General features: G+C 34.7%; 7 protein-coding genes across 59 annotated transcripts in view; 4 read left to right on the forward strand and 3 right to left on the reverse strand.

The window, feature by feature from the left end:
- LOC18427078 (protein ALTERED PHOSPHATE STARVATION RESPONSE 1) overlaps nucleotides 1-5,617 on the forward strand; it is an 8,847-nt gene extending 3,230 nt beyond the window's left edge. For 2 of the 3 annotated variants that reach the window (XM_006836136.4, XM_088855621.1), the window contains exons 2-5: nucleotides 776-853; nucleotides 1,317-1,531; nucleotides 4,104-4,327; nucleotides 4,491-5,617. In XM_006836136.4, the coding sequence (XP_006836199.1) occupies nucleotides 776-853; nucleotides 1,317-1,531; nucleotides 4,104-4,327; nucleotides 4,491-5,193 (1,220 nt within the window). In that variant the 3' untranslated portion in view covers nucleotides 5,194-5,617. The remainder of the gene's footprint in view (nucleotides 1-775; nucleotides 854-1,316; nucleotides 1,532-4,103; nucleotides 4,328-4,490) is intronic. The other variant, XM_088855573.1, reaches the window with a different exon arrangement.
- A 2,996-nt stretch (nucleotides 5,618-8,613) lies between these two features.
- Nucleotides 8,614-16,999, forward strand: LOC18427080 (biotin carboxylase 1, chloroplastic). Its single transcript, XM_011622400.3, has 17 exons — nucleotides 8,614-8,736; nucleotides 8,900-8,970; nucleotides 10,208-10,524; nucleotides 10,699-10,840; nucleotides 11,652-11,750; nucleotides 11,840-11,896; nucleotides 12,159-12,230; nucleotides 12,814-12,903; nucleotides 13,185-13,244; nucleotides 13,497-13,682; nucleotides 13,858-13,950; nucleotides 14,084-14,165; nucleotides 15,057-15,163; nucleotides 15,650-15,725; nucleotides 15,990-16,036; nucleotides 16,126-16,188; nucleotides 16,645-16,999. Exons 2-17 carry the CDS (start codon nucleotides 8,929-8,931, stop codon nucleotides 16,702-16,704), a joined length of 1,593 nt encoding a protein of 530 aa, XP_011620702.1. The 5' UTR covers nucleotides 8,614-8,736; nucleotides 8,900-8,928; the 3' UTR covers nucleotides 16,705-16,999.
- Nucleotides 17,000-37,834: 20,835 nt separating this feature from the next.
- Nucleotides 37,835-40,889, forward strand: LOC18427081 (F-box protein At4g18380). The gene is made up of 2 exons (XM_088855753.1): nucleotides 37,835-38,722; nucleotides 38,912-40,889. The coding sequence occupies exon 2, from the start codon at nucleotides 39,490-39,492 to the stop codon at nucleotides 40,534-40,536; it is 1,047 nt and encodes a 348-aa protein (XP_088711879.1). The 5' UTR covers nucleotides 37,835-38,722; nucleotides 38,912-39,489; the 3' UTR covers nucleotides 40,537-40,889.
- Nucleotides 40,890-44,990: 4,101 nt separating this feature from the next.
- Nucleotides 44,991-52,698, reverse strand: LOC18427082 (Chaperone DnaJ-domain superfamily protein). 6 transcript variants are annotated; one of them, XR_002279735.2, is made up of 4 exons: nucleotides 52,198-52,698; nucleotides 51,018-51,087; nucleotides 45,523-45,685; nucleotides 44,991-45,333 (listed from the first exon to the last, which is right to left on the reverse strand). XR_002279735.2 is itself a non-coding variant. In XM_020662801.2 (4 exons), the coding sequence occupies exons 1-4, from the start codon at nucleotides 52,584-52,586 to the stop codon at nucleotides 45,303-45,305; spliced, it is 564 nt and encodes a 187-aa protein (XP_020518460.1). In that variant the 5' UTR covers nucleotides 52,587-52,698; the 3' UTR covers nucleotides 44,991-45,302. The 6 variants fall into 6 exon arrangements, 4 of the variants coding, with proteins under 4 accessions (XP_020518460.1, XP_020518459.1, XP_006836202.2 ...); XR_016047617.1 differs by having other exon boundaries at nucleotides 44,991-45,411; XM_020662801.2 differs by lacking the exon at nucleotides 45,523-45,685 and adding an exon at nucleotides 49,932-50,005.
- Nucleotides 52,699-56,996: 4,298 nt separating this feature from the next.
- Nucleotides 56,997-81,160, reverse strand: LOC18427083 (membrane steroid-binding protein 1). Of its 2 annotated transcripts, XM_088857196.1 has the most exons (3): nucleotides 80,688-81,160; nucleotides 74,522-74,622; nucleotides 56,997-57,673 (listed from the first exon to the last, which is right to left on the reverse strand). In XM_088857196.1, exons 1-3 carry the CDS (start codon nucleotides 80,996-80,998, stop codon nucleotides 57,567-57,569), a joined length of 519 nt encoding a protein of 172 aa, XP_088713322.1. In that variant the 5' UTR covers nucleotides 80,999-81,160; the 3' UTR covers nucleotides 56,997-57,566. The 2 variants fall into 2 exon arrangements, with proteins under 2 accessions (XP_088713322.1, XP_006836203.1); XM_006836140.4 differs by lacking the exon at nucleotides 74,522-74,622.
- A 1,197-nt stretch (nucleotides 81,161-82,357) lies between these two features.
- On the reverse strand, nucleotides 82,358-92,463 carry LOC18427084 (Small nuclear RNA activating complex (SNAPc), subunit SNAP43 protein). 45 transcript variants are annotated; one of them, XR_016048023.1, is made up of 10 exons: nucleotides 92,340-92,463; nucleotides 89,982-90,058; nucleotides 89,738-89,867; nucleotides 89,527-89,640; nucleotides 88,341-88,539; nucleotides 88,215-88,260; nucleotides 85,406-85,481; nucleotides 85,019-85,246; nucleotides 84,664-84,735; nucleotides 82,358-82,496 (listed from the first exon to the last, which is right to left on the reverse strand). XR_016048023.1 is itself a non-coding variant. In XM_088856587.1 (9 exons), exons 2-8 carry the CDS (start codon nucleotides 90,036-90,038, stop codon nucleotides 85,020-85,022), a joined length of 846 nt encoding a protein of 281 aa, XP_088712713.1. In that variant the 5' UTR covers nucleotides 90,039-90,058; nucleotides 92,340-92,463; the 3' UTR covers nucleotides 84,508-84,735; nucleotide 85,019. The 45 variants fall into 45 exon arrangements, 11 of the variants coding, with proteins under 11 accessions (XP_088712713.1, XP_088712763.1, XP_006836204.1 ...); XR_016047957.1 differs by having other exon boundaries at nucleotides 84,889-85,246; XR_016048289.1 differs by lacking the exon at nucleotides 82,358-82,496 and adding an exon at nucleotides 84,508-84,543 and having other exon boundaries at nucleotides 88,341-88,536.
- Nucleotides 92,464-115,037: 22,574 nt separating this feature from the next.
- LOC18427085 (Late embryogenesis abundant (LEA) hydroxyproline-rich glycoprotein family) lies at nucleotides 115,038-116,170 on the forward strand. Its single transcript, XM_006836142.4, has one exon. It carries the CDS (start codon nucleotides 115,174-115,176, stop codon nucleotides 116,023-116,025), a length of 852 nt encoding a protein of 283 aa, XP_006836205.1. The 5' UTR covers nucleotides 115,038-115,173; the 3' UTR covers nucleotides 116,026-116,170.
- Nucleotides 116,171-131,304: the final 15,134 nt, after the last annotated feature.

Here is a 131,304-nt window from a genome sequence, read left to right on the forward strand (position 1 = left end):
TCTTTTCTATTGATTTTCGAAGTACACCTAACGTTTTTAATATAAAGTTGTAACCTCATATAAACTTTTTATAGCCCAAAGTTTGCAACACACAGTCTTTTCATCCCAACAACAATCCCAAAAAGCAAAACAAAAATGAACTTCCACAAAAAAAAGCTCAAATTGAGTCACGCAATCTAGAACATGTATTTGGACAGACACACATTCTTTTCGTCCCAACAACAATCCCAAAAAGAACAAAATGAACTTGCATGCAGAAAAGGTCAAAATGAGTCCGGTAATCTAGACCATCTGGTGGGCATTGAGGTCTAGGCTTGTAAGAACTCAAAATCATTTTAGTTTTTTGTTAAATTGTTTATATGATGATTATGAGGCCATATACGAATTTGGGGGTAAAAAAATCCCTCTAAGGCTTAGATACAACTCTCGTATCAAATGGGCAACCTACGGTTGCTGTGTTAAAGAATCCATTTGTTAGGGCTCGTTTTCTTTTTCTTTTTCTTTTTTTTCTTGGGTAGATGAAAGGAGTATATGTTTAAAATTTGGGGTCAAACAAATGCAACTAACATGGTTCTTGAAGGTGCAGCCTCATTATATTACTATAAAATTGTTGCATAAAATCACTCTCCATGCATACATAGATACATACATACATAAATTTTCATTCTTTGTTTCTCTTTATCAGTCATTTTATGCCCCACCTTGGATTTCTTTGGTCTTGAATTTTTTAAACTGAACTTAAATGGTAATTCCTAATGAAAATTTTTGGATTCAGCACGTAAATCACTGGCATCTAAACTTCTCTCATCATGTCTAGAATGTTGGAAGGGGGAGCCTCCACTAGTTCCACCAGGTATGCTCTTGTGTTAATTTGGGCCGCTTTATGATATATTGAGAATCAATTTGATGCCTACATCGATTTCACTGGTTATATCATATTTTATAATTGATGAAGAATTTAGACATGGTGAAAGGCATTTTATTTATTTCTGGAAAATGAGGCAAGTTTTGAATGTTACATGGAGACTACAGGGAGAGCATGGCACTTATCAAATTTTATAAGAGAATAAATGAATGCGTACTATCAGTACAACATGTGGCACGTCCGCTGCATTGAATAGTCATTACAGCTGGGAGAATATTTGTAGTTTAAGTGCCACAATATGAAAAGAAAAAGAAAAAAAAGACACACATTACATTCTTAGGCAGAAAATACTGGCTCCTCATAATAAAAACCGATATTCATAGTAACCACTATATTGTGCTTATATATTTTGCTTTATTCTGACACATTTGGTATGGAACCATCTTTGTAGAACCTGTTCCCAGTGGCGTGAAGTTCCTAACCTGGCATAGGTCGGGATCATCTCGCTCTTCATCATCCAGATATCCTATTGGCATGACCGCAAAAGATGAAATGGATGACAGCAGCAGTGATCCTATTGAAGATTTTTGCATGATTTCAGGGAGTCATGCATCTACTCTCGACCGACTTTTTGCATGGGAGAGAAAGCTTTATGATGAAGTCAAGGTTTCCTTCATTTCCTTTACTGGCTTACACTTGTTTTACTTTTATGCCATGAATGAGTAGCATACGCTGTATTTTAATGAGCTAATGTTTACATGTATGTATTCAAATAGACAAAAACATACATAAAACTACATTCCTTTCTTATAAGAAAAGATGATTCAGAAACCTTATTTTGGATGATAATTTGTGAATCTGTTTCAGTTTTCAAAATATTGGAAACATGTCTCAATAACAACAAAACAGAGAGTAATACTGGAAAAAGAATCATACTTTGAAGGAAATATTGTCCTGTTTGGCTTTCTATTTGGAAGCTGTTGTTGAATACTTAGGAATAAGGAGAACCACTTAAGGAAATTGAAAAGTAAATCTTAGCGTGTACCATGTACCTATAATTCTCCTTCAGTAATTATCCACTTTATGATGGCCCTTCATTTGACTTGCCTATTGTTTTCACACAAAAACACACAATCCACATTAGTAGTGGAGGCCTGTATAGAGATTTGAGAACACACTTTGTTTACTCTTTCTTTCATAAATAGTTGCATACCACATGTACACACGCACACAGTTGTTTCAAATTTCTATATATTCAGATATGGATGACATTGATGTACCAAAATTGTTCTCCAGTAGATGAAGTCATGTTTCCAAAGTGAATCAAATCATAACATTCTGATTCACAGAAAACAAGTATAGGATTGTAGGAAATGTTATTTTCGCTATAAATGTTGAACCTCGATGGAAATACAGTTCCAAGGGTTGTTAGAGACCAAACAATCTTCTGGAGAGGAAGTTGCAAAGCAATAAAAAGTAGGGATATAAGCTCGGGTACCTTTGATTTGTGAAACCAGTGTTACGTGACTTGCCCTAGTCAACTCGAACTTAGGCAAGTAACTCGGCCTCTCCCTATGGGTAAGGCCGAGTTACCCCGAGTTGTGTGTACTACTTGGAGCACATAAAAAAAAGTTAAAAAAAAAACCCAAAAATTGTTTTAAAAAATATGGGACTGTTCTATAAATGTTTTCTATATATAATTTGGATTTTTTGGCAAAGATTGTTGAGTTTTTTTTGTTTTTTGGCATATTTCTATATTTCTATATTTTATTTTTTTATTCTTTTAATTTCCCCAACTATAAATCATTTGTTTGAAATTCATTTTTTCTATACGTTTTTAAGCTTATTTGGAGTTTTAAGGTTGTTTTTGGCTATATTTAACTTTTAGTAGCTTCATTTTTTATTTTTCCAATTTTTTATTTTTTTTCAATTTATCTAGGCTTTTGGCCCTGCACAGGACTCAAACTCGATCGAGTAACTCGCCTCAGCCAGGAGTCCCTCGGCCGAGGCACGTTCCTAATCATTGTGTGAAACAGAGAAAAAAATGCCATGTTTTCAGTTAAAGCTTAGAAAAGTTGGTTAGCTTTCTCTCATTTTGTTCTAGGATTTTTTCTATTCGTGGGTCATTTATGGCATGCGGGAAGGGCCTGTGCAGCTGCAGCAGGATTTGAAAAAGGAATCGATCTTGATTTTGATCATGTTCTTTCCATGACTCCTCTTAACCGAGACAGTAGATCAAATAGATGAAGTAAGAATCAATTTTGATTCCACGGTACATATTTGGATCAGGTAAGACTTAAAAAAAAGTTTTCGCTTTTTTTTCAACTCATTTCTATTTGTGGCTCGGCTATTCCCCCTAGTCGAGCCTTCTCCTTTATGCATGTACTGGCCCAGCCCAAACCAAAAACCAATAAAGAAATATTCAACGAACAAAAGGAGAGAGAGGGATTCGAACCCTCGATAGTTCTTTGTTCGGAACTATACCGGTTTTCAAGATCGGAGGTATCAACCACTCAGCCATCTCTCCCAGAGACAATCTCATGCTTTTGAAGACAAATACCATATTTTCAGTTAAATTTAGCATAGGCAGTTAACCCATGGAGAGGGTGCCCGCAGATGGGTTTGTGGAAAAGCAATCATCTGAAGGCCACTCTATGTTTGAGAGACACTAGATGTTTTGGCTTATAGCCATGAGATAAATGTATGCTCTTGGAGTGGGTCACTTTAATATGGAGTTTTGTAGGCTTATTATGTGATTTCTTTATGGAAGTAAATTGTTTTCTACTTAGTTGGGTGGTTAGTTCGGTATTGGAGATTTAGGGGGTTTGTGAAAGATAAATTGCTATCATTTTACTCCTGAGCATAAGCTTGATAATTTGTTCAATTAGAGAATCATGTTTTAAAATTGTTTCTCAAGCATTTTCATGTGGAATTAATAAGATCTAGTTGTTCGTTTTGTCGTTAGAGTTACAATTAGAAGGTTGTAGGCCCTGGTACCTCTACTATTACTCCTAAATGGAATTTCTGATGTGGGTTTTGCACTTATAAATGATATGCCGTGCTTTTCTGTTTCTCTGTCTTTTCCTATCCTCAAATGTTTGCCAGATACTTTTTAGTTCATACAGTTGTGAATTTTTAAGTTGTTAGAAATACTTTTATAACGAACAATAGGCAAAAGAGCTTGTCTAGATTCTCTGATGTTTATCTGTACTTGTAAACTCTTCTTTGAACTTTTTAGGCTCTCGATTTCATTGGGAAGGAGTATAAGAGGAAATGCACACAACTTAGACACCAACAAGCGAGGGATGAAAATGAAACGAAAGTCAATGCAACACGAGCTGGTGTTAAGGAGCTCTATTCACGGATCATGGTTTCTATTCATGTGATCGAATCCATATCAAAGAGAATTGAAAAGTTAAGGGATGAAGAGCTGCACCCGCAACTTCAGGAGCTCTTTCAGGGGTATTTTTTTCATTCGGTTCTCCTGCTTCTTTTTCTTCTTCATCATCATCATCATCATCTCTCTCTCCTCCTCCCCTCACCCACCCCCCCCCAAAAGAAAAAAAGGAAAACAGATGATAGGTATTAACTATACTGATTCTCTGATCTCCTATTATTATCTCAGTTTGCTTGAAATGTGGAGTACAATGCATGAGCGCCACAACCTTCAACTTCAGATAATCTCAGTAGCTTATGTGACAGTAAGCTCCACACTTCCAGTGCAATCTGAACATCAGCAGCAAGCAGCTGCTCATCTCGAATTTGAGCTCTATTCTCTCTCCTCAAGCTTTGTGAAATGGATTGAATCCCACAAATCTTATATTCTCTCTCTCCATGGATGGCTCATGAAGTGTATCTTGCCCCCTCAAGAGAAGTCTAGTAAGGGGAGGAGATCAACGTCTTGGTCAGGCAGGGGTCATCATCCTGACCCCCCCATATTTGTAATGGTTCGTGAATGGTCGGAGTCTCTCAAAGCCTCTCGGGTAAAGGAAGTCGCAGATTCCATCAAAGAATTGGCAGCAAAAACCCATCAATTTCTACCAACCCAAGATGACAATTCTCGAAACAATTTGAAGAGAGTGATCAGTAAAAGCTCTTCATCATTGGGTTTGAATAGAACTTTGTCTTACCCTGCTGGAAATCCTGGCTTGAGTGGCTTTCGATCGAGCTTGGAGCCCATGTTTGAGAAGTTGAAAGCATTCTCAGATTCCTCAGTAAAAGAGTATGAAAGAATAACTAAAGAGGTCGGGCACGCTCGAAAAGTTTATGAAAGTGGGACAAAGCGGATGTATAGTAATGGAAGCACTGGGAATGTGTCTATACATTGATCAATAACAAGAAGGCCATGCTTTTATTCTCTCATGTTATGTTTGAGGAGTTATTAAAAACATGCTTTGGGTTCTTCAACATTGGACCCATGAATTTACTGAAACTTTTGTAAGTAGTAGAAGGAGAAGGGAGTCTGTGAAGTAAATTGATATGACATTCACTTATCTGTATTGTATTTGTTTAGAGTACCCACTTGAATGGCCCATTTCAACTATGATGCCCTATGAAAAGGAGATGAGACGATGATCTTACTATCATGCATATGTTATTGTTATCATACCAATCCCTGACTCAAGTGGGGTTGCTAAGAGTTTTGGTTGTTATTGTGATTTGTAGGTATGCAATGCTTGATTTTTAGTTTGTAAGAATGTGTTCATATGTACTATGTATTTATTCAAGTCAAAATAAAGAGTTTTCCCTCTCTCTCTCTCTCTCTCTCAAAGAACTGAAAAAAGTATCCTTAATTATTGAAGGCTTAGGAAAGGGATTGGGTCGTGGTGGTAGCACCCCATACCTAGTTACCACTTTGTGGTTTCCAATCCGGCATACATCACCCACTAACACCGTAAAAAAAAAATATTCTATATGAAAAAACTGATAGGGGCCTCTCTTCCCCATTAAATTACCCAAAAAAAGAAACAAACATAGAAGGCTTAAACTAGTTGAGGGGATATGAGAGTGGGCTTAGGGTAGGTGACCTAAAGAGAGCATAAGCGTAGGACAATTGGAAAGTTTGGGATATTGGATGATAGGAGTGTTGGGTCTCCTTTGAACCTAACCAAATCTTTTTCTTTTTGTATTGTCTCTCTCTATTTGAAAGATATGGTTTTTATAAGTCCATGTACAAATGAATCACCTCTTAAAAATCTTGAAAACAAAAATAAATTTTGAAAACAAAAATATTAATTCTATTAAGATAACATTTGAACCATTAGTTTCAATTGTTTTTAGATGGACCACCTATTTGTATCCATCTTTAAGATGGATACTTTATGCCTCGGGGACCGTAAATGTAGAATGCAGCCCCGCCGTATGAAACAATTTTCCCTATTTGAATAAACAAACCATTACCTCTTAATTCAAATCAAAGGATGGAGATGGTATGAGGGATTTTAAAAGGGGATACAAATCTTAAGGGATATTAATCTAGTAGAAAGCATACGACAAGGCGATTTATCTTTCGCACAAAAATGTCACAATTACTATTAGCTGTAAGATGTGAACTGGGCAAGTTGAGGATATACTATTCCCTATACTTGAAATACGGAAAATTTATTCTCAAAGTTTGTATAGAGAAATGGCATGTTTAAGCAATCCAATTCGACACCCGACAATGCTACCATTTTAAACAAAAGGTAGTAGTCTCATTGTATACAAGGGAAATGTTTCTATACTTCCCCTACAACATTGAAGATCTATGCTTTCTCTACCATCCGGCCATCCAATTTTGATTAAGTGAGTCACTCACCGTTTGATCCTAGATCCGATGCCTCATAGCATTTTAGTTTTAATGTTTTTAATACAAATTGTATGAATATCAAATTCGATACATGCCATCTTCTCATTGACGCGCACCTATAAAAATTTTAAAAATAAATTTTTGATAAAATATAATGACCAAAATACCCTGTGAAACTTTCATGGGTATTTTAGTTATTTTATTTTATTGGGAATATTTTTTTCTATTTTTTACAAACGCGATTTTAATAGAGGATTGGACACCCAAAATTTGGTGTCAAAATATTTTATATAAAAAATTAAAAATAAAATAGTGTAGAGACATGACATTGTGATTGGGACAATCTTAGCCCTCCATTCATAATGGACGGTTGGATAAAAGGAAGCATATAAATTTATGTTGTAGGGAAAGCATAGAAAGCTTGCATTGTATACAATCCGTTACCATGAATGCATCTTTGGATATATTTGAAAATCTTCCAAATCTTTTTTTAAAAATTAAAGATGAAAATCAACTTTAAGAGAGAGGTAAGAGATGCCGCCTTTCGCATTAGTCAATAACCATTGTGCTCCATCTATATGATGAATTTATTTTCTAAAACTATCAATATCTTTTGTTCTTTTTATGAGCATTAGGTTAGTTGTCTATCAGTAAAATTACGAATAAATCCAGTTTTATTTTTATAATTTAATATTTCAGGTCTTCAAAGCTTGTTATACTTCTCCGTATTTATTGTGATCATTTGAGATACTTTTCACTAAATATACAGTCTTTTTTTATATATGATTTCCCGAGATTGAGAATTTATTAAAAAAGATTCATCATCATTTTCAAAACATTTTTCCAACTAATTGGGGTTGGCTAGATGAATCATGATCCACCATTCTGCTCTATTAAGGGTCATACCCTCACTAAGGCTATAAATCTTCATATCTTTTTAGGATTCATGATAAGTTTTACAAAATTTTACAGCATGAACTTTACTAAACACACGTCTGTCCAGACTGGTTAAGGAAAAGTTGAAGGTTCTCACCCTTCTTGAAAACAAAAATTTAAAACCAATGGGGGATTATATGATGTTCGTGGTCATTTAATCACTTGTTCGTAATACTTTATTAAAAAGAAAATAGTTTGATAGGGCGGTAGCCTATCAAATAAGTGGAACCTCACTTTTTAACTCAGCCAAAATTGTAATTCAAATATTAGAAAACCTTTATATCGATCATCTTAGCTTGATCATCATAGTTGTGAAGAGAAAAAAGGTTTCAAATTCTAACAATATGGTTATCATAACAAATTATCTAGACTGTTCATTTTGCCTTAAAAATAGGTATTACTATTTTTTGAATTTCTAATTTCAGTGTTACTAATTAAAATTGATTTTAGAGCCTAGAGATTTCCATCATCGAAGGTACTTTTTGGACTATGATTTGAGACAAGGCTTTATTTTGTTTTCATAAAGCCTAGGCCTCATATAAACGAAACACTTTATATAAGTGCAAGGCTCTAAACAAACAAATTAAGGTGCACCTCAAAAATTTTATTAGAAGAAGTTATTTTGGTGCCAAAAAATCATCAAATTGAACATCCCGACATCAAAATGCATGGACATAAGAAAAAAAGAATGAAAAGATTTCAACTTTTTGGAAATAGTTAATTGAACATCCCGACATCAAAATGCATGGACATAAGAAAAAAAGAATGAAAAGATTTCAACTTTTTGGAAATAGTTCACCTTGTAATTCATTTTTGAGCATCAATTTTCAAGTTTTCATAGATTTGCTTGATCTACACAAGTTTTGAAGCCTTAAAATTTATAAATTATATATAAAAATACATTTTAAAGTTATCATAATGATTTCCAATATTGAAACCACATTTTTTTACCCTATGTGAAGGTGCGCTTTACTTTAATTGTTTAGAGCCTCGGCCTCATAAATGGTATAGGTAGTAAACACATGGTTAGCGGAGCATTCAATCTGCAACTCTCCTCGAACGCATCGATCCTTCTTTCATTTTTAATGTCTTCCCTCCAATTCTTCACCTGCAAAACCTGACTTGAAAACAACTCCATTTCTTGAAGGTTAAAATCTTCATCAACTCCATTTTTCGTGCAATTTCTCTCTTTTTTTTTTTTTTTTGGTTCTTTTTCCCTTATGTTATGTTAGTGTTTGCTATGTGAATTCACATGCTTTCACTTGATAGATGGAGATTCATAGTTTGAAATTTTCTTGGTTTTTTCTCAGGTTTGATTTACTGAGCTTTGCATTTAGCCATGGATGCTTTGATCCAGTGCAGATCATTCTGCTCTCCATCAGTAAGTCAGCTCCACTGTTGCTTGTTGCATTTATTTCTCCATTTTCGTAGAAATTTTTTTTTGTGGGATTCAGTGAACTGTGCAGCTTATTAGGACTTGAAATATGTTTAATGGTTTGAATTTGGTCGCATATATGGCAGTAGGTTTCTGGATTTGTCAATGTGGTTGGATTTTTTTTAGCTTATCATCAGTTGATCTCTCTCTATTTCTTGCCCTTTTCTAAATTCTATAATATAAACTCCAGGTTCGATTTAGGCAGTTCCAGGTTCGTTATATTGTGTTGTATATCTTGCATTGATCTTGAAGCCTCTAGTTCAAATCCTCAGTGCATGCAACAAACGAAAAGTTACAGAAAAGTGTTAAAAAAGGAAAAAATTAGGAAAACTGTGGAATAACGTCAAACATTTATATATGGGTGCAGTTAGCTTACGGATTGATCCGTAGCTGTAGAGGTAAGGTGCACCTTCAAATTTTATCATGGTATATAATTTTGATGTAAAATGTTCTTAGGATGATCTCAAAATCCATTTTTATATCTAATTATAAAATTTAAAATTTAAAAAATGGTTTAAATCAAGTAGATCTATACACATATGAAAATCTTGAAAATGGACGGTGTAGATAATATGTTGTAAAATGCATTATTTCTGAGACTTAAAAGTCATACATCTTGATGTCGAGATGATCAATCAAAGGGTTTTTCAACATTAAAACTACCTTTTCCAATGGATTTTTGAGGTGCATCCTTAGTTCTGCATATAAGGTTGCAACCTTATATAAACTGTTTCCTTTATATGTATGTTTGTTATTGTGAAGAACTACTGAAAAATAGTAAATATACACTTTTTCCTTTCATTCAAACAACATTACATTTCAAGTAAAAATGCATGAAAAAGAAATTTTTACTGGTAATAATCATCTGATGACGAATTCCAAATCTTATCCACTTCCCCCATTCAGCCTAATCACCTGTACATTTGTACAAATAATAATGAAGGAAAGAATTGCTTCACGAAAAAAAAAAAAAAAAAACGAAAGATAGAAAAGAGGTATAGAAAACTTGGGTCTATTAGAAATTCTATTTTGAATTGCCATGAAATTGAGGTTTTGTTTAAAATGCTTTGACTTGCAGTTATGTAATTGCTTTTTTTTGGTACTCTTTATCACTTTGACTAGCAGTATGTAATTCATCATCTCCTTATCTATGTTCTGTTTGCTTTTATTTTGTGGAAACAAGGATTTGTTCAAAAGTGGGGCAAGAGGAATCATAAGTTCAAGATGCAGCTTTCTGGGTGGGAACCTTGTAACATTTCTTAGACCGACAGCTACCGTAACTAGCAAATTCAAGAAATGTGGGGGAGCATTAAATGCTACATGTCGAGATGAGAAAATCCTCGTGGCCAATAGGGGTGAAATTGCAGTGCGTGTTATCCGCACTGCCCACGAGATGGGTATTCCATGCGTTGCTGTTTACTCGACAATAGACCAGGATGCACTTCATGTCAGGCTTGCAGATGAGGCAGTTTGCATTGGGGAAGCACCAAGTAACCAATCGTGAGTGAATTTAAAATTTTGTATATAGTTATAAGATAGTTGGATTTTCATTGTAAATATTTCATTTGTTTATGCTAAAGATTGGGCACATTTTTTCTCTTTAGTCTTGATGCTGATAACATATCTACACTTATCTGTCCTGTAACATGGTTTTTGATAATTTTTTGATGACAGGTATCTGTTCATTCCAAATGTTCTATCTGCTGCTGTTAGCCGTGATTGCACGATGTTGCATCCTGGATACGGTTTCCTCTCTGAAAATGCAACTTTTGTTGATATCTGTAGAGACCATGGTATCAATTTCATTGGACCCAATGTGAGTATTATATTCTTATGAAGTTGCTCATCTCTTGCAGACTGGAATGTATGAGTATGGTTTTCTTGCCCAGAAGTAGTTTTTAGGCTTACCAATGAGTAAAGGTGTTTGGAAATCTTGGAGTCTTTACTCAAATGCCAAAAATGATCCTATTTTTACTGGATAGCTAAAAAGCTCTCATGTTTGCTATAGTATTTGAGAAGCTCTGAATTTCAACCTTTTTTGTCATTCACCTGTACCATTTTGAATTTTCTCTGACGAGGGTATGAAAAATTTTGGTAAATTGGAACTCAAGTCTGTGAGTTTCTTCTATGCCTTCGAGAGCTACTGCCATTGGGGCAGTCATCCTTGAGCATGCAGGTTGTTTTTTTATCAAAGAAAATAAACATATGGGTTCCGTATTTGTTTTTATATTATGGTTCTTTCTTACATGCTTACAAGTTTTTATTGTTACATATGATTTAAATGATCCAAATACTTTTAGTAAATTTGTAACATTATAAAAAAAGAACGAAAAAAAAAGGAAAAGAGCCTTTGTATATTTTGTATACGTAGCATGATTGAACTATTCATTATGGCTTCCATGGTGTGTTATGTACATTTGATTCATTATGATGAGATGAGTAGCCTTCTTAGCAGTACATAGTTATTTCAAATTTCTTTTGTGACTATGTAACCATTGGTTTCTGGAACACGCTATTTACAAATAACTTTAATTTTATGTTATAGTATTCTGGAAAGATTGCTCCTCCAATCAATTGCTTCTCGTTTCCTGGACTGTAGCCATGGTTTTTACATTCTTCTTTTGCAGCCAGATAGCATCCGTGTTATGGGTGACAAAGCTACTGCTAGGGAAACAATGAAGAAAGCTGGTGTTCCAACCGTTCCAGGAAGTGATGGATTGCTACAGGTTTCACATCGAATGCATTCTGCAATGTGCTTTATGATATGCTTAGCATATAGAGCGTTGTATCAATTCATTGGCATGATTGTACGCAGACAACAGAGGAGGCTGTCAGGCTTGCTCATGAGATTGGTTTTCCTGTTATGATAAAGGTATAAGAACTCTTTACACATTGTTGGTTCTATTTGCCTTTGTTTTGGAATGTAGGCAACATGCACACACACACACACAGCATGTTTATTTGCGCATATGTATTGTTCGTCTTTGTTCATGTAGCACTAAGTTGGTTCCTCTTTTGAGAACTTTTGGCAATACATAGCAATTACTTTCAAAAGGGGAAAAAGGGTTGAGGTGCATTATGTATGTTGTGTTTTTAGTAACTGTCACTTAATCAAACATGTAACTATGTTCTAGGCAACTGCTGGTGGTGGAGGACGTGGAATGCGTCTGGCTAATGAACCAGATGAATTTGTGAAGTTGTTGCAGGTACGTCACTGCTTCATTGCTCATTTTCAGTCTTTGGTTGTATTCTCAGGCATGTAAAACTGAAAGGTTGGAAAATTCTAGGAGAATGTTTAGAAGAGAAAGCACACTATTATTCAACAGAGTATGGAAAACCATAACCCAATGGGTCATAACTGTTTACTGTGGGACCCACCATGGTCATGCCATATTATGGTGTGTCCTATCCCATCCAGCAATCTTCATCATTTCAATGGACAGTGATTACTCAATGCACTGTGGTTTTTTTATTGATCATTATGTTATCCTTTTGCAACCTGTGAGTTTCATTAGTGGTGGGTTCTGTTTTATGTTGAATATTATAAGATTGTCAACCTTGTTTTCTCCTACAACGTTTTGTGATATTTGATAATTACCTTTCTCTGAGAAGTGCGATCTAGCAAATTATTTTGCATTATATTGGCATCATGCTTATTTGCTTGACGACTTATTATGATGGTTTTTGGTTATCATGAGAAGTTGAGGAAGGGGGTTTCGTTTGAACCTTCAATTAATCTACATTCTTCTTGTGAAACAAAAACTAAAGCTAATTTCTTGATTTATGCAGCAAGCCAAGAGTGAGGCTGCTGCCGCATTTGGAAATGATGGTGTTTATTTAGAAAAATACATTAAAAATCCCCGTCACATTGAGTTTCAGGTATATTTCCAGTACAGTCTTCTTGCTATGCTAGATCATACATCTGGCACACATCCTATCTTGTCAAATCTGTTAATTATGCTTTAAGGTGACATGTTATGGAGTATTTCTTTTAGGACACATATACTGCAAATGAATGAACTTTGGAAAACCTTAGCCTATGGATTATATGATATACTTTCCTTTTCTTTTATTTGTTTTTTCTTGATAAATTGAAGCATTGTTTTGTATATATTGTTTTGTCGCTCTGGAAAAAGTCTGAGGTTGTGGGGATTTGATAGGTTCTGGCAGATAAGCATGGCAATGTTGTCCATTTTGGTGAACGAGATTGCAGCATTCAGGTACCATCGATAATTATTTAAAGACAACCATGTATTCTATACATTGATTTTGTTCATGCGATTGGATCTGTAGAAAAAGTAAGTGTGGTTTATTATTTTGCATATGTTATGGTGTTTTTGAGTTGGAGTTGGACACAGAAGGTTTATCACATTTGTGTGTGAGATTTATGTATATTATATATTGGCCCATTTAATTGCTGGTAGACCAGTTTCCTTTATTTATTGCCTCTTCGCTTTTGTTTTCTTTAACAGCGAAGGAATCAGAAACTTTTAGAGGAAGCTCCCTCCCCAGCATTGACCCCAGAACTTAGAAAAGCTATGGGTGATGCTGCTGTGGCAGCTGCTGCATCTATAGGTTATATAGGTGTTGGAACGGTTGAGTTCCTCTTGGATGAAAGGGGTTCGTTTTACTTTATGGAAATGAACACCAGGATACAGGTAAAATTTGAAATTTACTATATGTCAGCTCTAATTTGTTATAGGTTAAATTTAAAAGGGAGATAAAACATTTGGTATAATGAAGGCTGTTAATTCAGCTTCAACTTTGGAGATTTGGAACTTTTATGCTTTTTACTCGAAAGTTTTGTCTTATGAAGATAGAATTTTTACACAGGTGGAACATCCAGTCACAGAAATGATCTCTTCTACGGATTTGATCGAGGAACAAATTCGTGTAGCACTTGGAGAGAAGCTTCAATATAAACAGGTATTATAAGATCTCCTTGTGTTCCCAAGTTAACTTCATTATATTAAAAACTTCAATAAATGTCCCAAGAAAGTTTTTGTCCAAAAAACTTGAGGAATGAGCAAACCTTGTTTTTCCCGGTTCTTATGTGCAGGAAGATATTGTACTTAGAGGGCATTCTATCGAGTGCCGTATCAATGCAGAGGATGCGTTCAAAGGATTCCGACCTGGGCCTGGTATTTGTTTTTTTCTGTGATTTGCTTGCTAGTTGTGGAGTAAATATTTAAAATTATGTTCATATTGTGGTTAGGTACAAGGTGTAAGTTGTGGTTCATTTGAAGTGCCATACAATTTAAATATGGCGGATTTCTATTTGTACTGATGCTTTTCTCCCACGACAAACATGGATGGGATTGCTATTTGTACTTATGTTTTTCTCCCACTACAAACATGGATAGGAACGTTTAAAAAAACAAAACATGGCTGGAATTTCTGCCCATGTACATTGGTGCAGACTCCAAATAATTGGGATAAGGCTTGGATGATGATGATGATGATGATGATGATGATGATGTACATTTGTGCAGACTGCGGATAGCGAAACACATAGGTCCCAGGGAATACCCCTTCTGAGTTAAACAGTTTACTTGATAGAACTCCATTGAGTTAAAATATTTTTGAAGAGTGAAAAGATAAAATAATAGTGTTGACACTAGACTTCGAACCCAAGCCTTCACTAAGTTCTACAACCCCATTACCATCTTGATAATATCATGGATTTGTTAGAATGTTGCAAAACAAAATATACAAGTGTACGTACATATGTACATACATATATGCACACACATACACAAGCATAAAAATGGGCATGCCCAAGTTTTTTATTTTTAAAATAGTCCAGTCGACTCAGCAAAGTTTTCCTAGGTGAAAACAAAATTTTGTTTACTGGTTCTTGGCAGCTGTCTCTGACTCCTCTCTAGTCCCCTGATTTTTTTTTTACTTTGCAAGCCCTTTTCATATGGATATAAGGGTGTTTTCATATACATATGCATTGTGTATGTTTGTTTCTTATAAATACTTTAAGACCCAGCTTGTGACTTCATTTTGTTGATTATATGTACTAACAGGAAGGATAACAGCATACTTGCCATCAGGAGGGCCATTTGTTAGAATGGACAGTCATATTTATCCAGATTACGTGGTTCCTCCTAGCTATGATTCACTTCTTGGAAAGGTAAGCTGATGTTTTCCATTCATTTTACTAAGCATTACAATGCACAGAGTTCGTTTTTATCTTTTTTTTATCATATATCATGTTGTTGAACCACAGGGTTCCTGTTTACTTCCCGTGGGTACCACTCTCCATTGCCCATCACTTCAGTGTGCAGTGATAAACTTGTGATCCAATGAACAATTGTTTTCCAGTCTTATTGATTATGGCAATACTTTGCCTTGTTGAAATGTTTCATAATTTGTTCTTACTTGGATGACAACTTGGTGTGTAGAGTGAAATTGCCTTGACTTTGGCTCATGAAGACTTACCCATAAATAGGTTTGGTTGAGTCTAATGGGATATTTTAACATTTCCCATGTCAGTCGTCTCTATAAAGCTAAATATTTTAAGATGATTTGATTCAGTTGAGGGTCGAGTTATAGTGGGAGTTCTGTGGAAAATTGAGTTCTAACTCTTTCAAATTATATACTTCACGTTATTTTTCAGCTCATTGTTTGGGCCCCGACCCGAGAGAAAGCAATTGAACGTATGAAGAGGGCTCTTGCGGACACTGTTATAACAGGTAATAACACAATCTGTTAATTTATAGGACATTACTATGCTTTCTCATGCTATGCTGCTTAAAAAATCAGCGAATAATTAAAAAGAAGAAAAGGTGAACCAATAAAAAAAAATTCAGTAGTTAATTTAAATTTGGTGAACCTTATTGAATCTCGGAAGTTGGTGCATAACAGGAAGTAAATGTTGGAAAGCCTATACATATTTGAATATTTGTTTTCCATAGAGGATTAAACGGCATCTGTATCTTTTTCTTCGTCCTTCTCAGGAATTCCAACAACCATTGATTACCATAAACTCATCCTTGAGATTGAGGTATGAAATGTTGAATCCCGTCTACTCTCTCTCTCTCTCTCTCTCTCTCTCTCTCTCTCTCACAAATGCAAGCTACAAAAAAACTGCAGGATTTCAAGGATGGAAAAATCGACACGGCATTCATTCCAAAGCATGAAAAGGATTTGGCAGCGGTAAGAACCTTTAATTCCTCCATTATGTATGATTGATTCTCGAACTCAGTTTTTTTTGTTGCACTACATGCGTAATGCATGTTTACTTTAAGTGATAATACCTTCCAAATTTCGAAAGTTTAGATATACCCATCGCAATAATGCTTTCACATATTTACCCCAACCCTTCAATATAAATCCCAGTCACGTGGTGTTAGTTTTTTTCAGTTGTCAAGGGTCAAAACCCATTTGGGCATGAATTTCTTTTTCCTCCATTCATATTTTTTTTTTTGTTGGTAAGTGTTTGATCATGTATTTTTTGTCATAACATAACATGCCAAATTTCTGATTAAATTGCATGACGAGGTCTATTTATTTGCTATATTTATATTGTGTTTGTATTTTAGCCGACCCCAATTAGTTGGGAAAAAGGTTTTGACGATGATGATGATGTTGTTGTTGTGTTTGTATTTTCAGCCACAACAACTCGTCCCCTTCACCTTCCCAGCAAAAGAAATGGCTGGGGTCAATGCTTGACCTGGAAAATTTGCAGCAAATTTGAGAGTTTGAAGTAGTCGAGGATGCTTCAGGGCAGCAATTTTTGATGCAAAAATAATCTTTTTAAGCACATGATTTGTGATGGATTCGTTCTCTATCACTCGCTAGAGTAATTATTTTCAAGTTTTAGATTTCTTTTCCCCTGGTTCAGTACATGTTGTGATGTTCAAAGGGTGAAAAGCTTTGGGTAACATGTGTTGGATGCAGGCCTTATTTGTGAACTCTTGCTTCATTGTAAGTTAAATTATGAGGTGGGAATTTTCATGGATCCAAATATTGTGCTTGAGAGAGACAATGAAAGAGAATCAAATTCTACACCAGTTCAATTTCTGTTGAATCAAATGGATTACAGGCATTGAAGTAGCAGAAAATGCAGCAATTACTCCTTTATGTAAAGGAAAGAGTTTATATTAAGTGTGAGGCCCTAAACTAATTAAGGCACATTAAAAATTCACCAAAAGAGGTTGTTTCGTTGCCTAAAAATTCTCAAATCGATCATCTTGACCTCAAGATGTATGGACATGAGAAAAAATAGATTTCAAGTCTTGGACATAGTGCATTTGTAATGCATTTTTTGTACCGTCAATTTCAAGAATTTCCAGTGGTCATAGATATATTCAATCGAATCTGCATTATTTTTTGAGTTTTAAAGTTTATAGTTAGAGATCAAAATAAAATTCCAAGCTATCACAAAGTTTTCGAGTACTAAAACGCTATTTTTCGAAGTCATTTAAAGGTGCACCTTCTTCTGATTGTTTAGGGTCTAAGCCTTATATATACCACACCCTTTCTCATATTATAAATGGGAGTCCTACGTTCTCTATTTTTCGATAGTTCAGTGGCAAGAATCCAATTTGAAATGCGGTGTTGCGAACATCAACCGCTAATTACTCAAACCAACTTCAATTTTTAGAATCTCATGCTTTTAGCATAGACTACGGCTTGGATTATGCTAAAAGCACGAGATTCCAGGAATTGAGATTGGTTTGAGTAAAGTTGATGTTCGCAAAACCACATCTCAAATTGGATTCTTACCATTCAACTATCCAAAAAAAAATAATTAGTAGGGCCCATTCAAATATGAGATAAATTGGATCATGCCCTCATACTGCAGAAATTCGATGATGCCTTAGTCGTGGATTTCGTTTTTTGATGTAAACGTTTGGTGACCCACTTGCTTGTGAGTGGGTTTGGCAAGTGGGTCAGATGACTTCCTTTTTGGCTTATGTCAAGGCTTTGCCTTGCCTGCCTTACGCCATTGGAAGGAGAGAGAGAGATATTGTGGGTGTGGTTAGAGAAAGGAACAATTGCAGCGACTGAAGTGTCGTTAGAGAGATACCTCCAATTCTAGGGGTGGCAATGGACCCGGACCCAACCCGAGTCTGGGTATGGGTTCAAAAATTGGATCCAGCAGGTCGGGTCTGGCTTCAAATATTGGACCCGAATACTATTTGAATATGGGTCCATGTGGATCCAACCCAAATAGTATTATTAATTAAAATAATAATTAATATATAATATTTTTAATAATATTTAAATAAATATAATTATATATTTTAAATAATGAGTAATGATATGATAGGACTCTCCTCCACCTATAAATGTAGGACATTAAATGATCACATTAAAGTTGACATGGATCTCTACAAAAATTATCACGTGGGTGTGGAACTTCACTTTTCTATAATCTGTGTCAAATTTAATGGTGATCTTTTAGGGTTCTATATACATAGGTAAGGGAAGATCTTACATGATCATTTCTCTTAAATAATATATATATTTAATGTAATATTTAAATATATATTTTTATTTTATTTTGAGTCGGGTCCGGGTCCGGGTCCAGGTCCGATCACTTCATGACTAAGTCCGAGTCAGGGTCCAATAACTTCAAGTCTGAGTCAGAGGCCGACAACTTTAGGTCTGGGTCCGGCCACCCCTATACAATTTTGGGTTGGTGATAGAGCGACACCTGCAAGTGTGGGTTAGAGAGAGAGAGAGAGATGCCGTGTGGGTTACGTTCGCAGGAACCACAACTCAATCGCCTGCACCTGCAGGGTTCAACAAACAAGCGTTGCTTACTCCTTTTTATCTTTGGATGCGTTTCGGCCTACTCATATGTACACATGCGGGCCCCTTCTAAAATCCATTTTAAATATGTATTTTTTATCTAATTTTTATGGATGCATCATTTATGATGATCATGAATATAAAAAGAAAAAAAAAAATTTAAAAATTAAAAATATTTTTTTTGGTGCGCCGTCTATATAAAATATGTAGTTTGTGACGGACGTTTGTGCGTTAGCGAAAGAGCCGTGCAGTTTGTATAGAGCCGAGGCTCAGCTCGATAATAGAAAAGAAAAAGCTTTTCATGTTCTTTTTACAACATAGAAGTTCTATCTTTCTCTTATCCAACCGTCCATTTTTTAATGGAGGGTTAAGATTGCCCCCATCACAATGTCACGTCTCTACACTATTTTATTTTTAATTTTTTTATGTATAAACTGTTTTGACACCAGATTTTGGAGGACCATTCCTCTATTAAACTTGCACTAACGAAAAATATAAAAAAAAATTTTTGATAAAATAAAATAACCAAAATGCCCCTGAAAGTTTCAAGAGGTATTTTGGTTATTATTTTTTATCAAAAAATTATTGTTTATATTTTTTATAGGTGCGCCCCCATGAGAAGATGACACGTACCAAATTCCCTATTCAGAAAAATTGTATTAAAAAAAACTTAAAAAAAATACTTTGAGACGTCGGATCTAAGATCAAACGGTAAGTGGCTCTCTTGATGAAAATGGACAGCTGGATGGTAGGGAGAGGATAGAACTTCTATGTTATAGGAGAAACATAAAAAGCTTTACCAATAGGGAAAGAGAGACTAAATAAATAATTCAAAAATTAAATAAAGAGTAAATAAATAAGCCAAAAGAGTATATTGTCCATATACTCCCGCATATAAAATTAATGCATGTAAATTTTGGGGATATAATCTTCTGAACCCAGGGTCCAATATCTAAGAAAAACAAATTTAAAACTCTCTCTCTTTATGCCTCAAACAAGTGACATCCCAAGATTCATAGTAACCGTCCAATATTTGGAGCGAAAGATCTAGGTGTTCAAAAAATCAAAAAATACAAATATTTTCTTTGATAATAATCATCTACATGGCATATGATCCAAAATAAATAAATTTCCTCCACTTAAATCAATGTTTTAAAACAAGAAATTGGGTTTTTGAATGCCCACCCATTATACCAATCCCAATCGGCTGAATCAGTGACTGGAATAGTCGAAAAGCGGTTAAGAAAAGGGAAATATCATACAAACCTCTAATTTATATCTTATTTCACTGTAGACCCCCTTTCTATTTTTCTTTCAAGTGGCATAGAAAAACCCTTGAGTATTTCATCGTACCCCTCATCTCAACAATATGTTGGGGCTAGTTTTTGTGGCCAAAAGTGAATAAACGTAGGAGAAAAGAGATGAGGGGGTACGGTGAAATACTTGGGGGTCTACCGTGAAATACGGTGAAATACTTGGGGGTCTACCGTGAAATAGGTGATTAGAGGTATGTACAAAATTTTCCCTTAAGAAAATAATAAGAAGTATTGGGGAGATTGCGGGAGGGCCCGAGTTGGAACCAGATTACCGAGCAATTGAATTGTATTTGAATTGATGATTCATGATCTGGATTAGGTCAAGTTTTAAAATACGGATTCAATTAAAAATATTTAATAACTATTAAAATCGTTTTCAAAATTTAATAAGGAAAATAACACAAATGAATTTTTAAGTAAAAATTTTCCAAATTTGTTTTGGCTTTCGGAAGAGAATCACAAGAAATGCTTTCTTCATGTATTTAGGCGAAACTTCGGTCTACAATTTCAAAGCAGTGTTTGAAAAACCGGCAATGCTGATCGGAGTGGCCAGATTCATATTCGGGAATTGGTGTTAATTGAATTGGTTCTTGGTTGGAACGGAGAATCAATCTCGTTCCTATGAAACCAAGGAATTCAATTAGGCTAGATTGCCCAGTTCTAAAATTTATTTATTTTTATTTTTTTAATTTGACATATTTTCACGGTCGGCTCTCGTAAACTAACCGGTTTCGCATTGATCGGCCGGTCGGGATATTAAAACATGGGTTGTGTTGTGCCCAGAGCATGTGGACACTTAAAAGGTGCACATGTACCGTTTAATGTTTCATATTGAACAATGCTCATCCAAGGGTTAATAACAAATCTCTTTTTTTTAAAAAAAAAATGGTATTGATCTAAAATTTTGGTTATAGGTTCACTTTTATAAGTGAGATTGGAGAGAAATAATAAAAAAATATTTTAAGTAAAAATTGACCAAAATTATTTGGGGTAGTTTAGTCATTTTTATTTAATATATTTTAATCATTTTTATTTAATTATATTTATAAAATAAAACTACATTTCAAAATTCAATCATCATCAATAAAGTTTTTCTCAACTAATTGGGGTCCGCCCAAATTTCATAAGCATCATATTTAAATAAAAAATAAAAAATAAAATATAAGATAGAAGACTGATTTTTAGTGGTTGGATATGGCCATGAGCTCTCAGCCACATGATGTCGATGAGATATTTTTCCTTAAAACATTTTTCTCAAGTAACACGTTATTACATTAAAATAGACAAGTCAAATATGAATTTCCAATTTTCCTACATTGTCCTAATTAATATGTAAAGCTTGTACGACTCATAGAAGGGGAAAGAATCAATCAAAGTAATTTGAATCTTATCCTTTTCTTGTGAGATTTTCTTAATTCTGTCGTATACTTTGACATTTGTCACACTTTAAATATGATTTTGTCAATTTCTTTTGAGATAGAGAGAAATTGGTTTGTTTTGTCAATTCAATTTCGAAAATGATTTGATAGGGCTGGAGCCCGATCAAAATAAGTAAAGCCTGACTTTATTACTAGTTGAAACTCATAATTCAAGCGTTAAAAAACATTTACGTCGATCACCACAGCTTGAATATTATGCATGTAAAAAAAATTAAGGACTTAAAGCTCTAAAATTAGTGTATATTGCAATAAATTATCTAGGTAGTCAATTTCACTTTGGAAATAAATGTTCATAAATTTATAAGATTTGTACCATTTTTGTAGTTTTAAATTTTATTGTTGATTTTAGAAATTGATTTTAGAACCATCATGGGGATTTTTATTACCGAAAAGTGCTTTCAAGACAAAGATTTGAAAGAGGCTTTATTTTGTTTTCATTGAGCCTATGCCTCATAGAAACTTCATCCATTATGTTTTTGAGAAGAGAGAAATTAGGTTGTCCAAGAAGCTTACGAGAGAGAGATCATAAGGGAGGGCAAAAGGTAAGTGTGAACCCATAGTGCTCGATTTGGCCAAGGTACTCGAGCTCTTGGCCAAGCTGACTGCCTCGAGTGAGTTTGAGTAAACTCGTTCGAGTCCTATAACGACCAAAAGGTCTTAGAAAAAAAAAAAAAAAAAAAAATTATATATATATATATATATATATATATATATATATATATATATATATATATATATATATATATATATATATATATATATATATAATATGAAAAATATAATGCAGGGAATAAAACTAAAAGTAAACTTAGGAAGTCCAAATAAACTTAAAAATTATAAAAAATGGATATGAAAAAAGTCGATCTACAGATGGGAAGATTTTTATAAAAAATTCAAAAAAAAAAAAAAAATAGAAATAAAATTATGACAACGATATATTTTTTAATTTTTTTTTTGTTTTTTTAATATCTTCCGAGTTCTACCAGCAACTCGGGGCTACTCCGAGTAACTCAACCGAGCCACGTAACCATGTTGTAACATATAAACAACATGAAAGAGGTATCGGTTGGTGGAGAGAGAGAGAGAGAGAGAATTTTTTTAATTGTGAAGTGGAACAAAAGCAAATGTGAAGCTTTAAATGATCAGAAAGAGGTCCCAGTTGGTGGTTAGAAAGAGAGGGAGCCAGATTGGTTTCTTGATTTTCCTTAGGATTTAAGAGAGAGAGAGAGAGAGGGATTTTGATGGTAAGGAGGCACAAAATGTAAACATTGAAAAGAAAAGAGGAAGAAAATGTAGATGTGAAGCTATGAAAGAGGCCTAGGTGGTAGCTAGAGAGAGAGACAAGAGCTTTTGTAAAAGAAAAAATGTTTATATAAGGTTGCAACCTTGTATTGTTGAAGTTAGGTCCACCTCAAAAATCCTATAGTGGAGAGTGTTTTGGCATATGAGAGCCCTCCAACCGTTCATCTCGACATGAAGAAAAAAAAGAATTTCAAATATAAAAAATAATACATATTATAACTAGTTATCTAGATTGTTTATTTTTAAGTGTTTCTTGATTTGCTCGATTTGTATCATTTTTAAAATTTAAAATTTTATAACTGAGGATAAAAAGTGATTTTGTAGCCATTACAACGTTTCGACATAGAAACGACATCTCTAAGTAAATTTTATAGGTTTGCCTTACTTCTACAGTATAAGGAGGCTAGCCTTACTTCTACAGTATAAGGAGGCTACCTTATACAAACTTCACCCTTTGTAAAAAGGGTGCAGCTCGGATAAGGATCCATCCGTAGGTGTAGAGGTAAGGTGCACCTTCAAATTTTATCATAGTATATAATTTTGATGTAAAATGTTATTAGGATTATCTCAAAATCTATATTTATATCTAATTATAAAATTTAAAAAAGTTAAAATCAAATAGATCTATAAACATATAAAAATCTTGAAAATGGACGGTGTAGATAATATGTTGTAAAATGCACTATTTTTGAGACTCACATTTTTTTCATTTTTCATAGTCATACATCTCGACGTCGAGAGGATCAATCAAAGTGTTTTTCAACATTAAAACTACCTTTTCCAATAGATTTTTAAGAGGCATCCGTAGTTCTATATTACAAGGTAGCATCCTTGTATAAACTTTTTCCTCATAAAAAGTGGTCAAAAGGTAAATGTGAATATATAAACTAGTGCTCGGAAAAAAAAACTGGCCTCAGAAACTGACCATTAACTAGTAAACCGGTCTGTTCAATCAACCTAACTAGACAAGTCCTGACTGGTCAAAAAGTATTAAAAAATATAAAAAAATAAATAGTATATTTATGGCATGATTAGACAAAGTACATCCAAATAAAATTAAAAATTAATAACAAAATGAATTTTAAAAAACCGATTTGTGCTCAAGAATATTTTCAAAATTTTCAAAAAATAAAAATCAACTGGAAAATGCTTCCTTCGAAGTCAATCTGACCAATACCTGGCTGGAGGTGGGAAGGAAGGAGACGCATAGCTCTTTTCCCATACGCAATGAAGAGTTCCCCTAGAGGGCCATTCTTTGTGTATACATCATGGCCAGACACTTTACAATTTTTGTCAAAATGATAATAAATTTTCGAAAAAATAGTACAAACAAATTTTTTATTTTTTTAAATTTTATATAAAATATTTTTAAAATACCTAGTCGGACCACCAAAACTGATCAAATTTGAATGATTTCAATTTGACTGGCGGGTTTCAAGTTGGACCGACCACCAACACTTAGATAAACTACATGAGAGAGACCCGAGGTGGGGGTTAGAGAGAGAAAGGCAGGTCCAAGTTGGTGGTTATAAAGATATAAAATGGACATAGAGAGAGAAAGCAGTTGTATTTATGCAAGAGGGGACAAAGATTTTGACTTCCCAAAGAAAACCAACACCTCTTCTCACTTTGTTGGTTCAAAACCATGTTTTTGTGAACAAAAAGCAAAAGCCTCACTCTTGGAAATATCATTAAAATGGGCAAACCATTTTGAAAGTCAATGAAATTGTTCTATCAAAAAACTCTTTTACCAATACAATGGCTACCTTTTAAACCTTGTTCCATATAAGTACCTTTCAGAAATCTTATTGAAAAATATCCTAATTACCATTGTTCTAAGTTTTTAACCTTGAATAAGCGTAAAAAAAATATATATCCAGGGTTATAAACTTTGATGGATATTTTGTTAATTTGCTACTGCTTAATTCATCATCCGACCTCAATTAGTTGGAAAAAAGCTTTGACGATGATGATGATACTGCGTAACTCATCCTTACCATCATCGTCATTATTAAAGCCTTTACCCAACTAATTAGGGTCGGCTACATAAATCCTGATCCGTTATTTTGTTTTATTAAAGATCATACCCTTTAATGAGGTTTTAAGTCCCTATATCTTTTCTCATTACTTTTAACTATATCTTTTTGGATATACCTTTTGCCCTTAGTGAGCCTTCCACTTGAACAAACTCGCACCTCTGAACAGGTGTTATACTGGGTCCGTGCTATACATAGCCAGCCCACTTAAATCTACTATCTCTCATCTTATCGTTTATTGGTGCCACACCTAAATTTTTTCGAATGTATTCACCCTTATCAAAAGATAGATATAACACCCCTTTTATCCTTTCCAAATCTAACTTTTAATAAAAACAATTTTTCAGGTTTGGAACCTAGAACAACCAAAGGTATTTGAACCATTTCTTTGGTTGATTTAGGTGGCTAATTTACCAAAATGTCATCATTATTCAAGGTCCTGACCCAAAAACATTGGCAACAGGTAAAGTAGTTGAAGAGGCATGTAAGTGAGATGATTTAAAAATTAACTACTCTGCAATGATTTGATTGTTTTAACCACCTCAATGATATTTTGTGTAGTCTTGCCATTCTGTTTAGGAAAATAGTTTCACGTGTCGTGTGTGTCGTGTCCCTCATTTCTACATTTGGTGCCCTGCATTATAAAGCATCCATCTTAAAGATGGATGTACATGGGTGGTCCATCTAAGAATAATTGAAACTATCGGTTCAAATATTTTTTTCATAAAATTATTATTTATATTTTTTAAATTTTGTTTAATTCATGATCATGATCTCCATGTTAGAGATTACATGCCCATGAAAAGGGGTCCAAAAATCCATCTAAAAAATAAATTTTTAAGAGTGGACTCATAGAAGCCGTGTCCTTCTGTTTTGTTCTTTATATCTTATCTAAATATTAGAATTGGCATTATTTTTTGCCAAAAAATATTATGGTCCCGAGGGATTATATTGTCTATTTACTCCCTTGGATAAAGCCTCTCTAGGATTAATTTTAGGACTCTAAATTTTGGGGATGTATATCTTTAAGCTATGGATTAATTTCAATAAAAAAAATCTCAATTATACTCGGTATACATTTGAATTTTTTATTTTTTTTCGAGATTTAATAGAGATCGTCCAATTTTTAGAGGGTTAGGTTTAAGTCTTAAAAAACTCAAAATTTTAAATTGTTTATTTTGAGAATAAGCATCTAGTGATTCTTAGGTAGTTTCCAAACGTACATGCTCAAAAAATCCTCCTTATAACTGAGGGAGTAGATATACATTGTCCTCCTGGGGGAGCATGTATAGATGCTCTTATTTTTTTATATTAGAATACGAATCTTTTGGCTAACTTTTACCAATTATTTGTTGCTCTTTTTTTTTTTTTTTGCTTTTTCAGTGCGGAAAACTACATGCCTTGTCTCATTCAAACAACTAAATGGATTGGTTTGGACTGAGGACCACTTGCATGCACAAATTGAAAAATTAAGACTTTTCCCTAATAAACAATTAATCCTATCTCATATTAAATTATTATAAACATAATTTCTCATTAAACTAAATGCCATTTGAATCTTGGGTAAACGTTTATTAATCTTTTATTGATTCTTTCATATTAATGTGAAGAAGAAAGGGGCCCTCAGCCCTAGACACTAAGCATGTAAAAGCCATCATTAATCTTTTATTGATTATTTCATATTAATGTGATGAAGAAAAAGGGCCCTTAGACCTAGACACTAAGCATGTAAAAGTCAAGCAAATTCCAAGTAGGCATATAGGTCCATTTATTTTTATTTTTAAATTTAGTTTATAATGAGTTTCACAATTTTTTTAAAGAAAAATATCATGTGAGGATTCAAAACATCTTGCATAATCATTAAGTGGGTCAAAAGATCCCTAGCAATATTAAAGGAATTAGTTTTATTTTAATTTTGCTTATATAACTCCTAAAAAAAAAAATTTAAAAGAGAAAATATCTCCATATCTTTTATTTTTAGGTTTTTCTTGATAAATACACGGTTTCAAAAGATATCTTCAAACCGGATGGCCACTTTAAACCTATTTTTTAACCTAAACAAATGTGAGAGAGGCATGATATTTCTAAACCCAATCATTTATCTCTTTTTACTTATATACCTCAAACTTCTCTCTTTTTTTTTCTTCTTGCGACTCTCTCACTTTCTCTCTCCTCCCATGTTTCTCCAAACACATCTCTCTTTTTCTCCTCCCATTAACCTCTTACCTCCATGAAGCACTTCTCTCTCTCTCTAAAAGTTTGGGAGGATGGCATTTAGAAAAAGATATGTCTTTTAAAATTTGTTTGACCTAAAAAAACAGATTTAAATTAACTCAGGGGGTTAGAAAAAATAAAATCTACAATTTTTATGCCCTAAGATATTTTTTAAAACTTCAGGTCTAGTGTGAAATGAAACCTAAAAATAAGGGGTATTGAGATATTTTCCCTTTTAAAAATGTTCAAAATTCATTTTTAGGATTGAGAATCCTGAATACTAAAGGGGTATTTCAATAATTTGAACTCGGGTACTACCGTCTCCTAGTTGGAACTTGTTACGTGGATCAAATTGGTAAAATGCCTTTATTTTTTGGGTTCCCGGCAATTTTAGTAATATTTATGATATTTTTTAGGAGGTACTTGAATGAAATGAAAATAAAAAGTTATACCCTCTAATGTTAACTAAGATATTTCGACTTAATAATCCTAATAGAAGTTATGACCCCTAAGCGACATTTTCCCTGTATTTAATAGACTCGTTTTTATCTCTTATCTTTTCATTTCTTTTTTTGTTTTTTTGGTTGATTGTTTAATGGGTCCATTTGTTTGACATTATCTCCAAAGCTTGAACTATCTATGCGTAATATATTCGTAAAAATAATAAGAACATCGGAAAGAGGCTAGGGTTATGGTGGTAGCATCTCCACACCTAATTACCACAATGTAGTTTTCATTTCTATCAATAACACCACCCCACTAACACTTTCAAAAATCTAACTCATAATCTACTTAAAAAAACGGGTAAGGACGTGTCTTTCCCATTGAATTACCCAAAAAAGGAAAAGAAAAAAGAATAGGAACATTGAGCTATTGGTGCATAATATATTTGTAAAAAATGCTTTGACAGCGGTTTGACAGAGCTGCATGATAAATAATTGATGTTAATTATCGGGCGATTAGAACGGATCAATATGTTAATTATTAATATCTTACCTATAATGCAATTGGGTACTTGGGTTAGATTTCAAATGGATATAATTAATTTCAAATGGGTATAATTCATATTCCTTGCATTATTCTTTGCCCTAAAAAACAGCTACACCTTGATAGAGAGAGGCTAATGCAACCCTATAATGAAGACATAGAGGTGTGTGTGATGAATAAATAATAATATTTGCAAGTAATTGAAAGTTTGTGGAGAGAGAAAGAGAGATTTAATTCTCTCTCATGCAAGGAAACATCATCCATACACCTAATGAAAGAATACACCTGGAAGAGAGTGAGATTTCATTCTCTATTATGCAAAGAAATGGGGAGAGAGTCATTAAAAAGAATTCAAAGAAAAGAGGGGGAGAGAGAGAGTCATTAATTATTTTTTTAAAAAAAAATAATAGAGGAGACAAAGAGAATGATTAAAAAAAAATCAAAGAGAGAAACCATTCAAAGAAGGGGTGTGGTTTGCATGAGGTTGCAATCTTAAACAATCAAATTAAGACGCGTCCCAAATTTTATCTTGAATGTAATTTTGGTGTAAAAAAATTCTTAGGATTGCTTGAGAATCTATTTCGAAATCTAATTATAAAATTTTAAACTCCAAAAAAAGTTCAAATCAAGTAGATCTTTAAACACATGAAAATCTTGAAACAAACTGTCCAGATAATGTGTTACAAGATACACTATTTTTGAGACTCGAAATCCTTTTTTCTTTTAATATTCATACATCTCAATATTGAAATTATCAATTGGAGGATTTTTCAAGCCCTAACTCTACATTTTAAAGTTATAATCTTATATAAACTTTTTCCTTCAAATAAATTAAGAGTAAGATCTCATTCTTTCTTGTGCAAAAGGGAGAACAGGGAGCACCACTAGAGAGACACAGATTCCAAAATATTCAAAGAGAGAGACACCTATGTTTGTTCCTTTTCATGTTTTCCAATGACTTTTCTGACGTTTGGAACCAGTGGTGTTGGAATATGGTGGAGTTTTTTTTGGGCAAGTAAATATGGTGGAGTTGTTATCTGGTGTTTCACATTTCAAATCATTTAACTATTTTTACTTGGTCTTCCCCCAAATCAATTTGCAGTTTGAATTGGTTTTGTAGTATTTTGTTGTGAAATGATTTTCTAATTTTAATTGGTGGCATTTTTGTAATATTTTGTTGTGAAATGATCTTCTTATCTGGCGGGATCATACTGTTCTTTATTCCCTCGGGCACAAGCCAACTTGCTATTATTTTGGAAAATTTATTAAAGCAATAAGATTTAAGATTTTACATATGGAAAATGGTTTGATAGGGCTGCAGCCTTATAAAAATAAGTATAGCTTCACTTAAAAACTCATCAAAAATAGTAATTCTGGCATAAAAAAATCTCATTCTCGACCTTGACCATTATGTTTGTGAAAAAAACGAGTCTTACAAGCCTTAAAAATAATTTTTTTAGACTATAAATTTTAAATTTCATAGTTGATATTGGAAATTGATTTTAGAGCCATCGCTAAGATTTTCGATGCTCAAAGTGCTTTCCGGACAGGATTCAAGGTGAGGCTTTATTTTATTTTCACAAAGCATAGGCTTTATAGAAACTGCATCCTTTACATACTTGCATACCATTCTAACTCATGATCATGGGCCTTTTCATGTATAATTTGAAATAAAAATAATAATATAACACAAATATTAAATAGTTCATATCTCAAGGGTAGTTCGCAAACTTTCTTATTATTTTCAATACCCCAAACGTATGGGTTCAACATCTTCAAACTAACGACTATCCTAAAAAAATTTAAAATTGTGCACTTTGTGCCTAAAACAATAATCTCCTGAATGAATAGGGATAGGGAGTGGTCAATTTTTGGAGGGTAAGATCCAAGTGTCTAAGAATTCAAAATCTATTTTTCTTTTTGAATAAATAATATAGTGATTCTTAGATGGATCCAAAAATTTCATAATTAATAATGGTGCTTGCATTACTACAAAACTTGGTGTCAACTGCTATGGATTTGTTAGATCTGTAATACCAAAAATAGCGTTATACATCGAACCATTTTAGGTATAAAATTAAATGAAAAGTATACAATGAGACTATTTATCTTTGAAACAAAGTGGTCACAATTAATATTGACCATTGAATGTGAAATTGGGTAGCTACATTTACTGTAATCACCAAGCTCAAAGTTCAAAATAGACTTTTTCGAACTTTGTTACACATCCAAGCTCAAATTTCAAAATAAATTTTTTCAAACTTTGTGACACATCAAAGCTATCAATTTTCACATCAACCGGTTACAAGTAATTATGACTTCTTTGTATAAAAGATAAATGGTCTATTTGTATACAGTCCCAAAATAGAAAATGGAAAATTAATTATGCGCACAAGCTACAAAAAAATTTAGACATTTTTGTGGTTTCAAAAAATTAAATAAATATTATTGATGATTTCTCGTGAAGGTATTCAAAATTTTATATATTGGTGTGGTTTCAATAAAGTTACAACCTTAAACAATTGACTTAAGGCGCACCTCCAAATTTATCATAACATGTAATTTTGATGTAAAAATTCTTAGGATTATCTCAAAATCTGTTTTCATAAATAGTTATAAAATTTTAAGCTTTAAAAATGGTTAAAATCAAGTAGATATATGATCATATGAAAATCTTGAAAATGGACTATCTGACTAATGTGTGTTGTAAAATACATTATTTTTTGGACTCAAAATATTATATATATATATATATATATATATATATATATATATATATATATATATATATATATATATATATATATATATATATATATATATATATATATATATTTCTATTGTCGAGATGTTCAATTAGAGAGTTTTCAACATTAAAACAACTTTTTCCCACCGATTTTTTAGGTGCATATGTGATTCTAAAATTTAAAGTTGCAACCATATAAAACTTTTTCATTGATTTAAAGTTGAAAAGTTATTCAAAATCGAAAAGTTTATATAGAGCCGAGTATCTAAACAATCAAATTTGAGCCTACCTCAAAAATTTCACTAGAATAAGTTGTTTTATGCTTAAATATCTTCAAATTGATCATCTCGCCATCAAGATGCATGGACATGAGAGAAAAATGGATTTCAAGTTTTGGAAATAGGGTAATTTGTAACTCATTTTTGGATCGTCAATTTTCAAGATTTTCAAGCTGTTATAGATCTATCAATCTATACTATTTTTGAAGCTTTAAACTTCATAAATAAATATAAAAATATATTTTAAAGCCATCACAAAAAATTTTAATATTGAAACCATATTTTTCAACACTATTTGAAGGTAAGTTCTAATTTGATTGTTTAGGGCTTGGTCTATACAAACCGCACCCTTTTCAGACACTTGAAGCGTCCAGCCATTAGGTATATACCACTAAATGGCTAAAAGACAAAAATAACCCCAATGAGAAGTAACTTGGTCTGGAGCTCTCTCTCTCTAACATTTAAAAAGAATTCTCTCTCTAAAAGTGTCCCTCTCTCTCTCTCTACAAATTTAACTCTTTCTCTATTGTGAACATGATTGGAGAGAAGAATGACGGATGAAAAAAGTAGTCAAATTCCTTTGTTGCAGCAATTATATGAAGAGTTCTCTCTTTCAATCTTTATTCGTAAAATCGAATCGGAACGGTTAACTGGATATGAGCCCGGAAGAAGTTTAACCAGTCTAACCGATAAACCGACTAATTTAACGGCTCTAACAGGATAAGTCTCAGTTGGTCTAAAAATTGTTTAAAAAAAAAAAATACTACTAAAATATAAAAAATGATTTAAACAAAACATATTCAAATGAAGCCAAAAATTAATGAAAAAATTGATTTTAAATTTTTAACAAATCGATTTGTACCTAGGAGTATTTTTAAAATTTTATTAGAAAGATGGAAAAATATAAAAGTGAGTATTAATGATCAAAATAATTTTTAATCTTTACCATAATATAAAAAATATCAAAAAATGTATTACAAATCAAATTCTTTATTTTTGAGAATTTATATATATATATTTTATTTAATTTTTAAATACCAGTTGATCATCAAAACCGCCCAAAACTGAAACTGACCAGTGACAGGTTCCAATATAACCGGACGATTAGCAGTTAGATCGTTCGGTTTTGTGAACAATGCTTTTCAACAACTCTTTCTCGTGGTCCGAGATTTATTAATGGTGGTTTTTCTTGTTTATAGTGTAATTAAGGCTCATCTCTCTTTCTTTCTCTCTCTAAAATGTAGATCTCTTCATTGTATTCAGGAGCTTACATCAAGGTTCCACCGGCTTCAAGCCGACTAGCACCATCCATTGCCTCACCAAAGGGCAAATGCACATGGTGGACTTGACCTAGTGACTTAATCAGCGTTTTGACTACCCTGGGCAGCGACCACTTGACTTACCTTTTGCCAATTCAATGGCGGATCGATCAACTAATGACTCCCTCTTCTTCTTTTTCATCATCATCATCATAGCATTTTTTCAATTAATTGGATCGGCTACATGAATTTCAGTTTACTATTTTGTTTTATTAAGGAACATACTTTAGTGAAGTCAAAAATCTCATATCTTCTCACTACTTCCAACTATATCTTTTTGGCCCTACATTTTATTTTAAATTTTGTAAAGGTTTTATAGACAGTTTTTTTACAACCAACACACTTATACATAAATTTTGTGAGAATAAATGCAAGAGATCGGTCTGCCTACCGAAAAAACGTAGGGTAGATGGCCTTCTTGAATCTAAAGCATTCAGGACATTGCGACTCACTATTTGGTGTTAATACTTTCTTGCAAATCCGTGGACCTCAAAATTTAAGCCATATACACTTGACCTAGGTACAAAAAAAAAAAAAAAAAGAAATGAAACACCCTTACTCTTGTCGGCAAACTTTATCCGGTGATTCAATATGAGCCATTAGACAGAAAACCAAAACATCCCTGCTCTTGTTGGTGAGCACTAGCCTTCCAAATTATACTAAGTGATTCAATCTAAGTCTTGTGGCGTATACTCTTCCATGGGCTGAAGGGCTCCCAATAAATTTAAAATCCATGTTCAATCTTAATCATAAATTTAAAACTCTAAAAATAATGCAGATCAAGCAGGCACTTGAGAATATTAAAAATAGATGGTTTAGATATTTCTTACAAGATACACTACTTTTATAATCTAATTTTTTTTTTTTTTTTTTTCTATATGTCCATAAATATTGAGGTTAAGATAATCAATTGGAGGGTTTTCTAACTTCGAAACACTCATGCCTGATAATTTCTTAAATGCACCTTATTTCTATATTATAGAGTTGTAACGTTATATAAACCTTTTTTCTTAATTAAAAAAAAAAACTCATAAAATAAAAGGATTTGTTTTGGAGAGATCTAATAATAGGGGTTAGATGATCAATTATTTTCAAACTGTTAATTATTGTTAGAGTCTTGGATTGTAAAGGCAAAGGTTTTTGGTAATAAGGCCACAATTAGTCACAAAAATTACCCTTAAACCACAAAGCAACCCTCCAACGGTCAGGATACACCGAAACCTCACTTGACAATTCTCCACCGTCCGATCTCAAAGGCCACTCTCCAACTGCCACTACAAAAGCCCCTGGCCACTTGGGGATTATTTCGTTATATGGAGGAATCTAGTGGGCATTTTAGTCCGCATAAGAAAACATTGCCTTTTACCTAGGGTTTCGCGCCGCTTCCTTGAAATAATCTCCACCGAGATTCTGCCACGTGGCGTCGAGAGCCGTTTGGCGATTGTGACCACGCCGTTCGATTTCCTTCGCAAAATATTTCTCATGCTGTCACTGATAACGGAAATGCCCTTAAACTTTTACACATGCAGTTCAAAAAAATTAAGGAAAATTGTTTCATGCGGGCTCAACCGCATTCCAACATATGCAGTCCTGAAAGTTAAGATGGATGCAAGTAGGTGTTCCATCGAACAACAAACAGTAAAAACTAACGGTCTAAATGTTTTTTTACTAAAATTATTATTTTTAATTTTAAAAATTTATTCAGTTTTTCATATTCATGATCTCTAAGTTAGAGATTACATGTTCTTAAAAATTAAGTTTTAAAATCCATCTCAAAAATAGATTTATTAATAGGTCCACATTTCTACCAGCTTGGCCGCATAGAAACTGGGTTCAAAAATTAATTTTATTTGTAAAGTGTCGATAATGTGACATGTAGTTTTGTGATATATCTATCATGCCCTTGTTATTTTTTTCTTTTTTCTTTTTTTACATGAAATTAAGCTCCATCATGGTCTGTTCCAACCTAATCTTGCTGGTCCCAACCCGAAAAGCAGTAGGAAGGTTGTGTTAGGCTGGCAACTAGCGTAATTTTGCTAAATCTATTTCATAATCTTGATTCGATGTCAGATTGAGGGTATAGCCTAGGGGTGGCAACAGGTCGGGTCGGGTCTAGACTCAGACCCAAAAAAAGATATGGGACCGAGACTTGTACCAAGACTCGACCCAAAAAATTAGAATATCTATGTATTTTATTATATTGAAATATATTTCATATATTGGGATACATTACTGGACGCGGACTCGGAGCCAGACTCGAATAGTGTTCGGGTCCAAGATTTGAACTCGACCGGACTTGCCGGGTCCAATTTTTGGACCCATACCTGGGGTGGACCTAGGGGTGTATTATTATTTGTATTTGAAGTCTAATTAGAACTAGGGTGGACCTAAGGGTGTATTATTATTTGTATTTGAAGTCTAAAAAAATTCTCTTACAATTGATGTAGAATAGGGTCCATGTAGAAATTAGTTCCCTATTAAAAATTAAATTTTGAGATGGACTTTTTAACCCAATTTTTAAGGACATATAATCTCTAACATGGAGATCATGAATATGAAAATTAAATAAATTTTAAAAATTAAAAGTAATATTTTATTAAAAAAACATTTAGACCGTTAGCTTCAACTATTTTTAGATGGAGCACTCATATGCATCCATCTTAAAGATGGATGCTTTATACCTTGGGGGACGCAAATGTAGAAATGTGTCCCTATGTATCCCTCGATGCATAGAACAATTTTCCATAGAATAATGGTAAACGTGTAGTTGCTCGATTCCACATTTGATTGCTAAAGGTGAATTTAGCATTTTTCTACCAAATATTAATCACCTTACTAGTGTTTTAAAGGACCTGGTTTCTATGCGGTCAAGCCCGTATATGTAGAAATGCGGGCTTCTTAATAAATCTATTTTTGAAATGCATTTTGAGACTTAATTTTAAGGATATGTAATCTCTAACATGGAGATCATAAATATGCAAAAAAAATTAAAAACTAAAATAATAATTCAAGTAAAAAAACATTTGGACTGTTAGTTTCCATTGTTTTATATGGAACACCTACTTGCATTTATCTTTAAGATTGATTCTTTATACTTTCTAGATTGCATATATAGAAATGCAGTCCAACCTATATGAAACAATTTTCCTGTTTTAAAACATAAAACTATGGTAAATTGCACACCCACATATTCCAACCAGGATACACTAGATTGATGATTCAAATAAGGCGAATTAGCGTTTGAGCCCAACTAAAAACACAAAGAAGTGAAGGAAAAATACTCTTTTATAGGCATGTTTGAAGATGTTAAGTCATTCTATGTATAAATTACATATAGAGGGCCAGCCAACACATCGATCCAGTCCAAGAATCAAACGATGACCTACAATTCTCAATCCAAATCAATGATTTTTCAAACACGCTATCTTACGATATAACATTTACAATTAAAAAAAGTAGTGAGAAAAGATACAAAGACTTATGACCTTACTGACAGTATAACCATTAATAAAGCAGAATAGCGGATCAAGATTCACGTAACCGGCTTCAATTAGTTGAAAAAAGCTCGATGATGATGAATAAAAGAAAGGGGAATCCTTCTCAGCCATGGCAATAACATTAGTTTCTCTATTTTTAGTGGTTTCTTTTTCTTTCTATCCTAAGTCACCTATCCTTTTGTGGTTTTTAAGTATCTCTTTTCTCTCTCTGCACTAATTTCTCTCTTTCTATACTTTTAAGGTTTTAAGTCGGTCTCTCTTGTAGGCACATAGTATCTCTCTTTGTTTTATTGGTTTTTCTTTCTTTAGCCCAAGCCACCTATCCTTTTGAAGTGGTTTTGAGCATGTATATTCTCTCTCTACACTACTATTTCTTTTTTTTTTTCTCTCTCTATAGAAATTTATCTTTCTTTTTGTAGCCTAAGCAACCTTATCTTTCCTTTCCCCATAATTAATACATACAGGATAAGATGAGCAAACTACCACCCCTTCCTCTTCTTCTCTATACCACAAATTACATGACTAACAAATTCTCACTAAACAAATAAATATAAATCAGTATCAATCTCGATTAGATAGGAAAAGGCTTTGACGACGATGATGAAAGAAATAGAAATCAATAAAAAACATACATACACCAGTGCTTAAAAATTCATAATTGGCCAAGGTCCAATTTTTTATTCTCCGATCTAACTTAAGTAACTGGAAAATTTTGCAATGAAAATTTTAAAAATTAGAGAACCAAAAAATTAAGCGATTCCAAGGATTCTCAGTCCATTATCATTCTCCTCACAATCTTGAGCCGACTCTGACAATTCCGATTCAAATTGACGATTTTTTAATCATTAGGCTAAAGATATTCCATTTACATATTAAATAATTTTCATGCCTCCAATTTATGCATAAACTATCTTATAAGATCTAAATCCCATTTCTTATTGGAAAAATCTTATCTAAGGTCTCTATAAGATGCATCTAAAAAGTCCTCTAGAAGAGGGTGTTCCAAAATTTAGAAACCCACGACTCGATCTTGAGATACATGAATATGAAAAAAAAAAAAATTGAAGTCTTTAAAATATTGCATCTTACGACAAGTGATTTGGACGGCCTATTTTAAAGATTTTTAAGTGTTTATAGATATATTCGATCTATATTATTCGTGAAATGATAGGGTTTCTATGAGTCAGCCAACTCATACTGTACATATGAGGGCCCCCACTTACACCTATCGTAAAATGGATTTTTAATCCAAAACTTCAGGGATTCATGATCTAGGTTAAGATGATCATGAATATAAAAAAATATAATTTTTTTAAAAATTGATGGATGTCGGTGAGTTAGCAGGCTCTTACACTCGTTGGATCTTGAATAGCTTTTCCTATTTAAAATTCTAAATTTTATAACTACAAATAAAAATAGACTTTGAAGCTATTGTAATATTTTTATAGATTGTATACAATGAGACCTAATGCTTTGGATACAAGGAGGTCACAATTACTTATAACCAAAATCTGATACTTAAGGCGTGACATAAAGTTTGAAAAAATTTCTTTTGAAATTTGAGTTTGATTAATAAAATAAATGTATCTACCAAATTCAAGATTAATTGTGAACATCTTATACCAAAAGTAAATGACCCCATTACATACTTTTTTATATTTTTTACATCAAAAATATATCTTGAAACAAAATTTAGAGAGAATGTGTGCAAGTATAAAGAGGGCCTTTTTTAAACCTCGTCGTTTTTAATTTTCATATAAAAATTTGAGAGAAATAGTCAGGGACAAATAAGAGAATTGCACTATTACTCAATGTTATTTCCGTCGAATTCAATACGTTCATACGCTACTCCGTAACGGCGACGTTACGAACCTGTCCTATAAAATGAAGGCCTGTGCTCCCGCCCTTGTGGCTAATCTTGAGCGCGTAGAAAAGCTAAGGAAACAAGGAAGAGAGAGAAAGAGAGGAAGAGAGAGAAAGGAGGAGAAAAGGCAAATCTGTAATTACTTCTCTCTTGTGGCGGATTCCTCTCTATATCAGACGTTAATTTGGCCGGGAAATCCTTTTTCCCTGCGATTTGTGGCGGATTCCTCTCTCTCTCTCTCTCGATATCAGCAACTTTGGCCGGGAAATGCTTTTTTCAGGCGATTTTCAATGATTCCTGTCATCTTACGGGAGAGTTTTGATTCATTGTTCTAGGGTGAATCTCCTGCCTTTTCCTGTGGTTTCCCGCCAGTTTGTCCGTTTTCTGACTTTTTATCTGGCTGTGAGGGATACAGAAATCAACCATTTTGATGGTTTTCTGAGAGCATTTGGTGGTTTTTCGGTTGGTTTGTGAGCCCTTAGGCAATTTTCTTGAGGTTACTGGCCCAATTGCTGCTGGATTCGGCCTGAATATCTTTTATCCTTTATCTGGGATTTCAGGCAGGGTGCCTTAGGGTTGTTCTTCTGATTTCCTCTGATTCGGTTTGTGCCCGAATTTAACAAATTCAGGCCGGTACTTACTGGAGTCCGGCAATTAGGGAGAGTCTTCGAAATTTTTCTCACTGGAAACCCTAATTTTGCGCTCTCTATGTGTTTCTGCACTGGTTCTTAGGCGAGTTTGGTTCCGGATTTTGAATCTTCCTTTTTCTGGCACCAGGGTTCTCTGTTTCAAAGCTTTCTCCTGATATCTTATTGATTGGTTTTTGTGGTTTAAGAGATTACAAATGTTGCTGAAGCTCTATTTTCTTTCGCACTACAGATCCAGATAAGGGTTTTTCCAGCTTAAAATCCACCATATACAGCGATACAAAGGTAAGCCATCTTTAGGTGCTGTTTATTTTCAGGGTTTCAAAGGCACCTGGTTCGCAATTATGTCAGGATTTGTGAAATATAGTGTACTTAACGTTTTCTCTTGTTTATGATGCGGCCTAATCTGGGATTTTTATCATAATCTCTTCTTGAGTAATTTGTGGGATTACTGGTTTCATGCATTCTTCGTAGGTGTAAATTGGGCAGAAAATTGTATGCTTCCGGGATTTCATCTGGTCAAGATAAAAATCCTGAAGATCTATGGTCATAGAGTGTGTGATTCCCAAATTGTAAGTGACTTTGAAATTGGGGGATTTTGAAGGATCATTTGATTGATCAATTTTTAATTAGGAAATTTGAAGGACTGGTTTCCAATTTGGAGGATTTGGATTTCACAAGTGCAAACAGTCACCGGTTAGCAGAAGTTGAAGCTTAGCGAAGAAATATGTAATTTGTGTGCCAAGCATTGGAAGCTTTGGAGAATCATTTATACCTCAATCCCTTTTTTGGAAGCCGGAGGTAATGAATGATGACCCAAGTTAACTTCAAATTTTGAATGAATCTTTCTGGCCTTCAAAGCCTGCTCTGTTTTTCTGGTATTTATTGGTGATCATCGAAGATACTTTCCAAAATTACTGAATTGTACACTCTTTTTTTAGTCTCATAGGAGTTGTGTGAATTTCCTATAGAGCACCCTGTGAACCTTGTTGACTCTACTTCTAGAAACGAGTCTTTATTCTGGATAAAGTGGCTGCTACTTCAGCCCATAAATGCAGACCAAACCCAGAATCTCCCCTTCTTATCCTATCCCTGAAGACCACTTCGACAGATTACCTGACTCTTTGCTCCTCATCATCTTCAACAAACTAGAGGACGTCAAATCTCTTGGCCGATGCTTTGCAGTCTCGAAACGATTCAATTCCCTTATACCCGAAGTCCACAATGTGCTGGTAAAGTTCGATTGTGTAATCTCAGGAACAGATGATGATGACCCCAACTCTTCTATTCTCCCTAGACCTAGAAACCTCTTCTCCCATTTCTTCAAACTCATGCTTGGTGCCTTTCTAAAGCCGTTCCATAGCCTTCGAACTAACAACAACAAGCCTCTTTTCCCTCAATTAGCTCACCATTCACCAGCCCAAGTCCTTAGAAATTTCCACCATGTCCACCATCTTCGGATTGTACTTCCTACTGGTGATCTTGGAACCGATGATGGGGTCCTCCTCAAATGGAAAGCTGAATTTGGAAGCACCCTTCATAGTTGTGTCATTTTAGGGGGAACCAAGATGGAGAAGAAACCTGTTTCAGACCATGAACCCCTTGATGACAATGGGAGCTTCCCTGAATCTTTCTACACAAATGGGGGGTTGAAATTGAGAGTGGTTTGGACCATAAGCTCACTCATCGCAGCCTCAGCTAGGCATTACTTTCTTCAACAAATAATTCGGGAGCACCCAACTTTGAAGAGCCTGGTTTTGACCGATGCAGATGGGCAAGGGACATTGAGTATGGGTATTGAACAGTTGAGAGAGTTCAGAGAGAAGCCATTAGCTGCTTCTGCGGGTTCTAGCCGAACCCAAGTTCCAGCATTGAATATGAAGTTGAGATATGCTCCTTATTTGGAGTTACCTGATGGTATGGGGATGCAAGGGGCCACTTTGGTGGCAATTAAGCCGTCCGGTGAGCTGGGGAGTGGTGGGAATAGTAAGAGAGAAGCAGAGGCTTTTGTTTGTGGAGCTTTTGATGGGCCCTTTAAGGCAGCAGTGAAGGCGCTTGTGAAGAGGCGGACATATCTGTTGGAGATGAACTCATTCTAGTTTGAGAGGCATACACAGTTTTGCTTGGGTTATGAGGTATCCATGTGCCTCTCTCTCTCTTGTTTTGTATATTCGCTGTGGTAACGGTTCGTTTACATACACACATACTTATAGTCACATTCAAAATTGCTTGTATTCTTTGTGCGTCTCTGCGCATGTGTGTGTGAAAGAGAGAGCATTGTTTTGCTAATTCTCGTATGCGGCGAGCTGGTTATGTCTAGTCTACTGGTATAGGAAGATTGACCTCAGACAGCGATGTAGGTTTTGAAGCTTAATTCTGTTGTGGGCATCCTTGTGTACATATTAAATACTTTCACTTTGTTTTTCTTTGAATGAACAGTAAAATTTAGTCCTTTGAAGTGTCATGGTCTGTGTACTAGGTCCTGATATCTAGTTGAACAGCAAAACTTTTTGTAGTTCAAAAATTCTCGCTCTCTTTTACGAGGATTTTCGTCATTACAGTTATTGGAAGATAAGTCTTTTTGTCAAGTGTTTTGTCCATTGCCACAGTTCAAGATAATCCCATTTCTGGTGTTCCTTTCTTTCCAACGAGTGTTCTACATAGTCGAAGCAGGTGCCGACTCGAGGACCCCGTGAATTTTAATAAGACAAATTTTACTTTCAAAAAACTGGCGGACTTGTGATTCTGTGGTGTTTTCGCAAGGAATCACCATACTTCTGATCCGGCCTGACTCTGGCGAGTTGGACAGGCGATTTATGAAACACTGTTTGTTCATCACTCTTTGGCTGAAATAATGTTGTGGCCAAGAATATCAGCAAACAGTTTCTGTTTGTTACTCTTTTGTGAAGGGTGCGGTTTCCTTAGGGTCGCAGCTTTACCATATATGATAAACTGTCTCGAAAGCCCACATGAAAATGGGGGTGGCAATGGACACGACCAAACCAGGGAGCCCATGGGTAGACCCGATCTTGGGTCCAAGTATGGTTCCAAATTCTCCGACCCGAAAGGTCGGGGATCCGACCCAAATAATATAGGTATATGTAGATATTCATAAATGTTGCCAATACATTTGTTTTTGCGAAATTTTCAGTTATTGCGTATAACAGAAAAGGAATTTTTAGTTATTGTGTAGAACAGTAAGGAATGTGGGTATCCATAAATGTTGTGCAATGCTGTAAATGTTGATATGGATATATGATGGTAAAAAGAGGGCAACAAAAATAAAAATAAAAATAAAGGACCTCATAGTCATAGGGTGGCAATCGACCTGACCAAACCCGGCAATTGACCTCGGGTCTGGGTATAGGTCCAAATTTTGGATCCAAAGGGTTCCGGTTCAAAACCTCGACCTAAATACTATTTAGGTCTTGATCCAGACCAGACCCATAGCCACTGTTAGATGAAAATGCAATTCCAGTTTGGAGCCCATGCAAATCTATTTCCCCCTTGGCAATTGAATTTGAAACTTCAAAAATAATGAAGATTTTTTTTTGTAGATAAGTGAGCCCTTCAGCAGTCCAAAAACTATGTTACAAATAAACCAATTTTAAGGTTATTTTCAAATCTGTTGTAGTCGAGCTTGAGATGATCGATTTGAAGGTTCTCCAATACTAAGCTGCATTTTACACTTTTCAATGAGATGTAAGCTGCGGCTTTATAAAGCTGCGCCTTGCGAAATACTTTCCTTTGAATAATGCTTGACATGTATGATGGTTATTAGGCTCATATGAAATGTTTGCTTATATCCTTTGCTCAATTCCATTTGTATATCTAATCATAAGAATATATTATTTTCTTCTCCTAACGTAGCTATAATGTGGCTTTAGGACCTACTACTCTTCATGAGCAGATATTTTGATTGATATCTGCTCATGAATTTTGATTGATATCAGCCAAATTCACGAGAAAAAGAGTAGGGATGGCAATGGACTCGACAGGTAGGCCCGACCTTGGATTTGGGTATGGGTCCAAATTTGGATTCGTAAAGTTGGGTTTTGGTTTAAGACCTGGACCAGAATACTATACGAGTCTAGATCCACCCTATAAGAGAGAGAGATAAATGATTTCTCATGTAATAGGTTATATTAACAAGAAATATTGTAAAGAAGATATTTTGCTTAACAAGAAATATCTAAAAAAGAAACAGGTTATATGAATAAGAAATATCAAAGAAATATCTGAGAAAGAAAGGGTCAAATATCCAATGGGATACTTGGGGTAACAAGTGAAAGATGTGGTGTTCCGGCAGATGCACGTGCTCCTTCGAGATAAAACTCATGTTAGGAATATTTTTGGAAGCCGGGGTGTACCTTTAACTAATAACTGACTTAAAATAAATAAATAAATGAAACAATTATATATATATATATAAAAAAGAACGGCAGTAATTTGGTAGTGGTCCCGCCTAACTAAGGTCTCAAGAGGGGTGGGCTGGAAATGGTCTTAACATTTGGCTTGTGCACAAAGTGGCTGCTCTCAAGACTCGAACGCATGTACTTATGTAGGCTACCCGAGCCTTTTACCATCACACCAATTATATATGTGCCTCGAAAAATTAACATCCCAAGATTGAACAAAAAAGTCTAATTTTTTTAGGAAAAAATCTAAGTGGTCAAGTACTTAAAATTATTATTATTTTCTTGAAAATAATTATCTAATTATACTTCAATAGATCCTAAAATTTCAGATAAAAAAAGATCTCCCTAGGTACTCTTTTGCCTTTGGGAGTTGTACAGTATGCTCCCAATACGTGCCCGACAAGGTGGTTGGAAACTAAAATGGCCACCTGGTAGACTTGTTGGAACTAAAAGAGGAAAATATCAACAAGGTGGTCGTCAAACCAATTCTAAGAATTGATGTGGTAGTGAGGTGGTTGGATCAACGAATATACTAACAAAACGATTTCTTCTAAACACCATTTCAGTTAGGCACCTATTCAATTATTTGCTTAAGGTACCCTATAATTAGAACATGATCAAGTGCGGCCATTGTGGTAATTTAGCTACTTATTTTACTCGAGCCAAATAACTTAAATAACCCTAATTATTGTGGGTTCCAAACTTGAAAAATGGTTTTCATTGAAAAATTATTAGTTTTAGAAAATGATTTATGTTTTTCCTTTAAGGCAGTTATTTTAAAAAATGGATCGATGTTTTGGATCGGTATTCTAAAAATCGGTATGGATCGATGAATCGGCAGTCCAGATTGCTGTGAAAAAAATAGTAAATCGGCGAAAAAACACGTGAAAAAATAATGAACCGGCCAAAAATTAGTCCGAATCGGTAAATCGACAATCCGGATCGTCGTTTTACCGTAGAACGGTCAGGTTCCCTTATAGATTAGATCGTTTTTCCATATATACGCAGAATTGGAATGAGGTGACCAATTCTCATGTCAGACCGGGGCAATTCCATGCCAACCCGTTTTCTAAATCATCGAGTGCACACATATTGTTTAGCATGTCATCAACGATCATGGATAGAAGTGTCACATCGAGTATGAGGTTGGATCAAAATTGGGGTTGTTTTATGCATGCGTATTATGCTTAACATGGCTAACCAGGCATACTGGATTTTGACATGAAGTGGACATTAAGATTCTTTGAAATATATTCACATTCATTGATGTGAATATGTGGACATCAAGATTCTTTTAAATACATTCACATTCATTGATGTGAATATGTGATTAGATGTTCATTCATGTATTGTATATTTATTTGTAGGAAAAAATTTATATAAGGTGCTAATCTTAGACTATAGAAGCAAGGTGCACAGAGAAGGTTGTTCTAATGTTTGAAAATCCTCCAATTGTTATCATCTCGACTCGAGATTTATGGATGAGGAAAAAAAAAATTTAAGTCTTAAAAATAGTTTTTCTACCACATTATCTGAGCCATCAATTTTCAAAATTTTCGAGTGTTTGTAGATCCACTTAAACGTCATCGATTTTGGAATATTAATTTCATAATTAAGGATGGCAATAGATTTTCATGCACCAATAATATAAGATTGACCTAATACAAACATCACGCTTGTTTGTATGCGTATGCTCATGCATAGAGCTGGCAATGGACGGTTGGATAAGTCCTAAAAAACCAGATGGGCCCCAGAAAACCAAGCTGGGGCCACAAGAGTTGGTCTGAAGGCAGCTAGGGTCAAGCCACCTTGGTTCTAGGGCAGGCGGTGCTGGACCAGGCCAATCTTAGGCTGAGGTCATGGCTGGCCTTGTCCTGGGCCTGGTCATTTTCACTTTTTTAAACATCATTTTGTCAAATTCCACGAGGCCTGGTCTAGGCTTGGCCAAGTAGTAAGGTGCCCAGGGTCCATGCCCATCAGCTCAGGACCGACCTCTTGTGATCTAGGATATCATCATCGTCATCATCGTCAAAGCCTTTTCTCAAATAATTGGGTCGGCTACACGAATCCTAGTCCTCAAACCTAGGAAATATGAGAAGTAATATGGAAAGAAGACATTCCCCAACCTGATGGTATTGAAGACAAAGAACGGAGAAGAATACTTCATTCATGTTTAGAATACAAGAACCATCACATAGTGAATACATAATGAATGCTCAGAATAATACAAAAGCAAAATAAGAAATTATCACAGCATTTAAAAGAACTGCAAAGAGAACTTTAACATTCAAAAAAGAACTGCAGAGAGCACACTATTAGGCACCTTTGCTACAAGAATCAGAACTCATCTCTCCACCTTTTCAGTGAGGACATAAAATCCTTTATACACATTTGAGTGTTATCCATTTGAATGCTCTTCTATTCGACTTTTTCCCTGCGCTTCCTCTCTATAGACTCCATTGCTTCTTCAAATGATTTCTGCATTTGAACAATCAGACATGCTTAAATCTTCAATTCGAGAGAGAGAGAGAGTGAGAAATCCACCTCTCCCATTTTCTGCATTTGATAATCGGACATGCTGTGAATCTTCAATTGGAGAAAGAGAGAGAGATCCACCTCTCTCATTAGCAACAAGCTAGGATAAAACCAAAAAGTGAAAATAATAACCTCCTGTCTCATTTTCTGCGCCCCGTGGCCCGAATCTATGGAATCTCCTGCCACTGAGCCAGGTTATTGATGAAAGCACCTTTGACACAACCTAGGTGGTCACTTGATGGCAAAAACCTTGACGGAAGACACCATATCCCCCCACCTTCATTTGGGAGACTGCCTGGTCATTTTAATCTATGTTTGTAAGTGTTACTCATCAATCTCCACTGACCAAATGAATAGATGATCGAGATGGCATAGGAGGATACTCTTATGATCCTCATACAGGTGGACTGCAAGTTTCTCGAAATCAAATGATCAAAATAAAGAAGGCCACAGGTATTGAGCATCTATCAAGGTTCAAGGCTAATTTCTCCATCCATCTTGAAAAACAAGCGAAATAAAATCTTAGTGGTTGGCATCAAACTTCTAAAATAGATGGGATCATAATATTTAGAAGAGATCTGACTATGGAAAACTTGGTAAAGCGACCAACTAATGTGTCCACCTGGTAATCGAAGGATTAGGACTTGGACACATCCCAAATTAGTGCAATTCCATCTCTGCATAAGCTTCATGAATTTGCAGCTCCAAAACCACTACAGATGATGATCTTTAAAGAAATAAAATGAATAGTTCAAAAAACAGAAAGAGCCCCAAGATGGACCATTTTTAAGACTCAATGCTCTTTTTTTTTTTTTTTCTCAGATTCATAATAGGGGTGGTCTAGATGACAGACCTGCAAATATTGGATCCAAGATCCATATCCAAGATGGATTTTGGGAGGGGGTGGATTCACTGTAACAGGTGCATCCCTGGACGAACCTTAACCCTACCCTTTTAAGTGCAGTTCTCTAGGCTTCTAATTACTGCCTAAGCCCATGTTGGCAGATTTGGGACATGGGACCTGGTGACTCAGGATGGCAACAACATGGTACATTGAGATCCAACGCAACAAAATAAAATATTTCTCAGGGACAATAAATTATCGAATATCTCTCTCTCTCTCTCTCTCTCTCTCTCTCTCTCTCTCTCTCTCTCTCCCCTTTACAAGTTTCTCCTTAGACATGCACTTGTACAGGGAGCACCATATCTATCCAAGTCCTGCATATATATGTCTACTCCCTTCTTTCAGCTGTATCTTTTCACAAAGGAATAAATGCTACCTAGAGAAAACCCATGCCCAGATTGTTATGAACTTTTTGCAGAAAGTATCATTGGGAATGAGCTACAAGAATCATGAATCAAATGGCATAGAAATGGCTTGTTGAATATCTAAGTGTGTTCATAAATCTGTGGCTTTCAATTTGTAAAATTGATCTTACATACATCAAGTTGTCCATTTATGAAAGTAAAAATCATTTTAAAACCCAAAATGATATTGGATTGGCCCTCAAACTGTACTGATCCGGGATTGGCAACTCGTCACCTAGATCAGCGATTCTCTGGGTTAAAAGAAATAAAAAAATAAAAAAGAGTTATTTGACTTGGATCGCCGATTTCACTGACAGACTCGCTTGGGTCACTGACAGAACTTGGTGTTTCCCATCGAGTTGGACCAATTCCTAGTTCTATAAAGGATCTGGGTGGGTTGGTCTCCAACTGAATGCAATCTGGATCGGTAATTCCTGATCCAGATCTGTGGATTTAGAACCCTCGTAAAAATGTTTGTGAAGTTGAGGCTCCCTATGGTGAAGATGATATTATACTCAAAGGCTGTGTGCATTTTGAAGCAAAAATGAGTATAGAATTGAGGCTTTCATAGGGTTAGAATTAGTATTACCCAGACACTCCATTTTTATTCTAGTATTGTATTTCGACACGCCTAGACACGTAGAATACACGTTATTCATATGTATGCTAAGTTTCACCCCGACACGGCGTGTCGAATTTTTAGACACGTGGTGTCCTATTTGATTGTATAGTGAAAGTGGCAATTCGTGGGACTCGAACCCATGACCATTTCAAATGGCATTAAAATTAATAACCACTATGTCATCCATTTTAAGTACGTACATTTATGGCATATATATCACTCGTTGAATTATGATATCAGAAATGAAAAAGGCTTTGAAGAAGATGAAGATAGGAAAGGCTTTAGGACCATATGGTATCCTGATAGAGGTATGGAAGTGCATGGGGGAGATTGTCATTGACTAGATGACCAAGTTGCTCAACAAAATGTTGAGAACAAATAAGATGCTAGGCGAATAGAGGAAAAGTACTATGGTACCTATTTACAAGTACAAAAAAGATATACAAAATTGTGCGAATTATTGAGGGATCAAACTTATGAGCCACACTATGAAGTTGTAGAAAAGAGTGATTGAGTAACAACTAATGAATGAAACAAGTGTATCAAAAAACTAATTCGGTTTTCTACCAGAAAGGTCAACAGTTAAGGCTATTTTCCTACCTAGGCAACCGATTGATAAGTTTAGGGCAAATGGAAAAGACCTCCAAATGGTCTTTGTTGATTTAAAGAAAACTTATGATAGAGTACCTCGAGATTTAATTTGGTGGCTATTAAAAAAAAAAACGTCTCTAGATAGAAAATCGACTTGGTGAGAGACATGTACGAGAGAGCGCTAATTGGTGTGTGAACAACTAATGGAGAGAGGAGTGAATTTTCAGCGACAATAGGTCCATATTTGGGGTCAACATTGAGCCCATACCTCTTTGTCTTAGTTGTGGAGGACTTAACTGGGTACCTACAAGATATGGTACCGTGGTGTATGTTTTTTCGCGAACGAAATAGTTTTGATTGATGAAACCCGAAGCGGCGTCAACTCAAAATTAGAACTTTGGAGGGATGCTCAAGAATCTAAAGGTTTTAAAATTAGCCTGACTAAGATAGAATATAAATACAAGTTTAATAATGATACGAGTAGAGATGAGGTAGTAGTGAAGATTGACGAGCAAGAAATACCAAAAAGAGCGCACTTTCGATATCTAGGGGCGATAACCAGAAAAATAGAGAAATTGAAGAAGATGTCGCACATATAATTAAAGCTGGGTGGGCAAATTGGAGATGTGCAGCCGAGGTTTTATGTGATCACCACATAAAACTAAAAGGGAAGTTCTATAGGAGAGTTGTGAGACCGGCTTTGTATTATGGGGCGAAATGTTGGACGGTCAAGAAACGACATACCCATAAGATGAGTGTAGCTGAGATGAGGATGTCGAGATGGATAAGTGGCAAGATAAGAAGGGATAGAGTTCAAAATGAAAGTAGACTTAGGTGGGCTAGCCATGTGCAGCGCAAACCCAGTAAGGCATTTGTTAGGAGGTGCGAGTTGTCTCAAGTGAAATGCTCAAAAAGGGTAATGGGTAAGCTCAAAAGGACATGGTTAGAAGTAGTGAGAAAAGATAAGGGGACATATGGCCTCACTGAAAGTATGGCCCTTGCTACAGCAAAATGGTGGACCAGGATTCATGTAGCCGACCCCAAATAGTTGGGAAAAGGCTCTAATGATGATGTTGATAATGATGAAGATATTACTTATTGAATTCATTATAGCTACTAACTAAATTCGGATGCCATAAATGCTTAATGGTGCATTTATTATCCTCAAAGCAATAATTAGAAAGTAACAATTAAAGACATGCATATCTTTTTGCATGCCCGCTAATGCATGAAAATCCTATATGCTCTTATAATGTTTGCCCTTTAATGTATGGGCAATTGCCCATGCATATACTTATAATTTTGTTTTTTAATATCTTACTATAATTATCATAAGCATATCCTTATTCATATAATTTATTGCCATATTTTAATTGGTACATATGGACTCAAAAAAATACCATCTTTTATAAAACATGTTTTAATTTAAAATGTGGTTTATAATATAAAATGTAAATTACTCTTTATGCGATTTGCACTTGCAAGATTCAAATTTTGAAATTAATTGATGTAATTAAGTATCAAAGATTTTATTTGTGTGTGTGCAATTGTACAGACGCACCGATATTGTACTGGATTTTTGGGACGACGTACTAGATAATCAATACTCATACTAGGTATTACACCCGTGTTGGTGTCCATGTACACTGATTAAAATGGTTATATATATAGATATAAGGCTGTGTATCTCTAAAGGTAAAAATGTATGTAAATTGAGCCTTTGAGTCTAGAAGTAGCAAGAAGAAATAAGAGCTCTTCTCACATATGGCAAGCTTATTGTGCAACTAGTTGAACATGATTAGATGGCGATAGGGTGATAAATGAGTCAAATGATATTTCCAGGTCAAAGGAATTATCTTTCTTTCACTTCCCTAAAGGTGCTAATAAGAACATACAGATTAAGAGTTTCAAACCCCAATAAGCATGTTAGAAACACCTCATCAATAGCAAATGAAACAACAAGCTCCCAGAAACGATACTTTGCATCTGATAGGAGTGAAAGGTTAGTAAGAGGCTAAACCTTGGCCTGGAGTATTTTCCCCCATTTTCTGAATATTGGCATGGGCTTTTCAAAGTGACAACTCCACCATATAGCTGCTATAGAAGAACATCATGGAGGTGTACTCTCAAATCTCAAGAAAATACAATGAGAATTGCCGGTTAAAGAAACTTTACTAGTCGCTTGCATTAGTAGAGTCAATACCTCTTGAATGGTGAATCGAGTTCAATATGCTGTGGTTTGTGATATTATATTTTATGAGATAAGCCAATGCATATATACCAAGAAAAAGAAAAAACGTAATTCACATTGAACAATTCCTCATAAATAACATGTTTTTGACTCATTTTGCTACTAACGTCCATATTCTGCAAATATTTATATAGATAATTTTATTTCATTCATCAAAAGTAAAAATTCTTTGATGAAGTTAGCCCATTCGTGTGTCTGCCATGATTTCAAGGCTTTTAGGTAACCCGAACATATCCCAAATCGTTAAAAATTCATTTCCACTTCAGATCTATGATTTCGGAGCTCCAAAAACAGGGCAGATCTGATGATCCTTTGAAAATTGAATGAAAGGTGACTGACCATTTTTAAAGCTCAAAATTCATTTTTTTTTCAGATTAATGATTGTGGTAGTCTAGATGATGGACATGAGAGGTTTTGGATCCAAAATCTATCTTGGAGATGGATTTTGGAAGACTGGACTCACTACAATAGGTATGTCCCAAAACACACCTAAACCCTACCCTTACCAGAATTCATAACATTCCAAAAAGCTTCTTTCTCCAACTGCTTAATGAAAATCTACTGAGGGTGTGAATATACCATAGGTCTAACCATGAGAGACATACTTAAAGGGGGGAAAAAAAAATGACTGACATGCTGATTTGCCGTTTTCCTACTCAAGATACAAGAACGAATTCTTGATCAATGTATAAAACAAAAGACCACACGAAATTCATGAAAATCCAAATACATATTCAGACCATTCGAGCTTTTCATTTTCTCAAAAAAAAAAAAACGAAAGAAAGAAAAAAAATGATATCATAAAATTTACTAAAACCACAAAGAGGGAAATGGAAGAAAATAAATGTTACTCACCCCAGAGTTACGCATCTTCCATATTGCATCCCCACTTGTTTTTATGAAAACGGCCCCGCCAAACAAGATACTGAAGAAACAACACTGTCAGAACCAATAAATGTGTAAAGTTCAAGAAGCTAATCAATCCATATACCTACAAAGAGCATGCATGACAAGCAAAAAATATTATAAAATTCTATTATTAAACAGAAAAGAAGTAAAAAGAATTCAAAACGAAGTATAAGAAGCCAAAAGAAGAGAAAGGGAAATACAGTAATCATAAAATGGATGAAAGCATAAATGGATATTGATTGATGCTGAGGACATTTACATGAAGTTGATTGTGAGTTTATCAAGGGAGGCGTATAATTTCCTTGTTGCTGATATTAACAGTGGGAGTTTGTTTTTCTGATGGTAATTATAAAGAAGATTACAGTCTAATCTTCAATGGGCGTTACAGTGCAAGATCATTCTAGTTTTTAACTCTCTTTTTATTTATTTTGTGACTTCTACAATAAATAATCTACACCATTAAATTACCAAATTCATACATTTCACAATAGATATTAAATAATTTGATTCATATTTCGAAGCAGAAAACTGATAATCCACCCTGAAAAGAAATCAAATTTGTATTTCAAAACAAGCCATGATAACTTTTCCATCAGTAAAGAAAATTATTAAAGCCTCCTGAAATACATAGGTCCTGCTAAACCCTGGAACCATGAAAACCCCAACAATTTATATCTTGAATGATTATGAAAACCAAAATACAAACCAAAATTACATCAAGGACAATGCCACCACTTAAACTACAATACAAACAAAAATTCAAGTCCATTAAACCAAATTATAATAATAGACTACTCTTACAACTAACTTTATAGTGCATGGGCATGCCAAAAAAGAAAAGATTAACAAACTACAAACTTTGAGCAAATAATTCATCCCCAAGTCCACCAAAAATATCAAGGCAAAAATTCGAAGTCCTTCACATAACACATGATGACTATATATATATATATACCCACAAAAAACCCATTAGTGCTATTCTTAGATAGACAGAGAGAGAGAGAGAGAGAGAGAGAGAGAGAGAGAGAGAGAGAGAGAGAGAGAGAGAGAGTATCCATTTCAAAGGCCACCCAAAAGAGAAAAAGCTTGCATTTTTCATGTAGACAAGAAAGAACTCAAGAATTACCTTGCAAAGGCCACATTAAGAAGAAACCGCCTTTGGGTTAAGAACTGAAAAAGAATACCAGAATCAAACCCACTGTAATTACTGGACTTGGGTCTTGTTCTTGGTCTGTAAGAACTTTTATAGAAACCATAACTTCCTGAATAATTGACCCCTCTATTGAAAGGTCCCCTTCCTCTATCATAATTTGCCCTCTTTTTATCATCACCCAATATGTCATAAGCTTCTGAAATCTGCTTAAACCGGTGAATTGAGCTTTCTTTGATCTCTTTTGAGGAGTGGGTGTGCCTATCTGGGTGGAATTTCAGAGCTAGTTTCCTGAACGCTTCCTTGATCTCTTCCTTCGTGGCATCGCTCCTCAGCTCAAGGACCTTGTAGTGGTCCATATGCATGTAGCGAGAGACGGGAAATTTTAGAGAGAGGAAGAGAGAGGAATTTGAGAGAGAGAATTAGAGCCTACCTTCAGTCGAGAAATGCGGTTTAAATATTGGAAACCTTTGTGATAGCTTTAAAATATATTTTTATATTTATTTATAAATTTTAAAGCTTCGAAAATAGTATTGATTGACATATCTATCGAAACTTGAAAATCTAAAAAATTGACGGTTTAAAAATTAGTTATAAAATACTCTATGTCCAAAACTTACAATCTATTTTTTTCTCATGTCTTTGCATCTTGATGTCGAGATGATCAATTTGAAAATATTTGGGCATCAAAACAGCCTCTTCTAGTGAAATGTTTGAGGTAGGCTCAAATTTGATTGTTTAGAGCATTAGCTCTATATAAACTTTTTCCTTTTTTGAAAATATATAATTTTTAAGTTGGAAATCATGAATATGAATAAATAAATAAATTTTAAAAATTAAAATAGTAATTATATTAAAAAAAAAAAAAAAGTTTACGTAAGGATGCTACCTTATGATGTAGAACTATAGATGCCTCTCAAAAATCCATCGGAAAAAATAGTTTTAATGTTGAAAAACATTTTGATTGATCATCTCGACATCAAGATGTATGACTATGAAAATTAAAAGATTTTAAGTCTTAAAAATAATGCATTTTACAACATACTATCTATACTGTCTATTTTAAAGATTTTCATATGTTTATAGATCTACTTGATTTTAACCATTTTTTAAAATTTAAAATTTTGTAATTAGATATAAAAATAGATTTTGAGATATCCTAAGAACATTTTACATCAAAATTATATACCATGGTAAAATTTGAAGGTGCACCTTACCTCTACACCTACGAATGCATCCGTATACAAACTGCAGCATTAAGAAAATATTTGGACTATTAGTTTCAATTGTTTTTCAATGGACCACCTATTTGCATCAGTTTTTAAAATGGATGCCTTATACCTTTAGACCGCAAATTGTATAAATACCTTGATTCTTATTTATTGGAAGAAATAGTGTTTTAGAACCTGGATATATGGAGATTTTGGATAGATGAATCACCCATTCTTCAATTTGAAAATTGGTCCAAAAAATAGGAAATAAAAAATATTTCAAAGGAACAAGCCTTATTTCTAGTTCAAACAAAGAACGAGGTTAATCTGGACCGATTCCCAATTAAAAGTGATGATTCTCAATACAGATCACCAATTTTATAAATACTGAAAAGAAACTAGATCTATTTCTCTCCAGGCATCTGCTCTCCTTTGGGGAGAATTGGATTTTTGTTGTCAATTTCTCTAAGGAAAATGTATATATAAGGCCGAGGCCCTAAACAATCAAATTAACGTGTGACTTAAAAATTCACAAGATGTTGTTTAGATATTGAAAAATCCTCAATTCGACCATCTCAACTTCAAGATTAATGGACATGAGAAAAAATAAAATTCAAGTCTTGGAAATAGTGCATTTTATATAGCAAGTTTGTTTTGTACAGAAAATATTTTCACATGAAAAAATTATCTCATGTAGTTAGGAATGAAGATATTTTCACATCAATTAAGTGGCAATTGGTGTGAAAAGATGCATTGTGACCAATTGAGTCTGACGCTCAACCATATGAGAAAATTCTTTCGCATAAAAATATTTTTCTAAATATATTTTTACACAAAACAAACGTGATGTATTATCGAGACCGTCAATTTTCAAGTTTTTCAAATACTCGTAGATCTGCTCAATTCGCCATTTTTTAATATATAAATTTTATAATTAGAGAACAATAAATTTTCAAATCATCTTAAAAATTTCTAATATTAAAACAATATATGTCAGCACTATTTGAAGGTGAGCTTCAGGGCCTCAGCCTTATACAAACCATTACTTTATGTAAAGCAGGGTTACACACTTTGTGGGTAGTTGGAAGTAAGCTGCCACGACTTCTCTTCCTAGCCGTATATTTAACACAGAACCAAACAGCCTACATCTTTCCAACAAATGACCAAAACTCTTCCACTCATCAACAATTTTTGTAGGGTATGGCTGTAATGTTAAAAAAAAAAACAAAAAAGTAAAAAATACGAGGATTATGAATTATATCCGGTTAAAAAAAATATAAGGACCATTTAATTTGACATCTAATAACTAAAAATAATTGTAACATCTTTGTAAAAAACCGATAAAGTCTCGTAATATACAATCCTTATTAATAATTAACGAATTGACTCATTTTAATCCCAAAATTAGAGAATTTGTTTGTAGTGAGTTTTTTTAATGTATTTTTATCATTTGACGAAGTTGGTAAAATATTTGGCAATGAATATTCGTTTTTATATTTTTTTTAAAAAAAAATTATTATTAAAATACCCCTAAATACAAATCGATTTTTAAAAATTCATTTTTTCAATATTTTTTTAACTTCATTTGGATGTTGTTTATTTAATTATACTTTAAATATATTTTTCATAATTTTTAAATATTTTTTTAATTTTTTTAACACTTTTTTAACCTGGACTGTTTAATTAGACATGGTGAACCGACATGTTACTCGGACCTAACCCTTTGCTAGTTTCTGATTCCTGTTCGATTTGTCGAACACTGCTCCACCACAATGAGGAAAGTTGTTGGGTTTTCTTTGAGAACCCAAATAATTTTTTCGACCTCTCTTTCTCTCTCTCTCCACCAAGCTGTGCCTCTTTTTAGGTCGTTTGTAGCCCTTGGCCGAGTCCAGTTTCTCAGCCTGGGTTGTGTGTACAACTCAGGATATACAAAAAAGAAATACAAAAATTCAAAAATTGTAAAAAAATATATATATAAATGGTGTATATTTTTCTAAATGATTTGGATATTTTTAAAAATGATTGGTGGCCGTTTTGGGAAAGGTTTCTACACTTCTCTTACAGCATAGAAGATCTATGCTTGCCCTACCATCCAACTGTCCAATTTTGATCAAGAGAGCCACTCACCGTTTGATTTCAGATCCGACGACTCAAAATAATTTATTTTTAAGTTCTTTTTATATAAATTGTATGAATATGAAATTTAGTACGTGTCATCTTCTCATTGGGGAGCACCTATTAAAATATTAAAAATATTTTTTCGATAAAATATAATGACCAAAATACGCCTTGAAACTTTTAAGAGTATTTTAGTCATTTTATTTTATTGAAAATATTTATTATATATTTTTTGTTAGTGCGAGTTTAATAGAGGACTGAACATACAAAATTTGGTGTCAAAATAGTTTATAGAAAAAAAATTAAAAATAAAATATTGTAGAGACGTGACATTGTGATTGAGACAATCTTAGCCCTCCATTTAGAATGGAGGGGTGGGTAAAAGGGTATAAAAGTTTTATGTTGTAGGGGAGATATAGAAAGTGTTTTTGGCCGTAATCGCTATTCTTATATATATCATTTTTTAGATCATCTTTTAACATCTCCCCACCTATAAATCAGCATCTTTTAGATCCATTTTTTTTTATATAGTTTCCTTAGCTTATTTGGACCTCTTAAAGTTGCTTTAAGTTTAAAAAACGTTTGGAAAAAGTTTATATAATGTTGCAACCTTAAAATGTAGAATTAAATATGCACCTCAAAAATCCATTGAAAAAGGTTGTTTTAATGTTGAAAAACCCTCTAATTGATTATCTTGACGTCAAGATATATGAATATTTTAATTAAAAAAAAAAATCATAAAAATAGTGCATCTTTCAACACCATTCATTTTCAAGATTTTCATATGCTTATAGATCTACTTGATTTTAACCATTTTTGTAGTTTAAAATTTTCTAATTAGATATGAAAATAGATTTTCAAATAATCCGAAGAATTTTTTACACCAAAATTACATGTTATGATAAAATTTGGATGTGCATCTTAATTGAATTGTTTAAGGTTGGAACCTTATAGAAACCACACCTTTTTATTTTACTTTATTATTTTTTCTTTTTTTTATAATTTTCTTTTTTTATGTTTTATGAACTCTAGTGAGCCCACTCGAATTCGCCCAAGTTGAGTTTACACTACTTTATTGCTTCACATTTAGCTTTTCTCCCCCCTTACAATCTCTTTATTTCTCTCTCTCGTAGGCTTAGTTGACAACTCAATCTCTCTGTTCTCAAAAACTTTACCCACAAACCTCTCTCTCTCTCTCTCTCTCTCTCTCTCTCTAGGTGAGTCTGAGACAGACCACATCTAAGTCTCTAAATACCATATTACATTGTTGTGTCTTGATGTCATGCCGCAACCGTCTAGCAACATGTCTCTTACATGGCTACATCTCCAGTGACATTTCATTATTGACAGTTATGAGTTTCAATCTTTGCTTTTTTGGGTAATTCCGGGGGGAAGACAACAAAAACTGCACAAACTTATGATCTCGATCTCATACAAATCTGCTTATTTTCACTATGCTTGATCTCATATTATATAACACATCCAAAGAAACTGTACATGATCGTGTACTATCCAATACATGAACTGTATATTAATCATATTCCATCAACTTGACACATGCAAATCAGCTACAGGCCCACAGCTGTTAAATGCTTCATAATAATACAAATAGAGGCAACATGAAAACAAGAGAGCTAACACGCATGTGTTCTTGTTTGTCATCGCTGGCTCGAAAGCAACATGCAACTGCTAGCAGCCAATATATAATGACAGATTTGTAGCAACAATAAGCGCCCCCTATTATTATCTTCGAGTTCATGCCAAAGTCACAAGCCATTTCGCGCGTTACTTGTTCATATTTCTGACATTTCTATAGCTTGGGACCAAACACTCACCTCTTCACCTCCACATCTCCACCATTCAAGTTTTCAGTGCTGCTATTTTCACTTTCTTTGCCATTCACGTCTCCCTCTCTCTTCTCTTTCTTCTCGACTATCTGACCCACTGTCACATATTTCTCCATGAATTTGTATTCCCAGTCCTGTAAGGTCTCGAGTTCTGAAGGGCTGAGACCTTCTATATCACCTGTGAGATCTTTTGGGTCGAAGGACATGAGAGCCAGGGCACGGCTTGCATCTCTACCCGCAAAGAGAGCATAATGGCCACCTGGACCATAAAACATTCTGGAACAAAACAAAAGCTCTGGCTAAGAAACCTCAACATGAAGTATGGAAGTACACGAAAATCTAATTGACAATGGAAAACTAGTGTTCGCAACCTAGCTGAGTTGACTCGGACTCGCCCGAGTCTTTCGAGCTTGGCAGAATACCCGACAACTCGGAGTGTATACATATGATCAATTAATTACAGTTTCATATTTCATTAAATCAATTGTAATTGACTTATAACTAGTTATGTTATACTTCTTTGTTTTTAGATTTTAATTTTCTATGTTTCTCTTTTTTCTGAGAAAATTATCTTTTACCAGTTTTCCATTTTTTAAAAATTTTTCTCATCTTTTATACACTTTTTATGTTCTTTATCATTTCTCTTGTCTTCTCCTGATTTCACTGATTTTTCATAGTTCTTTCCCAAATTTTTTATTTTTTTGGCTCTCTGGGAGGCTCAAAGTGGATTCGGGCAAGTCATGCACTGGCACCATCCATGGCCCGATTCATTGGCCAAGCCACGTTTTTTAGCAGCGTGGAAAGATATAGGCCACTGGGATCATCACCATCTAATGCAAAGATGGATATGATGTAGAGAGGGACCCACGAGTGGGGACATGTGCTCTGGGATCATCACCATCTAATGCAAAGATGGATATGATGTAGAGAGGGACCCACCAGTGGGGACATGTGCTCTATGCATGGGTCCCACTCTCTCTCCATCCCTTTGCATTGCACGTGGATGAAACCAATGGAGTATGGTTTCTTATAATCCATTGCAGAATAGTACGCTTTCCTAAATGAAACTAGAAACACACGCACACAACAAGTAAAAAAAAAAAAAGAAATTGCCCAAAGGATTTTACTTCAGCCAAAATGAAATTCCACAAAAGAGAAGCACATGGGAAGCTTTCCAACAACAGAGAGCTTTGATATTCCTTGGACTTCTTTTTTTTAATATGAAACAAAGGCCCATTCATAAAATGGTCCACAAATTGCTAGACAATTTGTGAATAACTATTTATTTTAATGTAATCTCCAACTACCCAAGAAACTCAATAAGCCAGTATGGCAACTAGTAAGGCCACCCAATCTGTTCTATATAAGATATTACCTTGTAAGTACACAAGTTATCCCAAGTGTAAGTAACAAAAGCCCCAAAAGGCAAAAGCTTTTGGCTTCTGGAAAATCATCATTATCATCCAAGCCTTATCCCAACTATTTAGGGTCGGTCACTGTTGACACTATCTTGAAATGATTGCATGGCGAGAAATACCTACGTCAATGGTGTTGACACAGGCGTTAGTGGCTCCAGCGCTGGCAATCAACAGCCCTGATTGAACTGACATTTTTTGGAACTGTTGCGGGGGCACTTTCCTAGAAATAGGGGCCCTTGCCTTTGATTTTTGGCTGGAGAACACACACCCTAGGTGATACTCTATCGCACACAAGACCCCCACCCAGTCGCCACCACTATTGCCACTAAGCCCTTAGAAACCCTAAGCCCAAGTCCTAATCCTGAGACCTTCTAAACCCTGAATCCATCTAAAAAACTTAATGTAAGCTCAATCCCAACTCCTTACCAGTCGAAATCATGAATCGCATCCATCCCCAAAAGCCCACCCCAGATCATCCATCTAAGCCATTCAATCCACATAAACAAGGACTTAGTCACAATACTACCCAGCCCCATCCGCCGACCTCCCAAGGACAGGATAAGTCAGTGCATTAAATTCAATACTGAACCACCCATCAACTCCAAGTGCTGGGCCCGGGGACCTGCTTGAGGTTATCCCTCCCTTTTCCTTACGTTCACTTCATTTCCTACCTTTGCATTGTGTTTGGGTTTCTTTTACAATTGGTCCAATTTCTTTTCATCTCTTTCTAAAGCATTTTCCAAATCCCTCCCCCTCTTATTTGAAAATATTTTTCAAAACTATCTTACCAAACTTTCGGTTTTATTTCCTTCATGAGCCGGCAACGCAGTTGAACTGTATGAAAGCGGTCTGATGACCAGCCTCCTGTAGGTCATAATTCGACAGAACCCCAAATCTACCTCTGGGTGATATTGTTTGAGTTCAAGGTCAAGGCTGGATGCAATGTTCAAAAATTTGGCCGCTCGACCGCCTAGGCGAAAAAATTTTAAAAATGCCTAGGCGCAGTTTGAGCAGGTGCATTATGCGTTAGGTTTCTGGGCGCCGCCTCATGACAACTTGAGGGCGGCAGAAAAAAACCCTCGGGTAAGGGTAAAATATGTAATTTTTTCCCCATAAAGAGGGGAGAAAAGGGTTTTTGGGGGGTATTCTATCGAAAGATCGATAAATTTTTTATTTTTTCGATTTCTTCTCAATGGACGAGGTTTACACCGACATCAATTTGATTTTGATATTTTTAAAATATTATCATATTTGAAAGTGATTTTATTTTGCTACAACATATTATGTTATAAATCATGCGTTTTTTCTTTTACTTTTTTTTTCTTTTACGATATATTTACATGTATGTAGTTAAAAGATTGATTTTTTTGGTGATTTATTGATTTTTCTCACTTGGACGATGAAATTGAGCATATATCAAATTTTTTTATGAATAATTGATTCCTTCTTTGTACAATGTGTCTTATTTTGATATTCTATTTTTTTGTTTTAGTTTATTTGATAAATTATTGATTATATCATATCTTAATGGGTTAAGTCTTATGTGAAAGTGAAACTAAAGTCTTAAAATGTCTTCTATATTCAGCTGTTCATTTAAGTGTTATTGTAAAGTAATAGTTAGTGTCTTAGTGACTGAATCCTTTAATCGTATGTATTTTACAGGTTTGTTGATTAGGTGATTGATTCTAAATCACATTGATTGATACTCGACCAATTATTATTCATTGAGGATAATGGCTTCTAATGCATCAAGTAGACCAACCGATCCACGTTGGAAGTATGGAACTTGTCCAAATCCTTTTGACAAGAATAGGATCGAGTGCAAGTTTTGCAAAACTGATATAATGTCGGCATCAACAGATTGAAGAAGTATTTTGCCGGCATTAAAGGGAATGCGGCGTCATGCACTCTAGTGCCTGCTGAGGTCAAAAGAGAGATACTAGAGAACTTGGGGGGGGTGAGAGCCAAAAAACATGAGGTGAGACTAACACGAGATCAACTTGTAGGGGCTGTAAATATAAGTGGAGATCGAAGAGAGGAAGAAAACATCTACACTGAGGTCAATTCTTCTAGTAGGCCAAGAACAAGAGGGCATACGGATGCTTTCTTACCTCACCCTAATCCTGAGGTACTACCACGAGAAAGGGGTCAGACAAGCTTAGAGACCCATATGAAGAAGGACCAGAGAGAGAGTCATCCAATATCTGGGGAGGTGGATGTTCCAAGCAAGCATTTCTTTTAATGCCGCTAACTTGAGTAGCTCTAGGCTATGTTGGAAGCAGTGGGCCAGATTGGGCCAGGGTTAAGAGCTCCAACTGCTTATGAGCTTAAAGGGCATGTACTCAGGAAAAAAGTGGAGCTAACAAACAACTACTCGAAGACCCACACTGATGCGTGGGGTGTATACGGTTGCACAGTAATGACCGATAGCTGGAGTGAGAAGAGACGCAAAAGCATCATGAATTTGATGGTGAATTGTACCTTAACGACAATGTTCAAGAGGTTTAGTGATGCTTCAGACAAGTCCCAAATGCACAGTTCATTTTTAATTTGGTGGACCAGTGTATAGAAGATATAGGGGAGGATAAAGTGGTCCAAGTTGTGCCCGATATGTATTCTGCTAATATCGCGGCTGCTAAATTATTGATGGATAAGAGGCCGCATATTTTCTAGTCCCCTTGTGGAGCACATTGCATGGACCTCATGCTTGAGGCCATTGGTAAGAGGAAGACGTTCAGGACAACCATCGAAAAGGCACAGAAAGTCACAGTTTATTTGTACAGTCACACTCAGGTATACATTTTAGTACTATACATGTTTCCTTGGTTATTAGTTACTTATTTTGAGTATTTTTAATGCATTTATTTATTGAGGGTAATTTACTTAACTTACGGAATTCTATGTTGGTCAGGTCTTAGCCATGAGGAGAAAGTTTACTGAGGACAGAGGTTGGTGAGACCTAGGGTGACTAGATTGGCCACCTCGTACTTGTCCTTGCAATCTTTATATGAGCAGAAGGGCAAATTGAGGTCTATGTTTGTGTTTAAGGATTGGACCAAGTCCAAGTGGTGCAAGAAAGTTGATGGAAGAGTTGTTATTGACAATATCATGGACTCAAGATTTGGAACCATATCCATTATGCCTTGTTAGTCTTTCACCCTTTGGTAAAGGTTCTCAAGTTGGTTGATGCTGAGAAGAAACCTACTATGGGGCACATCTATAAAGCCATGCAGGATGCGAAGGAAGAAATCAAGAGATGTTTGGGGGATATAAAGAAGTATGGGCCATTTTTTAAGATTATTGAAGACAAATGGAACTCCCAACTGGAGAGGCCCCTACACTTAGCAAGATACTACCTTAACCCTACTCACTTTTACACCGATGTTGAAGTACATAGTAGGCCTGAGTTCGTAGATGCTTTCAACCAGTGCAATGTGAAGCTCAAACCTAATCCTGACATGCATGATAAGGCAATGATGGAGTTAGATTTGTATAGGCTCGCTATTGGATCACCAGGTAAGGAGTTGGCAATCCGACAAAGGTCCAAGATCTCTCCTGAAAAGTTTAGAACTTCTTCAATTTGATTTTATCAAATATGAATACATCTCAAGGTAACAATCATGGTAAACAAAAAATGGACTTGGTACCCTATCCCATATCTGGACCTCTTATGCTCAGTTCTTCTTTACCAATAACACCTATGTCACCCATGCGGTCTACAAATGTACCAAAATATTTCATCTAGACTCCTTCTCAAAGTCCAATACAAACTCCTAGTCCTGCATTTACTCCAGCTGCTTACCGAAATAGACAAACTCCCTCCGCTTTTAAGTCAGTTTATGTTGAAACCGCATTTCTGGCTGATATACCCATATACGACAAGCATATAAACATTGACCCAAATAAATTAGCTCCCTTATATCTCACTAATCACTTGAACCCTACCAATGGCGCCAAGACTCGTGAATGGTACGAGGCTGTACTCATGGAAACTGGTTCAGTATCCATCGTACATTTCTATCAAGGTAATACTAAGCTATATGCATATTCTAAGCTACAAATTAAAAAATTATTATCTTATGAAGATTGGGGTAATAACCCTATGCAAGGCAAAAAGTTAGCCAATCCTGAATTCCAATACAAATATTATAAGTATGCTGAGTATATTGAGGCCTAGCATAAGGTCTTTGCATATCAAAATCCAAATAATACTCATTCTTGGTATGTCCAGTTTAAATTCTCTATCTTGGAACGGTTCTCTAGCTGGTTCCGACATTGATTCATGATATGGGGATCACATACTCAAATATTACCAGATGAATTTCATGCCTTTCAAGAAAAATTTGCCATTCATAATACATGCACTCCCTAAGATGATTATCACCTATACTTTATGGCCATCTATCAAATCCCATTGATTTTAAAATGGGATTACACTCTTTCTGAAAATAATACCAATAATTTTGAATATGTCCCTCGTCTTGGTAAAACCATCAAAATCAAATGGTGGGATATTTACAGTACTAAACGCTCCTCTTTGACACTCAAACGCATACCTCCTCAATTCGATATACTGCAACCTCAAGAAAATAATACTGTCAGTCTTCCCACTTTTTCTGCGTATCTCAAAAAAATGAGACTGTCACATCCAAATGCTACATTAGAAGAACTGGAAGAACAACTTCTTCATATTTTCGCAGCACCAAATCTAGGACCAACCACTTCAGAAGAAACTATACAGTCAGGCAACCTGCTTCTCGAAGATTTCAGTCAAAGACCCGAAGAGTAACCCGGCCCGATAGTTTCTACAGTTGATATAACCCCTAAAAAGTTGATATGACTCCACCATAAACATCGATATGACCCAACAAGCATAAAGCCATCGACTATAAAAGTTCATATGACCCTCCACAGTGAAGATGCTCCGTTTCCTTCGATGTGACTAATTTCGACTCACATCAAGGCCATACCTTTGCATACGTGGCCTCTCCTGATTCCCCGACGCCCGCACATACGACTGCCATCTCGCACAAAAGATTCGCCATCGCCATCACCATCACCAATGTACGGCCACCTCCTGCTTCCTCCATGTGTCCGCTTTCACCATCCATGTGACTCCACTCAGTTTCCTTCTCCATTACGGCATCCCTTCTCCGCCACTCAGCTTCCTTCTTCATTATGGCATCCTTCTCAGCCAATCAGCTTCCTTTGCCATTACGACATCCTTCCTCAGCCACACAGTTTCCTTCGAAACGAAGGCATCCAACTTCGTCATGTGCCTATAAAAACCTCCTCCCTTCTCCCAAAAAGAACAGACTTCGCAAGGACTACAAAGAAAGCATCTGAAGCAAGCTCAGCATATGGACTCATAGTTTCATACTTTCTCCTTTGCCTCTCTCTTCTACTTTGCTTTCTTCTATTTTTTGTAGACAGTAGGTTTATTCTCTTCAACCGTCTGTACATCAAGTCGATCACCTCTTACTACTTTAAATGTGTGATTGTAATATTTCCTCTCTACCTTCTCACTATCCCTCCGAGTGGAAACACTTTGCCAGTTTATGTATATGTAAACAGTAAGTTATGCTGTTTCTTTCTTAATCTATGATGCAGTTGAAATTTGTATACTTAAGGATTTAACATGATGTTAGGTTCCCAAAATATAGCCATTGTCTATCGCATTTATTACAAAGTAATGAATACGTTATGTCCTAATGTACTTCAAGTAGACACCCGAGGACAAACTATATTTTTCCAAACCAATATAGAAAAATCCAATACCATCATACCAAAAACAATATCCTGGTCAGACATTATCTTACCAGAATCATGGTCTATTCATAATGAAAACCAACCATCCCAAACATCTATACAAAATATTCCAAATAAAATTGTAGAACATACAGACGGAAATATTGAAATCCAATTTACTAATAATAGAACTACTATTCCTACTGCAACAATAGATTCTATATCTGTTCCTCAATTTTCTCCCAAAATTGAACCTTCAAGACAATCTGTTACCACATATACCCGTAGTCCACATTTAAGGACTCCTCCATCCACAAGTGGTACTCCTCGGAGACTACAAATTGATGGATTAAGAAGAACACCAGATAATATTATTATTCCACAATATAAACAGGCTCAACAAGAACCTGAAGAATCTGATTTCCTTCAAGTCTTACAACTTGAAGAACAATTTGATAATCAATATATCGAAAATGACTATTTATCTGTTGAAAATACAGATATAAGAGAATGGTATCTTGATACGTTTGAACCAAAATTAATATCTTTATTTCATAAAAAATATAACAAATTCCGAAAACAAGGAAACAAAAGTACTTGTTTCTTCACATGGTTAAAAGACATTTTACACCAGTACTCTATTCCTATACCAGAATTTCATCTTCAAACACTTGAATCTCAATATACTGTATTTAATACAACCGAGGGAAAACCGATTACTTCAATCCATCCTCCTGAGAAAAGCCTCAAAATCAAGGGAGCGCCATCAAAAACTCCCACAGAAACTGACAATGAGGACGAAGAATCAACCTCTCAAAGCCAAATGGTCCTTTATGAAACTGTAGCTACTCCTTATAAATTAAACAATACAAATATGTCCCGTATTGAATTACTTCTCCATATAATTGAACAAAACAATTATACAAACCTTTATCTTCAAACTCTTGGAAAACAAACGGTTAAAATCGAGAATTTGTTAACTCCCACACGACAAAATGAACCAAAAAAAATTCTCTTTAAACCTCCCCCTGAAATAAATAAGGACAAATTCTTTATAGGAGATGATAATAAAACTCTCATAGATCAGTTAATATCCAAATTATCTAAATTAGAACTCAAAGAACCCAAGAGAACAATTATTGAAACAAGCCCTGGAGCTAATTCAGAAGACAGAGGAACAGCTAAAATTCTCGTCCATGATAATATGGCTCTTCAAGAAGAAGACCCTGAACCTCAAATTAAAAATACTCTGTCAAATATGCAAAAGGCATTCACAAAACATAGTATTCCTTCAGACAATATTTATCGAATCAATTATAGTAAAAACTGGCAGCCTATAAATGCTAGACCATATTACAAGAGACCAAACCCCGTTGACATACAATTAGAAGATTTAGTTAGTCATACATCCACCTATACTGGTCGAACCATCAATAATTGGAGTATTGATGGAATTTCAGATCACCAAATACTAGATACTATGCGACATATGACAATGTACGCATCAGCATGTAAGATGGCTGGAAGCCATGACCAAGAAATAGCAAAAGCCATCGTGTCTGGATTTACTGGTTGGCTTAGAGGATGGTGGGATTTCCACCTCAATGATCAAACAAAACAACAGATTTTGACAAATACCCGAAATTGGACAGCAAAGAATGAACACAACCAAGATGTGTTATACACTGAAAGTGATGTTGTTAATACTTTAATATATACCATCGCCCTACATTTTATAGGCAATACTGCTATCTTAGCAGCAAGATCTGCTGATCTTTTATCAAACCTTAGATGTCCTACATTATCCCATTATAAATGGTATAAAGACGTTTGCTTTTCTCATTTACTTATACGAGAAGATAGCCATTTAGATCATTGGAAAGAAAAATTCGTAGCCGGCTTACCCTATTTATTTGCTGAAAAGGTGAAAGAATGCTTAAAAGGTAAGCATGGTGGTACAATCATCTATTCTCAATACACCTTAGGAGAATTATCGGCAGAAATCTGTGCTGAAGGATTAGCCTTATGCACAGACATGAAATTAAAGAAACAAATCGATAAACAAAATATAAGTGGTAAAAAAGAATTAGAAGATTTCTGTGAACAGTTTGGTTATCACATTGATAAAAATAAACCCCATGATATACATAAATTCCATAAACGCAAACATAAATTTAAATCTAAACAAAAGCAAGATAAACCTCCAAATGTTTCTAAAAAGAAAAAGAAATTTACAAAAAGATTTGCTTCTAATAAATCATCCCAAAGAAAGGATAAAAAATTACCTGTCTGTTATAAATGTGAAAAAGTTGGTCATTACAAAAGCCAATGTAAAGTCAAAAAGAAAATTGCTGCCGTAATCTTAGATGAACAAATAAGAAATAAAATCTATGATATTATCCAAATCTACGATTCTCTATCTAGTTCAGATTCAGATACTACTTCATCCAGTAGTAATACATCTTTTCTTGGTAATATCCATGATGAAGACCTTTATTGGTCAAATACATCCAGTAGTTCCGAAAATGATGATGACATATGTAAATGTCCTATTCCTACTTCTAATATTCATACTTTGCCAAAAGAAGATAATCTCATATTAGATCTAATAGAGAAAATTTCTGACCCTCATGAAAAACGACAAGTAACTACTCAGTTTATCAATCTTGCTAAAACAAAATCAAAACCTATTCCATTAATCAAACATCCAGATGAATATAATTTTTCTGGTATAATGAAATGTATAAGTCCGCATGAAGCCTATCAAAAAGAACCAACCATTGTTGATCTCAAGCAAGAAGTAAATATTGTAAAAACAGAAGTTGCTCAATTAAAAAATCGGATACAAATTCTAGAACTCCAAAATGAAATCCCATGAATAGATACTGATACCGATTCTATTGAATTTGATCACCTAATCAGAACATCTCATCCACAACATAGAGAAACATCAACAAGTAAATCTGTAAATGTTTTGAATAAAGTCATTACACAAAAATGGTTTATCTTAGTAACAATAGTCATAAGTGATGAATATGAATTTCAATCTTTAGCATTAGTAGATTCAGGGGCAGATCTCAACTGCCTCAATGAAGGACTAGTTCCTACAAAATATAAAACAACCCAAATCCTGAATACTGCTGATGGAAGCAGATTGTTTATCAAATACAAACTGTCAAATGCAAAAATCTGCAATGAAGGCCACTGCTTCCCAACTACTTTCATAATGGTCAAAGGACTCAACCAAGCTGTAATCCTTGGAGTACATTTTCTCACTCTTTTATATCCAATGAAAATTACTCAATCAGGAATTGAAACAAGTGTTCATGACACCCATATTAAATTCGATTTTCTTGATAAACCAAAAATCAAAGAGATCAATACAGTTAAAAATCATATCAAACAAAAAGAGGATTTTCTAGGATCATTACAACTTGAAATCAAACATAAGGTTGTTACGGAAAGACTCCAAACTAAAGATATGATACAAAAAATACAACTTAAAAGTATTATTGAACAAGAAATATGTCATGAATTACCAACTGCTTTCTGGAATAGAAAACAGCATATTGTCGGATTACCATATGAACCCGATTTTAATGAAACAAAAATCCCAACGAAAGCTCGTCCTATTCAAATGAATACTGAATTACTTCAAACATGTCACATGGAGATCAAAGATCTCCTTCAAAACAAACTTATCTGTCCAAGCCTATCTCCATGGAGCTGCTCTGCTTTTTATGTCAATAAAAACGCTAAACAGGAACGAGGAGTCCCACGATTAGTCATCAACTATAAACCTCTCAATAAGGTCTTACAATGGATAAGATATCTTATTCCCAACAAAAAAAATTTATTAGACCAATTAGTACATGCTGTTATCTTTTCAAAATTTGATTTCAAAATTTGATTTAAAATCAGGATTCTGGCAGATTCAGATAAAAGAAGAAGACAAGTATAAAACTGCTTTTAATGTACCATTCGGACAATATGAATGGAATGTAATGCCTTTTGGTCTTAAAAATGCTCCATCTGAATTTCAGAAAATTATGAATGATGTCTTTAATCCTTATTATAAATTTATGATTGTTTACATAGATGATGTACTGGTCTATTCTGACTCCTTAGATCAACATTTCAAACATCTTCATACTTTCATCAATACTATCAAACATGCTGGTTTAGTTGTTTCTACTAAAAAACTTAATTTGTTCCAATCCAAAATCCAACTTCTAGGACATAATATTAATCAAGGTACAATTATCCCCATTGATAGATCAATTTTATTTGCTGATATATTCCCTGATAAAATTTTAGACAAAACAGAATTGCAACGATTTCTAGGGTGTCTTAATTATATTAGTAACTTCTATCAAAATCTTGCCATAGAAGCCAAACCTTTATATAATAGGTTAAAAAAGAATCTTTCCCCATGGACTGAAATCCATACTTTAGCTGTTCAACGACTTAAGCAAAAAGCCAAAGAATTACCTTGCTTAACACTTCCCAATCCTACTGCATTTAAAATCATTGAATGCGATGCCTCTGACTTAAGTCTCGGCGGTATACTAAAACAATGGTGTGATTCTACTGAGCAATTAATTCGCTTTACTTCTAAAGCATGGAATCCTACACAAATGAATTCTTTTACTATCAAAAAAGAATTACTTGCCATTATACACCGTGTTACTAAGTTTCAAAGTGATATTTTGAATCAACATTTCTTGATACGTATTGATTGTAAAGCTGCTAAGGACATTCTGCAAAAGGATGTTCAAAATCTTGTTTCCAAACAAATATTTGCGCGTTGGCAAGCGATATTATCTGCTTTTGATTTTTCTATTGAACATCTTCCCGGCTCTACTAATTCGTTACCTGACTTTCTTACCCGTGAATTTTTGCAGGGGGGCACCCTGTTTAAGAGTATTAATAATTGTCACTAGTTACTGTATCTAAAGAAACTTACTAAATTAATCCATTAGAGAAAGTTGGTCCGAGCATTGAGGTTAGAGACGCTCAAATACCCAGTCTAAGGACTGTTAAGGCCAGGAGAGCCGCTGAGGTTGAAGAAGACATAAGAGGTAGTCACAGAGGACTGTCCAGATAACACTCAACCGCAACCTAATAATGGAAAAATTTATTAAGAATCTATCGGATAAAGCAATTAGTTCAACTAATAGTACTCTAAGAATTAAAAATAAAGAAGAAATTATCATAAATGATATAGAAGCCCAAATTCAAAATTGGAACATACCAAAGGTTCCAATATCTGATGTTTATAAAAAAAGTACTTTTGATCTTAAAATGGGATATGCTATCAAAACAGTAAAATAGACTCTAACTGTTACAAGTACTCAAGAAGATTTCCAATTATTATCTAATAAAATATTACAAGTCCATAAAACAAAAAATTATAAATATCTTCATATAGGTTTAATACAAATTGCAATTAAACCTTTAACTCGTTTAGGACTTAATAATTCTATTCTGGTATGTCTACGTGACACTAGACATACTAGATTTCCAACTCATTACTCGGAATGGTTGAATCTAGCCTATGTAGCGGACCGATATATTTTAATTATTTTCCTAATTATTCTGTATCACTTACAGATCCAAATATCTTAAATGTTTTAAGTCTAAACTTGAAAACTCAAGGATTTGACATGATGTTAGGTTCCCAAAATATAGCCATTGTCTATCGCATTTATTACAAAGTAATGAATACGTTATGTCCTAATGTACTTCAAGTAGACACCCGAGGACAAACTATAATTTTCCAAACCAATATAGAAAATCCAATACCATCATACCAAAAACAATATCCTGGTCAGACATTATCTTACCGAATCATGGTCTATTCATAATGAAAACCAATCATCTCAAACATCTATACAAAATATTCCAAATAAAATTATAGAACATACAGACGGAAATATTGAAATCCAATTTACTAATAATAGAACTACTATTCCTACTGCCACAATAGATTCTATATATGTTCCTCAATTTTCTCTCAAAATTGAACCTTCAAGACAATCTGTTACCACATATACCCATAGTCCACATTTAAGGACTCCTCCATCCACAAGTGGTACTCCTCGGAAACTACAAAATTGATGGATTAAGAAGAACACCAGATAATATTATTATTCCACAATATAAACAGGCTCAACAAGAACCTGAAGAATCTGATTTCCTTCAAGTCTTACAACTTGAAGAACAATTCGATAATCAATATATCGAAAATGACTATTTATCTGTTGAAAATACAGATATAAGAGAATGGTATCTTGATACGTTTGAACCAAAATTAATATCTTTATTTCATAAAAAATATAACAAATTCTGAAAACAAGGAAAAAAAAGTATTTGTTTCTTCACATGGTTAAAAGAAATTTTACACCAATACTCTATTCCTATACCAAAATTTCATCTTCAAACACTTGAATCTCAATATACTGTATTTAATACAACAGCGGGAAAACCGATTACTTCAATCCATCTTCCTGAGAAAAGCTTCAAAATCAAGGGAGCACCATCAAAAACTCCCACAGAAACTGACAATGAGGACGAAGAATCAACCTCTCAAAACCAAATGGTCCTTTATGAAACTGTAGCTACTCCTTATAAATTAAACAATGCAAATATGTCCCGTATTGAATTACTTCCCCATATAATTGAACAAAACAATTATACAAACTTTATCTTCAAACTCTTGGAAAACAAACGGCTAGAATCGAGAATTTGTTAACTCCCACACGACAAAATGAACCAAAGAAAATTCTCTTTAAACCTCCCCCTGAAATAAATAAAGACAAATTCTTTATAGGAGATGATAATAAAACTCTCATAGATTAGTTAATATCCAAATTCTCTAAATTAGAACTCAAAGAACCCAAGAGAACAATTATTGAAACAAGCCCGGGAGCTAATTCAGAAGATAGAGGAAAAGCTAAAATTCCCGTCCATGATAATATGGCTCTTCAAGAAGAAGACCCTGAACCTCAAATTAAAAATACTCTGTCAAATATGCAAAAGGCATTCACAGAATATAGTATTTCTTCAGAGATTATTTATCGAATAAATTATAGTAAAAACTGGCAGCCTATAAATGCTAGACCATATTACAAGAGACCAACCCCGATTGACATACAATTAGAAAAAGATTTAGTTAGTCATACATCCACCTATACTGGTCGAACCATCAGTAATTGGAGTATTGATGGAATTTTAGATCACCAAATACTAGATACTATGCGACATATGACAATGTACGCATCAGCATGTAAGATGGCTGGAGCCATGACCAGGAAATAGTAAAAGCCATCATGTCTGCATTTACTGGTTGGCTTAGAGGATGGTGGGATTCCCACCTCAATGATCAAACAAAACAACAGATTTGACAAATACCCGAAATTGGACAGCAAAGAATGAACACAACCAATTCTTAGAGTACTACTAGTTGAACCAACTGCTTTATCTGATAGATTCTTAATAAATTTTTCCATTATTAGGTTGCGGTTGAGTGTTATCTAGACAGTCCTCTGTGACTACCTCTTATGTCTTCTTCGACCTCAACGGCTCGCCTGGCCTTAACGGTCTTTAGACTGGGTGTCTAAGCGTCTCTAACCTCAATGCTCGGACCAACTTTCTCTAATGGATTAATTTAGTAAGTTTCTTTAGATACAAGAACTAGTGACAACTATTAATACTCTTAAACAGGGTGTGGCTTTAAAACCAATTTCGGCGCAAGATCTACCCTATCTTATCCTACGGATTTTATCGTAAATAGGCAAAGATAACAGAGTTATAAGTTATTAGTTGTTGGAGAAGTGTAACATAATACAGATAAGCACATATGAGAATTAAAGCAGAAATCCAAGATATATCAAGAACAATCCACGAAGTATGAGTAAGATTGCGAATTTTAGAAGTAAATACAAATTTCAACTGCATCATAGATTAAGAAAGAAACAGCATAACTTACTGTTTACATACACATAAACTGGTAAAGTGTTTCCACTTGGAGGGATAGTAAGAAGGTAGAGAGGAAATATTACAATCACACATTTAAAGTAGTAAGAGGTTACCGACTTGATGTACAGACGGCTGACGAGAATAAACCTACTGTCTATAGAAAATAGAAGAAAGCAAAGTAGAAGAGAGAGGCAAAGGAGAAAGTATGAAACTATGAGTCCTTATGCTGAGCTTGCTTCAGATGCTTTCTTTGTAGTCCTTGCGAAAGCTGTTCTTCCTGGGAGAAGGGAGGAGGTTTTTATAGGCACGTGACGAAGTTGGATGCCTTCGTCTCGAAGGAAACTGTGTGGCTGAGGAAGGATGTCGTAGTGGCGAAGGAAGCTGAGTGGCTGAGAAGGATGCCGTAATGAAGAAGGAAGCTGAGTGGCGGAGAAGGGATGCCGTAATGGAGAAGGAAACTGAGTGGAGTCACATGGATGGTGAAAGCGGACACATGGAGGAAGCAGGAGGTGGCCGTACATTGGTGATGGTGATGGCGATGGCGATGGCGAATCTTTTGTGCGAGATGGCAGTCGTATGTGCGGGCGTCGGGGAATCAGGAGAGGCCACGTATGCAAAGGTATGGCCTTGATGTGAGTCGAAATTAGTCACATCGAAGGAAACGGAGCATCTTCACTGTGGAGGGTCATATGAACTTTTATAGTGGATGGCTTTATGCTTGTTGGGTCATATCGATGTTTATAGTGGAGTCATATCACCTTTTTAGAGGTTATATCAACTGTAGAAACTATCGGACCGGGCTACTCATCGGGTCTTTGACTGAAATCTTCGAGAAGCAAGTTGCCTGACTGTATAGTTTCTTCTGAAGTGGTTGGTCCTGGATTTGGTGCTGCGAAAATATGAAGAAGTTGTTCTTCCAGTTCTTCTAATGTAGCATTTGGATGTGATAGTCTCATTTTTTTGAGATACGCAGAAAAAGTGGGAAGACTGACAGTATTATTTTCTTGAGGTTGCAGTATATCGAATTGAGGAGGTATGCGTTTGAGTGTCAAAGAGGAGGGTTTAGTACTGTAAATATCCCACCATTTGATTTTGATGGTTTTACCAAGACAAGGGACATATTCAAAATTATTGGTATTATTTTCAGAAAGAGTGTAATCCCATTTTAAAATCCATGGGATTTGATAGATGGCCATAAAGTATAGGTGATAATCATCTTGGGGAGTGCAGGTATTATGAATGGCAAATTTTTCTTGAAAGGCATGAAATTCATCTAGTAATATTTGAGTATGTGATCCCCATATCATGAACCAATGTCGGAACCAGCTAGGGAACCGTTCCAAGATAAGGAATTTAAATTGGACATACCAAGAATGAGTATTATTTGGATTTGGATATGCAAAGACCTTATGCCAGGCCTCAATATACTCAGCATACTTATAATATTTGTATTGGAATTCAGGATTGGCTAACTTTTTGCCTTGCATAGGGTTATTACCCCAATTTTCATAAGATAATAATTTTTTAATTTGTAGCTTAGAATATGCATATAGCTTAATGTTACCTCGATAGAAATGTACGATGGATACTGAACCAGTTTCCATGAGTACAGCCTCGTACCATTCACGAGTCTTGGCGCCATTGGTAGGGTTCAAGTGATTAGTAAGATATAAGGGAGCTAATTTATTTGGGTCAATGTTTATATGCTTGTCGCATATGGGTATATCAGCCAGAAATGCGGTTTCAACATAAACTGACTTAAAAGCGGAGGGAGTTTGTCTATTTGGGTAAGCAGTTGGAGTAAATGCAGGACTAGGAGTTTGTATTGGACTTTGAAGAGGAGTTTGGATGAAATATTCTGGTACATTTGTCGACCGCATGGGTGACATAGGTGTTATTGGTAAAGAAGAACTAGGCATAAGAGGCCCAGATATGGGATAGGGTACCAAGTCCATTTTTTGTTTACCATGATTGTTACCTTGAGATGTATTCATATTTGTATGAGTATTTTGCAAAAATAACTGTAAACTGTAAGGAATACTATCTGGCTCAGGTAGTGGTGGTAATATACGGCCCCCCCTGCAAAAATTCACGGGTAAGAAAGTCAGGTAACGAATTAGTAGAGTCGGGAAGATGTTCAATAGAAAAATCAAAAGCAGATAATATCGCTTGCCAACGGACAAATATTTGTTTGGAAACAAGATTTTGAACATCCTTTTGCAGAATGTCCTTAGCAGCTTTACAATCAGTACGTATCATGAATTATTGATTCAAAATATCACTTTGAAACTTAGTAACACAGTGTATAATGGCAAGTAATTCTTTTTTGATGGTATATATTAAAGTATTAACAGCATCACTTTTGGTGTATAACACATCTTGGTTGTGTTCATTCTTTGCTGTCCAATTTCCGGTATTTATCAAAATCTGTTGTTTTGTTTGATCATTGAGGTGGAAATCCCACCATCCTCTAAGCCAACCAGTAAATCCAGACACGATGGCTTTTGCTATTTCCTAGTCATAGCTTCCAACCATCTTACATGTTGATGCGTACATTGTCATATGTCGCATAGTATCTAGTATTTGGTGATCTGAAATTCCATCAATACTCCAATTACTGATGGTTCGACCAGTATAGGTGGATGTATGACTAACTAAATCTTCTTCTAATTGTATGTCAACCGGGGTTGGTCTTTTGTAATATGGTCTAACATTTATAGGCTACCAGTTTTTACTATAATTGATTCGATAAATATTGTCTGAAGAAATACTATGTTCTGTGAATGCCTTTGGCATATTTGACAGAGTATTTTTAATTTGAGGTTCAGGGTCTTCTTCTTGAAGAGCCATATTATCATGGACGAGAATTTTAGCTTTTCCTCTGTCTTCTGAATTAGCTCCAGGGCTTGTTTCAATAATTGTTCTATTGGGTTCTTTGAGTTCTAATTTAGATAATTTGGATATTAATTGATCCATGAGAATTTTATTATCATCTCCCATAAAAAATTTGTCCTTATTTATTTCAGGGGGAGGTTTAAAGAGAATTTTCTTTGGTTCATTTTGTCGTGTTAGAGTTAACAAATTCTCGATTCTAACCGTTTGTTTTCCAAGAGTTTGAAGATAAAGGTTTGTATAATTGTTTTGTTCAATTATATGGAGAAGTAATTCAATACGGGACATATTTGCATTGTTTAATTTATAAGGAGTAGCTACAGTTTCATAAAGGACCATTTGGTTTTGAGAGGTTGATTCTTCGTCCTCATTGTCAGTTTATGTGGGAGTTTTTTATGGTGCTCCCTTGATTTTGAGGCTTTTCTCAGGAGGATGGATTGAAGTAATCGGTTTTCCCTCTGTTGTATTAAATACATATATTGAGATTCAAGTGTTTGAAGATGAAATTATCATAAATGATATAGAAGCCCAAATTCAAAATTGGAACATACCAAAGGTTCCAATATCTGATGTTTATAAAAAAGGTACTTTTGATCTTAAAATAGGATATGCTATCAAAACAGTAGAACAGACTCTATCTGTTACAAGTAATCAAGAAGATTTCCAATTATTATCTAATAAAATATTACAAATCCATAAAACAAAAAATTATAAATATCACCATATAGATTTAATACAAATTGCAGTTAAACCTTTAACTCGTTTAGGACTTAATAATTCTATTCTGGTATGTCTACGTGACACTAGACATACTAGATTTTCCGACTCATTACTCGGAATGGTTGAATCTAGCCTATGTAGCGGACCGATATATTTTAATTATTTTCCTAATTATTCTGTATCACTTACAGATCCAAATATCTTAAATGTTTTAAGTCTAAACTTGAAAACTCAAGGATTTGACATGATGTTAGGTTCCCAAAATATAGCCATTGTCTATCGCATTTATTACAAAGTAATGAATACGTTATGTCCTAATGTACTTCAAGTAGACACTCGAGGACAAACTATAATTTTCCAAACCAATATAGAAAAATCCAATACCATCATACCAAAAACAATATCCTGGTCAGACATTATCTTACCAGAGTCATGGTCTATTCATAATGAAAACCAACCATCCCAAACATCTATACAAAATATTCCAAATAAAATTATAGAACATACAGACGGAAATATTGAAATCCAATTTACTAATAATAGAACTACTATTCCTACTGCCACAATAGATTCTATATCTGTTCCTCAATTTTCTCCCAAAATTGAACCTTCAAGACAATCTGTTACCACATATACCCATAGTCCACATTTAAGGACTCCTCCATCCACAAGTAGTACTCCTCGGAGACTACAAATTGATGGATTAAGAAGAACACCAGATAATATTATTATTCCACAATATAAACAGGCTCAACAAGAACCTGAAGAATCTGATTTCCTTCAAGTCTTACAACTTGAAGAACAATTCGATAATCAATATATCGAAAATGACTATTTATCTGTTGAAAATACAGATATAAGAGAATGGTATCTTGATACGTTTGAACCAAAATTAATATCTTTATTTCATAAAAAATATAACAAATTTCGAAAACAAGGAAACAAAAGTACTTGTTTCTTCACATGGTTAAAAGACATTTTACACCAATTTCAACCAGTGCAATGTGAAGCTCAAACCTAATCCTGACATGCAGGATAAGGCAATGATGGAGTTAGATTTGTATAGGCTCGCTATTGGATCACTAGGTAAGGAGTTGGCAATCCGACAAAGGTCCAAGATCTCTCCTGAAAAGTTTAGAACTTCTTCAATTTGATTTTATAATTTGAGTATTTAATTTCAATTAGCCAAATGGACAGAGTCCTTAGTTACTAAATTACTACATTCACAATTTTACATTTAAATGAAATAGGTGCATGGTGGATGGGCCATGGTGGAAGCACCCCTCATTTGAGGCAGATGGCCATGGAAATACTCAATTTGACTTGTAGCTCTTCTGGGTGTCTGCGCAACTTCAGCACCTTTGAAATGGTAATATTACTTATTAAGTTAATGTCATACATACTTCGTAGTAGACTAGTTAATACCTAGTAAGTTGTAACTAAGTGAGTTTTTTTTTCTATTAGGTGTATACAAAGAAGAGGAACAGACTAGAGCAAAAACGACTAAACGACCTAGTCTTTGTTCAGTATAATCAGAAGTTGCAAGAGCGCCATCATCAGCTCGAGCACAATCAAAGGAAGGCTATTGAAGCATTTGATATTGATGACACATTCGAGTGGATGGTCGATGCCAGTGATGACGAGGTTTTCCCTAGAGAGGGCTTGACCTGGGGCCAGGTTTGTGAGGGTGTTGGGACAGCAATTCCCCTTGCGCATACCACTCACGCTCAAACTCAAGAGTCAGAGCCAAAGGAAGGGGAAGGAGAAGGCAGAGACGAAGAAGAGGAAGAGGGCATTGACACTAAGAAAGGATGATGAAGAAGAAGAAGTAGATTTAGAGGAGAAAAGGGATGACGCTTAATAAATTGAGGAGGGCGATGACTCTGATGACGATGGCATGGCAACAACATCATCATCAAACGCTCCTCATGATCCAATTGAACACCCTGAGTGGTGATGCCGCTGATGCCATAGAGTTGTTTGGTTAATGAATGATGACTTGATGTATATGTTTTTTTATTTTGCCTTGTTGACTTGTGTAGAACTGTAGCGTTGATTCGTTTCTAGTATGGACTTCTAGTTTACTACAATGACATTTGGAATTTCAAGCATTTTAATGTCTTACAACTTACAAGTTACAATCTCTTTGAGACTTGTATGATTGTCTCGTCCATAAATATAGTAAGTGATTGTACTCATTGTAGTATTGTATTGTTGGGACTATTATGTTTTCGTCTATTTCATGATCAAGGGGAGTTTGGGGCTCCACAATTGCCCTAAAACCCCCTAAGGCTATAAACCATGCCCTAAGAACTCCCCTATTTTTTATGTTTGGGGTGGGGGGGTTGATTTTGGTGAGGGCACCCTGTCCATGGGCACCTGCCTAAGCAGCCAGGCACCATACCACGTAGGCACCCGAATCCCTTTTTCTGAACATTGTGGTCGAAGTGCCATTCGCCACAAACTTTTGCATGAACAAGTCCACATGGGTTGGAGAAAGGTCAATAATGTTGAATAGCTGAAAAAAAAAATTCTTGACTACTCACAAGTGGATCACAAGGCGGTCCACCTTTTATCTTCCTACACATCAAATAAAGGAACCATAACCCCTCATTGCATTAATGGTTACTGGTTAGAGATTATGTCCCCCTTTGTCAACCTAGACTCTCAGCCTGTGTTACTGCAGCACCAAAGAAGATTTGGGTGTTGATCACATACTAGGGATGAGATAAAAGTTCCACATTCATTGCAATAGTGAACCCCTCAATAATGCAACCTTGTCACCACCATCAACTAGCTCCAAGACTTAGGAACAATAATGAAAAGAATGGCAAAAGAGGGCCATCAATCTTAAGATCTATTGAACAGTGAAAGGAACCTCATAGCAAGCCATAATTACGATGGAACAAGAAGCCAAAGAGGCTCCACCACCACTCATCAGAAAAACAAAGAAGCTAAAGCAGTGCAATCTCCAACTCAATTGATTACCAAAACCCATCCTTCCAAGTATGAAACCAAAGAAAGCCCAACAAATTCAAATACAAACTGTTATCCACCTCATATAAGCCAGGTTTTAATGACTACCGTCCATATAATTTCAACAATGATTGCATATAATGACCAAGGAACTTGAATAATGCAAAGACAATGCGCCTACAAAAATGAAGCCAATTCCATATGTAGATAGATGAATCTCAGTAGTTGAGCTCAAATCCGTAGCCAACGATTCTCGTTAATCTCAAATGCAGGACCAAAAAAAACCAAAGAGGAGAACCAACACAACATTTCCACTCAAAAGACACCAACAAGTCAAAGCTTCATGTCAACTCACATCCAGTAAAAGATATGAGAGAGAGAAAGAAAAAGAGAATTATTAAGGAAACCATAAAAGCCACTCCGAACACTAAACATGTACACAAGGCCTTTCCCTATTGACAAGGTATTAATTACATAAGAAATTTATAAAAGACATAATCAACTAAGTCAAATAATGTGCATGAGACCATACCTATTGGAAATATTTGTGTTTCTACATAAAGCCCTCAATTCTTAAGAATTCAGCAATTTAATAAATATAAATATACTTTAACCTTTAATATTAGATCAGAACCCCTCCCTTTGTAACTTTTTAATTTTAAAAAAAAAAACATTGTAACGTTCTACTACCTAATAACACAACTTTTTTCACAAACATGCAAGAAATAACCCAAAAACCTTGCTCTAAAAGTGAAGCTTTGGCTAGTGATACCCTCAGAGCAAAAAATAATTAAATAATAATAAAACTCAAAACTTCTTTTCTCTTTAAAATTAAAACATGAAACCCCCAAAGATAGTCAATTTCTGATAAAGAGTAAAAAGGAAAAGCTCCTCAAATTTGAAAACTCAAACCCCAAATCCTGCCTTTAAAAAGCTGGTACAAACAGTCCAATCCCCATGCCCAAAATCCAGTACCCCTGTATCCCAAAACCATAGGCATAAACTGTAATCCTAGAACTCTATATCTCTAAAACTACAATCCCCATATCACACAAACTATAAACCACGAGTTCGATTCAAAAGCCTAAAACCTGAACCCATAAATCCACAACACTTCTGCCTTGTAGACCTCTGAAAACTCTGAAACATTGGTTTTTTAATTAATAAGGTCTCTATAGGATTCACTGTATCTGTGAGCTACAAGAATTCTACGACAGTGAAACCCAAATTCTACATACTTCACTTTCATTTTTGTGGATTAATGTCATGAAATAACAATTCATTTGCTTGCTTACCCATGCACTTCTTCTCAAAACCATTATCTCTACATACATAATGGTTCTTCTCTTCACTATCTCTACATATGCAGTTGTCCTTCACCACAAATTATTCAGTCTCTAATAGTTCACATCTCTCTCTCTCTCTCTCAAGCAAAAAATAAGGAAAATGATCAAGCATAAATTGCAGAAAATGATGAAACTACAAGGAAGAGAAAGAGAATCCTAAACCAAAATAAAATAATAAAATTGCAGAGAGTGAAGAAATGGCGATAATACCTTGACCTAGTGACGTCATAGATCTGGCCTTTGATAGCCATGAGAAGAGGCTTCGTGGGGTCAGAGCCATCATAAGCTCGAAGCTCCTCCTCTGTGACATCGCCCAACTGAACTGGCTCCAAATTCACAGGCATCGACATCATCTCCATGGCTGACCGAGAAGTAGCATTAGGAGGCGGAGGGTCTGACACGAACAAGGCGCATACCAGGTGGTAAACACCCACCATTAGAGCCAATGTGGTGAAGAAAGCCACAGGTGACAGGCCCGTGTACGCCGGGATGGCTTCGAGGAAAACAGAGTAGAAAGCCATTGATGGGGCAGAGAGAGAAAGGAATCTGACAGGTTTTGCGCAGTGAGAGTGTGGAGGATCAATAGGGTAGAGAGAGAGGTATTCACAGAAGAGAGAGAAAGAGGGGAAAAAAATATTAATGGAGTTTTTTTCTAAGACAGAGAAAAGAGGTTAGGTGAGACTGAAGACGTCAATGAAGAGAGGAAGTGATACTTGTTCAGTACTATGCTGACCAGCTCTAGAGAGAGAATATGTCCGCGTTAATAGTTTTAGAGAGAGAGAGAGAGCATTAGCTCCAAGTTCACCAGTAATGGTTGAGGAAAGAGAAAGTTTAAGTGATACTGGGCTCATGACAGACAGACAGAGAGAGTATTAGGGTCCAAATCCCCCAGTTTAATGGGTTCATGAGAAAGTGAGAGAGTATTAGGCCCAAATCCCCCAGTTTAATGGGCTCATGGGAAAGTGAGAGAGAGAATTAGATCCAAATTCCCCAATTTAATTGGCTCATGATGAAGAGAGAGTGAGAGAGCTTTAGATCCAAATTCCCCAGTTTAATTGTTGAAGAGAGGAAATTTGATCATAGAAACCAAGGGGTGGCTACTGGTCGGGTCGGGTCTGGGTCCAGCAGATCCGAAAAATGATATGGTACCCAGACCTAAAAATATAGTGTGGGACCTTCAAACAATCAAATAGTGTATAGAACCGAGGTTGTAAACAATCAAAATAAAATACACCTTCAAATAGTATCGAGAAATGTTGTTTCAATACTGGAATTATAGTCTTAAAATATATTTTTATCTCTAATTATAAAATTTAAAGCTTCAAAAATAATGTAGATCGAGTGGATCTATGAAATTTTAAAAATCTAAAAAATTGACTGTTCAAAATGAATTACAAGATGCACTCTTTCCAAAACTTGAAATCTATCTATTTCTTACGTCCATGCATCTTAATATCGAGATGATCAATTGCATGATATTTGGGCATCAAAACAATGTGAAATTTTTGATATGAGCTCTAATTTGATTGTTTAGAGCCTCAGCTCTATATAAATGTTTTCCTTTAACTATATTCAAATATATTTCATATATTGAGACCCAAAAAATATTACAGGACCATATCCAACCTAAATAGTATTCGGGTCCAAGATTTGAACCCAGACCCACCCCTATAAACAACTTACCCCCACTCAAGATCTCAAAAAGAGAGGCTGCCAACAGCCCAACACAGTGTCATGGTCGGTCTGGAAAGCCCGGCCTGGCCCAAAAAGTTAGGGAAGTGGCCACATTATGCAGCTAGCGTGGGGCTACTAGCCCAAAGATGGCTGTATGCCTGGGCCAAAGCCCGACAAGGAGAGGTGCCCTTGTCCTGGTTATGTGATTTCTTTCTTTTGTTCTTTTTTTTTTCTCCTCGAGTCTATCCCCAACCACGGGGCGGCGTTATGGGGAGCACGCCCGGCTCGGGTCAAGGCTACGCCACCCAGTCGATTGTTGATGGCCTTACTCGGTTTGTAGTGCTCCTGCTCCATAGAGAGAAAGAATATGGAAAACTTATTAAAGTATACATGACTTATCCATCATTTGATATTGTACTTATTTCCAAACGATTGTAGCTTGAAAGTTTAATTTTTTTCACAATTATAATGGTCCAGGTCAAGATGATCGTTTTAAAATTCTTTCACCTACAAAACTGCAATTATCCATCAATTTTAGGGGGAGGCTTTACCAGCCCTCCATTTGTATGAGTCGAGGCTCTAACCAATCAAACTAAGATGCACCTTCAAATAGTACCAAAACATATTGTTTTGGTATAAGATATTTTTGTGATGGCTTGAAAATTTATTTTCTATTTTCAATTATAAAATTTAAATATTAAAAAATAATATAAATCGAATATATCATTAAACATTTGAAAATCTTGAAAATTGACAATCTAGATAATACATTAAAATATGCATTATTTCCAATATTTGAAATCTATTGTTTTTTATGTATGTACATCTTGAGGTCGAATTGAATTGACAACATCAAAACGACCTCTTCTAGTGAATTTTTGAGATGCACTTTAATTTAATTATTTAAGGCCTCACCTTATAGAAACCTTTTCCTTATATATAAAGTGCCCTCGTCATACTGTTGAAGTAAGGTATACCTTTAAATTTTGGTTCGAATTGTAGTTTTCATGTCAAAAATCTTATGATGCCCTTGAAAATAAATTTAAAATTTAAAAAATTAGTACAAATCAAATAATCTATAACCACTCCAAAATATTAACAATTGACAGACCCGATAACTACTAACAATATGCACTATTTTTAGATCTTAAAATTCATTTTTTATTCATATCCATATACTTCAAAGTTGATATGATCAATTGGAAGGCACTCTCTTCTAAAGGGTTTTTGAAGTACATCCTACTTCAATAGTATAAGGTTAATACCTTATATAATTCCTCATATTATAAATCATTCAAGGTCGATATGATCAATTAGAAGGCACTCTCTTCTAAAGGGTTTTTGAAGTACATCCTACTTCAATAATGTAAGGTTAATACCTTATATAATTCCTCATATTATAAATCAGTACAAGGAGTCCACCAAAGAGCCCATGATGAAAGGCAAACCTTCTAACATTGCTATATAAAAAATTATACAATAAGACCAAAGGTGATTCCAATTAATCTTGACTGTTGGATGAGAAATTAAGTGGTTGCATTTATTAACCAAACTCAATGTTCAAAAAAATTCATCTCAAACTTTATCACACCCAAGCTATCAAATTTCAGTCATAAATTATTATAACCCCTAAATAGTCTCATTGTATACAATCATTTTTTACATCACAAATTAAAAGCAACCATAAGGTAAGAAAACCTTATCATTGATTCGGAGCTGAAATCTCTCTAGAAATTGTCGTTCCAGCGCCATAAAAGTATCAAACTGATCGCATTGACATCAACAATTCAAACCATAAAATAAAAACACTCGGCTCAAATATCTCCACAAATTGCAATTCCAAAGCCAAACGAGCGTCAAAATAATCATCTTGACCTCGACAAATAGGGAACTGAATAAAAATAATTGATTTCAAGCCCTAAAAACAATGCACCTTGTAGCATGTTCTAATAATGTTAATTTTCAACACTAAAAAATCCACCAAACTTACCCCACATTTGGATGTACAAATTTCACAATAAAAGGAATAAATAAATTGTCCATAATAGGTACCTATGGCACAAGAACTGCATGAAATGCCGCTTTACTTTTTATGATAGAGACCAAGCCTTAAGCAAACCACACCATCCACCCATACATTTATCTATGCATCATAAAGAAAAGGGGCTTTAAACACACTATCAAGATGGCGATTTCTAGCGCTGCACCATTTAGACTGGAGTAAACACATTTCATCATACACGCCTAGGTCACATTCCAGCTTTTCACAAAATACCTTATGTGAACATCAAACTTTGGCCTCAGAGTTGGAGTTCAGCCATATAGACCCGCCATACATAAGCCCAATTCCAACACATCAAAGATCAATTCCGAATTCCATTTCAGTTTCAAACTGTATTTCAAATCATCAAATAGAACTCAACTCACTTTTACAACAGACAGCTGACAATAAAGAACCAAAATTTACATAAAACCCAATCAAGTTTCAATGCTGGCACTTCAGAGAAGTTACCTGAAAGCATTTTATAATCGTCATGGCCTCCGATCGAATCTGAACTGAGTATCTCTACTAGTGCCTGATTTACTGGTCAATTGAAATTCCATCAAGTGCAAGTATGGAAACATAATTAGCTTTGCTGGCTATGACCGTCTTGAAACAAGAAAACAATAAGATTCTGAATCAGTAAATGCATTTTTACTTGAGGGTAATATGTATTACTTAAGGATCACAACTCACTCTATCATAGTCTCATGGGATGTGCTTCAACGGTGTGACAGGGTTTGTATCAGCGGGGGATTGAGGGACCGAAGTTTCTCTCTTGTACAATACAAAAGTATCAAAAGTGTATATATATGTGTGCGTGTACCTCACACCGATGAATGATCTTCCAACATGAGCTCCAACTGGTTTTCGAAATCATTACATCCATTAGTATCATTGTTCATGCATGTGGCGCCGTCCGTACCTATCTCTCGATAATAAGCTTGCCGCTGCAATTCCCATTCCTCTGCAATCTTCGCTACTCTCTCCCCTGCAGTTTCCTCTTGTATAGCTATGTGCTCTATGTCTTCAACTCTTACAACCTTGCCAGCCTCTTTTAATGCAAACCCATGTTTCATAAGTTTCAAGTTAGAAGGAAAAAAAAAAGGGGGAGTGAAGAGGAATAGAGAGAATGAAAGGAATACAAAAAAGAGAGCAAAGAGAGTACAGGATATCCACCACATTGAGAAAGACAAAGGATGAAATACTTCACCTTGTAAAGCTGATGCCTTTGTTTTTGCATAATCTGCTGATAAATTCTTTAGCCCTTCCAAATCTAATTTAGAACTCTGATCCAAGTAGAATTGATGACTAAGCCACATATTCAAATTACACAAAGAAGAATATGCTTGGCGAAATTTCCAGCTTTAAATAAAAAAGGTCAAAGTTTCACTGCCAGAAAGATAAAGTGACAAGGGAATTTATGAGCATTAAGCCTATCGTTTAAATCCATCCACATAAAACAGCTCTCTCTTTCATGACATGAAGAAACACTAGTTTCAATGTCAAATGTTTAGAGAAAAAGAAACTAATGTCATTCTCAGTAACCGCATTACTATAACAATGGTCTTTTACATCTCCAAGAAAATTACGAGGAATGCACGTTGAAATGAAGAAGCATTAGAGAAAACACAATGATGATTAGTATTTCATAAAAGGATCATGAAACTTCCGAACAGGGAAACTATGGAACCACTCAAGTCACTTTTGAATGGACATGGCGCAAACAGGTCTTTAACAAATATGGTAGAAAATATAATAGCGTGAAACCAAAAGTCATCACTCGGAATCTATAGTATTTCAATTTATTCACCCATTAATGATCTACAAGATATGAACTTGTGGCTTTCTTTTCTTAATACAATATAACTCTAAATTAGCCGAACTCGACATGGAAGAGGAAGAAAGCACCAGAAAAGGAGGAGTGACCCCATTAAAAACCAAAACAAGAAGAAAAAAGAAAAAGGTCAAGCCTGGTGAAAGGCCTTAGACCTGACCATTGGAAAAGTAATCCAGCTGATTTGAACTCAAACTTTAATTTGGCATGTTCGATTTTGTTTACCATTGACATGGATCTCTTCTTGCATTATCAACTATGAATGGAAACACTAGGGGCCTGCAGCTTGATATGAAACTCAAAGCCTCTCTATTGTATCACTCTCAATGAACAGTACTACTTATAACCAAAATCAAGACAGGGAAGACCTCAGAATCTCTATGCTCAGATTTTTTGCCCAAAAAATGTCAGTTATATTTATGGATAGATATTCAAGGCACCCTCAAATTACAAACCACTGAAAGTGGACCTGCATGCTATTTCCTATGGGCCACCAGCCATGTTGGGTAGAAATTAACCAGAGGTAAGGGGAAACAGTTTTCTAAAGCACTTTTGATTGAAATAAAATTACACAAGCATGAAATGAAATATGGAGAAAATAAAACAAACAGCTTACTTGGCCTGACACCCAGAGTAAGGCCTAGATCAGACTGATGAGTTTTCTAGTCTAGACTTCTCTAACTTGAAACAACCTTGAACGTATCTTGGCTTGAATATTTGGACTTTGAGCTCGAGGTTAGATGTCCTAAAAGTCTAGGATTTTTTACACCATAGGCATAATATCCATAGGGTGAGAAGTGTAGAGAACTAATGGCTTGCCTAGGGAATTTGGAACTTCAATTTAGTCTTTAGGAAGTTTAGAAGTGGTCTGAAATTTCTGATTTTAGGGCACAAGGATGGGGTCCATGCCCATACGATAGGAAGGGGGTCTCTTAATTCCAAACCCTAGAGCAATTGAAGCCGGACATATTTATAGAAAACGGCTTCGTAATAGTTAGGGGCAAGAGATAGCTCGATCTGGGCCGTTCAGTTTCCCTACTATGCGCTTTGCATCGTTGAGCAAACTGTGGCCCCATCTCATGCCACCATGCTTGCTAACGCCTTGCATGTTCACCTAGGTTTGATTTTGTAACAGTTAGGATTGATTTGGCGGTAAACCGATGTGATCCACTTTAATTTCCCTTAGAACTTTCCATTTTGGTCGATTTGGCAGTAAGCCCATATGGTCTTCTTTAATGCCTCTAGAACTTGTTTTTTGGGCTCATTGACCTTAATATGGGTCATTAAGGGCTAATTTGGGTGATTAGGGCTCAATTATGTTTAAACTAAGGCTGGAGGGCTGATTAAGGCAATTTGGCACGTTTTAATATATGTTTTGGCTCAGATTTATTGAGTTTCGGCTTAACTAGGTGGTCTACCCTAATTAGGAAAGCGTTTAGCTTGGGTGGCAGGTTTGGGTAGATTGGTAGGCTTATGCTCTAATTTCCATGGATTTTTAGTTACTTTAAAGTTCCTAATTTCTACTTTCTAATGTCTTCTATCAGGGGATTTAGAGTCTCCAACAGCTGATAATATTGAAATTACTGAATAAATTAAATACCTACTATCACATAAATCACCTCCGTATTTTTTTGATGCATTAACCTATTTCTAGAGTTTTTTGAAAAAAAAATGATATTTATTGGCCGCTAGACAGCATCAAGCCGCATCACCTCATCGGGCCCCCGACTACATCGGGACCACATCCTTCATTTCAAAACACTGACCTATACACCTTGAATCGCCAAAATTCCCTATTTTATTTCCTCTACAAACCAATTTTGCAGCAGCGAAGCATCTTATTGGAAGCGCATCATTAAACATCTGAAGTCCACCTTGCAAGTTCCTAAATGGGCTTGATGCGATAGAGCTGATGATCGCTATCTCTTGTATAACCCATAGTCCCATACTATCCTAGAAGACTATGTAACAAGGATACTGACACAGATGTTGCATGTGGACATGGCTATGAGTTGTCAGATATTGCCCTACAGAAAAAGGAATGCCTAACACTGACAACTTCATACGGTCCATTTATAGAAGTGCTGCATCAAAGAATCACCATGAGAAACGTATTTCTACATATTGGACAAGCATCCGGATGCTTTTCATTAAAGCAAAGGGGCTAAAAGGTAACAGCACTTACCAAGTCCATATTCACATGCTCCTCAATCTTTGAATTTGACAATAACCTGCTCAATTGCAAAGAGATCAGAAAGACTAGCCCATTTTGTAATCAAACAAAAAGTTTAGAAAGGGAGAAATGGGATACATGTCATGTGCAGCACGAATCTGCGTATTCTGCTGCTTTGTTATTCCACTGATGACTGCAGTCACTGAATCCTCATTTGCATTAACATGGCCAAAAAGAAACATATTCTTGGACAGCATCCTTTTCACGACAGCAAGTGCTATCTCAATCCCATTGCGTTTAGCATCAGCTACAAGGATTTTGAGCTTTTGCAGCTCTACTACAAAAAAAGAACAGTGAAAACATTTTCTCTCTGTCCTATTAACTGATTATTCAAACCAATCACATAATTAATTCACATTTGAATCAAGTAAGATATCTATACAAATTCATTAAGTCACAAAGACCCTATCTCGATCACATACCAGAGAGCTGAAAGGTAAATGATTGAAAAAAACACCCTGTGCAAGCAGAGTTACATTCGTAGGAATAGGATATGTCATCTTTCAAAACTCGTTTTTTTAAAAGTCATCTTTCAAAACTCTTCCCATAATAAAATCAATCGGGGGAAATTTTTAGAAATGTTTCCATATTTCTTCCTATGAGGAAGAATCCTACAATCCAAGCACTATAGAGTAAATGTGAAATTAACTCCAAAACCTAGAGATCAGTCCATCTTAGATGTGCTTAATAAATTATTGTAGATGAGAAATAAAATGTAAAGCAGAAGAATTATGAATTTTATTTGGAAGAGAGAAACTTTGTGCAGCTCTATCATTATTACAAAATATGGGTGTGAGAAGTATCAACCAATACACAAAAAAAAAATTACATATATAGAGGCATGCTTAAATGCACTTGCATGCTCACATGAACTAATACATGTCGGCATTATTGTATCTATACATGTATACACAACACAACATGTGTTTATGATGTAAACAAGTTATGTATGAATGTTTTCCAAATAAAAGCATTGGGAGTCATCATCTGAAAAGTAACAGCAGATACACACGAGATAATTAAACTTATTATATATGCAAGTTTACTAAATAAAAGCTTCACGAGCATCAACTGAAAATTAAAAGCAGATGCATACACATACAAGTGTATCTATCCATGCATACATAGACTAAAAACGAAGAAACATAGTATCCAGGGGAATCAGTAATGTCAACTGTAGCTTCAACCAGACATTTACGAATTCCATCCTTCCATCCACATAGATAATGTGCCAATAATTTCATAAAAGAGTGTAAAGTCATACCAAGTGATAAATAAATCTTGAAAGGTGGAACAAACGGCTGAGTTTCATAAAGGCAATATAAGCAATATAACCCACCCAACCTCTTTGATAAAGAGCCTTCAGTTACCATATAACCTACATACACCAAACAGAATGATGTCAGCCAGTAGAATTTAAGATTTATACATGAGATTACTATAAAAGTTACAGACCACCACAAGTTCGAGGATACCAATTGCATGAGCATACAATGCCTGCATGAAGAATGCCAAGTTATGTGAACTTGGCATGGCCTCATAAATATATGTGAACTTTCTAGAGACCCAAACTTTCTTCATCTCAGCAAGTGTTACCGCTCCAATCTAGAGATAAATTTACAAAGAAGGCATGACTTAGAAGATCACAGAAATTAAGCACCAATAGAGCAGATGTGTACAAAAAAAGACAATCTAAAACATAAAACTTTTCAATTAAACCTCGATGAATTCACCCAGAAGATCGTCAACATCACGCTTGAAAGGAGTGAGGTCCATTATTTCATGAATCCTATAATCTGTCGAAAGAAAATAAAAGTCCAAAATTGGCTTCATTATTTTATAGCCCTTTGAATCAGAGGCAAAAAGGTAAATTTAGCATTATTAATAAGCACTTTATCACAAGTACTAAGCAATAATGCGAGGCTACCCGTGGTGCAGGATCACTTAGGAAGACTTTTCACATAACTTATCAGCAAGATAAAGAAACCATAGCAGTTTACAACACCACAAACATTAAAAAACATAATAAAGAAATGTGAAGAACCACCACAATCTCAATAAATTCCTTCCAAAAGACGCGCCTTATAAATAACAATACCCCTTTTTGGTTCGCATGACGTAACAACAACCTATATGCCATCATTTAGGACCTTCAAGCATGAGATCCACTCAAAAAATAAAACACTACTTTTGTGGTTATTATTAACAAGAAACTATTCAAGTCTTAATCAATGAATTATAAGTCAAAGGTCATGATCCTCTGAGAATCATGTGGATTAAAGGAAAAAGGAGTAAATTTTTCAAGCCCAAGGAAAAGTAACAAAAAAGGTCATTTTTTGTTTGAATATGGAGCCAGCATATGCTCTGGATATGTTATTGGTGCACTTCTATACATTCAATAACTAGAATGACTACATTACCATCTTACAATGTTACGGATACTTTAGATAGTGATTCAGAAATTGCTAATCCGACACGGAATTGCCTATTTCATATTGGAAAAAAAACCAAGTGATTGCAGGCTGAAAAGGAATCACCTGAGTCTCCTGATCTTGTAATAATAGTTGAAGTTTTCTCAATAAAAATAGCCCAATCCGGCTCAGGCTCGGGCTCAGACACCAGCGAGAATAGGCCGAATATGATTTTTTTAGCACTTTTTCAGATTACCAAATAAGTGACATTAACGTACAAACATGAGAGATTGGGTTATCACTCCAATACCCAAATTCTCTTTCAAACATCGCATGACAAAATCTTATTTCCACTCTTAACTCAAAAAAAAAAAAAAATCAACTAAAAAATAAGCAAAATCTCGACATCGGACCCGGGACTCCAGAATTATGAAGTTGGGTCCAAACAATTCAGGGATATCTAAAACCTCATTTAACTACAGAAACCAAAGGATTTAACCACTAATTACATCTTCTAAGGCTATTTTATTTTTATTTTTTTTCAGTCATTTATAAGATCCTCTTTATTTTCAGCAACGTTTAGAGCTATAATCGACAAGCCATGTTAAAACCTTCATCTCCACATCTGTTTGTTCGTAATCAATTTGACATCAACAGGAGACAACAGACTGACTTTCGTAATCAATTTGACATCAACAGGAGATACCAAATTAACTTTCCTAAACAATTTGACATCAACAGGAGATACCAAATTAACTTTCCTAAACAATTTGACATCAACAGGAGACGACATACTAACTTTAATCTTATTTCTAGTAACTAATACTAACTTTAATCTTATTTCTCGTAATTAATTTTAATCTCTACTTCTTCGATTAAGTCACCACTACATCAAGAGCTTCGGCATCAGAAGCCATGTCATGGCACAATTCGACATCATTTTCGACTGTATTTTTTATTTATTTTCTAAATTGATGCCCATCAAGAGCTTGGGCACCAGAATTCTGTGAAGCCACCGCTACCATCAAGAGCCTGGGCATCAGAGGCTGTGTCATGGCATAATTTCGACATCATTTTCTACCATATTGCTCATTTATTTTCTATTTTTCATTCCCATCACCCAATTAAAAAAAAAAATAAGGGAAAAAACTTCTCGATAAATCTCTGGGGAAAAAAAAAGAAGAAAACAATATATATATATGATTCCATTGCTCATTAATACATGTGTAAGTATTGCAAAATCAGTCTCCATCATGAATATTCAAACACCAAAAATTAGATATAAGTAAAAACCCAACTTTGACGCTAAAAATAAGAAAACACCAAAAATAACAGAAAACAAATAAGAAAACAAGAGATAATTTAACTTGCCCTTGATGAAATTGGGACGCATATTTTCTGAAAATCTAAATGAATCCAACAACAAACGAAACAGAAAACTCAATAAATACGTTTCTTATCAAAATGCTGGGAAACAAAAGAAATCCTCCAAGAAAAAAAAAAGGGGGGAGAGAAAAACTAACTTGCTCTCCATCAATTCTTATTCCATTCTCTCTAACAACGTGAATATCCAAAAAAAACAGAGAGAAATTGAGGATTTTCTAGAGGTTTTGGGGAACAACGAATTTTTCCAGTGCAAAAATAAATAAATAAATAAGAAAGTTACTTCGAATGTACTGTCGATTTGCGTTCTCGCTCCTCGTTTTATCCTCGGTCTTTCGCCTCCTCGGCCCTTCTCTCTCGGCCTGCGAAATTTAGGGCACAGGAAACCGAAATGTTGGCGCCACTTTTTTCCTCGAGTTAGAATATGGTCCACAAAAACACAAAAATTACTTCCCAAAAGAGAAAAACGTAGGATGGGGTTTGTATAGAGCCGAGGCTCTAAACAATCAAAGTAAAACATACCTTTAGATACTCTCCAGAAATATGGTTTCAATATCGGAAAGATTTATAATAGCCTTAAAATATATTTTTATCTTTAATTATAAAATTTAGAACTTAAAAAATAGTGTAGATCCAACAGATCTATAAAAACTTGAAAATATTAAAAATTGACCGTCCAAAAATAAGTTACAAGACTTACAATTTTCAAAAACTTGACATCCATTTTTTTTTTTTTTTTAAGTTTATACATCTTGATGTCGAGATTATCAATTTGATAATATTTGGACATCAAATCAACTTCTTCTAATAAATTTTTTAAGGTGTGCTCTAATTTGATTGTTTAGAGCCTTAGTTCTATGTAAACTTTTCCCCCAAAAAGGGCATGCTGTTTACCGCTACTCCCTTGGTCAGGATACCAACTTCGGGAATATTTTTTACTCCTAAAATTTTTAAAACTTCATAAGAATTAGGAAAAAAATTATATAAATGCAGCTCTAAATAATCAAATTAGGGTGCACGTCAAAAAATTTGCCGGAAAATGTTGTTTTGATGCTTAAATAACTTCGTGATTATCTCGACCTCAACATGCATGGACATTAAAAAAAAAATGACTTTCAAGTTTTGGAAATAGTACATCTTGTAATGTATTTTTAGACCGTCAATTTTCAAGTTTTCATAAATATGCTCAATCTACACTTTTTTAAATTTTTAAATTCTGGGTGTGGTTTCTATGAGGTTGCAATCTTATAGATCCAAATAAGGTGCACCTCCAAAATTTATCATAACATGTAATTTTGGTGTAAAAAATTGTTACGATTATCTCAAAAATTATTTTCATATCTAATTATAAAATTTCAAATTTCAAAAAATAATTAAAATAAAAAAGATTTATAAACATACGAAAATCTTGAAAATGGATAGTTAAGATAATGTGTTACAAGATGCACTATTTGTGGGACTCCAAATCTTCTTTTTTTTTCATATACATACATCTCGATGTCGAGATTATCAATTAGAGAGTGTTTTTCATATTTGTACCTTTGTAGGCCCCTAATAGTAACACATATGAGAGGACCCAATGTCGTTGCCAACGGTATATATGGCTAGGGAAGATGCACCTAATGGTACTACGAGGTAGTTTGGATTGTAGCTATTTTTTATTTTTTTTTTGTTTTTTTTGAGAAAAGGTTAAAATGATGATGATGTTGATATATATTTTATTTGAATTTTATGTTTTTTAAATGAACTAACTATGACAATCAAATTATATATGCAACTTCATTGTCTCTCTCTCATTTTGAAGTATTTTAGTTTAGCCAAATGATTATATGATCTTGCGGGGGCAATATCATACATTCACTCCCTCCCTTTGGGTGAAACCCTGTTTAGAAGATTTTTAGGGCCTTAAATTTTGGTGATGTAACATTGTACATCGTCATTATTAAAGCTTTTTTCCAACCAATTGAGGTCGGCTGCACGAATCATGGTTCATCATGATAAGTTTTAACAAAGTTATACGTTGGCTGCCTACCTAACACAACACACCTCATTTACTTGAGCTTGGGACGGGTTAAGGGAAAATGTAAGGTCATCACCCTTCTTAAACCTAGTTGCCAACTTTAAAAAAAAAAAAAACAATAATCGTACACACTAGTGCATTCTTGGTTCGACCCAGGAATCATCACCTTATTCCGGTTTTACGTATATATAAGAAGACGTCCGAGTCTAAAAGAGAACCGACAGTTCCACACAGTAAAACGTTAATTCTATATAATAAAACCAATTGTTTAAAAAACGGATCGGTGACCCGGATCGGGCACCCAAAAAACCGATCCGGATCGACGAATCGGCGATCCGGATTGGAAATCGGGTGAATTGGTCAGAATAAAGCTTAAAAAAAATCCAAAAAAATTATTAAAATTCATTATAAATATTGTTTTTTAGGAATTCAATAAGAAATGAGGATACTCCATTAAGAATTTTCATGTTTTTGAATGAATATGCGAATATTGATACGTTCTTTCCTTGCATGAACTGCCATTCAGCATTTAATTTACATCACACAAAAGGATAAACATAGAATTATCATGGAATAAGTATATCAACATACATGGACTACAATAAAGCATAAAATTAGTAACATATGATCTAAAAATAAAATGATAGACGACGTTATTGTTCTTCTTGGTCACGCTGGTGCCATTGATTGAATTCGTTTAACAATTCATTGATTCGATCTAAAAACGAATCATCGATATTAACAGGCGTCTGACTATTCCCAAATCCCTGAGTGTTAGTGTTTTGTTGCGTTCCCAATCCAAAATCTCCGAAGCTTGTCCATCCTTCATGCTCACCTGCACTGTCGTGCTCATCCCTACACTGTTGCTGTTGGGACTCGATATGTGAATAATATGGCTGGGATAGGGTGGCCTCTGAATCATCATCTCTCTCGTTTTCTCTTTGAATAATATGGATTAAAAAAAAAATTTAACAAATTTTCAAAAAAATCGATCATGGATTAAAAAAAAAAAATCACAAATTTTCAAAAAATTCTATCATGGATTACAAAAAAAAATTCGATCATGGATTAAAAAAAAAATCACAAATTTTCAAAAAATTCAATCATGGATTACAAAAATTCGATCATGGATTACAAAAAATTCGATCATGGATTACAAAAAAATTCGATCATGGATTACATAAAATTCGATCATGGATTCCAAAAAAAAAAAAAGCATAAAAAAACAAAAAAATTCCATCGTGGATTACAAAAAAAGAAAAAAACAATTCGATCATGGATTACAAAAAATTCAATCATGGATTACAAAAAATTCTATCATGGGTTACAAAAAAAAAAAACAAAAAACAAAAAATTCGATCATGGATTACAAGAAAAAAAAACAAACATTTCGATCATGGATTACAAAAAATTCGACCATGGATTACAAAAAATTCTATCATGGATTACAAAAAATTCGATCATGGATTACATAAAATTCGATCATGGATTACATAAAATTTGATCATGGATTACAAAAAAAAACAAACAAAAAAAAAACAAAAAATTCAATCGTGGATTACATAAAAAGAAAAAAACAATTCGATCATGGATTACAAAAAATTCAATCATGGATTACAAAAAACTCTATCATGGGTTACAAAAAAAACAAAAAACAAAAAATTCGATCATGGATTACAAAAAAAAAAACAAACATTTCGATCATGGATTACAAAAAAAAAACAAACATTTCGATCATGGATTACAAAACATTCGATCATGGATTACAAAAAATTCTATCATGGGTTACAAAAACAAAAAAAAAAACAAAAAATTCGATCATGGATTACAAGAAAAAAAAACAAACATTTCGATCATGGATTACAAAAAATTCGATCATGGATTACAAAAAAATCGATCAAGTATTACAAAAAAATCTATCATGGATTACAAAACAAAAAAAAAAATTATGTTCTTCCGTACGGGACTCGCCGATTCCGTACAGTGAATCGGCGATTCATTGTGCAGAATCGTCCGATTCTCTCTAGAACCGGACGATTCCCGTTTTTTTCACCGATTCGATCCGTCCATGGCGATTCCCGAGTCGAACCGGGCGATTTCGGTTCGACTCGGCGTTTTTTAAACACTGAGTAAAACTATGATTTTATATAGTATAACAATGATATGGACCGTTATTTCACCGATCCATACCTTTTTTTTGTCGTTCAATATATTTTCACCGGTTCAATATTTTCTCCATACAGTGAAACGACGATCCTAACCGCCGAGTCACCAATTGATACCGGTGATGACCTTACTAGGTTTAAGAAGGGTGGTGACCTTACATTTTCCTAAGTAGCAATAAAGTTATCCTAGAATTGCCCCTGAATAGGCACTTAAGCAAGTGCAATTCAAAAAATAAAACCACTTGCGCCGCATCTAAGGTCTAGGCTTCCATTCTTACCTAACGCATTAAAAAATCACTAAATATTTCAAAACAAAATAGGTAAGGGCTCGTCATCCCCACTAAATTACCCAAAAAACTCGAAAAATGAAACCCTACTATCAACAAAATGCCTCCAATAGTTGTTATGCCTTTAGTAGAAGTACAAAATATAAAAATGAATAAACGAATAAATGGTCAACTTTAACAGTAAATTATTGTTCCACTAAGGAGAAATAGTTTTAGAAATATTGTCGTAGAATACACACCATTTTATTACTTCACTATCCATTGTTGGTGAGGGATGATGGTGAAGAACAATACCTAAGCACATTTGGTTTGTATGAAAATATTTATTAAAAAATAGTTTTATATAAATAAAATTTCTCATGTAGTTAGGTGTGTGAATATTTTCACACAAATTAACTATGAATTGGTGTGAAAAGATAAACTGGCATCAATTGATGTGAAAATATATTCACACCTAACTATATAAGGGAATTATTTCATGCGAAAATATTTCCCAAAATAGATTCTCACGTGAAACAAATGTGCCCTATGTGAGTTCTTGTCATGAGAAACTATAGTTAATCTCCACAATTTATCAAAATAGGCAATAGGAACACATTATGTGCTAAATCATCCGGTAACTATGCTAGGGGGAAATGCTTAGGCCTTCTTGATTGAATAAAAAATACTCTAGAGATAACTGTTTGATCTTCTTAGGAGTTCACATATATAGGAAGATTGGTCACCTCAATGAGGCCTTTTCATGCCCAGGAGTTCACATCGACAAGTAGGTTTGCCACCTAGATGCGGGCTCTTCACCCCTCGGACAAGATGTCAATGGAGCTGCCAAGAAGCAACATGGAGAGTACTTTGGTCATCAATGTGATGTCCAAAGAGATAGGATCACTGATGGATGGGATCATAATAGCTTCTTTTAACTCGGAGGCTGGAAAGATGCATAAAACCATTGGGTGATGGCAATTCATGATATGCGGGATTGTCGAAAACCCCAACCTATTGTTGAACAACCAATTATTCCTTCCGATCTATGGGCGATTGGTCTATGTGTCTGGGTCACAATTACAATAAGCATGAAAGGACTTTATGATAAAGCACGGTGTATATATTTTAAAAAAGTTATTTACCTCTACACCGGCAAGATCACTTACAATGTCCAGTTATAATTGAACCACTATTGAAATAAATAAAATAAAAATAAAATCAGTTCTCAATTGCTACCTCTTAAAATGTAATTATTTATTCAATAAACAAAACTAGACTTTATTGGTTTATGGGAAAATAAGTAAATATTTTAAAAGGTAAAATTATCGGAGATTACCTTAACCGGGCTTAGTACACCCCGCGCCGAGTCTCCACCTTCCGATGGTGCTCGAGATCTGCGATCGGTATGTTGATTTCTCTACTATGACAAAAATCCACTCAATAGCTTAATCTCGATCAAACCTCTTTTAACTTGATTTTAGAGAGATGAGAGATGAATATGAAGAGAGAGGGAGATATCTATTAACAAGGGATTTCCCTCATTTGCCACCTACAAATAAAAACACCACATATGCTTAGGCGTGCCACCCAAAGAGAATTCTCTAAAGAGAAAAAGACACCTAAAACAACTTGGAGAGAGAGATAAAATTGAGGCGTGCCTCCCTGGTAATCCAAAGCCCTTTCAAAGAGAGTTAAATTTTGGGTATGGAAAGAGATAATACATACGTAATTTTATGAAGGGGGAGACCTTCTTTTATAGATTTTCTATGCTATAGATTTTACCTCAATTCGTAGGGGCAAATCTCAACCATCGATTTAGGGAGACTTGTGGGGTGAGAGATTTGAGTCATCCATCTCTTTGATCCACTATCAAGATTCAAATATATGAGTTCGAGCCTTATCCTCCTTTTCCTAAATCTATTCCCGTCAAATAAGAAAAACTTATATTTTAATATATCCAATCCTTTAATTATTAGATCAACCAATATTGATTCAAATATTTAATAAATATCTCAAATATTCAACCTTATTGGTTATACCTAAAAAGATAAGCGAACCAAGAGGATAAACATTCTTCCCAAGAATATTACATGAATGGGTAGGGCGTGCTACCGTTTTGGTGGCCATGTGCGGCCCCACCTAATCCAAGTGTATTTAAATTTTGGGCCCCATATTTTATGGAGGTCGCATATATTTTTAGAAAATATTTTATTTCATATTTATTTTTTATTTTTTAAATCTTGTATTTTATTTAAAACATTAAAAAATTAATTTATCTTGATTTATAAATCCAAACGACAAAAATAAAATACCAGAAGATTTACAAAAATTCAAATAAACATTCTAAAAATCACATAATAAAAAAATTAATTAAAATTAATTAATTTTGATGGAAATTGGATCCGTTAGATCTAGTAAATTATCAATATATGGGAGCACTCCACCTTCAACTGCGAATCACGATCTGCCGAGCTTTCTCAAACTGACCTAGTAGTTCCCATGACCCACAGTTCACTGCAGGGGCTCATGATTAGACCACCAAAGTCAGCCAATAAATTAAGGGACACAATCTCAGTTTATGGATTTCAGGTTCTCCCTTATAGACAGAAAAAACATAGTCCTTCAGACCATGATGCAACTATGACTCTATGGGGCATATAGGTAATCTCTCACACATGTACACACTTCACCTTCATTGGCAAATCTCAAATGGCTATTTATATACATGTCATGTGATGATATAACGATAAGGTTTTAGCTCTGTCTTTAACGATTATTCATCACGGGTAAAGGCCACACAGTCCCTTGGCTCTCATCTAGGCATACTCTGACCTCATAAAGGGATAACCCACTAAACCCTTATCAGTAGATCCCTATGCCCAAGTATCTTAGGTTTTTCCAAACCTCGGCTAATCTAGCTCATTGAGCCTAGTCCGAGTATCGGCAAATAATATTTGTCTAGTATAGTCCACAAAAGGACCACACTCCCACTGAATTTATGTTCTACTATATAAAATGCTCATATAAGCTCTTATAAGGCCTTTAAATGCCACATAAAGACATCTCCCACTTGACATTTGAAGGTCTTATTATCTCTTTCTCACTTTCTCTCATCCCCATCTGTCTCTCCCAATAACAATCTCTCTCAATACATTAATCATAGCTTTCGCCATCAAACTTTTCACAAAATGACTTACAGAAGCGACGCCTCTTTGTTTTTGTTACTCGGATCTCATACCGAAAGTGGTTGTAGTCCATCTTTCATATCGCGTCACGAATCATGAGCCTGCTGTCACAAAAATTATCACGTATCCTCATCGCATGGGATTGTATTTTCATCAGCTTAAAAGAGTTATTCAAACAAGCTAGTTCTTTCTGTAAACATATAACCAGCGCTACACATCTGGGTTCCATGGGTGAACAACACCATAGTCTATTGTTTCAGCTGGTCTGTCAAACGCCAAGTGCTCCCGCTGGAATATTTAGTTTTATATGCTTGGAGTTATTATGAAATCGTGGCTCCTTTTTACACACATATTGCCGCCGTATTGTCGCATAAAATCCTTATTGCCTCACAACGCACGAGTTAAAAGTCAAGTCGATTAATAAATTTTTAATCCATACGGCTTTCTTAGCCGCCAAACAGCATGTTATGTATTTTGCCTCCAAGATGGACAATATCACCACATCATGTTTCTTTGATTTTCAATAAACTGTACTCCCTCCAAGCATGAACATGTATGCAGCACATCATCTGAATATTTGAGATAGCTTACATCTGTATATCTGAATATCCAAGCAGCTAAAAAAAATGTGGGACTGTAGTAGCTTCTACTCAATTATTGCACATACAATATATACATTATCAACATTCTTATCTCTATATCTTGATGTAGCATAGCAAGTCTCTTGCAATAAGTAATTCAATGCATATTGATTTCACAATATACAAAACCTTCTATAAACCACAAAAGTTCAACTACATATAGCATTCCTAAAACATTGTCTATGGTTCAAGGTATTAGGTAATTGATGATTCTAAATAACTACAAACAGGAGTCAATGCATATGAGTATTTAAAAAAATCAGTGCATGATAGTTTTTCTCCCAATTTATTAAATACCTTGAAGGCATAATGGTTTTCTCCCTTTTAAAAATTTGACTTGATATATATATCACAATTAATTGTTAGATAATAGTATGACAGTTTAAAATGATTTTCTTATATAAAGACTCAGGTTTTTCTCAAAACATCCAATTTAATATTAAAATATATGTTTAGCTTTAAAAAATCATTTTACTGCATGCACCTACTAAGTCATGTTTACAGCTACAAAAATAAGTCCTAAAGTCCATATTATAATTATATCCAAAACAAAGCATGACTATATAATAGTTAAATATTGACAAAAATTTATTTTTGGTAAATATGGAAACTTTATGAATATATACATGCAACACATCATATTATTGGATATTGTTGGGAGGATGGTCACTAAGACCGAGTTCCATCAAAACACTCCCTTCCTACTTATATATTTGAATGAGTCATACCCATATCTCGCATCTCATATATAGGACTCAAAGCCCTTGATCAAATTACATCTCCATGTGTATCACCACCTTAAGTAGTTCGTACTCTTAGCACAATGAGACACCACAACACATGGTATTTATAAACAAGCTCTTTCAAATTTGTTAGCACATATCACTCAATGTCTATATACTCCATATATATTCATAAAACAATTAGGCAAAATATAATCAAAGCATATAAAAAGTTACTGAATCATATTTTCCTATATGACCTTACCATATAATGTGGGATAAATTTCAACCTTAAAATCATGTAGCGTAGTACCTGGGCTTTCTTGATTCATTGATTTTACTTGTTTGGTAAACTTTTGTGAAATTGGAAGAACACGCAACTGATGGATAATGTCTTGGTCATCGATTTCACATGTCACGAAGTGTGCATCTCTTTGGCAATTTGATTCTCCATTTCTTACACCGTGAAGAAAAATCTTCTTCATCCCATAATTTTAAATATTATAAATTTAATTATTCCACTGATCTTTTAGTGTTTATTCGCTATCTCCAAGTCTCTGTACGTATTCTTTCATTTCAAAGAAACCAAGATGATTTTATAGATATTGTGTTTCTTTTTTTTTCTGCTATTTCCTGATCGGACATTCTTCATATAAAGTGTTGTACATTGCCAACTTTGTATTACCTCTCTCTGAAGTTTTATTATAATAAATCATATGCATGACACATTATAAAACCCCTTTTAAATGAACCTAAAAAAATTATCCATTATTGGGAATCCAAAGATGTGCATTAACATACCATATTTTTTAATTTACTACAAAATAAAACGTGAGCATCCCATGATAAAAATATGATATCTCTCAACTCATAAAGAGTTTCTCTCCAAATCATTTTGAGAACTGAAATAAACTCAAAAATATAAAATAGTGCTCATTTCCATTCCTAAATCACATCATTTAGTAAGTCTACCTTTTAGTGACTTTTTACATCGCAATGCAATTTTTTCAGCAGAAAATCAAGCTAAGCATCTCTCAATAAAAAAAATGTTTTTCTTAAACCTCAAATGATTTATTCATGAAATCTCTTGTATTGAAAACTATACACAAAACCAAATCATAACATCATGGTGTGAATCCCAAATAATATATTTCTTTAGAGAAATAAATAAGGTGACCTACACATCATAAAATAACTTATACTGCAGAATTTCAAGATGAATACTGTCTAGTAAAATTGTATTTTATCTCTATCCATGTGGAGTTTTTCTTTAAAACCAATTTTATTTAAAAGTAGACACATAATGGTTGCACATGTATTTTCATAAGTCTCATATCACTCTATTCAATAGGCTTTGATTATTATAGTACTTTTAGTCTCAATGAAGAGAACATCATAATTGTAGAAAAATCAGGATGACATCTCTTCAATCAAAAATTTTTATTCCTCTCTTCAATAGATATTTCTTTCTCAAATAAATTTTATTATAAACTAGACATAGAATGGAAGTATAAAAACTTAGTGTGAGTCATAAAATATTATGTTAAGAATAAAAATAAAATCATGACTTCCAAGTCATGGAAATAGTTTCATTGTAGAAAATAACACTTACGTACCCTTCAATAAGTTGATCATATATTTCAAAGCACAAGGAATTTCTTGATGAATTTTTTTTTTTTTTTAAAGTATACTCAATTTTATAAGTCACATTTCAATTTTAGCTAGAAATAAAATCATATAATTGGTGAGAAAAATCACGGAACTCATTAAACAGTTCATAGATTTTGCAGGGTCAGAACTGATATTCTTCATTAATGTGTCCATAACTTTCAATTCCCTTATGATCTCCCACTGAAATTTTGTAGATAGATCATACTCTCAAAGATACACAAAATCACTAAAGTATGTAATAGAAAAATACATCATTTTCTTCTTCATGTAACTGCTCCAAAATAGCACAGAATACCCCATTATGCATAGTGTTTTTCTCATGGTGTTGAATATTTCAACAATTCTTAACGGGGTGTATAGCTTAACCACAAAGATTAGTAGTTTTTTTACATCTCGTTTCCAAGCTTAATCTCGACTCAATAAAGGGAAAAAACATCTAATGACTTTAATTATCAACCTCGCTTTGATACCAATGAAATGACTTTATGATAAAACACAGTGTATATATTTTAAAAAAACTCTTTACCCTTACATCGGCAAGATCACTTACAATGTCCAATTATAATTGAACCACCCTTAAAATAAATAAAATAAAAATAAAATCGATTCTCAATTGTTGCCTCTTCAAATGCAATTATTTATTCAATAAACAAACTATACTTTATTGCTTTATGGGAAGACAAATAAATATTTAAAAAAGTAAAATTGTCAGAGATTACCTCAACTGGGCTTAGTACACTCCACGCCGAGTATCCTCCTTCCGATGGTGTTCGGGATCTGTGATTGGTATGTTGATTTCCCTACTAGGCAAAAATCCACTAAATGACTTAATTTTGATCAAGACTTTTAGCTTGATTTTAGAGATATGAGAGATGAGAGATGAATATGAAAAGAGAGGGAGAGATCTACTAGCAAGGGATTCTACCCCCTTGCCACCCACAAAGGGGTAGAATTCCTTTGGGGAAATAAAATTGGGGTGTCCATTTATCTCTGGAGAAATAAAGTGCCACCCAAAGTGAAAAGGACACCCAAAACAACTTGCAGAGAGAGATAAAATTGGAGTGTGCCTCCCTTTGGCAATCCAAAGGCCTTTCTATAGAGAGCTAAATTTTATGGGCCCTTTTCAAAGCCCTTTCCAGAGACAACTAAATTTTGGGGTAGGGAGAGAGAATACATACCTAATTTTATGAAGGGGAGACCTCTTTTTATAGACCTTATCCCTCATTTCCTAAATCTATTCCTATCAAATAAAAAAAACTTATATTTTAATATTTCCAATCCTTTAATTATTAGATCAACCAATCTTGATTTAAAGATTTAGTAAATATCTCAAATATTCAACCTTATTAGTTATACCTAAAAATATAAGCCAACCAAGAGGATAAACATTCTTCCCAATAATGTTAAGTGAATGGGTAGGGCGTGCCACCCTTTTGGTGGCCCCGTGTGGTCCCACTAATCCACATGTATTTAAATTTTGGGCTCCATATTTTATGAAGGTCACATATATTTTTAGAAAATATTTTGTTCTATATTTATAATTTTTTTAAAATCTTGTATTTTATTTAAAACATTGGAAAATTAATTTATCTTAATTTATAAATCCAAATGAAAAAAATAAAATATCAGAAAATTCACAAAAATTTAAATAAATATTATAAAAATCACATAACAAAAATAATAATTAAAATTAATAATTTGATGGGAATTAGATCCATTAGATATAGGAAATTATCAATATATAGGAGCACTCCACCTTCAACTGCGAATCACAATCCATCATGCTTTCTCAAACTAACCCAGCAGTTCCCATGACCCACAGTCCACTGTAGGTCATGATTGGACCACTAAAGTCAGCCAATAGACTAGGGGATGCTATCCCGGTTATGGATTTCATGTTCGAGGCAAAAAAATCACGGTCCTCTAGACCATGATGCAACTATGACTTTATGATGCTCATGGGTAATTTCTTGTACATGTACACACTTCACCCTCATTGTCGAATCTCAAAATAGCTATTTGTGTACATGCAAGTGATGATATAACGATGACGTTTTAGCCCTGTCTTTAAAGGCTATTCATCACACGCCAAGGCCACACAGTCCCTTGGCTCTTATCTGGATATACTCCGAACCTTATCAAGGGATAACCCACTAAACCCTTTTCGGTAGATCCCTGTGCCTAGGTATCTTAGGTTTTTCAAACCTCGACTGGCCTAGCTCGTCGAACCTAGTCCGAGTATCAGCAAATAACATTTGCCTAGTATGGTCCACAAAAAAACCACACTCCCACTAAATTTATGTTTCACTATACAAAATGCTCATACAAGCTCTCATAATACCTTTAAAGGTCACATAAACCCAACAAAGCATATAAGAAATAGGTTGAGTTCTTGCCTTTTAGATATCTCATGGTGCTGGACCCATCTATTCCCTGTGGAAAGGAAAAAAAATCTCATGTTCTTGCTTTCAAGAAAGGGAGATTACAGAAATCTGATCGGTTGTTGCTTTCTCGTGACCTACGAGAAAAGTTTGAACAAAAAAAGAAAAAGAAAGATTTAAATGGTGCGATCCTACCATCACCGCTTAGTGGAAAGGGTTATCTTGTAGTTCTTAACATGGAAGGTACATGGTTTTGCACTAGATCAGACAAGTGAATGAAAAGTTAAGCCACCTCTCTGTGAGAGATGCTGATGAGCACATTGAGTTATTAATGTTGCTTGGAGTCTTTGCAATCGAGGCATGACGGAATGCCCATTGGTAGTCCTTATCCGACGAGATTCCCCATGTTATCGTAAGGAGGAGTTCATGAATGTATCCTAGTAATGTATTATTATTTAGAAATCATCTCTCAAAGGTTAATACTGCGTTCATTCCCATTTTGTGGGGCTCTTTTTTTTTTAAAAAATGTCATTATTTCATATCTTGAATATCCAAAGTTTTATCCCTACGCATGTTGTCCAAAGTTTTATCTCTCTCTGAGCATGAGATCTTTAAAGTCCCAAATTGCTCTTATTTTGGACCTCAAAATGTGCATGTAGTATGAACCTAATATCAAACTTTGAAAGGGGTGCAATTTAGGGGACATATGCATTAATTTCTCTTATGTCAGTAGGCATGCTAGTTATAGCTAACATATGAATATGGAAATAAAATGAAAATCATTGACTTATCAAATTGTCGTTCAATGCTTAAAAAAGATCGATCGATCAATAGACAAACAAATCCATGATATGTGCAATTACTACATGGGAAATTAAACTTTTATCCGAACATAGAAAATTAGATTCATTATTTATGACGAGTTAAAATAATTATTCAATTTTATTTTATCCACAAAACCAAAACAAAAAGGACTAATTATTCTTCATCTACAAATATCCATATTTTGATTCCTAATATAACTCTTGATGGTCATGATTGTGTACCTAACAATCAATACCATAGCAACTATGTTCCATTATTGCATTCAATAGCCATGGTTGTGATCGTTGTCCGTATCATATCTAATTTGCCCTTATTTAGTTAGAGGTTTTTCGTTGAGGAATTATATATTGTATGACTGTTTACTTTTAGTATAAGGAGGTCATAATCACTTTTAGCCATAAGATAAACCCAATATCTAGGACTGTGTCAAAAAAAATTGATAACTTCTATTTTTCAAGCTTGGTCAATGCCACACCTATGCCCTTGTGATTTAAAGATTAGAGTTTGAAGTTCATTATTAACCTAATTATACTATAGATAAATAATCTATTGTATATTTTTTCTTTTTTCTTTTTATCTGTTGAAGAATATTATTTAGAAACAAGATGGTTTTTATGAAGCCAAAAGATTTCATGCTTATGAAGGAGCACACGATCCATTTACTCCATCGGGTAAAACCCAATCTAGAAGTAACTTTAGGAGTTTGGGGATGTGACCTCTTCAACCCATATGCTAAGCTCAATTTAAAATAAAATTAAAATTTCATTCTCATTTGAAAAAAATAATACCTCAAGATTGAACATAATTGTCCGATTTTTGAAGGGTGAGAAGAGATCAAAGTGCCAATAGATTCAAAATTTAAATTTTTTTGTTTTAAATATAAGTCTATAGTAATTTTCAGGTGGTTCTCAAAATTTAAGATTCAGATTAAAAAATCTTCTCAAGGTACGGAGTAAATATAGAGTAATGCTCATGTAGGAACATAGTATGCGCGCTCATGAAGAAAGGAGAACAAAATATAACAAGTTGTTTTCCTTTGTACTCCTAAATGGACAGGGGACTGTAGGGAGATCTTTGTTGATAAAATTGTGCTATCATCGTTTAGGTCACAATTTTAGAGAAACACCATCCCCTTTTTTTCCAGAGGATTATTTGACTTGTTAGTTATAGATAAAAAAGATAAAGAAATCGCATGTGATATTGGATTTTTTAATTTCAAGAAATATTATTCAAAATAAATAAAATAATTCTCTTTTTTGGATAGGATTCTTTCATGAGATATTTTTTTTAAAATAAAAGTGTTAATCGAGAAAAAGTAGAGAAGTCTCCTGGCCATTCAAACAGTTTTCTCTCTCTACACCTAGAGATCCCTTCTCGTTTTTAATTTTTTATCTCTAGGAGCCATTGAATAAAAAAAATTTATATAAGTGATCCAAGAGCTATCGGGCTTGTGACAGGTTGAGAATTACAGACCTAGACCCGACCTAAGTTGGGTCCATAGTATTTGAACCCAAACTGCCCTACTAGGTCTAGACCTGGACATGTGATAGGCCGACCCACTAAGTCGACAGGTTTACCGGACCTGATTGCCACCCCTACATATAGGGCTCATAATGGGCATTAGGGCTGATAGTAGGCTGACCAGGCTGCGGGCTTCAAGATTGTGTTGCTTTTGGATTGGGCTCAAGCCATAAAGGTAAGCCTGGGTCTGGCCAGGCTTGAAAGGCTCGAGATTTTTTGCACCGGGTCTGGGCCAACCCAAGCCTAGCCCAAAAAACACAATACGTACGTAAAAGTTATATTAGACATTTATTCGTAACTATTATATAATGTAAAAGTATATGCTTGTATAGCATGTAACTTGATCCTTTTGACCTGCGTTAGGCTCCTGCCCGGCCCAGACCAAGCCCGAGCCCGTTTTTTTTTTTAACATTAATTACACTAGTGTGCGGGTGTTTATACATCCAATGGCCCAAACCCGGCTTATTAAGAGCCCTAAATGTTTGAGTATGGCAAGTGTGAAGAAGTAGATGAGAGAGAGAGTGAAAGAGAGAGAGAGAGAGTGAAAGAGAGAGAGAGGCGCTGAAGGGGTAAATGGATTAGAGAGATTAGGTATGACTAGAAATTTTCAATGAGTACCTTATCTGAGAGAAGGGCCCAAAAGGAACCAGATGAACTTCTAGAATGGAGGACATTAGAGAGAGAAAATAGAAAATTTGAACGAGTAAACTAGAAGATCAATGAGAGAGATTGATAAGAGCAGGCTTTGAAAATGTGATTGATGAGAGTAGTTATGAATGAGTAAATTAGAAGATTGTTAGAAGAGAGAGAAAGACTAGTAATAGTAAATATAGAATAGTAAATCACAAGAAAAAAAAGAGAGAGAAAGAGGGAATAATTATAACAAAATATCGAAAAGTGTCATTACCATCATCATGGTTTTTTTTTAACTATTTTGAGTCGGCTACACAAATTTTGATATATCATTCTATTCTATCAAAAGCAAAACATCGAAAAGTGTGAGAATGAGAACACGAGGGAGAGAGAGAGAGAGAGAGGAGCCCTGATTAAAAAAAAACATGAGAATTGTGAGAAAAATAACCTTGAGAGAGGGAGAGACGCATGATTACAATAAAACATGGGAAAGGTGATAAAAGGGAACTTGTGTGTGAAGAGAGAGGATGGGCGGCTAAATAAACTACTGAAGAGAGAGAAAGAAGGAAGGAGTAACTTGTTGGAATTGTAGAGAGAGAAAGAGTAAGTTAATAGAGAAAACATTGTAGAGAGTGATGGGTGGCTAGTAGAAATTTGAAAAAATGAAACTCGTGTTTTAAAACTCATGACGTGAACCAGTAAGGACCAAATCAATCACAACATGATATGGTTCCTTGCCGGTTCTTATCTACCCTTGTAAGTTTTTTCTTTTTTATCGTTTATTTAATATTTATTTAAGTCCTTCTAAATCCTCACCTATTTCTATGAGGCCTAGACTTTATGAAAACAAAATAAAAACTCATCTCAAATCCGCATATGGAAATCATTATTGGCAACAAAAATCTTTGTAATGGTTTTAAAATCAATTTCTAATACTGACAATAAAATTTGAAACTAAACAAATAGTACAGATCTTGCGGATCTATGAACACGTATTTTTAATGCAAAATAAATGATCTAGATAATCCGTTTACAATATACACTATTTTTAGAGTTTTAATTTTTTTTTTTTTTTTTTTGACAACCATAATATCCAACCCATGATGATCGATGTAAAGGTTTCATAATATATTGAATTACAGTTTTTTATGGTTATGAGGTGAGGAGCCTTCAAACCATTTTCTTTTTTTAAATCACCAATATCGATTCAGATATGATTTGGATCCGATCCAGTGATCTAGGGTAAACAATTCGCTTCACTGATCCGGTTTTAAAACACAAGCAGTCCAGGACAAAACATTCTAGAAAGGGGGCAGTCTGAACGAGTAAAACTGCGCTGCTGGCGAAACCATGAACGCGTAGAGAGAGAAACGTGTGAACGAGGAGAGAGAGAGAGAGTAAACCGAGGCGATAGAAGAGAGAGAAAGATATTAACCTTAAAAAAGAAGAGAGAGAGAGAGGTCTGAACGAGTAAAACAAGCAGCTGGCTAACCAACGTGAACGAGTAGAGAGAGAGAAACGATGAGAGAGAATAAATTTAGAGAGAGAAACGATGAGAGATAATAAATTTAGAGAGATAAACGATGAGAGATAATAAATTTAGAGAGAGAAACGATGAGAGATAATGAATTTAGAGAGAGGTAGACGATGAGAGAGGATAAATTTAGAGAGAGGTAATCTATGAGAGAGGATAAATTTAGAGAGATAATAAATTTAGAGAGAGAAACGATGAAAGAGAATAAATTTAGAGAGAGAAAGAGGTCTGAACGAGTAAAATGTGCAGCTGTACAGACCATAAAACTCTGCGTGCTCTCACGTCACCCCCAAATACTATTTGACCGCGTGGGTCCCACTCCCCAGAACACCAAAACCTAGATAGAGAATAGATTTAGAGAGAGAGAGAGCATTTTATATATTTATTTGAGAGAAAATTACGTTTAATATTTATTTTATTTGATATTGTTTAGAAAGAGGGAGCATTTTCTTTTATATATTATGTTTAATATTTATTTTATTTAATATTGTTTAAAAATCATCCCTATATTCTATGGAAGTTAAAGACTACTTTTCATGAGTTTCATGATATATTATTGGTTAGTGATGTTGATCTTTTTACCGTGAGGCTAACAAATTAGTTGATTATGCAACCAACGGATGGGTTAATTCCTGTTCTGTGAGGTTTATTTTTTTTCAATTATTATTATTTTTATTTTATTGTATACTTTGTACTTTTACTCTGATTAATGAAAGAGTTATGTTAACGTTTTTAAAAAATAAATTACAGAGAAGTCATCGTTACTTACAATCACCTGTTAGAGAAAATCACAAAGTTTGAGAATTTTTTTATTTTTATTTTTGAGCTCGGTTATTAAAATAAATGCAACTACCCAATTTCACATCTAATAGTCAAGAATCTCAAGATTAATTGCGACTACTTTATATCGAAGATAAACGGTCTTGTTATATACTTTTAAAAAATGAATATATAGGTGATTTTTTCCTTCTATCTCTTTTTTTTTTCTTTTTTTTTCTTTTGTTTTTTTTACCAAAGAGAAGGAACCGTTTGTAAAGATAAAATAAACTTAGATAGATGGGGAGAGCACTTTTTTTTGTAAGGTAAAAAGCTCTATACCCGAATTTTTTCATTAACAAAAAAAGAATAACACATTATTTCACAATTTTATAATAGAACAGCTGTGTCAAATCATATAATAATAAAAAATAAAGAAAGTCTGACAAACGACGACACCAAATTGTTGCATCTGTAAAAACCGATATTTTTTTAGCCAAAGCATCAGCTATCATATTCACCTTACGAAAAACTTGTGTAATAGTCCATACAGGTGCCGGGAGCAGCTTTAGAAAAATAAACCTAGAGAGCAATTGATGGGTAGAAAATTTTTAGAGAGAGAAAGAGGTGAGAGAGTAGAGATAGAGAGCCTCAAACTGAGCACTATGCGACTTAGCCGGCTAACCACATTAGACGTTTCCTTACTTTATTTTTATTTTCAGTTTCATTATGTTTTTCTTGTCTTTTAAAAGAATATGCTATAGAATGTGTTTCTATTTTATTGCATTTCAGTTGAGATTAAAGTGCCCTCGGTTCACAATTTTGGCCATTGCAGTTTAGATAAAGAGCTTGGGCTGTTTTACCCTTGGCAACTTTGTTTTTTAAAGAGGTTTATCGAAATATAATTAAGAGATAAATTATTTAATTTTATATATATATTTTTATTTAATTTTTAAATATTTATCACAACATACATGATCATAGTTGAAATGGAAAAAGTATTAATTAAAATTTATGTATATTTTAAAAAAAGGTTATTTTAGGTTATTCATCCATATGAGTATTTTATTAACGTTATTCAACATTTATACATATTTATTACCCCAACTCTCTCTTACTTTTATGCACAACAATTGCCCCTTCTAATGTGACTACTCTTTCATTGTCTCAACGAAAAAAACTCGTAAATTTATGTGTATATATCCTAATCTTTTTGTTATTTGAATTTTTTAAAAAAATTTGTTATTATTTTTATACTTTAAAAAAAAAATTCTTAAATGCCAAAATTGGTTGTATTTTAAATCTTCAAGATCCAACAATAAACATCTTAGAAGTTGTGTTATATATTAAAATTACAATATTGAAATCCAAGATTGTGTTTTCACCATTTGTGAAATTTAGGTATGATTTTTGGATTTTGAATATCCATAATGCAGTTTTGGACTTTCAACCGTTTGAAAATGGGGGGCGATTGTAATAGAAATGATTTAAATATAAATATATTAAAAGAATGAGTTATCAAACATTATTTGGCCGACTCAATTGGCCAATTACTAAATAGCTTAACTGGCTAAAACCAGATAAATATTAGTCTTCTCTTATTTTTTTCTTTTTATTAAAATTTATTTTTATTCTACACTAGGCCGACCTTGCGCATTAGTCAACAGTCCAATCCAGTGTGTTTAAACCCGATAATGTTTGATCTAGATTGCCAATCCAAATGGGAGTCGGTTTGAGACCAAATTGGTTATAGTTCTAACCCTACCACCCCTTCTTTCTTATTTTTTTTCTGTTTTTTTAAGCTTATCTAATATGTTATTAGGTCCTTTTAAACCCCGTATTACAACTATTGTTAATTTTTTATTTTATTTAGCTTTCAATTTTTTAGATCACCAATTCTTACTGATCCAGATCTAATATTGATTGTCAATCTACAATCTAACACAAACTTATGGGAGAATGATCTTCCCCATTGATCCAGATTTTAAAACACACAATCCAGTCTATATATTATTGTCATAAGGAGAAAGAATATTGTCCATCTCATTATTTTCAAGAGGGACGTCAATGCCTCTCAGGCCACATTTCACAGTGGACACAGTTTTTATGAGTGCATGTAGAAATGAGTCGCCTCTTAAAAATCTATTTTTGAGATGGAGTTTTGGACTTAATTTTTAAGGATATGTAATCTCTAACATGGAGATCATGGATATGAAAAAAATAAATAATTTTTAAAAATAGTAATTAATAATTATATCAAGAAAACATTTGGATCGTTAGTTTCAATTGTTTTTATTAGGACAACCTATTTAGATCTATATTTAATATGGATGCTTTATGCATTGGGACCATCCAATCTGCATGAAAGAATTATCCTTTCATATTTGAATTAACTTCCTCTATAATTACTCTCAAAATACTATTATTAAAAATTTGTCCAATTGCATCTGGTTCCCATGAGATTTATATTATCTATTGTAAATAGATGGTAGATGTGTCATAACTTGAAGTTGACATATTGTATATCAAGCGCATAAAAATCAAATCCTTTTAAAAAATTTTACTCTCAAGTATTTGTAGTTTTTTACTCCACTATCTTTATTTTTTATCCCAAAAGTATCAACAAATAGCTAATAATATAAATTTAGCAACTAGAAAACTATGTTGCATCTACGGGTGGCAAGGGGTCTAGTTTACGGGACCCTGACCCGAACCCGACCCAAAAATAAATAAATAAATATATATATATATATATATATATATATATATATATATATATATATTTAAATATTATATAATTTATATATATAATTTAAATATTATATTTATTTATATATTAGTTAAATACTATAAAAAAAATATATATATTAAATACTAATTAAATAATAACATTATTCTGGTCGGTCCAGGCCGGATCCACATGGACCCCAACCCATACCCGAATAGCTTTCGGGTCCAATATTAAGACCTGGACCCAAGGGTCCAATTTTTGGGCCCATACCCAGACTCAGGTCAGGTCCAGTCTTCAGATCCAGGTCTATTGCCACCCTAGTTGCATCCATTTTGCAGCATTATTATTTGTATGCTAATATGTTAGATGCTCATTTAGAAGGTTTTCCAACATTAAAATAGCCTTATCATGGATTTCTTGAATGCGCCTTAATTCTACTATTCAAGGTCGCAACTTTATTTAAACTTTTTGCTTTTTCTATTTATAAAATATAGTTTTTCTTTTTTTATTTATAAAGGAGAAAGTTTATATAAGGTTGCAACATCAAAATGTAGAATTATAGGTGCACCTAAAAAATCCATTAAAAAAGGTGGTTTTAATGTTAAAAAGACCTCTAATTGATCATCTCGTCATCCAGATGTATGAATATGAAAAGAAAAAAATTTTGAGTCTCATAAATAATATATCTTGCAATACATCATCTAGACCATTCATTTTCAAGATTTTTATATATTTATAGATCTACTTGATTTTAACTATTTTTGGAGCTTAAAATTTTATAATTAGATATGAAAATAGATTTTGAAATAATATTAAATTTTTTTATTAAAATTACATATCATAATAAAATTAAAATTTAGAGGTGCGCCAGTTGATTTTTAAAATTGCAACCTTATAGAAACCGCACCCATTTATAAACTATAGTTTAAGGAATTACGTGGGACGGGCAACCACGTCATTTCCATAAATGTCGACCCTAGTTTACTATCTTTCCAAGCATCCTCAACGGCTCAGAAGGAATAAATCCGCTATTGTTTAAAAGAATTGAGGGCATTTTCGTCAACATCTTTTCTCCTACGCGGGCTGAAATCCGTTATTTAAACGCGGAACACGGGGCGTCAGCCAGACATCCTCCGCTGCTTCGTTCTTCGAAAAATTAACGCGGTCTCTCTCTCTCTACTTTCTCACTCTACTCTCTCTCCTCTATTTCTCACTCTACTCTCTCTCTCTCTCTATCCCTCAGTTTATCTACTCTCTCTCTCCTCTGTCCCTCTGTTTATTTACTCTCTCTCTCTCCTCTCTCCCTCTATTTATTTACTTTCTCTCTCTCCTCTCTCCCTCTATTTATCTACTTTCTCTCTCCTTTCTCTCTATTTTGTGATCTTCTATGTAATTTATCTCTCTATCTCCTGTTTTCTGATTCTCTCTCTAGTTTCTCCCTCTGCACTCGCATTTGTCTCCGTGTGTCCACTTTCTCTCTCTAGTTTCTTTCTCGCTCTATATATAGACGGGCTGCTTGTAGGGAGAGTTCCTCTCTCTGCTTCATTGAAGAATAGTCCTGAAAAGCTTAATGGTGTTAGCCGTTGCAGGTCTCCATTAGGTTTTGGCCTGGTTTTTGTGTGTTCGCTGCGAGTGTAGGGTCCGCTTCTCGCCATTAGAGCTCATCTGTGGAGTCTCTGTTTAGAAGGTTTCCTCTTCTGGCAATCTCTTGTTGTCTCGTCTTGTAGCTATGTGATGATCGCTACTGAATTTCTCCATTTGAATTTGTTTTCAGAAGAGCGCTATTGAATTTTTAAGTGTTTGTTTCCTTTGTTTGGCAATCTATCCGGTTCTTACAGAAGAGGCTTTCTCCATCGAAGCACTGTGTAAGACTTCAGTTTTACTGTTTCCGCCATTGAACAGTCTCTTAGTTTGAGCTCTTTGCTGAGTTCTTCGTTTACTGGTATTTTCCTTCGCCCTTTCTCCATAACCAGCATTTTCACATCTAAACCATTAAAAATCTCAATTGAAAACCCTAAACTCAAGCAAAAGAGCCTTGCCAGACCAATCCACATTCTCCATTAATGGTCGACCGCGTGTACCCCGCCGATTACCATCATAACCCGCCAGAGACCACCTCAACTCTCCCGGAAAACTATAACATGCCTTCTGCTCCGCCAGAAAGCTTGAAACCATCCCTGGAAAGCCAGAACTCGTTACCGGGAAACCAGAATCCTGCGCCGGAAAAAAAGCAAGACCCATTGCCGGGAACCTACATTGTCCAGGTCCCAAAAGACCAAATCTACCGTGTTCCGCCCCCTGAAAACGGCCCCCATTACCAGAGATCTCGAAAGAGGAGAAGCCATTGCTGCCGCTTCCTCTGCTATTTCCTCGGCTCCATCTTCGCCCTTGTCGTTCTCCTCGCCGCTATAGCCGGAATTTCGTACCTGGTAATTTCGCCGAAATCTCCTAAATATTCGATTGAAAAAGTCGCAATCAAAGGGTTCACTCTCGGCCGAGATTTAACGATAAGTCCCGAATTCGACGTCACAGTGAGAGCCGAAAACCCTAACAAAAAGATCGGCATTTACTACGGCGATAAGAACAATGTCGATGTCTTTTACTCGGACGTACGGCTATGTAACGGGAAGCTGCCGGCGTTTTATCAGGGCCACCGTAACGTGACTGTGTTTCCGGCCCTTCTCGTCGGCTCTGACGTCCGTTTGTCCACGGCCGTTAACGGGACGTTGACGGCGCAGCTGAGGGAGGGGAGGGTACCGTTAAGACTGAATATAGACGTTCCCGTTAGGGTCAAGGTTGGTGCCGTTAAGTCTTGGACCGTTACCGTTAGGGCCCGTTGTGACGTGACGGTGGATAAGTTGGCGGTGGACGCGACGGTCTTGGACAACCGTTGTGGCGTTAGCGTGAAGATTTGACGGTGTCTTCACGGCGTGGTTCTGGTTTTTTAAGTCTTTTTTTTTTTTTGTATAGGGATTGTAGAAGATATGTATTGTTGACGTTCATTATTTTTGTATCATATTCAAAATATTATGAATAGATTTGTATTTTTTCAAGTTGAAATTTGTTGGATTGATATAAAATGTAGAACGTATTTTTTTAAAAAAAAAAAAAAATTTGTTGGATTGAGATACAAAATGTGGAACGATTTTTTTCTTTGTTTTTGAAATTTGTTGGATTGAAACAAAATGTGGAATAAAATCAAGTATAAATAGGGTGTAAATTTACACGATTTTATACTATGAGACTATTTGATTTTGAGTAATGATCTTATAGGACACTCCCCCCACTTATGTGTGTAGGACTCCAAAAGACCACCATTAAAGTAAAAAGTTATCATATGAGTGTGGGACTTGAATTTTCTATAAATCTTTAAATTTAATGGTGATCTTTTAGGGTCCTATACATATGGGTGGAAGAGGGTCCTATAAAATTATTTATCATCATTAAATTATGCATTATTTTTATAATTGCAAAACCATAAGTCCCTCCTAGATATCCGTTTTTAAGTATTTAGCGTTTTTTATCCTTTCAAAATTAATAGTCTAATAAAATGAAGATATTAAATTTTCCCATAAAAAGATTTTAAACTTTCTCTTAACCCATCCCAAACTAAAATAAAGGAACTCTAACTTAAACTTTCTCTTAACCCGTCACAAATTAGAGTAAAGGATGTGGGTTGTGTCATTTACTGTCACAAACTAAAGTACAGGATGTGGGTTGTGTTTTATAAACATCCCGTAAAACTCTGACAAAACTTTATATATATGAATACGGATGATGAATCCATGGAAAATCAAGGTGGAGATATGTTTAGGCACGAATGGAAATTGGGGTCGTCATGTGAGGTGTTAGCCCCTGCCCCAATCCTATTCTTGAATTTAAAACTTAAACCAGATTGCTTCACCCACCTAAGCCATAATAATAATAATAATAATAAATCAACAATGATTATAGGGGGACTCGAATTGCCCACTAAACTCTTCAAATTCGTATCATCAATTCCCAATGTGGACTAATTACTTGTGTACAAGTTGGAAACCTAGAATTACATCGTTTTCTATATAAATTTATGGCACTATATATATTGAGATCATTTACTTTTTGAGAAATGATCCTGTACGATCTTTTTCCGCCCATGTGTGTAGGATTTCAAAGAATCACCATTAAATTTGGCACGGATTTATAGAAAAATCAAATTCCACACCAATGAGATAACTTTTTTAGATATCCATGCCAATTTTAATGGTGATCTTTTGGGTGAAGGATGGTCTTATAAGATCATTACTCTTTTATGATAGGGTGTGGTTTCTAGCTTGCAACCTTAAACAATTTACTTAAGGCGCACCTCCAAATTTTTTCATGATATGTAATTTTGTTGTAAAAAATTCTTAAGATTATCTTAAATTTTATTTTTATATCTAATTAAAAAATTTAAATTCAAAAAATAGTTAAAATCAAGTTGATCTATAAATATATGAAAATCTTGAAAATGGACTAGACAATGTGTTGCAAGATGCACTATTTATGGGACTCAAAACTTTGTTTTTTTCATATTCATACATCTTAATGTCGAGATGATCGATTAGAGGGTTTTTCAACATTAAAACAACATTTCCTATATATTTTTTAGGTGCATATGTGATTCATTGCAACCTTATATAAACGTTTCCCTTTATGATATGCATAAATTTGAAAAGGTATATTATCTTGAGGCTCGATTTTTTGCCAGGTTTAAAGTCACGGCAGGCGAGATTATCGTTCTATGAAATTTTGAATAAGTAGTCGAGGTCATACTTATTCGACGCATTTGAGAAAGTGTGTTGGCTAACACACCAAAATTCTATTCTAAATTATACAATTTATTGAAAAGTATACAAAGAGGCCATTGATTTGTAATACAAAGGGTCACAATCATTGTTAGAAAAATCAGCAAGTTATAATTGGAACCGGCCAGTTATCCGAGTCAGGTTAGAGGCGGTTTTTGCGATCTTCTAGCTTATGGTACAACCTCATAAAATTTCAAGCCCAAAACCGGCTGGGTAGGGGTCGAACCAGTGATTTTTTGGTCAAACCGGCCGGTCTTGTTGCTAATCGGACTGGTTAGTTGATATAACGGTTTTATAGACAAATAACAGTATAGTTCAAATAATGCCCGTTATTTTCAATTGAAGCCGTTATCTGATGCAGGAATTCACAAGTCCATTTTTCCAGCTTTTTTTATTCTTTTTCCTGCCATTTTTTTGTGTTTTTCATGCATTATGGCTGTAAAACACTATTTATTGTCTGTAAAGCAAGCAAATTCGAATCCAAGATTGAAAAATCAAGTGAATTTGTGGATTGAAATGGTGGATTTTCATGTCTTTTGAAATTTCTGTCATTTCATCAATACCATCTTCAATGGCCAATGGGTTTTGCTGAAATTTGAGGTTATTTATTCCTAATCGAATCATCTACCATATACATCTTCAATTTGTTCAAAAAACAAAATATTGGGGGTTGATTTTGGCCCGAAAAATTGCTGCTTGAAGAACCTGTGTTGGATCCAAAAAAACAGATTGTGGATCAATTGTTTGGTACTTTTTTTATTAAATTGATTTGTGTATGTTGATTATCAAGGCTTCATCTATCACATAAAATAGGTATGCTTATTTATTATTGAGCAAATATTTTTGTATGATTTTTTTTCTTTGCTCGATTTCACATATCTGAATTTTTCATGATTTTTTCAATTAAATAAATAAAGAATACCGAGTTTTTTTTTTTTTTAATGATTTTTGGTGCGTTTGACATGGTGATCAAAGCTTTTACAATGCTTGTGTGTTGATTTGTTGGATTATTCGAACATCTTGGGTGGTTTCTTGCTTGAAATGTTACTCGATTTTAAGAATTTTTGAGAAACCAAATTTTCAAAAAAAATATATTTTGTTTAATAAAATTATTATTTTTGATGAATATGGGAAGTGTTTTCCTATTTTTCTTAATAAAATAATTTTATTTGATAAAATTATTTTTTTGATAAAAATATGTTGTTTTGATTAATATGACAAAATCTATATGTATCGGCTTCTCTACCTTGTGACATCTTGTCTTTTACCGATGAAATTCTAGATGGACATGTAAAAGTTGATGCATCGATTTATTTTCCATTGTTTATAATTATGATTGCCAGTATATTAAAGTGTTGTAAAACTTGAAATAGGAGTGTGTAAACATATATGTGTGCTTATATTTTTTAGTAGGGAAAGCATAAAATGAGACTATTTACCTTTGGTACAAGGTGAGACATTAATTTTGACCATTTGATGTGAATTTGGGTGGCTGCAATTATTTCATTGACCAAGCTCAAAATTTAAAATAAATTTTATTGAACGTGGTGACACATCCAAGCTATCAAACTTCACATCGGATGGTTGCAATTAATTATGACCACCTTGTATCAAAGGTAATGATTTCATTATATACAATCCCTTTTTAGTAATAGGCATAGACTAATGTAATGTTTATGCCTAGCTAAAAGTTGATGGATCAATTTTTTTTCCATTTTTTCTAATTGTGATTACCAGTTTCTTGAAGTGCTGTAAAACTTGAAAGTGGAGTGTATAAACAGATATGTGCGCTTATATTTTTTAGTAGGGAAAGTATAGAATGAAACCATTTATCTTTGGTACAAGTTGAGACATTAATCTTGACCATTGGATGTGAAATTGGGTGGCTGCAATTATTTCATTGACCAAGCTAAAACTTCAAAATAATTATTATTGAACTTTGTGACACATCGAAGCTATCAAACTTCAGATCGGATGGTTGCAAGTAATTATGACCACCTTGTATCAAAGGTAAATGGTTTTATTATATACAATCCCTTTTTAGTAATAGGCGTAAACTAATGTAATGGTTCTGCCTACCTGCAACACCTAAATATCTTAAGTGCATATTTTGCACCGGGGTGATACATTTGTGGTAAGGTGTTGTAAACTTATTATCAGACTTTATTATAGGAAACAAAAAGGTTTATGTGACATGGTTGGGATCATGTACTTGATCATAGTATTCAAATATTTTTTTATATAAAGTTGTTTCAATTTTTTTGTAAGATAAATGTATGTAATAAGAAATTATAAAATTAATCTAATATTATCTCTTTTTTTTTGGGAAGGGGGGGGGGGGGGGGGGGGGGGTTGGGTTTGACCCATTTTAAAAAATATCTACTTTACCCATTTGTTCTGTTAACCACCCCGGTTAGTCCGGCTTCGGTTCTAACCGCGTCCAGCCCCATGTCCGGTTAACCGTTCCGGTTCGATTTTGCGAACACTTGTCACAATCACTCTTCTCCATCAGATTTCAAATCAGTTAGTCGTGAGTATGTCATTGACTAACCGTTCGTTCGATTAACCGCCCCGGTTAGTCAAGCTCCGGTTCTAACCGCGTCCAGCCCCATGTCCGGTTAACCGTTTCGGTTCAATTTTGCGAACACTTATCACAATCACTCTTCTCCATCAAATTTCAAATCAGGTGGTCATGAGTATGTCATTGACTAAACTCAACGTTTTAAAAAAAAAAGATCTCAAACTTTACTAAATACCCCTAGCCATCCAATTTGATATTTAATAGCTATAGCAATTGTGACCTCCTTATAATAAAAATAAATGGTCTCATGGCTATAGTAAATGTGACCTCCTTATAACAAAAAAAAATAAAAATAAGTTGTCTTTTAAAATTGATGTAACTTATGGGCTCTTATTTAAATCCCCTGTAGCCTAGCACCAAAAACAAACATTGACTATTTAGTAATAGCACTCTTGAACTTTGTTTTTACTTTCACTACTTTGCTTTGAAACATATTTAGGGATATCCATTGGCTTATGCAATAAGGTAGGTAGTTCACCCCAACCAACCCTATTGGGTCCTAACTTGGGCTATAAATCCTTAAATAGAGTTATTGTTCTATTGTTTATGGTTAGGGGTGGCAATGAATCGGGTTCTACTAGACTCGGGCCCAAAAAAATTATCGGACCCGGACCCAGACTTGATTGGATCCGAAGTTATCTGATCTTGACCCAATTGGACCTGGACCCGATTGGACCCGACCCACAAATAAAAAATATACATTTAAATACATACATGTATTATTTAAATTTTATAACTAAAAATATATAATTATATTTATTTAAGTATTAATTAAATATTATTAAAAAATTATATATTAAATATTATTTATATAATAACACTATTCGGGTTGGGTCCACATGGACCTGGACCTCGACCCGCAGCGTCCAATTCTTGGACCCATACCTGGACCCATGTCGGGTTCGGACATTGGGTCTTGGGTCAATTGCCACGCCTATTTATGTCGATTACTTATAATGTTTGATGAAGAATAAATGTACGGGTTTTAGCCATTGGTTGTTGACAGATGCAAAATTACATCTTAAGTTAGATTCCTACCTCTAGATTACCAAAAATGAAAACTAACTCACTGATATTGACACAAGATTATGTTCAGAATTGTTAGATGCTTTCCAACTTTGAGATACAATTAACATAAGTACTATCGTGTCTCGATGTTGGATAAGATCCAACGGTTGTGGAAGGTTCTTGTACAAAGCTTGCCGGAGTCCGATATAAGATAGTTTTTATTTGGTGATGTATGCTATATATATATATATATATATATATATATGTGTGTTATGTTATGGAAAAATTTACAATGAGATCAATTACCTTTTGTATAAGGTAGTCACAATTGATTTTAAATCATTGCATGTGAATTTTGGTGAATAAATGACCAAGCCCAATGTTCAAATGAAATTTTGTCAGACATCCAAACTATCAAATTCCACATCATATGGTTATAAGTAATTGTGACCTCATTGTACAATAGGTAAATGATCTCATCGTATACAATCGTTTATGGTATTATGTATCTTGGCTCGGTCAGGTTAGCCTATATCCAATCCCGCACCCGTGTTGGATCCATACTCGGCTTGTCGGGTCAATCCAACCCAACAAGCACCTCTAACAGTGGTCGGTGGAGATTACCCTCATTATAATTGGATGTCCTAATGGTCTATACAGTACCATAGATGTCATTGCATGGTTTATTTTTCATGTTTTAATTGCAAACTAAAAACTACAAATATTTGGTGGTGGATCATGGGAACCTATTTCTTTAGAAAATAATAGTGGAAGTCCGAGCAACAAATTTGCTTCATTCGCTCCTTTACGAAGCTAAGAGCAAAGGGAGGTTGGGGGAAAGTTATATATCACATTTGAGAAATAGAATGATTTAACACTTAGTTCATATGTAATGATTTAATTTCAATATTCCTATATAAAAACACGTAGTCTTGAGTCACAATAGTTGCAAATTTGTAAAATGTTAAAGTTTGTTTTTATAAGTTAGCAATCTTATTTGTAGAAATAAGGTCGTGATATTCTACATCATTTATTTTAATTCGACAGTGTAGTTTCATACATATTTTAAGGCAATGTCAAGAAGTGACATGTCTTTTAAGATAATGTCAAATATACATTGTCTAAATAAAAGGGTTAGATTAGGGTAGTCATTAATACTTTTAAAAGTACTCAACATTTTTTGATACTTCATACTCTTACCACGCCAAGTAATTTTTTTATCTATGGGTATTTTAGATAATTAATCATAGGTAAGATATAATTTGTTTTTACAAATATAGTATTTATTAACTATATTGGAAGATAACATCATCCACAAGAGGTGTGATATAACTCAAATGGAGCACTGATTGCTTTTCTCAATCACTAGTAAAATGACACTATCATACAAATTTTTTTGAGTAATTGTATTTTTCTGAGTAATTACATTTTTTTTTAGTACATTAATAAAATACTCATATGCATAAAAACCTTAACATAACCCCTAAATAAAATAAATAGTCTAGATTATTACAACCTTACTTCTACAAGTAAGGTTGTAACCTTATGTAAGCTTTTTATATATATTATTTATTGGGAGATGCAATATATAATTTTTAAGGGATCATTTGGATAGACCGATTTTTTAGAGAAGGGTTGTTTTGTCCTCGTACTTTTATAGAAGAGTAAAATGGCCCTGCCTTGATATGGTATGCTCTTTATAGGTATGGGCATTGCCTTGTTTAGCATGCTCTTAATCCACTCCTATAAAACATGATAAAACATATGTGACCATGAAAAAAAGGAATCTAAGTAGACAAAATCAATGGTCAAAACGATCTAAATAAAAAGGAGATGTTTGGAATTGTTTGGCCATCAAAACGATCTAAACATGGAAAAGGATCTGGATACAATCCTGAGTTGCTAGATCAAATTATTCGAAGGAAATGAGGCATCAAAATAAGGAACGAGGTTGAGGTCTACGGGGTAGCACCACATGTGACTTAGCTATTGATCTTGATTTCCATTCCTACTAATGCTAACCCCTTTCAAAAACGACTAACGATTTAAAAATTTGCCAATTCACTACTAATAGTTAACATTTTTTTTTTTAAAAAAATGTTGCTTCTAAATCTTCCAAACTATTATGGCTTTTGAAGTTAAAAGCCAAAGAGTGTTTTCCTTTCTCAAGCTAAAGTTTTCGGTAGGAAAGACATGAGTTCATGGTGTTAACTAGGGGAGGGAAATGGATTAGGTCGATTTTTGGACTTGATTGGGTATGGGTCTAAACCTCGATAATAGACCCGATTGGGTCGGGTTTGGTCCCATTTAAGCTTGACCAAACTTAGGTCTAGTCGAACTTGGATCCTAGCTGTTCAGGTTGGTTGGGGTTTGTGTCAACCCAACTTAACCCCGTATATCTTACTTTATTTATAGACTTGGACCCGACCCGACCGGCATAGATGGGTCTAGGTCAATTTCAACTAGACCCAACCTGGGTCTGGGTTGAGTATTAGTCTTAACAACAATCTTGTGCTGCAAAAGTCATATTTTTATGTAACACAACAACACATTTTTATTAACAACAATCTTGTGCTGCAAAAGTCACATTTTTATGTAACAACAATCTTGTGCTACAAAAGTCACATTTTTATTAACAACAATCTTGTGCTGCAAAAGTCACATTTTTATGTAACACAACAACACATGTCAGGTGACAAAAGCTGAGAACATATGAGTGGATTGAGCTTTAAGTGCTACAAGCGGTAGTGAGAATAAATGGGAATGCATTAGGCCCAAGTTTGATGGAGTACTTACTATCAAGTAATTACATTCTAACATATTCATGAGCGAACAAAAATTAAGAGATTGTGCACGATGAGGTTATTTAGTTTTGGTACAATGTCACAAATACTTTTAACCGAATTCTAATAGATGAAAGTACATGACAATAACCAATAAATTTTATTTTGGTCCTTGTGCCCAAACAATGACTATCCTCAGCCACATTTCCCTCCCCTAGTTAACATCATGAACTTGAGGATTGGGGGTCTTCCAAAGTCCAGGTAATAATTGTTGGATTTTTTATGAGGTAGATTGTGGTGGACAATGATCTTTCTCATGTCAAACTTAAAATTCATAAGCCGCCAAAATCCCAGATCCCAAGCCATATTTATCTTAGACTTGGTGGGGACTTGTTTTTAGTTGATATTGCTAGTGAGGGTGGCTCCTCTCCTACTTTAGTTCCTCCACCTTCTTCTCTGCCTTCTCTTGTGCTAGCTGCATATTCGGATTCATGCGTCGAAGTCCTGAAAAAAGTCGAAACCTAGTGGTTCAACTTCTAATGGTTTTCATATTCAACCTGCTTGGGCTCGGCCTTCTGTGGCATCTAAGCTTTCCCCCCATCCCACTCCCCGAATTGGGAGGACACATGGCTGATCCTCTAATTCAAATTTGAAACTAGCCAGGAAAAATGTTAGATGCATATTGGCCGTTTTTTTAGCACTCCAAAGCTTTTGGCAAGTGCCCATTATCTCAAGATTCCTCCTTTGCCGCTCAAGCTTATCCTGTCTTGCCTCTTTCAAATCCTCTTCCCCCTGAATTTGGAAAACCATCCATATCACCTACTTATGTGAATCCGTTGGGGAATCGGTCGGCTCCTATATTTGGGATCCGCCGGGAGTTTAGAAACAACCTCCCCCTCTCTCAGTTGTTGGCCTTTCCTCATCCTCTTATACCTCTTCGTGTTTATCCAAATCCCTTGCTGATAATTCCTTTGACTTCAAGAATCTTTATCCTACCTGCTCCTATCCAACCTACATATTCTTCAGGAATTTCGAGTATACCCTCTGCCTATGATATTATTTTGTCTCCTCCTTTTAAGGCATCCCTCGGGTCTTCTACTATAGTGGAGAATTTTGAATACTCTTTCCAGCTTTTCCCTCTGGTCTATTCGGTTCTTCTTGCGTCCACCTGGACCTCTTGATTATTTGCTCTTTCTCTGCTCTATGTTGGCCAGGGGAATTTTTTTTTCTTTCTATCTCTTTTTACTCTCCATGATTCACCAAACGTTGTTGCCTTTCCGTCTAGCTTCCAGAAGAACCAGACATCAGAGAAGGGACCTGCTTCTTATCTCACATTGGCCTGCAATGATTGTGCTGATAGATGACTTTGACGATGAAGTTCTTGGTCCTGCTCCCTGGATTGGTGGTAACTCTCTAGATTCTGGCCATATGTTGCTTGAATCAAGCTTGGATGCCAATGGAGCTTTGTTTATAGAGCCTCTTGCACCCATTGTTCTGGCTCAGATGGAATAGATGGCTCCCTCTTAGCTAGTGCTCGTTGGTTTTTTACAAACCTGAAGTGCAGCTGTTGTTGAGCCTGCCTTCTCTACGACACTGCAACCCTCGTAGCTAACCTTCCCCCAGCATCAATCTCTTATGGCCCAGCTGTGTTGTTGCCATCTTCTATGACTGCTTTGGCCTCCCTCGAAGAAGAACTTATGTTGCCCTTCATCTTCCCTCTTTAGCAACGGTGCACGTTGAGGCTGAGCCTGCTGTGTTGAATGAGCCCTTGTTGTCCCTTGCTGCCCATCACCATGCCACTATTGCAAGGCACGACGCTGATATTATTGGGACTGCTTTGGCTTCCCTCGAAGCAGTGCCTATGCTGCCCTCTACTGCCCTTCACCTATCCCCTTTAGCAACAGTGCACGATGATGTTGAGCCTGCAGTGTATTACGGGCCCTTGTCGGCCCATGAGCACACCACCACATCACTCTGGCAGTGTCGATGTTGTGATGTTGTGACTCTTGCGCCCATGGAGTCATCTGCTCCTGCTAACCTTGACGAGGCTCCTATGTTTTCCTCCTCATCAAATATCTCAGATAAGCACATTGCTTATTTAGAGATGTTTGATGACATGGGCGCTTCCTTTCGGGCCCCTCAGGGTCAAGTGTTGGATGCAATGCATGCAATCATTCTGGCGGACTCATTGTTACCTCGAGCATCAATTGCTAAGGCAGCACCTGATGCTCAAGAGCCTCGTCTTCCTGAGGTTGTTGCTGAGCCAGTAATTGACTATGCTGTGAAATCTAGGGGAAGGTCTATATCCTCTTCTTTACCTTCGTGATCGTCTGCAATAATTGCGGCTAGAGGTTTGGGTTCCAAATCTGGTTCTTCTGAGCCATTAGACACCTCTAGCAGCGCTAGTAGCTCCTCCTCCATGTTATCTGGACCATTTGAAGATGGTGGCTTCGATGGTCCGAGTGAATTCCACTCCCTATTATGAAAATTATCAGCTAGAATGTTCGGGGACTCGGCAAGGAGCATCAAAGAAAATATGTTCTTTTATTAGTGAATATATATAGACCTTATGCTCTTATTTTACAATAAACCAAAAGGAGTAGTCTTTCTTTTTTGGATGCTAAACAAATCCAATGTAATGGGTCTTTATGTTTTGAAGGAGTTGATGCAGTTGGTAGTCCTGGTGGCTTGTGGGTTATTTGGGACCCGACATCACTTATTTGTTGTCAAAATTTCAAATCTGATAGACTTTTAGCTATTATTTTTTAAGGTCCAACTAAGGACTTTCGGTGGGTGCTCATAAACGTTTATGGGCCTAGTTCTCTTGCTTTGAAATCAACTTTTTTGGATGATGTTATGGATTTCATTATTTCTACTTGCCTTCATGTGTGCATTGGTGGGGACTTCAATTTGATTCGTCTTCCTGATGAAATTTCTTCTAATATTCCTATGAACTCGCAAATGCTTTTGTTTAATGATTTCATTATGGGTAATGATATTTTTGATCTTCCTGTGTCTGGGGCTCATTTTACTTGGTCAAATAATTGTGTCCACCACCTTATCCTTTCTAAATTGGATCGGTTTTTATTCTCGAAAACTTGGGAAAGGGTTTTTCCTTTTGTTAAAGTAAATGCCTTAACCAAACTTTTCTCGGATCACGTGCCCATCTGCTTACACACTGAAGATGAGACCCTTGGTCCTAGACCTTTTCGCTTTGAATTTGGTTGGTTGGATGAACCTGAACTTGTTAATTTGGTCAAAAAAACTTGGGTTAGCTGTATTGTTCAACACTTTCCTCTTTTGCTGCCATCTTGTTGTGCGACTTAAAGTCAACTTTTATAATACCTCTACGGTAGGGATCTATTGCAACCAATTTCTAGTGAAACATTTAGCACTTATTCTTGGATGCAAAGTTGATAAGTTCCCATTTACGTATTTGGGGGTTTCAATATCGGACTTGAACCTTACTCAAGCAGTATGGGACCCGCTAATCCACAGATATCAAGTGAAATTTGATTTATGGAAAACCAAGACCCTACTTTGGGTGACCGTATAACGTTGGTCAAATCTACTTATGCTTACCTGCCCATTTACCAAATGTTTTTATTGCAGATACCAAGGCATGCCATTAATATTACTGAGCGGTACATGCCCAACTTTATATGGGGGACAATTGATGATAATCATAGGAAATATCATCTTGTTGCATGGGACAAGTATGCACACCGGTTAAGTTGGGAGGACTGGGCATTTAAAAAATTAAAACTCATGAATTGGGGTATGCTTTTTAAATGGTGGTGGTGAATTATACACGGCCTAAATCATCTTTGGAAAGAAGTTCTAGCAGTTAAATAAGGGTAATGACCATACTCTCACCTTGTTAAAAAAGGACGAGGTGGTTATTTTTTTCTCACATTTGGAAAGGTATTTATAGTTATAAAAGAGTGGTAATCAGCAATGCTCGATGACTTATTGGCAATGGTGAGGATACATTTTTCTAGTTTAATAAGTTGATTGGGGATTGTTCCCTATCTCTATTATTTATAGATCTTTTCGCCAGAGTGTCAAACCTAACAGTGAGAATTTCAGACCTTCCATCCTTTGCTTCGTCATTGGTGGGAATCTCTTGGGATATTGGATGCACATACAATAGGCTGCCAGACTTTATAATTTTGCAATATCATAACTTGTTAGAAACTCTACAAAATGTATATCTATCTAATGCAGGTTCATATGAGATTGTTTGAGAATGTGAAAGCGATTGGCTATTTTCGGTGAAATCTACCTATAGGTTGCTCTATTATGAACAGATTAGATGGTCTAACTCGGATTTAAGATCTTTATGGAAATGGCATGTTCCAATGAAGATCTGAGCCTTCCATTGGGTAGCATTACAAGGTAAATGCATTACAGTTGATAACCTGCGCACAAGGGGCAAGATTTTACCAAACATCTGTCTTCTTTGCAATGAAGATGAGGAAATTGGGAACCATCTCTTTCTTCGTTGTTCTTTTGCCTTTAAATTGTGGAGTTGGGCTTTTGAGACCTTGGAGTTATTTCTTATGCTTCCAACAAAATTAATTAACATAATTTTTCATCTATCTGCTGTTTGCTTGCCCCCTAAAGGTATTTAGATTTGGATAATTTTTAGGAGTGCTATCTAATGGCAGATTTGGCTAGAGAGGGATAGGAGAACTTTTGACGGCCTATCTCTCTCTGCGGATAGTATTAAAGATCGTATTCTTCAGTCTCTTTGGGGTTGGTATTCTTCTACACCAGATGGTTGTGGAGTTTCACGTACATATATCTTCTATATCAACTTAAGGAATTTGGTCTTCTCCTTTTCTCATAATCACCGCCCTCACTCTATTTGGAGCTCGCCACCTATGGGGTCTCTTAAACTGAATTTTGATGGTAGCTTCTGAGGGAACCCCGGTCCTGTTGGAATTTGTGGGCTGCTGAGAAACCATGATGGCTCTACCATTTTCTCTTAATGTTGATCCATGTGGCAACACCAAGGGCAATCGGGCAGAAGTTTAATGGTTTTTACAAGGGTTGGAAATTATAGTCAGTAAAGGCCTTTTTGGTTCGATTCTTATAGAAGAAGACTCCCTAAACGTTATTAAATGGTGTAAGCAGGAACAAAAAATACTTCGGTCTCTACATGTTTTTGGATTGAAGATTTTAGATCTGTGCTCCACACCTGGGCTACATCTCTCATTCTCTCATGTTTATCGAGAGGCCAATGGAACAACTGATGATCTTGCTAAATTTGGCATCTCCTTTCCCTCTCTTTCTATTTCTGATGTTTTATTAGCACCTTTGTAATTTGATGCTGCTTCAACACTTGTTCAATAAAAGTTTATGTTAAAAAAAAGAAAGATTTAAAATACAACGATCAATGAAGATTGTGACCTCCTTATATCAAAAGTAAATGGTCTCATAGCATATATTTTTAGAAATTAAAGGTTAGTTCACCTTTTTTTGCCTTTCTGCTTTTTTTTTTTTTTTCATTTGGCTATTCACAAGTGAAATTGGCAAATATTTGGTCCACTTCGATGTTCATGGGCAAGGGCCGCTGGGTCTGGAAAATCCTACAAAATGCTTCCCTTGTTTGTATGGATTGTAGTTATCACGAAACAACTACTAAATCGGCAGGATGTGTGGTCCAATCAAAAGAGGTTCAATTACCGATTGAATTGGTTGGACTATATTTTAGAAAAATCTAATAAAAATAAGGACAATGGTTTTAAATATAAAGTATATTAGAAAAAACATAATCTTTTTTAATCAATCGAAGTGGATAAAACCAGTCAAATACTAATTTTTATCAGGTTTTGACCAAACTGGGCTTTTGCTTTAGATCGGATCGGCCAATGTACAGGTCAATGGTTTGAATGGTCTTGATACTTATAGCATGGAATGCTTACAAAGGAATTGTGCACTTTTACTTTCAGCAATAAAAGCTTGATCTATTCCATTATTCATAAATCGGCCCCTTTTGCCACGCCACTTATTAATAAAATGCCGTCAAAATCCTTGAACACTCAAAAAATTCCCTTAGTTAGACATCATTACTAATAATGAACAATGTGTTTATTAATTGCATCATTTAACAAGCAAGATTATTTATTGCCATTCAATCAACGAGGCCTCTTAAGAGTTAAATTATTGCAAACCTCGTGGTTGTTAAGTTTTTCAATCTTCAATAAGCTGGATTTAATTTAATTTTTTAATATTATGTTTGATGAAACATTCAAGTAAAATAAAAATAAAAAAGCAATACCTCAAATACTAGTGAGCGCATATATATGCTCCTAAGATATTGTACATGTCCTCACTCGTTCAAAATACCTACTTAGAATAAATTTGGGAAATACATAATAATTACTGGATAATTATTTTTAAAAGAAAAATTTGGAATTTAAGTTTTGTAACACTTAAATCTAGCCCTTAGAACACTGGACAACCACTACTCAATCTTGAGGCCTAAGTTTTTTCTCGTACATAGAATTCATTTTGGTTTGTTTTTGTTTTTTTTGCCTAGATTTATAAAGACTACATCCAATATTTTGAGATCTAAAAAGTATCCATAAACATATATTTTGCATGCGGGAGGAAATAGTTAGTATCCTCCCTAAGGAGAAAATATTTTAGTAGCATTTGACCTGAATGATTTTTGTAAAAGATTTCAACTCCTAAAATATATTTTCTAATAACAAAAGGAAAATAATGGAAAAAAAATATATAAATGAAACTTCAACAAAAAATGGGTGCGGTTTGTATAGAGCCGAAGATCTAAACAATCAAAGTAAAACGCACCTTCAAATAGTGTCGAGAAATGTGGTTTTAATACTAAAAATATTTGTACATCGAGCAATATCTATGAAATATATTTCTACTACTTAAAATATATTTTCATATTTAATTATAAAATTTAAAGGTTAAAAAATAGTGTAGATCGAACATATCTATGAAAACTTTAAAATTGATGGT

This window comes from Amborella trichopoda, chromosome 1 (assembly GCF_054954075.1).
Source record: "Amborella trichopoda isolate Santa Cruz 75 chromosome 1, AtrichopodaSantaCruz75HAP2 v2.0, whole genome shotgun sequence".
NCBI classification, from domain to species: Eukaryota; Viridiplantae; Streptophyta; class Magnoliopsida; order Amborellales; family Amborellaceae; genus Amborella; species Amborella trichopoda.

Bases quoted from the DNA above. Each gene is read 5' to 3' on its own strand.
- LOC18427085 (XM_006836142.4), top strand. From the start codon at position 115,174: ATGGTCGACCGCGTGTACCCCGCCGATTACCATCATAACCCGCCAGAG.
- LOC18427083 (XM_006836140.4), bottom strand. From the start codon at position 80,998: ATGGCTTTCTACTCTGTTTTCCTCGAAGCCATCCCGGCGTACACGGGC. The intron at 57,674-80,687 runs GTATTATCGCCA...GTTTTGTTCCAG, and splicing joins TATGACGTCACTAGGTCAAG to AATGTTTTATGGTCCAGGTG.
- LOC18427082 (XM_020662800.2), bottom strand. From the start codon at position 52,586: ATGCATATGGACCACTACAAGGTCCTTGAGCTGAGGAGCGATGCCACG. The intron at 51,088-52,197 runs GTAATTCTTGAG...TTGTTTCTTCAG, and splicing joins CTTAATGTGGCCTTTGCAAG to TATCTTGTTTGGCGGGGCCG. The intron at 45,334-49,931 runs GTTTAGCCTCTT...GTTCAAATGCAG, and splicing joins GGAAAATACTCCAGGCCAAG to AAATCATTTGAAGAAGCAAT.
- LOC18427080 (XM_011622400.3), top strand. From the start codon at position 8,929: ATGGATGCTTTGATCCAGTGCAGATCATTCTGCTCTCCATCA. The intron at 10,841-11,651 runs GTGAGTATTATA...CTTCTTTTGCAG, and splicing joins TCAATTTCATTGGACCCAAT to CCAGATAGCATCCGTGTTAT. The intron at 16,189-16,644 runs GTAAGAACCTTT...TTGTATTTTCAG, and splicing joins ATGAAAAGGATTTGGCAGCG to CCACAACAACTCGTCCCCTT.
- LOC18427081 (XM_088855753.1), top strand. From the start codon at position 39,490: ATGCAGACCAAACCCAGAATCTCCCCTTCTTATCCTATCCCTGAAGAC.
- LOC18427084 (XM_006836141.4), bottom strand. From the start codon at position 90,038: ATGGACCTCACTCCTTTCAAGCGTGATGTTGACGATCTTCTGGGTGAA. The intron at 85,482-88,214 runs GTAAGTGCTGTT...TACTTGGATCAG, and splicing joins AGCATGTGAATATGGACTTG to AGTTCTAAATTAGATTTGGA. The intron at 85,247-85,405 runs GTGAAGTATTTC...TTGCATTAAAAG, and splicing joins AAAGGCATCAGCTTTACAAG to AGGCTGGCAAGGTTGTAAGA.